The sequence below is a fragment of the Silurus aristotelis genome, assembly GCF_946808225.1.
Source record: "Silurus aristotelis genome assembly, chromosome: 17".
Lineage (NCBI taxonomy): Eukaryota > Metazoa > Chordata > Actinopteri > Siluriformes > Siluridae > Silurus > Silurus aristotelis.
The window spans coordinates 13,063,440-13,207,618 of NC_139590.1; the positions used below are offsets into that span (position 1 = coordinate 13,063,440).

The 144,179-nt window shown below is 38.3% G+C and overlaps 2 protein-coding genes and 1 long non-coding RNA gene across 3 annotated transcripts in view; all 3 read left to right on the forward strand.

The window, feature by feature from the left end:
• Window positions 1-12,725: 12,725 nt before the first annotated feature.
• Window positions 12,726-108,645, forward strand: usp43b (ubiquitin specific peptidase 43b). Its single transcript, XM_083565780.1, has 15 exons — window positions 12,726-13,855; window positions 28,710-28,862; window positions 54,438-54,538; window positions 66,070-66,162; window positions 74,919-75,054; window positions 76,193-76,337; window positions 85,333-85,501; window positions 91,492-91,603; window positions 97,937-98,040; window positions 101,134-101,211; window positions 101,628-101,757; window positions 103,816-104,152; window positions 104,339-104,497; window positions 105,091-105,258; window positions 105,529-108,645. Exons 1-15 carry the CDS (start codon window positions 13,235-13,237, stop codon window positions 106,668-106,670), a joined length of 3,648 nt encoding a protein of 1,215 aa, XP_083421906.1. The 5' UTR covers window positions 12,726-13,234; the 3' UTR covers window positions 106,671-108,645.
• Window positions 108,646-119,133: 10,488 nt separating this feature from the next.
• The window catches only part of grb2b (growth factor receptor-bound protein 2b), a 31,198-nt gene continuing 6,152 nt past the window's right edge, over window positions 119,134-144,179 (forward strand). Inside the window, exons 1-3 of the mRNA XM_083567124.1 lie at window positions 119,134-119,324; window positions 120,418-120,717; window positions 140,605-140,702. Of these exons, the coding sequence (XP_083423250.1) occupies window positions 120,640-120,717; window positions 140,605-140,702 (176 nt within the window). The 5' untranslated portion in view covers window positions 119,134-119,324; window positions 120,418-120,639. The remainder of the gene's footprint in view (window positions 119,325-120,417; window positions 120,718-140,604; window positions 140,703-144,179) is intronic.
• Window positions 140,973-143,978, forward strand: LOC310740431. The gene is made up of 2 exons (XR_014537655.1): window positions 140,973-142,597; window positions 142,703-143,978. It is a non-coding gene; the product is annotated as an uncharacterized lncRNA (long non-coding RNA).

Genomic DNA, 144,179 nt, shown 5'->3' on the forward strand with positions numbered 1-144,179 from the left:
TTCATCCAGAAACATTATAGTATTAGTATGATTTCATTAATGTGATTTGAATTACATAGGAAATTCATCAACACTATCTGACTAAGCTTTCAGAAATTCAACAGTGCTCTGTTTAAATGAAGTGAACTTTTCATCACAGCAATTATAGCTGAATTTGCACAGGTCAGAAAAAATGGAACTGGTAACAATATTAACACTGCTCCTGTCATTACCTTATTAAGGCTTGCATCCTTTTTTGTTAGTATATAACAGAAGCCTGGACAATATCTACAGTATAACATAAAGTAATGTGTGTGGCATGTCATGAGTGTGTGGTAAAATGAATGAAAAGGCAAAGAGGAATACAGTGATTTGAGAATGAAGTGTGTTGCAGTCTGGGTCATATCCCTGTCAGTGTTCTCAAACTATATTCTCCAGACGCAAACACATTAAGGAAACAGCAGTCATGTTTCCAGCAGGTTCACTGCTTCTCCTCCTCTACCAGATCCAATTTGAGCTCGGCACAATCAACAACCTTGTTCATAATACATACAGTTAAATACAGCGCACAGGCCATGTTCAGTCTCACAAAAAGTGTAAATTCAAGAGTAGGATCATGAGGTGTGATTCTGGGAAAGGAAGTTTAAGATGACTTCATCAGTTATAGTATATTTTAAGTAAACAGACTGAAACTGCAGCCCTCATTTTTGGAGATATTAATTATGGATTTTCTAAAAAACTGAGCACCTCAGTTTCCTCTAAATGACCTCACTCTCATTCATTGCCTTTTCCATGTTTCTAATTCTGAGACCAGACTGGATTTCCATAGTGTTTTAATAAACTGGATTGTTTTATTCACCTAAATACCCCTAGAAAGAGCAGAAGTCTAAGAAATAATGAGAATCGCTTTCATTTGCTTACAATTTTGAATAAGTAAGATATTTGTTAATTTTGTCAAGTTTGGTTTTTAATTGTTTTCTGGGTGTTCTGTAATTATATCATATGGACTATGACTGATTACTTTGACGGTAAAGCTACATAAGAAGCAAGCAGGCTTAAGTAGTGGCATATGCTCCAATCCTCTGGAGTACTTATTGGTTGTGAGCTTCTCTTTTCTTTTTTTAATAATGTTACATTTGCATCTCATTGAGTGGTGAAAGCACTTATGTTAGTTGTGATTAGCGGCAGGTCATTTATGCTCATATTATATTCTTTCTTGGATGTTGGATCTAACAAACTGTATTAGTCTAAACAAAAAATTTTATTTTCCGTAGTCCAAAACATTCACATTTGTCAATTGGCAGATTAACAGAAAGGGTTTGAAGTATCTATCAGTGCAACACAACACCTGTGTGTACTGGTGTATTCAATAAGGAAAGGTTCGTTAGCAAAAGAAAAAAACATAAGGATTTTTTTTTTTCATCATAAAGTGCTAATGTAAGTTCATAATGAGGTAGGTCCTTGAGGAAGACCATTTTATCATGTAAGTGCTAATACAGAGAAGTTTCTTGATGCATGTCTTCGATGTATTCCTTATGCGCTAAGTCTTGCAGCTGCATTCTGGATTAGTTGCAGGGGCCGGATGGCATGCTGGGGCAGACATGCTTGAAGTGGCAAGGAACTGAACATGGACCGGAGTGGTCTCTGTAGATAGAAATGGCCAGATTCTTAAAATGTTGTTGAAGACAAAGCAGCATGAGAATTTCAGTTTAGCAATGTGAGACAAGAAGGTCAGTTGTTTGTCCATGGTTGCCACAAGGTTGCCTGCAGTGACAGATAATGAGATCAGAGAGTTGTCCGGGGAGATTACAAGACCCTGACATGGTGTTGCATCTCCAGGGATGTAGAGAGGCTCAGTTTTGATGGGATTAGTTTTCAGCTGTTGACCTGCCATCCATGATGTGATGTCTGCCAGACATGCTGAGATTCATGAAGAAACATGAGTGTCTGTGGGAAAGAGGAGTGTCATCAGCATAGCAGTGGTATGAAAACCCATGCGAGAATATGACCTCACCAAGAGAGCAGGTATAGATGGAGAGCAGAAGTGGACCAGGTTCTGATCCCTGTAAAAAACATTGCTATGCTGCATCACAAATTTCAAGACTCGTGAGGGCAGACAACAGAATCTTCTGGTTGACTATGTCAAACACTGCAAAAAGGGCAAGGGGGATGTACACTGATCAAGTGGCATGAATCTTCTTTGTGATGGCCACAAGGGCAGCTTCTGTGAAATATGTCCAAAATCAGCATGACAAATTAAATATCATTATATTCAGAGAAGTTAATTTAACTCATGTAGATGCTGCCATATATAAATGCTTGCCTTTTGCTTTCTATAATCATCAATATTCACCCTTAGTCAGGTTTTTTTCTCACAAAGCTCCATCTTCAAATATTTGCCGCTATCACTCTCTAACCTCTTCAGTCAACTTATAATGATGCCAATTTGATGGACCATCTGCATAATATTATTCATATGAAAATTGAAGCTTAAAACTAATCCTGGGAAAACCCAGGTGAACAGATTCCTAAAAAATAATTAATGGTTTAACTGATCATTCTTGTTTTTCTGTGGCTTCGCAGATGCAAGAGAGTTTAAAATCACAACCTTGCAATCCAATTCCTTCCTGCTGTACAACCCAATTGCATACAAATTCGCCACCGAGATGACAATTGCCTTGCTGAGGAAGCTGATGGTGAAGGTGATGGAGTGGCCAAGTATGTCTCCAGACTTGAACTCTATTGAGTACCTGTGGGGCATCGTCAAGCGGAGGGTAGAAAAGTGCCATGTGTTTAACATCCAGCAGCCCTATGATGTCATTATGAAGGAGTGGAAGAGGATCCCAGCAACAACCTGAGCAACCTGTGGTGAATTCCGTGCCCAGGAGGATTAAGGCAGTGCTACATAGCAATGGTGCTCACAAAAAATATTGACACTCTCTAGTATTGTCCCTTTGGAAGATATACTGAAATGTTTCCTGAAATGTTTCCTGAAATGTAAGGGGTGTAATCACTTTTGTGAGGTACTGCATTTTATCTACCCAAAATATATTAGGAAATTGGCTTATTCACAACCAAGCTAGCTGTTTGTCCCCATTATAGCATTAGGCGCTATTATACTTATAGTTATTATTATACATTATACAGAAGGTCCCCGAGTTAAGATGGTTCGACTTACGATTTTTAGATCTTACGATGACGATAGCGATGCAACAAAATTGTACAAATATTAAAGGTTTCACACAACAGGCACAGGCAGCAGCGTACGATGTACGATGTTGGACGTGCAGCTGGGATGAGCGTATCTCATATCCCCGTGTATTTTTTTCTGTTTCAAACAGTTTCAAACAGCAATTTTTGTGATAAAAGCGGGTCTTCCAAACGCCCAAGTATGTCTCCTGCTGGTGGTGAAAAAAGAAGAGGAAAGCCACCAGGTTAGAGCAGAAAATTTAAATGATAAATCAGCATTAAGCAGGAAAGTCATTAAGCATTAAGCAGTCATTGTACCCATTTTTTGGACTTATGATGGGTTCGTCGTAACATATGCCATCGTAAGTAGAGGACTACCTGTAGTATTATAGGGCCTCATTATAGTTTAGGCCCTAAAAAATGTCACACTGAGTAAATGGCACATGATGCCTAAATTCATTTTCACACAAAGGGTTAATAACATCATGCTTCATCCTGCTTCATCGTGCTTTGTGACAATAGTTAGGGAGAAAAATAAGCCATATCTGCAATTACCACAACCACCATCATGGTAATCACAATCATCATCATCATCATCATCATCATCATCATCATCATTATTATCATAACCAATTTTTTCCTCTCCTGTGGTTTCAGGATCAGTTACCACAAATTTGTCTGGCTTTCGACAGCCTTGCTTGACTTGGGATTATAGAGATTAAATATTTATTCAATTAATTACCTTTTGGGACTTTTTAAACCAGCAATTTACTTTCTAAACCGCATATTTTCAGAGTTACATATTTATGAGACCCATATTGTAAGAAACAGGTCAGCAGAATTGGCTTAACTTGTGACTTTATCATTAGAAAACAACAACCTTTGTTAAACAGAACTGATATTAAATCCCTGTGACATTTGTGTCTTTAGTTTTTAGTTACACCTTTGCTGAGGTATAGCTCTGGAGTTTGTAGTAGCCCTACCCCTCTTAGCTGGACACATTTAAAAGCACAATTGCAAATTTGGCATTTCCTAAAATGCCCAATTCTTGTTCACGATGGCAAATTTATCTTTTTTTTTTTCAGATAGTTTAGGGCCTGTACTTCTTCTCAAACACTATTACCAACTCTTCCTTAATGCAGGCCTTTAAGAGTTAGCATTTAACTAAAAAGAAACTCTAACATCCAATAAATAAAAAATGCAACATTTCCTTCATGTTTTATAAAAGTTTTTTTTTTATTTGACATGAAGGTAATTATGTGCTCTGTATGGGACAGACATTGTGCACTTTCCCTTATTTTAGAAGTATAAAATTAAAAAAGAAATTAATAAATAAGTAGCTGAATGAACACTAATCAAAATGAAAAACATGGAATCGATTCCCTACATGATTATGCTCCATCTGTGTGTTTTGGCTCAAAATCCAACCAAGTCAGGATTGTGCAGACCACAATAAACGTGGCAAAAAACAACAACCTTTTTAATTCTGGGATATTTTAATAATGTACATGAGAGGACTTTCAGGCCATCTCGATGGAAACATCCAATGGTTCAAGCTTAAAACAACACGCCTGCAATCTGACCACACAGAAACACACATTAAACCAGCTGTCTGTTAAAGCTCATTACATATGATGGCTTACCAACCTAATTCTTGTGTTATTAGTCACTCATCTCTCACTTAGTCACTATTACTCATTTTCTGGGGCTCATGTTTTGTCTATATACTGCAGCTGGTGGAATGAATTACGTTTCTAATGAGAATTAGCGCACAAGCATGAGGGAATACCCCGGCGTCTGGGGATCAGAATAAACTTGGTGAAGGGCTTCCCTTGTGTGCATTTTCTGTGATTATCATCAAGCCTCCAAAATGAAACAAAAAGTAACTAGAAGCTTATTTCTTCAGCCAATGTTGTCATTCTACTTTCTGTAAAGGACTCCTCTCGTTATTTACTTTCATACGATGCCCTGACCTTAAACCCAACAAACACCTTTGAGATGAACGACCCAGACCTCCATGACCAACATCAAGCCCTGTTCTTTCTAATGCACTTGTAGCTGAATGAGCACAAATCCCCACAGGAATGCTTAAAAAAAATTAGGGGAAAGCAACATTTTGAGTAGAGGTTATTATGGTAGTAAAGGTGGAAATAAATCTGGAATAGGATTTTTGAAAAGCACATATAGGGTATGATGTTCAGGTGACTATTAACTTTTGGCCATACAGTTGAAAAGATTAGAAAAGATATGCAAGTTTAAATATCTTAAATTAATTACCTAACCATTAAAAATATTAATTATAAAATAATTTTAATAATTACCTCAAAAGATAAGATGAGTTTTAGCTACAGGCTTCAGTTATGAGAATTTAAACTTCGCATTAGGTGATAACTTGCAAGTTCATGCACATCTGCCTCAAACAATTCAGTTCCTGCAGGTAAATCTGCAATCACATGTGCTTACAATGTACATATTACACTGAGTCTAAAAGAGGGACATTTCTGTCAGAACACTGACCCCCTGAGGAGATGTATAACTACTATATATATATATATATATATATATATATATATATATATATATATATATATATATATATATATATATATATATATATATATATATATATATATATATAAATATAATATATATATAATATATATATAATTTATCTAATGTATACATTTACATTTATTTAATTTATACGTTGTACATAATTTTTATCATGCTGATGAATGGTTTCTTTTAAACTTTCTTGTAGAAATGTATAAAGCTGGTTGTTTTATATATATATTTTTAAAACTCCTATATTTAATTCTAAATGTGTAATGTCTTTGTACAAGCACTTGCCAGGGAAAATTCCTTACATGTGAAAACATGCATAGCTAATAAAGCTATTGCTACTGTACAGACAAGAGAAAATATTTCCTCATGATTTAATGGGGTTAAAGCATTCCAAGCTATTGGTGCTGCATAGTTTAATGGTGAAGTGTCTGATAACGTCTGTGTCCGATCCTGACTGCACAAAGGGGAATCCTATAACTATAGATCTCTCGTAGTTGAAAGTCATTCTTTGTATTGTGGGTCTATTTACAGTTAGGCTTCCTATGGCAGTGAACATTTAGAGGTCAGTGTATGAAAAGCCCCCTGAAAACTGTCATTCAGCAGATTATCAAAAGGCCTGCTGTGTCTTCAGCAACCGTATGACTATTTTACCCCCTGGTATTACACGTTTTATTATGGCCTTCTTTTCCCTGCATATGTTCTCCTGAATGAGTGACATCCTTGGACCTGGGTGGTCTATGTTAGATGTGACCCGAGCATGACCCTGACTTCGTCATACTGGGATGTCCATAATGAACTCTCTACTCCACAGGGCACACCGGGTCACTGCACAGAGCAGTCTATTTAACAGTCCTCACAGAAGGTGATATGCAAGTGGAACAGTACAGCATTAAGTGTGACAGATTCCTAGAGAATGTTTGGCATTGAGGAGTTACATATTTTGTATGCATCTTTTACCCGAGTTGTTGTTAAGGTTTTAAGTAATAGATCTATTGGACCACCCTGACTTTATGAATACTCAAGCAACGTCATGGCTATAATAAATAGAATGAATTGGACCACAGCACCACCCAGAGGCCAGAGCTGAATGTAGTTTTGACTGTCTAATCTAAAATGTGTTCTTAAAATCATTGGACTGCTTTTTTATTATCATAGAAAGTACTTTAAATTGTGTGTTTTATTAACATTTTGATCATGATATTATATGTTGGGCATTTAAAAAGACTGGAAGTTTGATTAAAGGTTTTCAAGAGGTGTCATTTTCTATCACATCAGCATATATATATATATATATATATATATATATATATATATATATATATATATATATATATATATATATATATACAAACTTTATTACATAAATCAATAATAATATTTAATAATGAACCCATCACACCACTCCATTACTGACCTAATTTTAGAGGTTTGTCTTAGTTACTAAATGTTTATTGTTTTTATTTAATTTAATGATTTGTGTAATGACAAATAACACATTGTGGAAATTGGTCTTTATATATTATTATTATTATTATTATTATTATTATTATTATTGTTGTTGTTGTTGTTGTTGTTGTTGTTGTTGTTGTGTGCATTATTCCAAGTTTGACATCTGCACAGTAAAGAGGTGCAGAAAATAAAATACAACAATAATACAATAATGATTTGTTAACCTATTTAAGCTACCCAAAATCTACATTACAATACATATAAGTCTATAAATGAACTTCTCTTTTAGGAGGACAGCTTGCATATGATTTTTTTTTACATATGCTGGAAACACAAACAAAACTGAGGGATATAGCAAAATGCCTTAAGTGACTAATAAGATACTTTTAAGTGGCTGGTTTGTGCTCAAGGCTCCATTTTGTATGACTTTATAATTCAGAATAACATATCAAATATGTTAATACTACATATTATAATATAACATCTCTAAATATCTTAGGGCAGTTTTAGCTCAAGCTAAGTGTTTTAGCAATTCAATGTACTGGTTTAATTGCTTACAGATTTGAAAGGATTGCAGGTTTTTTATTTCTATGAAAGATACATCGAGCTGAGAGTCCTTCACTTTCTCTCATTTATTAACCACTACAGGAATGTTTATTTGGAAGATGTCATTAAAGCCAGGGTTTGAAAAATAAAATAAAATTTTGTGGGGATTTAATAAAAGCTACCAGACCCAAAGGTACACTTATGAAGCTTTTCAGTAGAAATAATAATAATATTAATCATAATCGTTATCATAATCATAATCCTAATCCTAATCATAATAATAATAATAATAATAATAATAATAATAATAATAATAATAATAATAATAATAGGTATTACTTATCTCGCCTCCACCTTCATCCTTATTTTCTCCTTGAAATTATTGAATTAAAATAAAATATGAATTAATGGCAAATTTAATGTGCAAAGTGTAATGTTTTTATATTGCCGCTAGAGGGAACTTTACTCCTAAATATGATGCTGAATGCGAGCGTTGTTTTTTTTTGTTTGTTGGTTTTGTTTTGTTTTTTTTAGTTTCTCTGTATAGCATACAATTAGTCACTAATTACCATATAAAACTGCATAAAACCAATATTGCAACATATAAACTAAACTTTAAGGAACTAAAATGGTTTTAATTCAATTTAATTCCCTTGAATGAAACAAATGCTCTCCTGAAACACTGTGCCACCATTTACTTGTTTTCTTTTAAAGCAGTGAAGTGTTTGGTGGGGAAAAAAAAGCCATAAACTGGGAAATTCACTTATGTAGTATTTTTGTACACAAAGGTAAAAATCATGATAATGATTATTTTTTTTTTTTTTTTTTTTTTTTTTATTAAATATTTGAAGCTATTGGCACTAAACAGAACACTGTTACTTCTTCTTTATGTAAAAATCTGTCCACAAGTTTACTCACATTGCTTAACTATTTTAAGAAATCAAGGGGAACGTTATAGTATCCTGTACAATGTTTGCGTGTGTGTGTGTGTGTGTGTGTGTGTGTGTGTGTGTGTGTGTGTGTGTGTAGGTTTTGCTCAATTTTTGGCCAATAATATGTCGGTAAGATCAATTAATTAAGACTTGTGTTAAGCTCTAAAGAATTTTTAAGCAATCATTTTAAAATGGTTATATTTTAATTTGAATCCATTTAATAAGCCAGATCTATTCAGACAATCAGGGAATAATCTTTTTCCCCCCAAAAAAGTAATAGAGTAGCTGCTATTTTAGGACTGTGTAAAATATTTTGTGAATATGCAGTATGTGACATGTTAGAGAGTATGTGTTAGAGAAAGCATTACACAGGTATGCATTGAAATTCTAGTCTATGGTAATTTCTCATGCTGTAATTTCCTAAAAAAATACTCTAGACCTCTATGTGTTGCTCTAAAATGCTGCTTTGATAGCAGGCTGTCTGGCTGCTCAGTCTCAGCTGCAGTTCTGGGTGCAGACGTCACTGTGGTGCCAAACACTGCAGCAGGGTTGCTATTTTTGTTTCCGTTGCTCACAGGTGTTCTGAAATGCCTGCGTCTTAGTTAGAGCAGATTCAAATTAATAGTAAATCGACTTCATTTCATAAGGTTCAACCCACATGGATTAGCAGTTTGGGCTTTAGATCATCCCGGGTCACATGAATTACCAGTATTTTATACGAATAATTTTTTGAAGCTTGAAAGGTTTATGGTGTAGAACTTTGGCAGTATATAAATATTTTGTCTGCATGCCACGCTGTGTATTTTCGTAAGGGGATTTGCATACGTTTATGGGTTTTTATATTATTTTATGAACACATTACTTATTGTAAAGACCAAAAAAAACATGAAAATATTAAGTGCTGGTCCTTGTGATGGATCTGAAGGCTCCACAATTCCTTCAACTGCTCATCATTTCTGCTCTCCAGCACCACACTCTTCTTTTCGTTCACTGTAGCAATGCGGGGAAATAAAAAAAAATAATTACCTGTGGTTAAAATTAGCATGAGGTGTTTCAGGTTGTAAATCTAACCTCATACTTTTTACCACCAGGCAAAAGCTAAGAGTCAAGAGCTGCCAAATGCGGCGACAATAATGGCTCTTTTGTGCACACATTTTTCAAGCGTTCTGTGCCACCTGGGATGATAGACATTATCCTCTCTCAATTTTGCATAGAGAGGGCTAATTAGCAGAAGCACAAAGGCTGAGACAGTTTTACTGTTGAGGAACACACCGGCTTATTAAATCAGAATCAGCTTTAAGATTTCTTTGACAAATAATGAGCAAAAATGTGCTGACTTTATAGTACAGTCGCTGCAAGTTGCTGAGTGGTTTATAGTTACAAACTGACGATGCTGAGTATAAAAAACATGACATTTTAACAAAGTTTCTTAATGCAAAGGAAAGGATTTGTTTAATCGTATTCAAACAAACGGCATCCTATGAGATGGCTCGATTAATCTTTTTTCTGGCTTGATCATCTCTTCAGACTAAACCCAGATAGTGACAGAGATGAAGATAGCTACTTAGATACTATGAGTAGTCTTAGCTTGAGAAAAAAGTTGAGTAACCAGTGAAGTTAAGGACCGAAGATGATTACACTTGCTGTGGAGATACGGAGCTAAACCGAATGCAGTGTGATGTGAAGGTTGGGGCACATAATTCATGCGTAATGCTAATATGGATTTAGAGAAAATTTCTGTGTTATTAAAGTAGTGTCCTTTCTTCGGGTATTCATATCAGTAAAGTAATGGTATTTTCAGAAATCACCCATTGTGCATGTGTTTCCTAAAGCGTCCATTAAGTCAGAGGTTCTTGGTCATGTGATACATTCAAAAGTAGTTATTGTACTTTAGTGCTTACATGATAAACAAATTCTGTACACATAACAATAAAATACACTATTTAAAAAAAAAAAACAAATGGATTGAGCCCTTTTGTTTCTCCTGTATAGGGAAACAAACAAATAAAGACAGGGTGCAAGATTGAACCCTAATAAGATTGTAAGCATGTACAATATAAATGCAGTTATACAGTATTGCACCTACACAAGACAGCATGATGATGAAGTTACGCATAACATGGTACCTTTTTTTTTTTTTTTTTTTTTTTTTACAAAGATTAGCAAACCTTTCAAATATATTACATAGAAGTACAAGAGTGTTGACAATTTTCACTTGGATCAGTTTGCTTGGATAAGTAATGAAGCACAAGCACGGATATCCGAAAAAGAATGCAAGATTGAAAATAAGGTGTGAGGTATACAGGTTCAATTTCATTTCCTCTTGTAATTGTGTGTTACATGAAAGGGAGATGAAACGAGAGAAGTAAGGGTATGGAAGGAAAATATGTTTTTTTTTTTTTTTTTTACTCTGACCAACAATAAGGGCTTGTGGCAAAATTAAACAGTAGATGCCACTTTAACCTGCACAGTCCATAATTATCCACACTATCTCAGTAAGTAGGTACTGAACCATATATTTTACTGGGATTTCTGATGGTACACTCAGTGGTACACCTTATTAAAACTTCATTTGTATATTTCACCTAAGGTGCATGTAGTAGTATGAAAAGTATAGTCGATTGTTTTGCTGCACAACTGATCACTTTAACACTGGACTGGTTTTCTCTCAGTCAGCATCATGAGGTAGTCACCTGGAATGGTTTTCTGGAGTTCCCAGAGGTGATGAGTGCTTGGTGGCTGCTTTTCCTGCACTCTTCTTTCCAACTCATTCCAAACCATCTCAGATGGATTTAGATTGGGTGATTGTGAAGACCTGGTCACCTGATGCAGCACTCCATCACTTTCCTTCTTGAACAAATAACTTTTACATAACCTAGAGGTGTGTTTGGGACCATTGTCCTATTGGAAAACAAATGATGGTCCCACTAAGTGAAAAACAGATGGGATGGCATGTCTTTGGGAAATTCTGTGTAGCCATGCTGGTAAGTGTTCCCTCAATTTTCACTACATCACCAAAAGTATCACCTCATTGGACCAACATCTGTTTTTCAATGATCTGATGTCCATTTCTTGTGTTTCTTGATCCATTCAAGCCCCTTCTGCTTGCTGTTCTTCTAAAGTACTGGTTAATTCTCTGCAATTCAACCATGAAGTCCTGACTCTGTCTCCTCTGAACACTGGATGTTGAAATATGTCTGCCACTTGAACAGCGAGAAGCATTTATGTAAATCTGTGGTTTCTGAATCTGGTAATAGTAATAAATTTATCCAGTGCAGCAGAGGTAGCGCTTGGTCTTCCTTTCCTGGGATATTTCTCAGGAAATCCTGTTTCATAAGATAAGATAAGATAAGATAAGATAAGATAAGATAAGATAAGATAAGATAAGATAAGATAAGATGAGATATTCTACATGAAAGTATGAAACTATTATACATGATATAGTCAACTGATATTGCCCATGATAACGTAAAGATATTGCACTTAAAATTGTTAAATAATTGTATTATATTGCACATGATATTGCCGAACAAAAACACTCACCACAGCATTTGATGGTTTTGGAGACTTCACTTGGGGATACATTTAAAATGTATGAGATTTTTTCTTAGTGACTGACCTTTTCTTAAAATAATGATGGACCCACACACTCTTTTCACTGTGCAAGACAACTGATGGTCAAGAAAGGTCACAAATGAAGACTTGACAAGGCACATCTGTGAGCTGAAAAAGTTTTTACCTCGTGAATCTGACAAGAGAAAGCCTTGAGTTTAAAAGTGTTTTGTTTACTACATAATTCTGTACGTTCTTTCATAGTTTGATGTCTTCAATGTTTATGTACGATGAAGGAGCACTGAAGGAGAAGGTGTGTCCAAACTTTGTTTTCAAACTCTGATTGGTCCTATATATATTTTTTTTTTCAGAATATATATATATATATATATATATATATATATATATATATATATATATATATATATATTTATATATAATTAAAGGCACTTCCTTAATCTCCCAATAAAAGATACACACATATTGCAAAGGCATGTACCACCACAGAGAGCAGGAAAGGTTGCATGTTATTCTTTTTTATTTTTTGAGAAATTATGCTGTCACGTGGGACAACCCTGAACTGTCCATGTTTTTAATAGCATGCAATTTTGATACTATGTGGTCTTTCCAGTTCTACATCGTCCCGCACCATTGAGTAGTTTGCACTTTTGAACAAATGGTAAGACGATCTCGAGAGCGGGAGGAGCGCTCAAGCTCCAGTTCACCAATGAGGCGCGCGCGTCGCAAACTACCCGCCACTTTGAGCGCGCTCGAGCGGAATCACGGCACCGACCGCGCGCTAAGCGAGAGAGAGAGCGAGCGTGTGTGCGCGCGCGCGCTAGTGTGTGTACAAACATGCGCTCCTTTCGACCGTGCTCCCCGGAGTGAGCCGAGTGGCGCGTGCAAGGAACGCGACGGAGACAAATCGAGACAAATGCGCGTCTCGTCTCGTTCGCTTGTAGCCTGATTGTCCTCCTCCTCATCTTCCTCCTGACGGCGTCTCGAGAGAAACAACACCAGCCATGGAAAAGCGCGAGCAGCAAGTAAAGAAGGGGACATCGCGGAAATTCAAGGCCACCAAACACAAGGAAAAAAAGCGAGCCGTCGGAAAACCGTTTCGCAAGAAGTCGTTTAAATCAGTCGGGACTTTCGTGGCGAGGATTTTTAAAAGTTTAGGCGCCTGGACTCACGGCAGACACGCCGCCGAGCCGCTGGACGCTGAGGACGATGACGGTGGATTCCGGGTCACCGCGCCGTGCACCACTTCGGCCAGTGTGAGGAAAGAGGAGGAGCGGGAGCGCTCGGGGAGAACTTCCACTCTCCAGACGCGCAGTTCACTCAGAGAGCGGCTTTCGTTGTCTTACGGCGAAAAGACTCCCGGCGTCCTGGGGCTGAAGAACCACGGGAACACCTGCTTCATGAACGCCGTGGTGCAATGCCTGAGCAACACCGACCTGCTCGCTGAGTATCTCGGCTTGGCGCAGTATAAGATGGACATTGGTGAGAACATGATGAATCACGCGAAGAAAGTGAGGAGTGAAGACGCGCAGCTCGCTCCGGGGGAGGTGACAGAGCAGCTGGCGGCGCTCGTGAGGGCGCTCTGGACGCTGGAGTACACTCCACAACTCTCAGTGGAGTTTAAGGTCACACAACACCTCATCCATTCATTCTCACCACACATACACACACACACACAAGTTTGTGGACACCCGAGCGTTTCACATTGAGTCTCAGTTTGCTCTTATAATTCCTTCCACTGTTGGTCCACTAGATTTTGGATTGTGCTTGTGGACATTTGTGTTCATCAGCCTCGAGGCTCTTAGTAAAGTCAGGTACTGATGTATGGTGAGGAGGCATGGGCTTCAGTCAGTGCTCCAAATTTATCCCAAAGGTCTTCAGTACGGCTGAGATCAGAGCTTTGTAGCAGCCCACTCAAGATCTTCTGCTCCAAACCAAATCTTCATGGAACTTTTGCGTTTCTAAAGTCGAGTTAACGCAACATTTTATTATGCTGCATCTAAAGACATCCTATATAATTGTGTGCCTCCAGCTTTGTGGTAACAGTTTGAAGATGGACCACATATGACAGGACAGGTCAGGTGTCCCAATACTTTTGTTTATATAGTGTGTCTATATCGTATATATATATATATATATATATATATATATATATATATATATATATATATATATATATATATATATATATATATATATATTTGTCACTGGTAGAGGCCACATGCTATAGTAACTGTTGAAACTAAGCAAACGGGAATTTGTTTGTATTAAAAAAATAAAAAATGTAATTATTGTCTGTACTGGAAATAGCATTCTGAATAACTGGTCTGCTGCATACTGCTGAAGAACCTAGTGAAGAACATACTGCTATACACTGGTTATTACATGCATACTACCCCATTTTGCAGTCCACAGTATGCCTCTCTTTTCACGTCATCACCAACTCCTCTTACGTGTTCTGTTACTTCAGAATTGCGTTATACGGCGCATTTTATGTGAGGGATATTCTGAGTAAGTGTGACCAGGAAATTTGACCACTTTTTGATGTTTAACACCGTAAAAAAAGAAAAGAAAAAAAGATGATGCAATGGAGTGACAGAGAAAGTCAGTTTCGAGCCAGTCAAGAAATGCTTCAGCTTTGATGTTGTAACAGGACAGTAATTGGGCAATTAGCATAAATTAGCCATTTTCTCCTTTTTTTTTTTTTTAAATAGTGCGTTCGGCTGTACAAGTCATTTCGAGCCAAAGAACCTGGAGTGAGCCATTAATGGTGAAAACATCCCTCCAATAAATAAATGAATTGAATTATACAGTCAGTTATTGATTCATACAGAAAAGTGTACAAATTGCAGGGCAGCACTGAGCAAAAAAGAAAAATGTCCATGCATCATCGCTGGTTCAATCTGCATGTCTGTGTGGGTTTCCTCTGTGTGTTTTATTTCCTCTCAGCTCCCAAAAGCAGGAATGTGTTGGCGGATTGATTCTACTAAATTGCCCCCGGTGTCAACGTGTGTGTCAACTTGTACACATAGTGTTCCGCTATAGGCTGGTGTCCCATTCTTTTTATCACCAACATTGTCTTCCTATTTTCTTGATAGTACACCACTGTATTGTGTGACCTACACTATATATTTTCTGGGTATGTTTTGCATCCTGGAAATATCTATGCTGTTCACAGTGCCAGAAAGATCGAGGTAGTGCTTTGCAAATTGTGTTAAGGCAGGCATTTAGATGCCATGTCCTGCCTCTTATAGTAAACAGTAAGAGTAAACTAAAAGTGTCAGGGATGTAGGACCTCACAAAGTTCAAATGGGACTAGGGCTTTATAGGTCACAAGCCAGAGTTTGATTGGGCTGAAACTGGTAGCCAGTGTAGCTTATGAGGAAGAGAAGTAATGTAGAAGTAATGTTGTTGTGTGGTTTTACCTGGTGAAGTAATGAACAGCAGTAAACAAGCATTGACCAAACTTTCAGGCTTTATCAATCTTAATGCCATGGTCTTGACATCTAGTGATTAAGAGATTAGGGCCAGTAATTTTACTCAGACTGTACTGTGATACGATGCTTAGTGAGTACTGTACTCCGATTTTTCTTCCATCTACCAAACATAAGCTGGTTTCTATGCCACTTGGCAAAAATGCCTCACCACTGAGAGATACCTGCCACACCTTTTGAATATTTAGTGTAGTGTTAAATAAGCATTTTGTCGAATAAGGAAAAGGTGCGCGTCAGAACAGGGATGAGCTTTAAATCATTTCGCAAATCGCAGACAACGCATTCGAGAAATCCTTTCCGATTATGAACTTTTTCTACTTTATGTTTATTGCCTCAAAAATAACATCCACACATTGCCTACTGCTTTTTAAGAACAAAAAAAACCACCCAAAACACTGCAGGGCTGAAGTAATCGAATTGCCTGTCTGCTAAAATGGGAAAAAGCATGTAGAATGGGGATTAGACACCATATCAGAGTACCAGGTTATATTTCACAACACACACCACCTTTGTAAGCATCTTTTATAGACGTATTATTGTGACCTGCCCAGAAAACATTTTCATTTATATTAAGACCATGCTGCTTTGCCATCAAGGTCATCAAGGGTGTCTACATGCACTGAGCTGGCATTACTCATACCTGTGTAGCGTCTCACCACAAACTCTGAACAAATTCCTGTGTATTTTCTTTTGTTGTTGTTGTCGTTGTTGACAAAAAAATAGGTCGTATTTAATAGTGACCGACCAGCAGAGTTTGTTGCTGATGTGATTAATATGCGCATAGAGACTGTCATAAGACAGGAAATTGGTAATGCAGCTTTCTTTAAACAATCAAACCTGTTCAACTTCGATTAAACACACCTGTACAGCGTCTGGGTTGCAGTCGGTGGTCCAGCTCAGCACACACATGTTCAGGGATCTATGAAGGCCACATGAGTTTTTCCGCTCCAGCTTTGCCGAACCGTGGCTTCCTGGAGTGCACAGGAGTATTGTCAATGTAGAACAGGTTTGGGTCTGTCAGTTCCAGTGAAGAGAAATCGTAATGCTGAACAATACAAATACAAAAACAAAGATTGAACAATTGTATGCAACTTTGTAGTTACAGTCTGGGTGTGACGGTCAGGTCCACATAGCGTACATCAATTTCTTTGGGGTTATACGAAGTCGGGTTACGTGAGATATCTGACATTAAATCCGAACACTAATATAACATATTATAGCTGTTAGTAATGTTCATTTGACAAGCAATTAACTTTCATTTATTCATTTCTAGCTTCAATGTGACTGTTCTGTCCTCTGCATGTTGCCTTCAAATTTGGGAGAGTGAAGTGGATGGGAAGAGAGCCATCCTTCTGCCTTTTGAATAGGACAGATTTTATTTTGGGAGCACGCAAATGCTGCCTTTTTTGGAGAACGTGTCCTAAATTTATGAAGTCAAGTTTCCATGATAACGAAATGTTTCTTTTACATAGTAAATCATTAATAGGAAACTGTTGATATGTTTGTAGGAAGTAAATCTTGTTCAAATAAAATGATCATCTGTTAGCTTAGTTCAGGTCTTGTTTCCTTCTCAGACTGTCTGAAGTTGTATTTTTCAAATGTAAATTTAATATCAAGTTGTCTTTACTGAGTTTAAGGTTTTTTGTTTGTCTGTTTCTTTTTACACTTCATGCTGTGTATTACCGGTCAGAGCCACGAATCTGCTGTGGTACATCGTCACATGGAGAGCATTGTGTTAAATGTACTGGCCTGCTGGGCTGCAGTTAATGCACATCATTCAAATAGAGGGAGAATAATTATAAGGTATAAAGGGCTTGGTGTTATTTCTTTTAAATAATGTACACAGCAGGTTATTGTACATCTTTTATTCATCTGATATTACTGCCACATAGTCTCACACACAGGGTGAAATTCATCCTGTGGGAAAAACAACTAGGGTCACTGTGGTATGTATGTAGAAAGAACTTTGGTGTGTGTGTATGTGTGTGTTTGTGTGTGTGTGTGTGTGTGTGTGTGTGTGTGTGTGTGTGTGTGTGTGTGTGTGTGTGTGTGTGTTTGTAGTCTCGATCCAAGTAATGTTGGCTTTACACTAATTATGGGATGACGACTCACAGTGAACTCTGAATCACAAATTATCTGTTCCTTGTGACTCAAACACAACAGCAAGATACTTTACTTCTACAAAACACTATTTATATACTCTAAAAACCATCACTAATATTATTATTGGTGACGAGATCATTGTAGAAAACACGTGTCATGGTGCAGAACTAAAATCAGGTTTGATTTCCTTCCTCCTGTCCACCAGGGGCAGTGAAAATTTATACACTTGCATGCCCTGTTCTGAGCATGATCACAGTTTTAAACAAAGTCTCATTGTGATACATGATGCATAGTAGTTGCAATAAATACTGTTGTCATAGTGCCATCTATCCCTTTCTCTTTCTCGCCTTGTACACAAATCTCTACACCATATGGAGTTTTCCTCTCAACAGCTTGCGACTACATTCGGAGCTACAGGTTTCCTGTGCTACAAAGCTTTGCAGTAGCATGTGGCTCCGTGTTGCTAGCCTGGTTAAGTGATTTTTTTTTTTTTCCTTCACTAAACCATGTGTTGTTCCTGCTCTTGTGTGGTAAATGAACTGGATTTCTGCTAATACACAGCTACGAGGCTGGAGTCTGTTTCCACTCCAAACAACAGACCCCTCATTCTTTTCACTTTGGGTCAGATTTCCCCCATTTTGTGGTTTCTCTTTATACTCAGACATCAGCATTGTGCTCACTTCCTTGGCATTGACCATCTGAAGGATGCGGAGTCAGAACCCCAAACCGACACTGCATAGCAGGTTTAGATCCTTATTCACATTCAAATCACATCCACTGTCTTTTGACAATTGTACAAAAATCAGTCAAGAAATCAGTTTTTCAATTCAGCACAAGCGTGGGTAGCTGAAGTCATAGATTCAGAGAGCGCGATCGCTTTAATTTTAGGCTCACATCCTTCAACAGGGAGTTCCTTATAGCCCAATGACTAATCATCCTCCTCTCTCCTCCTCAATTCTGTCTATAGCTGCATAGTGGAGATGCGCTCAGCAACATCTGAAATGGGACTAGGTCAGAGCTTGATCATATGCAGGTGTATCCGCCTTTTCAAATGTCAGAAGCCCAAGTAGGATTGGATGGTGGACGACAATAGCGCCAAACTCACCAAATTGAATGCTGCAGTGTAAGCAGTTGGGCAGACGGTTCATGCATTACAGCTGATTTGATAAATCATACAGAGGTCAGGCAGAGTTACATTTCTGCCATCGACTGCTCTTTTGCATAACTGTTAATCTGAGAAAGACATGACTTTTGTCTGGTCTGGTTTATGAAGTAACACCTACTTGTGTAGGTCTGCTGAGCTTAATAAATGCCTTAGACAAGAACCAGAAGTGAGCTGTCTTTATTGCCCTGTAATTTAAACCACCCACTGTATAATAGACTACCAGCATACTGTAACTATCATTCATTCAACACATGCCATTATAACAGAGGAGAAGAGGCAGCAGTGGCTGAACAGAAGAAAGTGTGAAGTTAATCCGGTTGTGTGCTTTAGTTGATATCCGTTTCTCCAAAGCACAGTTTCTATTTAATCGTTCCCATTATGCAATATGTGACATAACGAGAGCATTGTAAACTAGGCCTGGGGATAGGGGTGTGTGGGTGGTGGGGGATTTAAGTTGGGGGTTGAAGAGTGTAAACTGCTGATTCAAAAGATTACTGAAATGCTGTGTAAGCAACTAAATAATAACATTATATTGTGTTGTTTTTTTTTTTTTTTTTAGAACTCTACTTGACTTATTTGTTTTTTATTCCTTTAGGGGACAGGCAGCTTGTCTACGTTGTGTTCTTTCTTGCTGTGATGTTATCTTAAGTTATAAAATGAACTGTATTTATCAAAGCTGTGGTTTGGGATGTAGCACAGTGGATGCTTGTCTGTTATTATAATCTAATACTGCATTCACTGCTTCTTAAGCTGCCGTTCGAATTGCATTTTAGGATTTTGTTGTAGCACTCTTGAACAGCACGAGTGGCTTGACACTAATAGATGACTAGTTGCTCTCTGTGTTTCGAATTTAACCAATGAGTAACAATTTAATGGCATATATTTGATACTCTTCTTGACAATTATGGTCTCTTTTGTGTATTTTTATTATTATCGGTGTACGCGAAAATGAATGACGAAAGCTCGACTCGATCCTTGAATGGACCGGCCTAATGCTTTCGTTTCAAGACTCCCGCAGGCAGTTTTTCGGTTTTGAATCTTCGAAATGCACCAAATATTTTAGTCATGCTGACACGGTGAAAACAAACTCGTTTACCTGCGGTGTCAAAATGACAAATAGCCCGTTCACTTTGCAGGATAATCCACAAATTGTTCGCGCTTACAATGACAAAGTTGACAGGGCGATCCTGGCATCTTTGATAGAGATGAGAAAATCCGAATAACTGGCAGTACAAACACCTCCATCAGCTGCAAAATATATTTGCTCGGTGGAAGAAAACACCATTTACAGAGATAAAAGATGGAGGACGTCTTGTGAAAGAGGTGCGAAAAAAACCAGCAAAAATAAGAGAAGCAAATTTATACATCTATGAGCATGCCACAAATCAGGCACATCTGGTATGATTATTAAAAACAGCTTTTTAGATTTTTCTATGGAAAATTGGAAACCCTTTCATTTGAAGAGCACTTCTGATGTGGCAGACAATCTACAGGGCTTTACAGGAGGACGGCCTGTTCATCGTCTTATTAGATATAAGATTAACCAGAAATTTCATTTCATTTAGAAAACGCCAGTGGTGATTCACAGCGCAAAAAATCGCTTCTCATTATATTCTGTGGGGGTGTGGGGTCAATGAGGTCACATGGTGTGTAGTATATGTAGCTTTCATGGGTTTGTTTATTGCCTTAGATTCTGCGTCAAATGAAAAAAGTCGAACCAAAATATAACTGTAAAGAAGGGATATCAGGTGTACACTGGCCCTAGTACTGATATTTAGTATAAATATTAGAGCAGAATGAAGAATGAATGGGAATGAAGTGAAGACAGAGGCCTGGGGTTGACTGTCGAAAGTGATTTTAAATGTGAAAATATAGTTCACATCACTTCCTTACTCTATATAGTAGTGTCTCTGTTTCAACTCTGTGGGACTGGAATTGTTACGGCTAAATTCCTAGCATACTTGTAGACAGATAAGAGCGTTCGGTGGTTACTCGTGAGCAGAAACTCAAACAAAGTCGTCGTTTGATGGACAGGTGACCTGTGAAAACCTGAGGGCGAGGCTGCCCATTTCCTAGGGCTTACATCTAGTTTGTGTGATTTCCTGTTTGTCTGAATCGTTCTACCTCCACTTTGATCACCTTTTGTCTTTTGTTTGCGGTTAAAAAAATATATTTACACTGTATGGACAAAAGGTTTGTGGACACCTGACAATAAGATTTTTACTGAACATCCCCATTTGCTGTTATAATAACCTCCACTCTTCTGGGAAGATGTTCTACTGGATTTTGGAATGTGCTTGTGTAGATTTGTGCTCATTCAGCCTTAAGACCATTACGTCATGTGCTGTTGTAGGATGAGAATGCCTTTGGGGAAGTCAGTGTTACAATTCTTCCTAAAGGTGTTCAGTAGAGTTAGGCGGATAATTGAGCACAAATCTCTGCAACCACACTCCAAAATCTAGTGGATCATTGTGGAGGAGTGGAGATTGTTATATAGTGGAGTTAATATAGTATAGTATAGTGTTATATAGTATAGTGAATAGCGGAGATTGTTATAACAGCAAAAAATGTGGGGACTAAATGTGAAATTGAGGAGGAAGGGGGGGGGGGTGAATAGGTTTAGAAACTTTAGGTCATGAAATTGTAATTCTGTTTATAAGTTTCTGTTCTTACAACCTCATTTTAGATGAAAGCGTGCTGCCCTGCTCATGCCCTTTGAAGCCCATAAGAGCAATGTTTATACTTCAGTCAGGTCTGATGTGATACAGCTCACTTAAAATCCATGGAATAATGGGTCAAGTGGATCATGTGCAAAAAAAGGAAAATTGCAAGGTTATCAGTTTAATCCGGTGTAGCTTTTGGACAGCATGACTTTTTCCCCGAAAAAAATCTAAACACATGGTTATTATAATAATACAGAACAATGCCGAATTACTGCTCGATTGGATTAACACATTAAATCACCCTTCGTGAAAACCTCCCATCGACGTATGCAAGAAAGATTTCTAAAAATTTAACTACTTAATGCTGCCATTTATCAGATTAAGTCTATTAGATGAAGCACTGGCTGACTCACTTCACCCTTGGGAGAGTACAATTTCATCCTGTCAGCTGTGTAATATGATCCCCTCGAGAGCAAGGAGCAGCTTTTATGATAATAGCCCCTTCATAAGTTAGACTTGTCGCATTCCCAGTCCCAGTCCCATTGTTCTCTTTCTTAACAAGACTATTTTAAGCAGTGACCTATGGGGGATTTATTAAAACATTCATAAAATAATCTCTTTCACCCTCTCGACTTCCAGGTAAAGAGATCTTATTTTAGCCCGGCGAAGTATTTCATTAGGAGCCTGGTTTTCCGTTCGGCGCTGCGATTTATTTTCGCCGCTCGTGTGAACACGGTGTTTTTGGGATTCGGCTTGCGTGAAAATCCTGAAGAACAAATCTCAAAGGTGTTAAATTGTCTTTGCCGTGGCATTTGCGAGGCTGCTGATTTACCCTGTGCTCGGAGTCAGCTCAGCAGGCTGTGCGAACGCTTCTGTGAGAAACAGAGCAGCGTGAGGGGGAGGAGAACGTTTACCGGACTTCAGATGAAGAAAGAGTTCTTCCCCGACAGAGCTGCAAATGTCAGACCTTCAGCATGTAGCCCACTCCCAGAATGTTTGAGGCAATATTTCAAGCAGCAACACTATGAAAATAGACATAATCCTCTTTTTTTTTTTTACTTGACACATGCTAAACTATTTAAACATCCTTTATTGTTGTTTAGTTTTTTCCCTTTTTAATAAACTTTTTTATTGCTCTTGAAAATCTGGCCCATATCTTTTGCAAGTTCTACTCAGAAATCTTGACTACACATGAGTCATCACAACAAATTGTTTATCTGCTTTCCCAGCTCTCAGCCTGTTTCCCTATTCGATATTAATAATCACGTTTTTAAGTGTCCATTCGCTTTCATTAGGTTGTTCGACAAAGCGAAATGTCTTCTTTTTAATTACACTTTTGTAATGTTGTGCAACCTGAGAATAAATGTAAACATGTTGATTAATGAGGAACCTCAAGCTCTATCAGCTGCTCATGTGTGTGTGCTCTCGGTGCTCTCCTGAAAGAAATGAGCTGTACAGACTAGTGAGGTCATTAGGAATATACCTTCTTCATAGTTTATCATCATTGACAGTTGAGGGAAAGAGGTATTAATGGAATCAGTTAGCTGATACATGTGTTTAGTCTTTTTAAATATTATTACCAGTTTATTAATATATGAATTAACTGTTAGCAACGACAGGAATTATTGCAAACACAAGTTGGGATTGCAAAAACACGACTATTGTGTTAGTAGTTATAGCTAGGCTCAGAATAAAACCAAGTCAAAATATTTATCTACTATATTATCTTTTACAGTATTCAGATTTAGTTTATAATATTATATACAGAGGTTCCCCAGTTTACAATGGATCAACTTACGCTTTTCCAATCTTAAGATGATGATAGTGATATGGCAAAATTCCAAAATTATTTTTATTTTTACGCGGCAGGCAAATGTAGCAGTGTATATGCTCCACCCCCCACACGTGACCTGCCGCTCGACCACATGCCCGCTGGCACATAAATATATGTGCCTTATATACAGTACAGTACTGTAAATGTATATAGTATAATACTGTAAATTGCTCTGTTTCGCTAAATTAAGTATTGGAATTTGTGAAATGATTAACAATTTACTGTATACTACCCCATACTTATCACCATTTTTTAACTCCTGGGCAAGCTAGGTCATGTCTCGACTATTTTTCAAGTTACGATGGACTCATCAAAACGCATCTCATCGTAACTCAGGGACTGTAACTTATTTGTGCATGTGCTGCGTGTTGAACAGCAGCAGAGATGCTTACTGAATTCATGTATAGTGATGGAACCCTGACAAGATTTCGCTTATTAATTTAAGCCCCAATTCATGTTTGCGAGTTAAGACATTCATGGCTTTATCTGCTTGACAGGCGTTGACAATGGAAGCTGAAACGAGGCAAAGAAAGACGTTTTCGCTTCTTCGCTCCAAAGTCACACAGCGGGCTCAATGTTTCCTGACAGATATTTTTACATCGCCGAAATTGATCAACAATTTAGTTGAACATATCAGCAATAGTTGTATCGCCAATACTATCGCCATTCGTCTCAAACCTAATGTTGAGCAGAGCACTGAAAATTTTATTTTTAGTTTTCAAATTGTATACTAGCATACTAGTATACTTGTGTTTTAATCAGTGAAATTGTACATAGTGTGCACGCTGTAGTGTGCCGTACATGAATTATTTCAGGAAACCCACACATTATTATGATATAGTACATGGTTTATACATGGTACATCTATTCACTGGAATAACTCTGGTCATCAGTACATTATAAATCATATGAATCAATTTGTAGAGACACCATAAAACGTATTACACGATGTGCGATTTTACTTGTACGAAGTATGCAAATCTCTAAAGATCCTGTTAGCAGGTACAGTTTGCTGTACATTACCAACATATAGTGTTGAATTCGAAAAGATGCTGATATGAGGATTTCAGCTTTTATTTTTAACTTGAACATAAAAAAAAACATTGGACCTTTTGTAGCAGACTCTTTTCATTTTTAGTTAAGCAAATGTATTTGTAAGAACAAATAAGTCTTGAGGTAAATAAAAGTAAAGTAGAATTTACATTTCTGAAGAAAATGTAAGTGGTGTATGCCCATGCAAAATTCCCCACAGCTCTTTGTTGTCAGTTCGAAGTGCACATGTGACGTCATATTGTCCAGCAATCAACTCTCCCCACTGTGTTGAGCGTCTTGGTTTTAGCTGGTTTCTCCCTTCAGTCTCGTGTTCAGCAGGTTGAAATTCCCCCTTAACTGGGTTACGGTTTGGTGATTGACTTGGCCAGTCTACAAACTTTTTTTCCCTGATGAAATCCTTTGTTGAGTTGGCAGGGTCCATTTGGATGCATTTCTCTGTACATAGGCAGAATATTTCTGTACTTCTGAATTTATTCTGCTGCTACTATTAACCAGTTACATCAATAAAGGTTGGTGATGATGTTCCAGAAAAAGCCATAGAAGTCATGACACTAGCCCTACAATGTTTCACAGATGAGCTTGTATGTTTTCGATCATGACCTTCGACCTTTCCTTCACTTTGGTAGAGGTTAGTCTTGGTTCCACCACTTTTGTGGCTTATTTCTGTCCTTTTTTGTAAATCCCAGTCTGGCTTCTGACTCTTACCGCTGATGAAAGCTTTGAATGTTGGAGTATGGCCTTTATATATCTGCTCTCGACATTTCTGCGCTCCGTGATGTCACTGACTGTTGTTTTTGGGTTTTTCTCTACAGCTCATCAGCTGTTTTTGTTTTCCTTGGCCGACCTGTTCTTGTCTTGCTTCTCAGTGCGCCTGTGGTTTCTTTCTTTATTAGGACATCCCAAATTGTCTTTTTTGGCTGTTCCTCATTGGTGTTTGTAAAATGCGTCTGATTGAGTTTCCCTCTTTTCTCAGCTTGAAAATGGCTTCCTTTTCTCCTATAGACAGCTGTCTAATCTTCATGCTGGATATTCCGTTTTAACAACAAACGCAATGTTCACAGGTGAAACTGACGGCTCAAACAACGGCGCTATTTACTGTTTAAACAATCCTTCTAACAGGGCACACCTGGCGAACAAGAAACACCTGTCAGTCACCCGCTGAGTGGTCTGATAGAAAATGTGCCATGTTTAATGTATAATGTATCTGCATATACATACCAGGAAACAAAAGCTGGAATGATAAACTCTCTTTTCATATCCTATCAGTTTATTCTTCATACATCTCAAACCGAAATGATAAAACAAACATACAAATGAATAGACTTTGTTGTTTCAATAGTTTTGCAAGAGACTGTAAGTAAACTTTAGAGAGTCTGGGCTCAAATGGCCAAGATATTTAGATACATTTACTATCAAGAACCAACCAAGATAGTTGTTCTTTGTACTGGAAAGTCAGGCATCAACATAGCAGAGGATTTCACTTACTAGGCCCCAGTTTTGCATTAGAAAGCATTTTGAAGCTATATTTAATATGACTAAGCATTAGAATGACCTCCTCGATACTAATAAAACATCCTCTTGACTATATATATATATATATATATATATATATATATATATATATATATATATATATATATATATATATATATATATATATATATATATATATATAAATAAAAAGCGATTTTAGTGGTTGGGACAGTGTATGTGAGGGATACACAAACGCCTGCTTGCAGCAGATGACTCTTATAATCTGCTCTGTTTCCCTGAGGCGACTCAGCAGGTCCTGTCGTATCTTAATTATTAGCAGCATTCACCTTGAACAAAGTTTACAGAACAGCTGCTTCGAAGATTTAAGACAGAATGGCACATCTTGTGGTGTACATCCCTTTTTTTTTTTGTATCACAAAGACCGCCTTTATCTCTTTTTGATAATGTCAGCGGAAGCGTTGACAGACGCTTCTCTGCGTGTCTAATATTTAGGGATTATTAAATTATCTTAGTTTGTAGTTCTTGTTAATCTGACATTTGCTTCCAGCTGTAGTTGCTGTGGTTCACAAGCATCATTTCTTCTCATGTCACTCAGTATTAAAATGAAGGGGTACACAGTTTTACATTTTTATCTGCGCCTAGCTTGCTATAGCATGATAGATTCCAAGAAGAAATGTTGAAATGCTGAAAAATGAACATCTTTCATTCGAATATTTGAACGTAGTTTTCGGAATCGCTTATTTAACGCGGTACAAACCCGAAACGTTCATGACATGCTAACATTCTCATATATTACTTATTTGAGTCTTCCTATAAATATGCAAATACAGGGTAGATATGCAAAGCTAACGTATGGCATGTTTGATTGGTTATGCTAAATTGTCTCTAGGTATAAACCAGTGTGTGAATGTGTGTGCATGATTTCCTGCAATGGACTGGAGCTTAGCCTTGACCAGGATTTAAACGAACGAACGAATGAATGAATGAATGAATGAATGAATGAATGAATGAATGAATGAGTAGATTTGCTCACAATATCGTGATTATTACCACTCGGCCTGCTATTCATTGTAAGGTGACGCTAGACAGGCAGCATTTTCTCCAGAAAAAACTGTTTTCAATTTGATTGACTTTGAATGCATTGTGTGCATTTTTATTTATTTTTTTTGTATCATTTCCTTGAATTTTATCAAGGAAATCATTTCCCCGAAAGTGCAGCATTAATAACAGCAATAGAAAATGTGGAATGCAAACAAGTAATGTTGGGCCAGCTGTAATTACAACACATTAAGCAAGTGGACAGAGTCACTACTGTAGAAACATTTCGCTTTGCAACTGCATACCACACTTACATTTTTTAAAGATTCCTCAAAAATAACCATAGAGTATACAAAGGATCAGTTTCATAGCATTGAAAGTTACATCAGTAATTTAAGAATGTGTCTAAACACCAAACACTGACACACAGCTCACATAGCTTCTTGTGTCTTTTGTACACTTTTCTGGCTATAAGATCTATAAGATCTTGAAGGCTTCTGTCTGATTGCCTTTTTATATCTCCATAGCTGGGTTACATTCTTTTCCAAGTGTTTTATCATATTGAGGGAGGTGATAGCTCAATGGAGAAGGCTTTGGGCTAGTAGTTGGAAGGTCAGAGGTTTAAGGCCCAGTATTGCTAAGCTGCCACCCTAGTGGCCCCTAAACAAGCCCCTTAACCCTTAATTGCTCGAGGGGTGCTGAAGCTTTCGACATTACTGGGATATGGAAAGAAAGAATTTCACTGGACTGTAAAGTACATGTGACAAGTAAAAGCACCTTTCTTTCTTTCTTTCTTTCTTTCTTTCTTTCTTTCTTTCTTTCTTTCTTTCTTTCTTTCTTTCTTTCTTTCTTTCGTTCTTTTTTTCGTTCTTTCGTTCTTTCTTTCTTTCTTTCTTTCTTTCTTTCTTTCTTTCTTTCTTTCTTTCTTTCTTTCTTTCTTTCTTTCTTTCTTTCTTTCCATCTATTAATTCAGATTCTTTCCCCATTAATGTAATTGATCCATGTTTCACATAAAGTATCAGACTCTTTAGCAAAAACGATAACAATATGAGAATAGACATTGCCTTAATCATAGTTCCTGTTTTTTTCTAGGAATAAGAATTTCTGTCAAAATATATTTGAAATAAATCTCACTGTTATGAAGTGATTTGTATTGACTTAAAACATGCTTGCATTTATTGGATACATAATTGTGAAGAATAATCAGAGATGCTGTTATATGTCTGTGATTGCTCACTTCCTATGCTAACAAAGTCATGCTCAGCAGCGAGTAAACATCACTCAGCAATGCAGCAGAATGCAATTTACATCCACCAGCTGGTCTTTTTTGCATCCCAGTTCATAACAAGCTGTCATTTTCTGTATCAGATCATTGGCTGCTATTTTCGTGCACCGCGGCTGTTTGACGAACTAAATGGACAGCACACGAACAGGATACACAGAAAAAATAGAAAAACATGATTTATTCATGAAGCTGGAGTTTGCTGACAGCCGAATTCAATTAGAAAATTGTTTGTTACTTTGCAGTATGAATTTGATTAGATGATAAACACATTCTTATATCTGCTGATTAGGGGAAGTGAAAGACCTTTCAGATGTCGCCTGAATCAGACGCATGTTGTCTTTTAATTCCAGATGATCGTGTCCAAGTACGGCTCTCAGTTCCGTGGGAATTCCCAACACGATGCGCTGGAGTTCCTGTTGTGGCTGCTTGACCGCATCCACGAAGACGTCAACTCATCATTATCATCCTCATGTGGAAACAACAGGACCAAAACCAGTGGAAAGGTCAGTGTGTGTTTGTAATGATGTTTAATTAGACTCATTTAGTCTGTACCTAACACTGTTAACAAGCAAGGCTGAAAAAAAATTTACCTCAGGATGGAAACCACAAATATGACTTTACCTGAGTGTAATAATTGACTCTGTACACAAGATTTATTCTAAGCTTCTCTGGGGTGACTTTTCCTCTCAGGTTTATTCTCATACAAAAGCAGCTCTTTCCAGACCACGGATTGATTACGCAAGGATACGACGTGACATGTTCTAGGAAATGATGTGTTAAATAAAACCTGAATGTTTTCAAGTAGCAACACATCTAGGAGTGAAGCAAACTGAAATATCAGTCTAGCCAGCAAGCACTGCGCATGTGGCTGGGCTAATATTAGCTTTATCTCCAGTTTAATTTCTAACTTACCTGTGTGAAAACATCTATTTAATTCCATTCAATTGTGTCTGTGTAGGAATTATAAAAGTAGACATTGTCACAAAGCAGCCTTACAGCAATAAATAGATTCTGAATATGTTTCTCTAATGAGCCAGCTAGAGGTGACGGTGAAAAAAATAAATAAATGGGAAACCCATCCTTATTTGGGTATCATCAGATTATAAATAATTTTCTTCTATAACTGTAATATATGGTACCGAAGTGCAGAGATGCCAAAAGTGCACACATCCTTCACCCAAGTAGAAGACCAGTTACTCATGTTTTAAAATACTCTGGTAAATTTTGAAGTGCTGACTACACTTTTTCACTCAAGGTAAAGAGGTTTGGGCTCCAACATGCACTTAAGTAAAAAGTATCCATTTCTACCTGTCTACCTGTTTTAGTGTAACATATTAATATTAATATTAGCATCATATTAATATTAACAATCAATATTAACAAATTCATATCAATATTAACAACATTCATGTTAGTTAATATTAATATTCACATTAACACATCATATGAATATTAAGTTTTCAATGCAAAGGAATTCAAAAATGTGTTATCTGTTGAATTACGGCTGAACATCCACCATATAGAACAAAAGCAGAGCAATGATGATGATGATCAGGTGATCAGGAGTGTCTCTGTTCTCAGTCACGTTTACATCGCTGACTCCCTCTGTCTCATCCACGTCAGCCCCATACTTCTTGTTGCCTTCTGAGTTACTTGTTGTTAGCTTTGTAGGCTAGCGTAACATCTGTGGTGCCAAGAAATGATACACCAGCCGTGCAATGACAAGAAATAGGTTGATGGGCTGAAAACACAACGCAATGTCACCAGTTAGATTCAAACTAAAGTAACGAGCCGATTCGAAAATGTTAAAAGTAGAAAGTACAGATATTTGTGTAAAAAATGTAATGAGTGAAAGAAAAAAGCTGGAAGTTTTAAGTAAAGTTAAGTCTGAAAACCAAATAGTGAAGTAAAGTACCGATACCAGGGAAATCTACTTAAGTACAGTAACGAAGTATTTGTACTTCGTTACTTCCGAACTCTGCAAAAGTGCAGTTGTGTAACTGGGAAATGTATTTGTTTCATTGTAGCAAACCTTCATATACAGTAAATTCACAAAAATCTCTGTGTTTAAACTATCCATGCATTAATGCCATGGTTAGTTATTACAAGTTTATAAAAAAAAAAATAAAGGAACTTGCCAATTAGGCAGACTTTAGACAGGATTTAAATAGTGATTTTACTGTAAAGTTTTTTGATACAGTGTAGACTGACCATTGCAGAAATGACAGAAATTCTTGACAGTGCAGTTTTAAAAAGCCGGCATGGAATTGCATGCATTTGATTTGGCCTTAGACTATTTTGGGATTTATTCTGTTTTAAAAGTAAGGTTTTTTTTAAATACTTAATCTAAACAGCCTACATATACATTAAAGCAAAGTGAAATTCTCTTCTTCGCAAATCCCAGTTTGTCAGAAGTTATGGGCCCTACTCAAAAGTCCAACAGTGGCAGCATGAACTCCTAACCATCTGATCAGTAACCCAACGCCTTAACTTTTGAGCCACCACAGTCAAGGTATTCACATATCCTAACCTGTCAGGAAGCTGGGTCAAGTGCAAATAGGGTTTAGTATCATGCCAGCTTGAACCCCCAATCTTCTGATCAGCAAACCAGAACCGTAACCAATTAATCACCACTGATTTTAAGTACGTGGCTGATTTTGTCTTTGTTTATTTGTTGACTTGTTGCTATTTAAAAGCTCTCTAGTCATAAGAGAGCTGATGAATCTGAAGTCTGAGACCTGGATGAACATTTCTCGTTCCCTGTTTGTCCTATGCCTCTGGGCTATGCCTTTGGTTATAGCTCAGTTTTTCCCTGCTTTGAATAGTAATTAGACAGTGCTGTCAACTATTGACACTTTTTTTTTTTTTGAGAGAGAGAAATGACTACTTTAGTATTAAAATAATGTTTTATTTACAAGTATCTTTTAATTCATCAGAGTCTAGGTGTTAACAAAATGTCAATAAGATAAAAGGGTGTTGATTCTTATTCTACCACAGCAGCTTAGGCAGGAGAGAAGTGTGCAAGTATGCAAATCACAGCTCTACATGTCTTTGTTTCTATATTAACAGCCTAGTTGTGAAAGTTCTTAAAAACTTTTAAAAAATTGAATTTGGTTATGATATTTTGTGCTTTTTACAAATTTGTGAACATTTTCGTTTGCCTTCAAATTTATTTATTTTTTGCCGATTGGTTGATTGTTTGCGACTGCTATAGCATACCTGGTAAACGTGTCTCATGCACTTGGTTATAGTGTACAGCATTATTCTTTAATTAATATGAGTCAAGTATTGGAAGATTGCTAGTGCTATAAGAGGTAGAAAACGCTATGTTATTGTGTCAGGCCATGCCACTTTCCTACAAAGCATTATGTTGTACCATACTTTATTGATTATGCAATATATAAATACTGTTACCTTGAAATTAAAACAAAACAAATTCCAATAATATAATTATCAACCCCTAAAATAAGTGTAATATGTGCTTTGCTTTAAATTAAGAGCTTTTTAACCGTTAAGCTTGTCGAACTCTGCATTTTCATAAGGAAATGTAAAAAGAATTCTAGTTCAATTTTATCTCCTTAACATCTCCTCCAAATGTTTATATGCCACAAAAATACATGTCATATTTTAAGTTTCAGAAATTGGGTATTTATATAACAATATACAGCAACTGTTATTTAAGCCTACAGTATATATACTTTCATTTGATCCAGATTGCAGCATGTAATGAAAATGTACCTAACACTACATTTACAAAGTAAATACGTACAATTTTTATACCTAAAAAAAAGTTGTTGGCTTGAAGGATAAAGCCTGTATAGGTGATACTGAGTGAATGGGTCTTGTGATCCTTTCATCCATTTCCATATATTCAGCAGGAGGAAATATCATGTCTCTAGAGACACAGAAGACTGCAAAGGGCTTCACAGGAGCACACATGACCACCTGATTGTACAAATAGCGTGAGAAATTCAAGACAAGAGCAGAGCAAACACACTACAATGCAATACAATACATTGTCAGAGCATTATGGGTAAGTACAAAGTAAACACTAGAGAGAATAGCAGAATCAGAAATAGGGTAAGCACGATGGCATAATCGACTGGTCGACTGTGTACACAGAATATTAATAAAAAACTATCTATACGTGTATATATGTTGCATGTACACCATTTCCTAAACACATCAGTAAGTTGTGAACTTGTGTTCACCGTTCTGGTCATCTTGGATCGCACATCGGGAAAAATGCTGTGCTCTTCTGAAAGGCAGGATGGGATTGGGTTTCGTTGCCCTTTACTGGAGAAGCAGAGGTCAGAGAACATGACTGTCATCATGATTACAATACTATGAGAACCACTGCTCTCAGAGGCTTCCATCAATGTTGATTCACTTAGATAACCGAATATCAGCTATTGATATTAAGTTCACATTTAGCATTAGTTGCTTTAGCTTATGGTATTTCAACAGACTGGCTGGAACGAGGCCATTATACTAAGATGTTTACAGGTTTTTTCTTTGTCTAATGCGATTTAATGTTATGATGTTAATGCAAACGTATATCTAAAGAACAGATTCCAAATCCAAAATGTTGTGGTCAAGCAGATAAGTATGTTCTGTAATGTGGTTTGAATCTTTGATAATGTTTTTAAAATTGGTATGCTCAGTATCTTGTTAGTATTCTAGCATATTTATGTAGTGCACTTTAATAACCCTCTGGTATTTACTAGCTAGATTTAAAATTAAAGGAAAAAGTTTGAGGACACCTGCCAATGTTGAACATCCCATTTCAGATGTGTTGCCCTCTTCGCTGTTATAATAATCTCCACTCTTGTGGGGAAGTTGTTCAGTGGATTTTGTGCCTGTGAAGAATTTCCCATTTAGCCACAAGAGCATTAAGCTCAAGCGAGGAGACCTGACACTTAGACAGTGTTCCATATTAGAGCTGTTGCTGTCGATTATTTTAGTAATCGAGTATTCTACCGATTATTACAACGATTAATCGAATAAACGGATAAGAAGTATTTTTCTTTATTAAAGCGCAATACTAAATATACAAGTGAAAATAAGATGGGTTGTTAAATTGAACGAGTAATTTGTTTCCTTTTTTAGAAAAAATGAGCATATCATTGCTAAAATTGTATACAAGAATATCAGTGAAAACTAAACCCATATGAACAAAACAAAACTTTTTTGTTTTGTTTTTTTCCGACTTTTTTCTCGGAATTCCGAGTTTATTTCTTGTAATGCTGCCTTTTATTCCCTTGCAAATGTGACTTTATTGCTCGTAAACATCCGACATTTCTGGTGCATCCACCAGTAAGCATGTTGTCGTCTTGAAGTTTGAAGCTGTTGGTGTATGAAAGAGGCTAATCTGCTTCATCTGTCTTGTTCCGTCTTCTCCAGAGCTGATTGTTAGAGAGTTCTCTCCAGAATTTGGAGACTTTTAATACCTTGTTATTCTATTGATTCTATTGATTTCATTTTCAATGTGTAAGGCTTTCTGGCACTAGAAGAGATCGATTGGCTAAAAAAAATGTCGGAATTGCGAGAAAATAAGTCGGAATTAGGCAAACTTACTTTATGTGGTGGAAATTGGCTTCCATATGAATCTTCTCCTCGCCTCTCTTTGTTTCCTCCCCGTTCCTTTATTTTTTCATTAGGCAGCGTCTTTTGTGTTACCTGTCCAGAGCGCTCCAGAGTTTAGCAGGTGGGGCGAGAGTATAATGGTCCGTGGAGAAACACAATTCTCCGTGTGCAGTTAACTGGACTAAAGAATTTTTTTGTATTCGAATTACTCGAGGAATTGTTTCAGCCCTATTTCAAATCATCCTGAACGTGTTGTAAGAGCTCTGTGGAGGTAGCTCTAAGCAATTGGAAACAAGGTTGGAAAAAGGCTCGAATACAGCGGTGATGGTCAGGTGTCCACATACTTTTTTGCCTAAATTGTAGGTGTGTGTGAACTGTGGAATGTTTGAGAATCCAGATCCAACATAAAAACACTACATTTTAATTGTAGCACAAAGCATATGTATAGTTGTCTTACAGTTGATAATAACACTCTTGTCCTCGATATACTATATGATACTAAATTCCCCTAGATGAGGAAATAAACAATATTTATGGTAGATTTACACTCACCGGCCACTTTATTGTCCAACTGCTCGTTAACGCAAATTTCTAATCAGCCAATCACATGGCAGCAACTCAATGCGTTTAGGCATGTAGTCAAGACGATCTGCTGCAGTTCAAACCGAGCATCAGAATGGGGAAGAAAGGTGATTTAATTGACTCTGAATGTGGCATGGTTGTTGGTGCCAGACTGGTCTGAGTACTGGTCTGAGTATTTCAGAAACTGCTGATCTACCTGGATTTTTATGAACAACCATCTCTAGGGTTTACAGAGAATGGTCCGAAAAAGAGAAAATATCCAGTAAACGGCAGTTCTGTGGCCGCAAATGTCTTGTTGATGCCAGAGGTCAGAGGAGAATGGCCAGACTGGTTTGAGCTGATAGAAAGGCAACAGTAACTCAAAAAACCACTCATTACAACCGAGGTATGCAGAAGAGTATCTCTGAACGCACAACACGTTGAACCTTGAGGCGGATGGGCTACAGCAGCAAAAGGCCACACCGGGTGCCACTCCTGACAGCTAAGAACAGGAAACTGAGGCTACAATTCGCACAGGCTCACCAAAATTGGACAATAGAAGATTGGGAAAACGTTGCCTGGTCTGATAAGTCTCGATTTCTGCTGCGACATTCGGATGGTAGGGTCAGAATTTGGCGTCAACAACATGAAAGCATGGATCCATCCTGCCTTGTATCAAAGGTTCAGGCTGATGGTGGTGGTGTAATGGTGTGGGGGATATTTTCTTGGCAGACTTTGGGCCCATTAGTACCAATTAAGCATTGTGTCAACCCCACAGCCTACCTGAGTATTGTTGCTGACCATGTCCATACCTTTATGACCACAGTGTACCCATCTTCTGATGGCTAATTCCAGCAGGATAACACGCCATGTCATAAAGCGTGTATCATCTCAGACTGACAATAAGTTCACTGTACTCAAATGGCCTCCACAGTCACCAGATTTCAATCCAATAGAGCACCTTTGGAATGTGGTGGAACGGGAGATTCGCATCATGGATGTGCAGCCGACAAATCTGCAGCAACTGCGTGATGCTATCATGTCAATATGGACCAAAATCTCTGAGGAATGTTTTACAGTACCTTGTTGAATTTCTGCCATGAAGGATTAAGGCACTTCTGAAGGCAAAAGCGGGTCCAACCCGGTACTAGTAAGGTGTACCTAATAAAGTAGACGGTGAGTGTATATATTTCAAAAGCTTACAGAGTGCAGTTGTAAAGAAAGCACCCGTTGCCAATGAAATGGTTTGGAGGGACATCTGCCCTCCATTAGGTTTTGTTAACATGCAGTAGCATCTGATTTAGTTCATTTAGCATTAAATGAATCTTAACACCAAGTTACCATATAAGGAGTTATTTCCTCCTTTAGGACACAGAATAAATGATGAGGTAATGTCTTATCATTGTTAACATTAAGTCTATATTCCCCTAAGATCAGTTTATATTGACAGTAGTATTTTCATATATTATATGCATACAGTACATACAGTATGCGTATACTTATGAACATAACCAGGAGGAAATGTTTGTGCTGTAGAACCAGTTTGTGGACTTCTCAGTGATGCAATGGAAACTTTGTTCACCTCTCTTTGGAATCCTACCAATGCCATAGCAAGGATGCCCTTCCTTTCTCCGGTCAAACAGCTGTGTCAGTGTCACACGTCTCAGAGGATCCAGATTACAGTTCAGAAAGTCTTTGTTTGACAAAGCCAGTGACAATAAGAGCAGCCCTAGATTTTAGATAGTATTTTTTTTTTTTTTTTTTTTTATCAGACACTGAAATTAAAGTGAGGATTCAGTGCACATTCAGGTCAATATGTAGTGCAGTCATTCAGAATGAAGTAAAGTCATTAATAAATATATAGCAACTCTATTAATTACATTTTAACAGTGTATTTTAGAGTAAACTCAAAACTGTAATAGGTTTAATTACTAGTATAGTTCCAGTTATTTTGAAGCCAGTATAGAAATAGTTCATATAAACTACAGGTTTACAGATATAACCATTGCTGGATAATTGTAACACATGCCTAGATAAAGGAGGACAAAAGTGTCAATGTGTAAATCAAAAATGATTATTAATGTCCAAAGCATGTGTGAAATCTCAGGAAGCCTCAACATTGAATTATCCATTTACAGAGTAGAGAAGAACTTGGTGAAAAACCAGGAAGTACATTGAGAAAATAAAGAGCACGGGAAACTAATGAGACTTGGGCTTATTGGGACACGAAAAGATTTTTGTGATGAGACAAACAGCAGGGAATAAAAAGACAAACTAGAACCTAAACATGAAATGACTGGACTCGTTAGGTAACAAAGGATATTACAGGGTGGATACAGGACTGGAACAGAAGCAAAAGCATATGGAAATGTAAACTAATGTAATCACAAAACAAAATGACATGAAAGAAGCCATGGTTGTTCTTGGAATTCATGAATGTGATCAGCTTATATAGGTATGATGTTTTTTCTTTCGTTGATCTGTTTTATTTTTGACATAGGCTTGTGTCCTGATTTTATTATGGTTTATCAGTTCTGGCATAACGCTAGGCTAAAAGCTGATTAATCATCAACTCTGTATGACACTGTGAATGATTGACCTCTTCTTATTTTATTTGTGCTGGTTTCTACTTTGGTTTCTGCATACATTCCAGTCCATGAATCGCTTTGTCACAAAAAATACATCTATTCCTTTTGTAAATGTCACTTGTTAAAGTGACAATGGCTCACTTTTGTTGCCAGTTATTTAGACAATTATGGCTGCATGTTGAGTTATTTTTAGAGGACAGAAAATCTGTACTGCTATACAAGCCGCACATTGACTTCTCTAAAATAAATCCAAATTTCATTTCTATATTATTGTACCTTGAGAATATTTACTGAAATGGTTGCTTAAATGTGAGGGGGGTACTCACTTTTGTGAGATACTGTACAAGGGCAAAGGGAAGACGATTCGTTGTAACAAGCATTTGGAAATGCATAACGGCTCGTGTACAGAGTAAACATCACAGGACAGAGTGCATCCACCAGAACTTCAGTGGGGTTTTTTTTTATCAGTGCAAGAACATGTGGGCTGATAGGGCACCACTTGGTACTGGAAGAATCCAACTTTCACAGCACTGTACCTTTTAATGAGGATTTGCTCACACAGGGAGGAGGACTACAAGCTCAGCTTTTGTCCTTCATGACTTCCTTTCTTTCTCTCTCTTCATTCACTGTTGTTTATGCTTTCTTGCCAGTGTAAAGATGTTTCCTTTGAACACCAGATTGAAGCACATGGGGTGTGATTGAAAAAAAAAAGAAAAAATGATGGGTGGTCTTGAGGCCCTTGTTTAATGTTTCACATTGTTGGAATTACTGCATCTACTGTATGTCGAGCAGAATCCTAGAGGCACACGTGTGCTCACAGCATTTCTTTTAACTATATCGTGAACATTTTTGGCAAAATGTAATATGAAGTGTTAGTCAACAAGTGTGTCTGAGCTAAAAATGAAAGAACCTAAAAAAACAACAGAAATAGGTAGCGCATTTAATTTTTGCGGGTATGATGCCCAAAAGGCCAAAGAAACCCCAGTTGGACTGTCAAGCACCGGAAATATAAAGCCGCATGGCTGAACTTAAAATTAGCCCAGCGTGTACTAAAACTGTGATCCTGTTATGGGCCAATAATGCTGCTGTTTTTCCTTTGATATACTGCTCTGTTGTTGCTCTGGTTTTTGATATCAGCCACTGGTTAGTATGAGGCCCCTAAAAGAAATTGTATTCACGAGTCGTTGCACGTCTCGACAAACAGAAGGGTGAGGAACACAGGCTTCACCCCTGCTCTGGTTTTTCTGATTGTTTTAAACATGCACTGGGCCATTTAACAGGCAATAGACTTCAGAAAAAAGGGGACTTCCTCCATCTGTGTTTTATAAGAGGACTCTATCGAGATCACATATTATATCGTTTGCACACGTTTTTAATGGAGGTCAACAAGTTCGCCCCTTGTTAACATGCAAGTTCACCCCTTTTTTTTTGGCATTCGCTTTGGTTTGTTTACAAGGCATTACTTTGGAAACAGAGCTGGTGTGAAGCCATCTCTAGAAGGAATGAAAGCAGGCTTTTGTGAGGAGGCCAGAGAAAGAGGAGCTTGTTTCACACATTTGAGCTTTGAAAAAGAGAGAAAGAGAGGTGAGAAAGTACACTGGCATGCAGAGAAGCTTCGAGAGATAGAGAAAGCAATTCCATGTACAAAATTGAGAGAGGCAGGCTCCAAAAATAGTTTACGCAGTATAGACATACTGTCCTTTTCTCCCTAGTTTTCTCAAAGGCTGCTCCAATGATATTGCAATATCTTGAAAGGAATGACTGGTGGCCTTTATTTTTGCGTAATGCAACGTAAAAATTGGAATCGCTTGTAATCTGATGGTGGATAAACTGACATGTGTTTTTATGTCTTAGATATGAAGTGTGGAGTCAGCACTAAAAGACAGAAAGAAATGAAAGCGTGAAAGAACTGAGCTCAGCTGTGCATGAGAGAAAATAGGCAAGAACTCTGTAAAAAAAAAAAAAAACACCTGAACCAATCGTTACTGATTACTTGAGGAAACTGGAGCATAGTGCACTTGTCTGTGGCAAGAGTTCAACCCAGTCATAATAAAGGAAAACCCTATCCGACTACTTGCAGCAGTAATTCAAAATTTGAATCAGTTCAGGATATATAAGGGTTTGCTTTTTTATCATCTATTTATTTATTTGAAAATCTGTGCATTGTGTAGCACAGTGACATATTGTGCCTCCTAGATTTCCTCTTCCTCTTCATTGATTTATTGAGTCCCTTCGGGTGCAATCGACTTCCTGTGAACCACCCAAAGTACAAAGTCTCACTTATAACGAATCCGATCCACCCTCAAATGCACCTTACAGAGTTGTGAAGACGAAAAAAACTCACACGCATGATATTTCGTGTCAACATTTGGGTCTCCGGGTTAATACGCGCTCTCTGTGCTCTCCTATAGCATACTATAGCTAGCACCGGCACCGTCTGTGCCGAGAGCTGTGTTCCTGAAAAAGGACTTTTCAAGTTTAACACCAATCTGCAGGGAAAGCACAGACTGCAGTAATAGACATAATTACATTTTGAGTGTCTGGAACAGACAGACGCACACACACCTTTAGACACCTCCTGAGAGCACTACCACATTACTTTTCTAGCCAAGCAAAAGAAAAAGCTATGATATCCAGTATATGGTTACAGAATGACTTTATGATTATGTAGTGCTTTTCCCAAAAGACAGTGAAGTCGAACCGATAGTGTATTGTAAGTATCCGGGCTGAATTTCCTTTCATTTATTACCGGGTGCAACTCAGAACATGTGGGTGGAGTTAGAAATAGAGCAGACCATTGAGTTATCCAACACAATCGTCACCGAATCGCTCGTCTTGATGATGCCTCTGGCTGAAATTGTAGTGCTGTAGTGCATACTGTAGTGCTAAAGTATAAAATACCATACAGAATTGAATTCTTATGATTAAAAACTCAATTAAATTCATTTTTATTTGTATAGCACAATGAACAATGAACATTTTCTCAAAGCAGCTTTGCACAGATAATGCGGTGATAAAGAATGAATAAGAATGTTCTTTATAAGTGTAAGTTTGTCCCTGATGATTGAGCCACTGGCGACTGTGGCAAGGAAAAACTCCCCGAGATGGCATAAGGAAGAAACCTTGAGAGGATCCAGATTCAAGAGGTAACCCATTCTCATCTGGGTTGCACCAAATGTCCATTTATTGCAGATATACGATGTTGCGGGGTACAGTGATGATGATCAGAAGCAAACTGTAGTCTTTAGTCAGTGTAGCAGACTGTTGACATTAACTACAGTCCAAATCCATCCTCAAAGCTCCCGTTCTTACTCCGGAATTTCATGGAGCCACCCAAGGCGTTGGTGAGAAGCCGTCCCCAGCTGCACAGAGTGGCCTCCAATCGAAGAGAACACTATTCATTTATAGATATTTTTAATGTTGTAGAACATTTCAATATATCGTAGCAGTTTGCTTCTGGTACTATTTAAAACAGGTTTTTTAAATACGCATCGCTGAAAACTGCAGTGTAAAAGTATGTTATATTGTTTTCTATAGTCGATTAAGGTTTAATAGGCACACTTATTATATATCACTATATTAGCAGATACAAACGAGTGAAAGAAAAGAATGTGATTTACTAAAAATGAGCACTGAATGAGATTCCCTGTTGTAGGGATCTCGGAATGAACGGTAGCTCTACGCGTAATCTGCTGCTAATAAAATGGGCCTAAAATGCTATAATTTCCATTCATTTTGTTGCAGGTGTTTGTTGCAGTGATATGAGTGCATATTATTCTTTTCACATATTCATATCCAGCACTGAACACCAATGGGGAGAGCTGAAAGGAAATAAATGCCATTCTGTGTCTGGTTCTGAAAGGCTGCCAAGAACTCTTCTCCATGGAGGACTAAGCGTTTTTTCCGTTTTTTTTATTTTTATTTCTCTTCCTTGTCTTCTGTGCTCTCTCTCTCTTTCTGTCTGTCTGTCTCTCGCCCCCTTTTTGCATTAGGCCTGCGAGCATCTCCATAGAAACCAGCACTGGGACCTCAGTTCCTCTCAGTATGGAAAAAGGTGGGAGAGAGAGAAAGACAATGAGACAGATAGAGAAGGGATGTGGGGACAGAGAGGTCAGAGGTTGAGGTAAATTGTGCATCATCTATTGCCCCCAAATTGGATTGCTGGATTATACAAGGGGGAAAAACGAATAAACTGATCAAGATCTTATTAGTATAATGACTGGTTAGGCAGCATGATTTTATGAATCAAATCAAATATGCTATTAATAGGATCATCTCAGCCCTGTATTTTTGGTTCTGATCGGAAAATGAGTCACTAACAAATGAGTCAGCTACTGCGTTCAACCTATGACGACTCTCCTCATGTCTAAAGTCTGGGTTGTGGGGGTGATTTAAGCGTTCCGTTTAAAAATACCAGTGTAGGACAGAGAAAGTATCAAAGGCACCCTTTGACTTTGTCAGTCACTGACTGATCTCGTAGGAGAACATCAATCACAGGCACATTCTGATGGGGCTGTAGCTCTCCTTCCCTTTAGCTATTTGGACATCAGTGTTGGTTTCATTGGGTAGCCAGCAAAAGAACCATTTAACATTAGATTAGTCTTTAAAGCAAAGTAAGATCAAGTTATATATCCTGTCTTTTCACAAAGCAACAAAGTGTCCCGAAAAGAAGTTTCTCCAGAAATTGTGTGAGAAGGTTTTGCAGCTGGATATTAACGAGCGTCTGAATGTTTGTGTCCATGGTGTGTTCTAGTGTGTTCTAAAATGAACCAGTTAATAAAGATGATTATGAATGATTTATTCAACAGGAAGGAATCCACTGATATACATAATTGTACTGTTTAGATTTCTGTATTTGTTCTTGAAAATTAAACATTTCTTTTTTTCCCTTCATAGTTCCAACAAGCTCTTCATAATCTTCTGGTAAATCTTCTCTCATAAATTCTGGTTAATGCTTTCTCTTAGTCTTTTATGTAGTCTCATTGCAGACGCTCTGTCCAGGGCCCATGAAGCATCTGTTATAAACTGTTCAGTTTACTGTTTTTCCTTATGTCTTTGAAAGATGGAGAAGTTACTTCAAAGGAATGTCATACTAAACCGTGTTTTCATACGAGTTTTTTAGACACATGCTGGCGTTTTTTTTGTTTGTTTTTTTTGTCTTTGTAAGCAACCAGCATTTCAAAACCGATGTGAATGACAACAGGAAGCTATTGAAGGTAGCGCAGTGTTTTGTTGAAGTGAAAGAGGTTGGGCAGGTTGGAAACCTGCCAGGAGCAGATTTTAGTATCGCAAGACGATGCAGTCTATAAACACTTGGATAAGGTCGTTTGTATATGAACGCATTTTCCATGGACCTTGTAATGGGTGTGATGTTTATTGATAAGTGAGAGATTTATAGGAACGGGACGCAAAGCGATTGCTGCTGAAGGAAAGTGGGCGGAGAAACCGGTGCGATAAAGATGAACAAAGTGAGGCAGACACACGGCTGAAGTGAGAGTTGGTGACACCAATTGTTTGGCGAATCCCTTTTTATATACATAGATGTTGATACCAAAGCATTTCAACCTCTGATTCTAGCTGGTTCTAAACAAGCCCAAACACACTTTAAACAGTGCAGGAGATATTTGAAGTGAAAGGACCTGCTCAGTCATCTAGCCATATCCCAATAGAGCTTCTTTCAGGGGGGAGACATGTCCAGTCTGCTCCACGAGCCTCCAGAATGCCGAATGGTACATTTTTGTTATACTAAGATACTACAAATCAACAAATCTAGGCATGAACTTTTTGACAGTAGGGTGAATGTATATATGGTGCACTTAAATCTATTTTTGACATTGTTGAAGTATCACTGTCTGTCTGTTAAACCCCAGTCAGTTAAATAGAGAAGTTGTCCTGGGAACAGCTGGTATAATATACCCTTGGGTAGAGGTGCGCTTCCTCTTCCTACTTCTCTTTCTCTGTCTCTCGCTCTCTATCTCTCTCTGTCCTCTAAAATGGCTATTTTTAGAGAGGACTTCAGCAGGTAGTCTTTGCTATCACTAGAATAAGAGGTCCATTATTCATTTACACTGTGTGTGTTTCTATGTCTTTGTCAATGCTAGAGCTGTGCACGTTTTTCCTGCGCCCTCTTTTTCCGTTTCAGTTGCACTTTTCAGGGGTGTGTGTGCGTGTGTGTGCGTGTGTGTCCATTTTTCTGTTTTCACAAACCTAAATTATTCATCATTTTGCCTGTGTGGAGCTATAAAATTCTTTCAAGGCCCATCAGCACGATTGGCTGCATGCTCGTGTCTGTATGTACAGTGTGGCGTGATAAAACGGTGTGCTGCTAAATGATAGTAATGATAGAAATGATAATGATTCTTGATTTATGAGCCATCACATCCATTTTTAATGCTGACTCTCTCTCAGGAGAAAATGCACCTTCAGCTGAGTCCTCGTTTTTATTTATGAACGTTGGTAAAGTGAATGTAATTTGTTGGCGCCCGTATGAGTCCTGCTGCCACATTAGTCCAATCCACTTGCTTTAGCCTGTGTGAGGACAGGCCTTCACATCAGTGCATTCAAATCAACAGCCTACTCGTTCCGCACTCTGCTTCATTTGACATGCCGGGTCACATTAGACGATGACAGCGGCGCCTCTTTTTCGGCCCAGGTTACAGCCCGGGGTTTAAAAGTTCCTTTCAGTTGGTTTGGCGCTAAATCATTTCTGTTCCTGCTTTACCGCTATTGTCCTTTCAAAGTGTCAATAATGTAATTGGTTGTTGCAGATATACCTCTGATACAAAAAAAAATCCTCAGTTTAAAACAAAAGTAAATGTCAGGGTCTGAAGTCGTGGACAAATCATACATTTACTAGCACCATATATAAAAGTGCTTCTGTTTTATCTATTCCTGTACTTTGAGTGCCTGGAACTCAGTCTAAAGCAAACTAAAACGATATCAAATAGTAGCTGTAATAATGTAATGTAATCATATTGATTGTGCATTAATACAGACTTCGTCAGTGTTTCAGCTGGTGCATGTAACAGATATTAAAGTCTGCCTCATGTCTTCATCTCTCTGAGCTGACTGCTGCTAGAGTTTGCATATACGATTGTTATTCATATGGATTGATTGTGTTCAGAATGTTTCCAAATACCTTGATTCTGAAACTATTATCTGTCTGATGCGCGTATTGCCACAGTTGTGGGATTTAGCGTGACTAACACATGCTATACACCGATCAGGCATAACATTAGGACATTATAACATTATGACCGGTGAAGTGAATAACACTGATTCTCTCTTTATCATGGCACCTGGTAGTTGGTGGGATATATTGGGCAGCAAGTAAACATCTTGTCATCAAAGTTGATGTGGTAGAAGCAGGAAAAATGGGCAAGCGTAAGGATTTAAGCGAGTTTGACAATGGCTTAATTGTGATGGCTGTACGACTGGGTCAGAGCATCTCCAAAACTGCAACTCTTGTGGGGTGTTGCCCGGTCTGCAGTGGTCAGTATATTTCAAAAGTGGTCCAAGGAAGGAACAGCGGTGATAAATGGCCAACAGACGAGCTCCTGTAGGTCGAATTGCCAAAAGAGTTAATGCTCGAAGGGTTGGGACTGTTTTGGCAGAAAAAGGGGGACCAACACAATATTAGGCAGGTGGTCATAATGTTATGCCTGATCAATGGTTATAAAGTTTTGCCTGGTTGGTGAAGTAACAGAGTTAATGTCAATCAAACCACCAGTAGCACGTTACATGAATTCCATATGCAGCAAATGAGAACTTTTGTTTTGAACAGTCAGTTGAGTTTAAAGAAAAACATTTCCTCTTTCTGTAAGACTCCATTCATGGGAGCAGAGCAGGTATTATTATGAGGTATTATCAGTGCTTAGTCAGTGATCCTCCAAGTAATAGAACTTGTAACAGTTGTGTAGATTTATAAGAAAATGTATTCGACTGTGGAATGTAAAGTGATTGTGGGTTTTTTTTTAAGTCATGGAGTGTCCAGACAATGGATACCAGTCCTTCCAGATGGATGCGGTGTAGCCTTAAAGGCTGTTTTTCAAATGAAAACATGGTGTTGGTTCCCCTATGCATGCAAAGGTATATTTATATTTATTTTAAAACAAGATGTTCTTTAATTGCCAGTAATAGCTTTAACTACTATTTAGGGCCATCTCTACCCCTCCAACCCCACTGTCCATCACACATTGAATGCAATGTATTCACTTTTTTAACTTCTTTTTAAAATACATTATATAGATAAGTACTCTGTACAGTATGTCATTCAATTGAGTACACTTGAATCGATGGACAATAATATAGAAATGAAACTTGCATATATTTTAGAGAAGTCAATGTGCAGCTTGTATAGCAGTACAGATTTACTGTCCTCTGAAAATAACTCAACATACAGCCATTATTGTCTAAATAACTGGCAACAAAAGTGAGTACCCTAAGTGATAACAGCTGTATGTTGTTTAATGTTTTTGTGTGCTCGACAGGGCAATACAAATTTGTGTATCTTGTATTAGAGCAGTTCAAATGTTGTGCTTTTGAATACAATTCTCTCATACTGACCACTGGATGTTCAACATGGCACCTCATGGCAAAGGACTCTCTAAAGATTTGAGAATTGGATGTTGCTATTCACAAAGAGGGCCTGGGCTATAAGAAGATTGGTAACACCCTGAAACTGAGTTACAGTACAGTGGCCAGGGTCATACAGGGGTTTTGCAAGACAAGTTCCACTCAGAACAGGCCTCACAAGGGTCCATCAAAGAAGTCGAGTCCTCGTGCTGTGTGTCAGGTAAAGAAGCTGACTTCAAAAAACAGACGCATGAATGCTGCCAGCATTGCTTTAGAGGTTGCACAAGCAGAAGGTCATACATCGCACACTGCAACAAGTCGGTTTGCAGGCCGTCATCCTAGAAGGAAGCCTCCTCTGAAGACTTACAAGAAAGCACCCAAACAGTTTGTTGAAACAACCTGTCCTAGAGCATGAATTACTGGAATCATGTTCTGTGGTCCGATGAGACTAAGATAAACTTCTTTTGCTCAAATCATGTCCAGCATGTGTGGTGACACGCTTTTGAGGAGTACCGAGAAAACTGTGTCTTGCCTACAATCTAGCATGGTGGTGGTAGCATTCTGGTCTGGGGTTGCATGAGTGCTGCTGGTACTGGGGAGCTGCGGTTCATTTAGGGAAACATGAATTCCAACATGAACTGTGACATTCTGAAGAAGAACATGATGCCCTCCCTTCAGAAACAGGGCCGAAAGGCAGTGAACACAGCCAAGATGACAACTGCCTTGCTGAGGAAGCTAAAGGTGAAGGTGATGAAGTGGTTAAGTACATCTCCTGACCTGAACCCTATTGAACACCTGTGGGGATCTTCAAGCAGAAGGAGGAGAAGATCCATGTGTCTAACATCCAGCAGTTCTATGATGTTATTATGGAGGAGTGGAAAAGGATCCCAGCAACAACCTGTGCAGCTCCAATTAATTCCATGCCCAGGAGGATTAAGGCAGTGCTGGATAGCAATGCTCACACAAAATATTGACATTTTTACACAGTTTTGACATGTTCACTTAGGGTGTACTCACTTTTGTTGCCAGTTATTTAGACAATATTGGCTGTATGTTGAGTTAATTTCAGATCACAGTAAATCTATACTGCTATACAAGCTGCACATTGACTTCTCTAAAATATATCCAAGTTACATTTCTATAGTATTGTTCCTTAGAGAACATATAATAAAATGGTTGCTGAGATGTGAAGATGTACTCACTTTTGTGAGATACTGTATGTACAAAAATACTAAGACACTTTACTTTTCCAGCGATATGTGATTCATCCCCAGGCTGGAAACTGGAAACATTACATTTTCCTTGCACTTGACCTAAGAGACCTAAACCTGTTTCAGCCCCTGTGCACAAAGCCAGCTCCATGAAGATATAATGGAGTAGAAGATCCAAATTTCTTAACACCCTTTTGACGGTATGAGTACAAATATCCACAACCACACTCCAAAATATAGTGGAACATCTTCACAGAAGAGTGAAGGTTTTTATAAATGTGGAATGGGAGGTTCAAAAAGCACATGATAATCTTATGTTTAGGTGTCCACAAACCTTGCTAAAAATGCTTTAAATGAGCAAAACACTTGTCTATTGACCAATGCTTTAGTTGAACAAGGTATAGGTTTAATACATTTCTATTTCTATTTAGTTTGTTATAATTTTATAATAATTTTATAGTCACAGTATTTTTCACTTGATGCCAGAAATGAGCCTATTTTGAATCTCGTTTGGATGCTCTGGCAGGATTAAATAAACGTATGCACAGAGATAAATCTTGCATTTTGGCGTGACTGATGTTTCTCAGGATGGTTCCTCATGAACCACAGAACCCTACTGTGTTACCACTGTCCCCTTTTCTCATTCCCTCTACTGTATCCTATGCTCCATGAATACAAATGTGGGCCATAGCTATTGCCAGGGGATATTGTGCATGCCCTGCAATGAACTGCGAAAGGTACGAGTGTGTAGGATTTTAGTGCTCTTCAGCCAATCCTTTCACAATGCAATTGAAAGCATTTAAACCCCAGAAATTTGTTACTCAAGTGTTTTTGGGAGTATGATGGAATTGGAAAGAGTTTTTTTTCCCCCATGACTTTCCTAGTAACAGTTCTTCGCTCGCAAGCCAAACTGTCCGATTATGGCCAGTTAATAGTTCTTTACCTTAACATTTCAGACCCATTAGCTTCTGCACAGCAGGATGTTCTATTTTTAGGAAAATAGCCGATTCTGACGTTAACATTATTCATCTACTCGAACCTGTTGCGTAATCGTAGGCAGGAGCCATTGGGAAATAAGGGGTGGATGACGGTATGAAATAAAAACAGGGTAAAGCTATCATGGGTTGTTGCTATGCAAAACTGGAGCAACTGGTGCTAAAATGCACTAAATTAGCACACCTCTTGTGCACACCTCCTGATGCTAAATGCTTGTGGCAGGTTTTGAAATCATCGCTTTTGATCGAACTAAATAAAAAGTAGAAAAGTGTTTGAACTGTAGATTTAAGCTATGAAATCTGTGATAGTAATACGAGAGCAGTTTGCACACTCTCGGGTATTTAAGGTCCAATAACGTGCACTGCATGGCAGGTTTTTAGGTAAAAGATGCAATGGGTATAAAAAAAAAAACGAGTTTACACAATTAATGGTTTAAAATTCTGATATTTTGTCCAATTTTTTACAAAAAAGGTCATTTTGAGTGACTCTTTGAGGTACAGCTTCACATTCGTTCCTCTATATCTGTAGCCAGTTTCTTAGAAAGTGCAGTTTTTAATTCTTCATAACTGCTCAATAATAAATACACACAAAAGCACTTCGGTTCACCTACTGATGAAACATGGGCTGTTGTATTAATACCTGAACAGGAGGCTTTTTAGAGGAAACGATGTCAGAGCTCCGGCCAAGTCCTCCACTGAGAAGTGACACCTCGGCCAGCCTGCAGGTTTGGCAGCGTATCAAATGATTCCTGAGTGGATCCGCTATCTCACACACCACCCAACTGTCGGGTTTTTTTTTTTCCCTCAGGGTCTTTTGATGTTTTTCTCCTTCCTGCTCACCCTCAAGGAGCTCATTAGCTATAGATGATGTATATTAGTGATAAGTGAACCGGACAGCAATAATATTGAAACTGTTTCACACACCCTGCAAGCATCTCAATCAGTTCCTCTTAATGGCGGGAAATTCCCTGGCAATTAAACACTACGAATGACAAATATGTTGTTAGGAAATGTGCCAGTGAAGTCTTAATCTTTTTTTATTTGTATGAAATCGTGGTCAGTGCCAAACAGGAAATCATTGGTGTAAAGTATTTGAGCTACTTTCTAGCTTTACTGAGTATGAAAGATATAAACAACTTATCTTTCTCTATACTACATTTATGATTCAATATATCTAATTTTTTCTCCACTATATGACATATTTGACAATAACCGTTAACAATTACCTTTTACACCTCTTTTAAAGATGTCATTAAGGTTCCCCTGCCCACATCTGCTGCCTGTTAGCGACTTTTGAGCACCGCTGGCCTCATTTTTTGTCCTGAAAAGAACTAGAATAACTTCTGAAAACTTTGAGAACCAACTTTGTTGAAGTTGAATAAAAATATTGCCCCTCTCTGAGACTGAGAGGTGCATCAACTCACAGTCAGCTCTGAATATTTGGTTTTACTTTATCTGAAATGATTTACCTTTCATTTTATTTGTCCATTTTATACTAATGGTTCTTCTACATTGTGATCTGACATTGTCATTTTATTACAGTATCCTATTTTTCTTTATTACAGTATCAATATTTTTGTTAATTAATGATCCCTTTTTAAAAAATTGCTTCAGTACTTCGTAGTAAATAGCAAGTATAATTTTCTTATATATCGACATCTCTGCAGGAAATTCAGGTCAAAAGGCAGGAAGTCTTTATTTTGTTTAATGGTTGTATTTAGAAACCTGTGTGAAATTGAAAGAGTTGCAAAATATTGCAGCAAGTTCTCGCAAACTTTTGAGCACAACAGCTACAAATAGACGTTATACTTTTCCTGTGACTCAAAACTTCAGCATTTAGGTTTTTTTTTTTCTGCATTATCGACTGTCATGCTTGTAAATCTATATTCAGTAAATATTTTAGCAGGTTCTTTTTCTTGACTTCAGATTTTTTTTCCTGCTGAGTCAGAGCGCAGTGATGGAATAGATGGATGGAGAAAAAAGTTGTTTTTGGCTCAGAGGAGCAGCGTATCAGGAGCAGCGGGTCAGGATAATGAAAAAGTTTCATTTAAATGAATGCTATAGATATAAGTTTTGCTCATGGCTCCATTAAAAAATTAAGTGACCCCCACATAGAAACCCTAGTTTGAGATGATATGACATCTACTGCTGCACCTGTTAAACTAATGAATGTAAGTTAGGGTTTAGCTACTATTATGTATTAAATAAGCAATTCTTGGGAACTGTGTATCATTTAATTGTACAGAATTTTTAGAAGACCAGTAATCCCCTGTTTTACCGCGGTTCGAATTTCCCGCCCCCAGATTATCGCGGAATTGCATTTGCTACATCACTAATTTGTTTGGTCGATAGACCATAAAACTAACAGGGAATTGTTTTTATGGAGTTTTATGTTTAAATAATAAAATGTATTAATAAAATTTGAATAATTATAAAATGAAGTAAAATGTTAATATAGTACAGTACTGTATACATAACTCAACTTTTGTGTTGTAAAAAACCTCTTACTATTTGTGTAATCTTCTATATGTGCATATTAATGATTTAGAAATGTAATTTCTTAGACAATACTGGGCACAAAAATCCTAACCTGAGCATGCAACATGCACTTGTCTACAGTATATGTATTTGGATTGTGGATATTTGATGAATACTATTAGCAGAATATTATAACATTTTATATATATATATATATATATATATATATATATATATATATATATATATATATATATGCTATTAAATTACTGTTAATTTTATTGTCGGGTTGGAGAGAGCGAGACACACACACAGTATGTGATTCATTGAATGTCCCAACTCGAACATGAAGTGCTTAGTGATTTATGAAGCATTCCGCTGCCTGTTGCATGAGAATCCTGCAGCCTTAATTGTTAACCTTGGCCACAGAATATTTGTAGTGATTTAAACCCAGGTAGATAAGGTTATGTGAGTTAAAATTTTCTTTTGAATTATTTGCCACATTTACTTGTAGACAACATTCAAAATGTCTATTCCCAGATTTATTTACATCATTGTGTATAGGAGAACAGAAGGACATTAGAGGAAAATACTTCTACTTCATAACCCCTTTTTTTTTTTATCACAGAGAGGTCAGTGTATTTGTTATTCATTGTGCCCCCACAAGTTGGACTGATTATGCAAGTGATCCACAAAAGTAGAAAGTTAATTAATATGAAAATAATCACTTATACAGATCTATAGCATGATAACAGTGCGATATGATTTACTGTTTAATCACCAGATGTGATTGCCTGCATCTTTTCCAAACCAAAAGCACACCGCAGTACTATTTTCTGCATTTTAACCCAATACACAGTAAGGAGAAACTCTCCTGAGGGAGATGAACTGGATAATCAACTGCACCCTAAACCTTTTGACCTGGCATTAGGACCTGACCTCACCACAGCTACACTCCAAAATCTGGTGGAAAGTCTTCCCAGAAGACAGGAGGGAATTACAACAGCACAAGAATGGGATCAAAAAGTTCACAGTGGTGTTATGGTCAGGGGTCCGCAAACATTGATGACAGTTTTCTTGAAGACTTACCAAACAAAAATCAACTCCTGATTACATTTTTTTATTATACTCCTATTATTCCACTTAATTTGCTAGAACAGGTCTATGAATATTCTAATAATCTGTTCAGAATGGCATCGTCTGTAATATTGATAATACAAGATGGCTCCTTTTTAGTATTAGGACGTAACCCCGCATGAATTTTATTCTTGTTTAATGCAGTCGTTTGCCCTCGTTATGAATAATTCATTCATAAACTTAATGCACAGCACCAAAAAAAAAAAAAAAAAAAAGCTCATCTCTGCTCCTTTAATTCCACCAGAGACGCTACTGAACCTTTCAACCTCGGGAGCTATTAAGAACGGAGCAAGAGTATTTTGTCCTATATTGTATGCTCAAGTGCCACTTCACATGCATTTCAAGACCCTAATTATTGGCTGAGAAGAAGCGGATTAAAAGAGGGGGTGAAAAGAGGTAAAGATAGGGAGCGAGTGGTTATAAAATATAGGAATTAGATAGGAATAGAGGAGATGAAAATGCATTTCCCAAGTGTTAAGACTCTTTGAGAACTCAATAGATCAGGTTTAATTCTTGTGCTGCCACAAAAATTTTGCTTTTTTCTATATTTTAGGTTATGCACCTTAAATGTGTACTGTATGGACAAATGTTGGTGGATCATAAGCTTCTCATGTGCTTCTTGAATATCCCATTCTACATTTAATCGCCATTTGCTGTTATTATTACCTGCACTCTTCTGGGAAGAAGTTCCAATAGATTTCGCAGTGTGCTTGTTGAGATTTTTGCGCATTCAGACACATCTGTGTTAATAATGTCAGGTAAGGATATGGGGTAAGGAGGCCTGTGCTGATGTCAAGGTTCCAATTGATCCCAAAGGTGTTTAATAGTATTGAGATCAGAGCTCTAGTGCAGGCCACTCAAGATGTAAACTCCAACCCTTGTAACCCAAATTAAATGGAGATTGCTTTGTGTGCAAAGAAACATTAGGTGTGTTTACATGGAGCATTGGAATCGGTTTAAAAGTCCAATCCGAATGAAAATGTGATCGGTTTGAGAGGGGTGGGATAAACCTTTCTATAAACCGAGCAAAAGAAAAAATTCTTCCATGTAAACGAGTTAAACCGATTTCTTTGCTCCTCATCTTTAAAACAATCCAAATGAGGGAAGATATGGATGTGGGTGCCGTGGATAAGACCCATTCATTGAAGGACAAAATGCGCTTCTTTAAACCTCAAAGCGATTTCGGAAGCCTCCTCTTCATCTGGCATCCGTATCAGATCTCGTATCGGCCCATTCATCATTCCATTGCAGAAGATATACACAGACTTAGAATATATAAAACAACATACTCTTGAATGACTGGCGACTCATGCAGAAGTTTCAATTGTTCAATGAATTGGAACACTGCCAGCACCTCAGGTCTCCTCACCTACATCAGTACCTGACTTTACTAAAGCCCTTGTGGCTGATGAACACAAATGTCCACAAGCACTGTCCAAAATCTAGTAGAACATCTTCCCAGAAGAGTGGAGGGAATTATAAGAGCAAACTGAGACTGAATGCATATTGCGTTGCTCAAAAAGCACATACCGTACTTATGTCACGTGTCCGTAAACTTTTGGCAAAAGAGTGGATCTCTATGTCCTCTGTTTTTCTCATGTCTGGTGTGGGCACCCGTTACATTTTCTCAGCTGCTCAGTGTGTCGCTGTTTTGCCATTGAAAGCAAAAACAAACGAAGAGTCAGTTTTATCACAAACTACCAACGATAACCAAATAACCCCACTTCCTTTTCTCCACTCAAAATCTTTCCTTCACTTACATCCCTCTTGTGAGTAGCTCAGCGCTCAGCTGTGCCAGTCTCCTTCGCCGTATGCTGATGACCTTGTGACGTCTGTGTGATTTCTCTTCGTGAGTTTTACCTGCCCTTTTAATCTACCACCAAAGCCTGTCACGCATGCATTTGCTACGTATGAGTTTAGAAGAGCCTCGTTTTCTCACTTGGAAATGAAAAAGCCACTTTGGTTAACAAACTCAATGTTTATTGGTGCATATTTATCATCTTTTTTTTGTATTTGTAGTTTGTTTGAACTGCGTTTCATGGTTTGAATGTATGCTTAAGGTTTTAAATAAAATAACAATAACAAGGTGTAGAAATTTAAACAGGGTTTTCCGGTGGCACAATCCATTTCACAAAATGAAAAAGAAAAAGAAAATCGGATTCTGTCACAGAGCACTGGGTATCATGAAAGTTTCACAGGTTGGAACACCACCATTTCTATTATTCAGCAATGTTCTGATGTAGTATTTTGGAACTTTTGGACTAAATTTGGACCGTGTTGCCCAATCTGATTCTAAAATGTGATTTAACACTAATTCAAGCAATAGAATACGATTTTAGTTTGATGTAATTTAACTACAAAGCGTCACACAATTTCAGATAGAGGTGTACAATAGAGATTTGGTGAAGTCAGATCAGTGTCCTTTAAAAGGGTGTAAACACATTGTAATTTTTTATATGACAAGCATTAATACAATCTTTTCGATCGTTAAACCGCAAGGAACCTGATTTCGATAAGTGCAAAGCTGGAAAAACAACGATATGATGACCAGCTTTAATCTCCTTCCATTTCCATCCCATGGTTTTAATAGCATTCTGGTCTAAGTGTAAAATAAGGTCTTTTCTTCGTTCCTATGACGATTAGGATATTTTGGTGGAGCAGCTCAGCATCACAGTGTGCGAAAGAGGAACTTGAGGTGTTTAGCTTGAGATTACACCAGATGAAACCCCACTTGTCCAGCAGAGGCTGTAATTTCTTACAAAAGACTGCACTCTCTTGATCTTTTTCACTGAAAACCCTACTATAAAATAACAATAATTGTGCTTAAACAATGCAGCATTACTTTTTTTTATCTCCTGATAGAAGCAATAAAATGTTCTCAGCCTTTATTTGTTTATAAATGGACAAAATCCTATATTTTGAACAACTTTTTGTTATTTTTGTTACAGGATATTGGAGGAGGAGAGGATTTAGCTATGTCTGACCTTCCAGATCAGCAGCCTGGTGTACGTCACAGCTTTGTACAGGAGCACTTCCAGGCGCAGTACAAGTGAGTGCCTGTAACCATAATTATTACTGAACTACAGCTACACTACCATGTACAGGTCTGAATACCTTGTGCCATTATTCATTTAGGGTTATTTCGTTCAGTTGGTGATTTCTTATGATAATAAGACATTAAATATAGTTTCTAATGCATCAAGTGTTATCATTACTCCTAATTGTAATACTGATAAGCTCACTGAGTGCTAGTGGTACAGAAGGTAGTGTTAGTAACACATAGCCCTTAGATTCCAGGGTTTCATTGTGAAATATGATGTATAGTGGATTTATTTGAAATTACTACGGAACACCAGCAAGGAGTGTGAGAGCACTAGGCCTTATGCCTTTTGGACAAAGTCTGAGAAACGCCGACCAGAATGTTTTTGAGCATTCCGTAAAGGTTCATAAGCGCAAGATTTAGGATTTGAGTCCACTCCGGACATGCAAAGTGAGCGATTTGTCTTTTTATCCGGTTAAAATTGGAGGTGGTGTGTTAACCCTGCATTCCAGCATGCTTCACTCTCACTTTAAGGCAAGAACATCCAGGAGGAACTCTTCATATTCCCTCCCACACAGTCTTCAGCCTTTCGCTCACACACATACACACACACACACACACACACACACACACACACACACACAAGAATCAATGATGGTTTTAATCTTCAGGGAAAAGAACTGCCCCGTAGGCAGGATTTTCAAGTCTTCTTTATTTCGAGTTCTGAGGCTGGAATTTGTGTTATATTGGTAATGTTTTTTCTCATCGTAATGATTTCCAGGATTTACCTGTTTACACACAAATTAAAGGGCTCATTATATTCATGTGGCCTGTTACAATTATGTTCAGTTGTGTAGGAGATTATTGTGAGAGACCTGACAATAATCTGCCTTGGATATATACAGAGCCCTACAGACAGCTCATAAACTCAATGGATCACAATAGAGAGAAACCTGTTCCCTGTGTTTGAGTTAGCATGCTAGCATTAGCTGTCTAGCTTGCTTCTACTGGTTTTGTTTTTCGTTCTCTCAGACACCATTGTTTAGGCCGATTCGCAATTTGATCATTTATGTACAGCTTTGAAGTCCCAACCTTCCAATCAAAAAGCTACTGTCTCAACCACTGATCTATGACTTCCCTGCAGAACAAACAGAGTGAGCCTATGACATGAGGGAGTGGGGCAGCGATTCACAGAATCGGTGACTGTTTTCCAGCCACAATAGAGCACAAAGCGAGTTGATGTCAGTGAGCCAACAGTCTGAGGTTAGCAAGTTAACCAAAATACAAATTTTAGTTGCATTATATAAGTCTTTAATGGTAATAACTATTCTGTAATATTCGGGGAAATAGTGATTGCGGCTGATATATACTTTTAGGTTTAGGACATGAAAGTTAATCACATGCTACCAAATCTTAATGACTGGGTCAGGGTGATATGTTATGTCTAAGAGCTCTAAGAAAAGATGTGTGACACATGAACCGTCATTATTTAGTTTTGATTAGAATATACACTGCTGTCCAAATAATTTGCCAGTGCTTGATAATGCCAAAAAGCAAGCTTGTGCTCTGCTTCAGTTTGAAAGAAACACACACCGACTTGAGACACATCACAGCATGACAGATGTGGTGAGTAAGTAAATGGGTGATTTAATGATTTAGAGTTTAATAAAATAATTAGAGTTTAATGAGACATGTAGAAATATTTTTTCCTGGAGTATCATCGCTCTTGTGATCAATACGAGTCGGTCTTGTGCACTGCTACACTGTTTTAGACATGATTCTGTCGATATTTTGAGTAGGCAGAATATTGTGTAAGTGTTACGCATAACCCTCATGCTGCTGCAATACAGACCAGACATGCTCACTAGGACTAGACCTGGATCTATCTATCTATCTATCTATCTATCTATCTATCTATCTATCTATCTATCTATCTATCTGTCTGTCTGTCTGTCTGTCTGTCTGTCTGTCTGTCTGTCTGTCTGTCTGTCTGTCTGTCTATTTCTCTGTCTATCTGTCTGTCTGTCTATCCTGTCTATCTAAACTTTGCGATGAATTGTGTAGCTAATTATCAACTCAAACAACAACTTCACATAATAAACATTCAGACATCAGGGTTTTTTTTAACACTCTTCCTTATGCTTGAACATGGGAAATAAGTGGCTTCATTTTTACCCTGTGATGTTCATCCAACCTAAATCACTAAATAACATTCTACGTCAGCACACCACCTGAGCGTATCCAATCCAGACTGCGGAAAAAGACTGAGAATGTGTGTGTGTCTCTCTCTCTCTCTCTCTCTCTCTCTCTCTCTCTCTCTCTCTCTCTCTCTCTCTCTCTTCTCTCTCTCTCTCTCTCTCTCTCTCTCACACATACACACACAAACACACACACACACACACACACACACACACACACACACACACATTCACACACACTGACACACAGACACACAGACACATGTACATCAGTTTACACAAACAGTCACAACTCGATTTATATGGGGATTATTATGTGCTTTATCCTTTGGAAATCTTACTTGATCTGGAAAGGCCCAAATACTTTATGCCCTATAGTAAATACTCACAATCATAGTCAGCTAGGATATTCAGAATTCGGGCTGCAACTAATGCTTATTCTGATAATCGGTTAATCGGTTATTTTCCCTTCAAAAAAAAAAAACAGCATTTGAGTTTGCAGGGTGAAACAATTTGTGTAAATCAACATCTGTATTGTTTTTAATGATAAGTACAGATGGCAAGTTGACACCCATGCTCATCTATATAAAATATAATTCAACATTATTTCTACAATTTGTTTTCAAAAGAATACACAGACATTTTGTCCAGTAAAGAAGATATAAGCATCTAGAATATATAATGAATCAAATTTTGTATAATAATTAAATGATATATGCATAAATGTAATAGAAAAACAGTACATCACGTTATGTTTACTGTGTTAGCAGACAAATGCTATAAAAAGAGATTGCAGCAAAGTAGCAGGCTTAATAAAAAAATAAAAAAATAAAAAAAGGTAAAATATTCACTGGTGTACAAATTCATGAGCATATACTGAAAACCACAACAGTGACAAAAAATTTAATTGTTTAATGCTGATGTTATTTGCTGCTTTCAGATTTAGTCTTTGTTCGTGCCGTTTTAATTGAATCCATCACTATGTCCATCACTTATTTGCGCAACCTGATGCTTGCGAGTCACAACAGTAACACTTCATTAAACTGTATTATTTTCACATGACGAGGATAAACATTTTTTGCTCAATGTGCTGATGTTTCACCTTCATCCGTGACTCCAGTGTCTTTTCCTTTCACGTGCTCGTGCATCACTGTGGTACTATCATGCCACACAAGCTCCTCTTTGTGTGAATTGCAGGTAGTAGTCTTTTTTGTTGCGTTTGATATAAAATGCTCCCTTTGCCTTAAATTTACACACACTTTTTCCTGCTGCTGCATGACCCTTTACTCTCCACCATTTTGCGAGTGGCTGTGTTATCTTGTTACTATCAATTTTATTGATTAGTTATTGAAGCCCTATTTAGAATATACTAACTAGGACTGCTTCTGTGCTCAATAATACTCACAAGATGTAAATCATAAACACCATCTACCCAAAAATGATTTAGTCTGCAAACATGAATGTATCGTCATCTGCTCTGGTTTCTATAATGTTGACTCTTAAGTAAAAATAAAGGTTATAATACATGCAAAATTTTAAAAGACGTTTCGCAATCAGTGCTAATGAGTAGCTGTACATGCTCTGATTTCTGTAAGCTTAGCCTTACACCTATAGGATTCATACATAAAAAAACAAAAAAAAAAAGTGGACATACACTATATTGCCTTAAGTAGTTCTTACCCAAACTGTTCCCACAAAGTTGGAGGCACACATTTGTATTGAATGTCTTTGAATTCAATAGAATTAAATTTGACCTTTAACCACACTGGTTCTAGCATGACAATGTCATTGTACACAAACCAAGCTCCTTCAAGATATGGTTTACATGGGTTGAGTATAATATCTTTGGTGACCTGCTTTAGAACTCTGACCTCAACCCTATTGAACACTTTGAACATCAATTGGAAATCTGACTGCACTAACAACTTTGTGGCTGAATGAGCACGAATCTCAACAAGTACATTCCGAAATCTGGTGGAACGTCTTTCCAGAAGAGTGACGGTTATAAAAACAGCAAATAGGGATTAAATATAGATTTAGATATTCAGAAAGCACAAGTAAATCTTATGATCAGGTGTGCATATAGTGTATAATTTAGCATATGGGGAATTGACCTTGGTTCTGTATTTTAATTTAGAAGATCTACATGCTATGAATTTAATAATTATAATTCTAGAGCTAAAGTGTTTATGCATACAAAAATCTGTCATTAAATCATTACAGTGTTTTATTTACAGACCTAAATTCGCATTGCCAAAATCTTTATTTTGGAAACTGTACATGCTTTGGTTCCTATAACCCTAGTCATAAATAATACTCTCGATTAGGATGTAGTTCAAGTGGTATTTTATAACACCTGCTACTATGAATCTGAAGTGGTATGTAAACTGTGTGATGATATCTGCTGCTAATGTCAGTGTTGTTTTGCAGTAGATGCCTTTGCTTGTACTAACCATACATGCTGTTTAAGCATGTATATTAAAAACCGTCCATTAAACTATTCCCAGTGCACATGAAAAAGCTTGTGAACCAGAAAAAAAGGAAGCAATGTTTTTATGTCTCGTAACTCATTAACCGTTATTATCTAAGCGAAGTGAATTCCGTGGGATTTCCCTCACCGCCCTTTTCTGACTTGTGCAGTTAGGACATTTTTTCTCGGCTGCTTTGGAGCTTTTCTCAAATCCAAATTGAAATTCTCAAAACTCCTTGTTCAACCTCAAAGTCATTTAGTCACTTGTGCAAATCAAAAGCATTTTTCATCGCTTTGATAAAATTGCGACTGCTTTTGTACATTCATTTAATTGATTGTGTACAAGTGTTTACTGTTTCCTAAATTATCAGTTGTTTATGTCATTTTGATCAAAATATGTTATACTGGTTTCACCTGAATAGTTTTAACCCCCAGAACATCTCGGCATCAGTTCATTGTATAAGTCATTGAATGCAAAATGGTTAAACCAGTTGTCAGAATCTGTGAAGCTTAAATATCTATTGAACTATTTTTGGTAAATGTGTCTTGAATTGATGAATCAATTGTCACTAAGGAAGGCGAGTGAACGGCATCAGATCAACCAATGATTAACTGGTTTTCTAAAACAGGTCAAAGGTGAATCTTGTGACCCTTCATTTGTCAACAACGCAAAACACAGATTTTCGATTTCTGAAAATGGATGAACAACTAAGAAATGAACGGACACTAATACAGTACAGTAAAAGTGGGAATCCTGTCCGGTCTCTTGCACTCAATATAAATCAAATACGCAATCAAATATATACATTTGTGCTGCTGAAATTCATAGATGCCAAACAGATGAAATTCATCTATGTGCATTTTCGATTATTGTAATCCAAACCGTAGTTTCTATCAGGAAATACTGAAATTGTGCTCCATATTACTGACAACATGACTAAACATTTTGACGATCTTGTTTGTGAACAATGACAAAAGGTCTTGTTATTCTCATGGTAATCAGATGTTCATCGACACAAATACTTACTTTTAAGAGATGGCTTTTGCAAGAAATCCAATGTATTGTGCTGTTTGAACACATTGTTTTGAGAATATTAAGGATAATTCGAGAAATGCTCCAAAGCAACTGAGAATAACTGTAATGCGTGATGTTTATATCCTATTTAGGATTCTAAAAAGACGACTGAGAAAGACAGGACAATATTTCTGGATAACACGTGGGAGCCAAATGCAGCTGAGCATAAGCCTTTTTTATGAGATTTTTTTTTTTTTTTTTTAAATAACCTTGGTCAAAATTTAAAGCAGGGATGAGAGCGCAGACATAACAGATAAATACATAATCTCACACGCCAACAATTTTAAGAAATATAAGAAACCAGCAGTGGCTCGTGACTGAAGATTTTGGTGAAGTAGGACGACTTTAATAAAAACACAAAGTCAACAACATCTAGTCACGCAATGCAGCAGCTCCTTCTGAACATTTTAGACAGGGTTTGATACAGCAGGTTATTTACCTGTCAGCAGTGTCACAGTGTGCAAGCCCTATACAGAAGAGAAACCAGGGTTGCCAGGTTTCAACCAAATTTCCAGTCCAAATACATTTATAAACACACACACACACACAAACTCTCACACACACACACACACACACACACACACACTCACACACACACACCTCCTTTTTCTGGCCTGTTTATTGCAATATATTTTCGACATTATGCTATGCATAGTACAAGTGCATAATACAAGATGCACAAATTTGGATTGTCCTGTCAAGCAGGAACATGAACATGATGAATAGGACATGTGGATTTGCACGGTTGCACAACATACAGCTGTTATCAATAATGGCTGTATGTTGAATTATTTTTAGAGGACAGTAAACCTGTACTGCTATACAAGCTGCACAATGACAATTTCTATTGTATTGTCCCTTGAGAAGATACTAAAATGGTTGCTGAAATGTGAAGGTTGTACTCACTTTTGTGCGATACTGTACAGCGTAGTTATCTATTAAATGTTTTTAAAGTATAATAAAGTTAATACATTGCTCATTCATTTGCGTTTTCCTTCCTGTAAGAGTTTCAAGGGGAGCGAATACCGGAATGATGACGTGTAGAGACTCGTAACAATGTCGCAGCACATCTTCATTCTTCTGTTCTCTTAATATAGTAAACCAGTTCTGCATCATTACATCCACAGTTTCAGATCATGACATCACAATGGCTTTAGTACACACTTCACTTCATTAAAACAAGTCTTGGGAAGAGAAATATGGCATAAGGAGTGGCCCGGTCCAAGCATGACTACACAATGTTCTTCCAAACCATTGAATTGTTTTAAGATAATACAGGAAAAAAAGACTAGTTCATTGAACATTGTTTCCCTTCTTTAGAGAAGGCAGAGGAAACCTGTTTTCCTGCTGAAGATTCTTTTTAATGATTGAAGAATGAATCGGAACAGCGTCGTATGCCTGTCAAACTCGTTCCCGCGTCTAGACTGGAATTCTTGTACAGAGTTTACATTCAACACAAAATACTTTTTAGGCGTTTAGGAAAACATGTATGTGTAAGTTTGGTGAATGACCGGAGTCAACGTTGGTCTAAGCTCCGAGTATGAATCTTTTAATGGTCTTGACAACAGTCCACTAGGATACAAATTATCATCCATCCATCCACATTACATCCGCAATCGCTTTAGTGCACACGTTACTTCATTAAGGAGGTTAATGAACTTCCTTAAGGAGGTTAAAACTGTGTGTGTGTGTGTGTGTGTGTGTGTGTGTGTGTGTGTGTGTGTGTGTGTGTGTGTGTGTGTGTGTGTGTATGTATATATATATATATATATATATATATATATATATATATATATATATATATATATATATTTGCATGTATTAATGATTCGAATTGAATGTTTAGCATGAAGCAATAATTGTTATATAAGCTTTTATTATGTAACTTCAAGCAAAATCTTTGAAAAGTGTCACATTTTGGTATATTTAGCATCTCCTGACTTTATTTCCCTTTAGCTCTTCCTGAGAACTTAGATATTACTTAGTCTATGACCATCACCTGTCAGAGTGTAGTGATTGATTGTGGAGATATTACACAGTTCAGTAATTGAATGGCTTTAAAATGAAAGTGAAAATAAATTCTGACTAAATCTTACGTCACCAGATAATAGGCGAAAATATTGTTTTTGAAAAGAGGGAAATATAATTGAGCAGGTAAAATTAAGATCAGAAATAGTTTTATTACCAAGTATGTTTACACAAACAAGAAATTTGAATGGAGCTTCCAGTGCAGGAGAAAGTACAGACATACTGCCGACATATATATAGTAGAGAAGTAAAGTTAGAGCAATAAAGGATGGAGATGGAAATGTGTTGACTAGTGAGGAGAGTATGTTGAGAAGATGGAGGGAGTATTTTGAGCAGCTGATGAATGAGAAAAATGATAGAGAGAGAAGGTTGGGTGATGTGGAGATGGTGAATCAGAAAGTGAATAGGATTAGTAAAGAGGAAGTGAGAGCAGCGATTAAGAGGATAAAGAGTGGAAAGTCGGTTGGACCAGACGACATACCGGTAGAAGCATGAAGATGTTTTGAAGAGATAGTACTGGAGGTTTTTTCAAGATTGTTTAACAAGATTTTGGAAAGTGAGAGCATGCCTGAGGAATGGAGAAGGAGTGTGCCGGTACCGATCTTTAAGAATAAGGGAGACCTGCAGTAACTACAGGGGAATAACTTTGACCAGTCACACCATGAAGTTATGGGAAAGAGTAGTGGATACCAGGCTGAGAGAAGAGGTGACCATCTGTGAGCAACAGTATAGTTTTATGCCAAGGAAAAGCACCACAGATGCATTATTCGCTTTGAGAATGTTGATGGAGAAGTATAAAAAAAGGCAGAAGGAATTGCATTGTGTGTTTGTGGATTTAGAGAAAGCATACAACAGGGTGCCGAGAGAGGAGTTGTGGTATTGTATGAGGAAGTCAGGTGTGTCAGAGAAGTATGTGAGGGTGGTGCAGGACATGTATGAGGACAGTGTGATGGCAGTGAAGTGTGCAGTAGGAATGACAGACTGAATCAAGGTGGAGGTTGGACTGCATCAAGGATCGGCTCTGAGCCCTTTCCTTTTTGCAGTGGTGATGGACAGGTTGACATATAAGGTCAAACAGGAATCTCCATGGACTATGATGTTTGCAGATGATATTGTGATTTGTGGTGAGTAGTGAGCAGGTTGAGAAGAGCCTGGAGAGGTGGGGGTACGTGCTGGAGAGAAGGGGAATGAAAGTCAGTAGGAGTAAGACAGAGTTCATGTGTGTGAATGAGAGGAAGGGCAGTGTAGTGGTGTGGTTGCAGGGAGAAGAGGTGAAGAAGGTGGAGGAGTTCAGGCACCTGGGGTGAACAGTGCAGAGTAATGGAGGGTGTTAGAGAAGTGAAGAAAAGAGTGCAGGCAGGGTGGAGTGGGTGGAGAAGAGTGGCAGGAGTGATTTGTGATAGAAAAGTGTCTGCAAGAGTGAAAGGGAAAGTTTATAGGACTGTGGTGAGACCTGCGATGTTGTGTGGTTTAGTGACAGTGGCATTGAGTAAAAGACAGGAGGACAGAGATGAAAATAATGAGGAGAAAGAGACATGAGCTGGAGGTAGCAGACCTCAAGATGTTGAGGTTTTCGTTGGGCGTGACGAGGATGACATGTAGGATGTTTTGGAGACAAGGTGAGAGAGGTGCTATTTAGATGGTTTGGACATGTGCAGAGGAGGGACATGGGGTATATCAGGAGGAGAATGCTGAGGATGGAGCCATTAGGAGGGAGGAAAAGAGGAAGGTCAGGGAGGAGGTTTATGGATGTGGTGAAGGAAGACATGAGAAGACATGACAAGAAAAAGAAGATGGACTATAACAAAATATAAGAAAAACTGACAATAAAATAATGCACTATATAAAGAAGTAGAAATATTGTTTAAATGAATGCACAGATGTGTTTTTTTTTTTTTTACTATGTATAAACATGTCAGTTATGATGGACACTGTATAGTTATGAATATTTAAATTGTTTAGGCTGAGTATAGCCTGCAGGAAAAAAAGTTTTTAGGCCTGGTTGTTCTGGTGGACGTTGCACTGTAGTGCCGACCAGAAGGCAATTGTTCAAAGAGAGAGTGGGTTGGGTGTGTGAGGTCCAAATCACATACATATAGCTGAGATATTATTGTTTTTTTTTTTTTTTTCATTGTGATTAATTTAGGCATACTGTTTTTACTGCATGGTTCAATCCATTCCCTTTTTAACCTTTTTTTTTATTTGATATTTAGACAGAATTAAACTGAATTTCATTCAGTTTTATCATTTAATATGCAAAACATGGAAATAGATCGGCGTATAAAAAATGAAGGGTATCTTTTTTTATAAGTGATTGGAAGAATTTCTATATTATTTCTTAACTGAATCTTGAATGCTTAAAGAGGAAATATTGTAAGTACAATTTTTTATAATAAAATAAATATTTCTCTTTGGTAATTTATTTGTGTAAGCAAATCATATACAAGTAAAAACATTTTTTTTTTCCTGTAAATGATGATATATTGTATATCATACAAAAGTCTATCATTCTTGCTGTAGCACTCAGCCCTAATTAGATGGCTTTTTGATATCGATAATAACAGCATACTTAGGGTGATTCGATGCTATATGAAGATAAATACTTTCGCACACATGGTTTCCAGGCCTTTCGTATTTTGTGCACCCAGGCAGCTCTAAATATGAGCGCTCAGCAGCTCATGTGTGCAGCTGGAGTGAGCTGTTTGTATGCAGGGAGCAGCGACAGCAGATTGGTGTCTTTTCAGGAACCAGAGACTCAGTGTTTGAGCTGCAACTCTGTTATTGAAGAAGCGAACACGCAGCTGGCTGGAGCTAAATAGAACGTTCTTAAACATATCTCTCTCTCTCTCTCTCTCTCTCTCTCTCTCTCTCTCTCTCTCTCTCTCTCTCTCTCTCTCTCTCTCTCTCTCTTTCTCTTTTTCTCTTTCTCTAGCTCGATCTCAATGACAGGAGTTGAATATTGGTGCTGTTATTGTTCACATTTTTTCTTTTATAGCTGAGGTTTGTCATCAATAATCATGGGATTATTAGTAGAGTGATATTGTAATGTCTGGATCAGATGTCTGATATTTACAAAGCAAAACGTGAGTAAATTAGGTGTAAGCTACAGACCTGTAAGAATGATGCAATAAACTAGAAATGTGTGCATGTGCGTATCAGTTCCATGTCTGGTAAAAATAAAGGGGGAAAAAAATTATATATATATATAATTTTTTTTTTTTAAATGTATATATATATAATTTATTATTTTTTTTTCACAGTGATGTTTTTACTCTGCTTTATCTAACATCACTTCCTTTACAACTGATCTTGCTCTCTGTAGCACACACCTATACTGGAAGGTTGCTATGGAAACAATAAAAAGCGACAAGGTACTACAAGGTGTGCAGAGGGTTGCTCTTGATTACTTGCCTGCAAACCGCACTGGCCATGAGGTTTACGTTGTAGCAGTTTCCCCAACGATTTTTCATTTTTGTTTACTAACAAGTAATGAACAGTCGTAAAACATATTTCCATCTCTGTTCTAACAGTTGTTCCATCTACACCATCTCTTTTCGCTTTGTGTTGAAGTTTATAATACAAAAAAGCAGCCTGTTGTGTTATTTCCTGACACATTAGTGCGGTCCTACATATAACAAATGATTACATCCAGCATCCTAAAAAGGTTCCAAAGGTTATTACTTTACCAAAACTTGACATTTATGGATTTCTCTTTCAGAAACGGTTTCATTTCTGTTCTTATTCATTTTGTTAATTTTTTCCTCCCTAGGTCATCCCTGACATGCCCTCATTGCCTTAAGCAGAGTCACACCTTTGACCCTTTTCTTTGCATCTCTCTTCCCATTCCTTTGCGTCAGACCAGGTGAGTAAATACTTCACTGTACATGCTTATATTTATTCTTAACACCTGACTTCAAACATACCAAGCACCGTAATAAACTTTAGAATTGGTGAAACAATGTGGGGTATTATATCATGTCGTTTCTCTCTCAATTTGATGCGTCTGCATTTTAAATACAGTAATCCCCCGTTTATCGCGGTGGTTACGTCCAAAAACCGCTCGCAATAAACGTATAAACGGACGCCACCCTAAAAATGCTATTTTATGTATACAGTACTGTACTTTATTAACATTTTGCTTCATTTTATAATTAATAATTAGATTTTTATTAATAAATCTCATTATTTCAACATAAAACTCCCTATAAAAACAAGTTTTTTGGTCCGTCGTGCTATCCTATAGAGACGGAGAAAATCGGCGAAACAAATTAGCGATGTGGCAAATGCAATTCCGCAATAAACCGGGGACGCGAGATTCAGACCGTAGTAAAGCGGGGGATTACTGTCGTTCATTCGATCTGACTGCATACTAATGTATTTATTGCTAGACTTTACAGTTTATTTGCACATTATGGACATTTGTGTGTACTGTAACCTACTATATGTATCTACTACTTCCTAATGCACACACTATGCAGTTTACCCCCTCCCTCAACCTACTGCACCATAAACAGACTCTATTATTTATTTTATTTGCTTTCATTGTACAGTACATTTCATTGTCTCTGTACTTGGACTCTGATAAAGTTGACCCTAATCTTTGACCCTAATCTAACCAATGTGGCATAAAATACCACATATATAAAAAACAATGGAAAGGGTAAGAGGGTTTATAATAAAACAGGCTTCTCCCAAGCATACTGTTTTTCACAAGCCACTATGTTGACATACTTGCAATAGGAAAAAACTCTCCATAATTGTAAGGACTTGTGTGCGGAGCCAGGAACGAAGCATAACTGTGTACTGTCAAATATGCATACAGTAAACTGTAACTAATTGTGCAAAAGTAGACAAAATCATGAAGCAACAAACATACACACATGCATGATTGAACAGGATACTACTCTATATGGCAGAAAAAGTTTGCAGACACCCGACTATAAGATTTTTGAACATCGCATTCCACATTAATCCCCATTTGCTTTTATAATAATCTCCAATTTTTCTGGGAAGTGTTCCACTTGATTTTGAAGTGTGCTTGTGAAGATTTGTGCTCATTCAGCGTTCTTAAAGAGTAAAGTCAGATATTGTTGTGGACAATGTGAGGAGGCCTGGGGTGTAGTTCATCACAAAATTGTTCAGTAAAGTTGAGGTCAGAGCTCTGTAGATGGCCACTTAAGATTTTCCACTCCAGCCCATGGAATTCACATCTTCATAGAGCTGACTTTGAAGAAAAAAGTAATGCATATCTAGTCATATACAATTATGTGCATTTAATATTGTGGTAACTGTTTGGTGATTTAGAGCTTTATGCATGACTACGTAACAGTGAAATGAGAAATAACTTCAGACCTGCTTCACTGCAATTTTCACAGTCACACCTTTAAAAGCATGTTTAGAGAGCTCGATTTTTAAAAAGCCACGTTTCACTTCGCTGCGTTCGAATACACGGCTTTAATAGTTTCAGAATGGAAGTGCAAGATACATATCCGAGACCCCACCTTAACAAATATGATCAAATTTACATGTTGTTTACTATTAAAAGGCTGTGGTGAAATCTTTAAAGTGGACTAATGACCCCTATGTTGTTATGGAACCCAACAGAGTTCCCTGGAATCTTCACCTGTTCTGCAGTACGTAGGAACAGAGGGAAAAATCTATTTATAGGCTGCAGTCCTGGAGACTAATCCCACCAAAGAACAGGGCCGAGCTGTCTGGTTACATTCAGAGACAATCGACTGAACGGGCTCCTCCTAATATGAGAAACAATAGCATATTCAGGCTGCAACCATGAGGCGCACCGCACCCTGCGAGCACTGCACTCACGCCTGCAGGGGAAATCCTGACATTTTCGAGTGGTAGCCTATTCACAAAATTGTGTAAACACTCCCATTGGCATACGCATGCTCCCAGACCTTCCCACGTGCTGTCATCCACTCATTTGCATATAGCGCATAGAAGTAGGTCTGTGGACACTCGTTTACACTTTTATTGTGTTTGAATATTGCGTTACAGCCTGAAACGCAATGGTTATTCAGTTCCAATTACAATAAGGAAAGCATGTGGAGATTTCCCTTCTGGTCAGTACAGTGTTTGCTCAGGATTACAGTGAGCTGATTCTGTATATCAGACCTGTTTTCTTTTGCTGTGTTTTTTTTTTTTTTTTGGATGCAATGCCAAGACAGTGTGAATGACAAGGGCTGCTCCAGCAGGGAGGGGAGTCTGGCAATTAGACAGGCTGATTTAGTGGTAAACTGCCTTAGTATTGTCAAAGGTGGGCATCCTCTCCGTCCCACACTCACACCCCTCCTGTTATGGTGCTAGGGTGTGCTTGGCACAGCTTCTCTCCCTTACTCCCTCTCTCCCTCTCTCTCTCTATCTCTCTCTCTCTCTCTCTCACACACACACACACACACACACACACACACACACACACAAACACACAAAATTTTAATAAGGACTGTTCATCAGACTTCACATCCTCTGCATTCATTTCTTTTCAAAGTCTTTTCGAACATTAATTGAATTTAGCAAATGAACAGTCGTCTGAGATGCATGACACAAATGTGAGAAGCTTTTGAAGCTTTTTTTACCTGCCGTAATTAAGGGCAGCGAAGTAGGATCCAGCTTTTAACACACACACACACGAACACACACACACAAATGCACCTAAACCCAGATTATCCTCAACACTTCACTGTTTATTCCTAGTCTCCTAAAGCAGTTCAATAGGCAGATCTCTGTTAAGTAGATATGCTTCACGGGTGTAGTCTTGGCTCTTTGTGAGCGAACGTCTCTTTAGTCTCAAAATGTGAATAAAGGATCAAAGCATCCAGCTTAAACGGCGCACAAATATAGATTCAGTAATGCGATATGTATGTGAAGGAATTGATTGTATTTATACAAGGGTGCAGTGTGTTACAGAAAACACTTTTACGGCAAATTCTTTTGATCATTTTACAGCCAGAACAAATTGTGTTCTTTTTCTCATCTCAAGAAAGACACAATTCTTAGCGATTCTATGATTTGCAATACGTATAAGGATATACAGGCTTGCAAACAAATCACAAACAAAGCATTGATAATATATATATAAAAAAATAAAATGTTATGTACCCACAAAAATGTACCCACAATAGCATGTTTTTATTTTATTCTTCTCTATTTTCTGCTGTAGTGCACTTCAAAATCAAGTACAAATGTATGTAGAAATCGTTCAGGTCATTATAACATGCCACGAGAGAAATCCGATACAGGAAACCAAATGAAAATACATACAATAGCCAGGCCTGATCTACCGGTTGAAGTTTCGGTTCAGTGAACGGAGCCGAGTTTCTCTCAACCGAATGCCACAGAACTGAATCATTACCCAGAATTAGGTCGATTTTTCCCACAGCCAGAGAGAACATTAGGAGCACTTCCCACATCCCAATCGATTAAACGGCAGCCTTCTCTGTTTATTGTAACACAGCCTTGGTGGGTGTCCATAAACAGATTAGCTTGTTTGAGTGTAATAGGCTTTTGTCAGGTTAATTACATGTCTGAAGGTTTTCATTTACAAGCTTGGATCGTCTTTCTATTTCATTTCATGGAAGTGTTTTTGTTAAAACACAAATTAAAGTGAAAATTACATTACATGGATAAATGTTTGTGGACACCTGGCCATAAGACCATCCCCTTCCACATTTATTCCCTATTCAGACAGATGAGGGGGGTTGTAAAGTCAGGTGTAGGTGAGGTGAGGAGGCCTGGGGTGCAAATCAGCATTCCCATTTATCCCAAAGGTGTTCAATTGGGTCAAGGTCAGCGCTCTAGAGCAGGCCACTCAAGATCTTCTACTCCAACCTATGTAAAGCATATCTTAATGGGTCTGGTTTTGTGCACAGGCACATTGTCATGCTGGAACAAGTTTGGGTCCCTAACTTAATCTGAAGGGAAAATGTAATGCGCCCACATCCAAAGACCTCCTGTACAATTGGGTGCTTCCAAACAGCGTGGTAAGAGTTTGTGGAAAAACCACATATGGCTGGAAAAGGGTAATGTGACCCAATGCTTTTGCTCATATAATGTGTGTGTTATGCTGTACACTTCCTTTCTCTGTACACAATCATTTTTTTCCCATCAGATTCTGCTGTTTGCACAATGTGCAGTCACCTTGCATTAAACATGTCAACAAATAAAGCATCTGAGCTTGTCAGACTTAAATTATAGACGTTATGTATTGTTTGTGCTGACTTTTTTGTCAAGGGCACAAACATGATGTGTTCCCGGGAACACTTTGCTGGAAAAGAGTGATTACTAATCTAGTCAAATTATTGGTAGCCGGTAAAAGCCAAGTCATGTGTGTTTACATCGTTCTTATTACACTTGACTAGTGAACTAGCTCTCTGTATTTCAGTAGAATATGCTAGAAGATTTTTCGTAGTTTAGACGGTTACGTTTCTGGACAGACAAAACTTTAGCTTTTCATAACTTTTTAACTTTATGCTTTTCATAGATAATGAAATTATTCATGATATATAATTTATTCAGGCCATAATCCAGGACCAGGTATTTACATGTTTGGAGAGATCCTTTCTGTTAAATCACTGGTGCACATGCATATTTCATTAACATAAAAAAATAAACTTCATAGACATTTGTTTAGATCCAAACAAGTCATACTATTCATTATATTTTAAAATTCGGTAATAAAGGAGAAGCCTTAAAAAAGATCATTTTTAGCCTCATGATTTTCACTTCCGCCTCCGAAACCTCTTTCATCTGCTTCTTTTCTTCTCTTTGTTGTTCTTAGCTGTGTGCTGAGCCTCACACTTCACTGCTCTGCCTCCTGCTCTGCCTCCTCTCTCCAACCCTGTTTACCTTCCCCATGCTGCCCCCCTTTACATCTGCTGACCCACACATCCTTACCCCTCACTGACACACAGCTCAGATTACACACAGCCCTACAATCACACAACACACAGCTCCACACTCACACAACACACAGCCCTACAATCACACAACACAAAGCTCCACACTCACACAACACACAACCCTACAATCACACAACACACAGCTCCACACTCACACAACACACAGCCCTACAATCACACAACACACAGCTCCACACTCACACAACACACCGCCCTACAATCACACAACACACAGCTCCACACTCACACAACACACAGCCCTACAATCACACAACACACAGCTCCACACTCACACAACACACAGCCCTACAATCACACAACACACAGCTCCACACTCACACAACACACAGCTCCACACTCACACAACACACAGCCCTACAATCACACAACACACAGCTCCACACTCACACAACAAACAGCTCCACACTCACACAACACACAGCTCCACACTTACACATACACACAGCCCTACAATCACACAACACACAGCTCCACACTCACACAACAAACAGCTCCACACTCACACAACACACAGCTCCACACTCACACAACACACAGCCCTACAATCACACAACACACAGCTCCACACTCACACAACAAACAGCTTCACACTCACAAAACACACAGCTCCACACTCACACAACACACAGCCCTACAATCACACAACACACAGCCCTACAATCACACAACACACGGCCCCACAATCACACAACACACAGCTCCACACTCACACAACACACCGCCCTACAATCACACAACACACAGCTCCACACTCACACAACACACAGCCCCACGCTCACACAACACACAGCTCCGGACTCACACAACACACAGCTCCACACTCACACAACACACAGCCCCACACTCACACAACACACAGCTCCACACTCAAAGAACACACAGCCCCACACTCACACAACACACAGCCCCACACTCGCACAACACACAGCTCCACACTCACACAACACACAGCCCTACAATCACACAACACACAGCTCCACACTCACACAACAAACAGCTCCACACTCACACACACACAGCCCTACAATCACACAACACACAGCCCTACAATCACACAACACACAGCCCTACACTCACACAACAAACAGCTCCACACTCACACAACACACAGCCCTACAATCACACAACACACAGCCCTACAATCACACAACACACAGCCCCACACTCACACAACACACAGCCCCACACTCACACAACACACAGCCCCACACTCGCACAACACACAGCTCCAAACTCACACAACACACAGCCCTACAATTACACAACACACAGCTCCACACTCACACAACAAACAGCTCCACACTCACACACACACAGCTCCACACTCACACAACACACAGCCCTACAATCACACAACACACAGCTCCACACTCACACAACAAACAGCTCCACACTCACACAACACACAGCCCTACAATCACACAACACACAGCCCTACAATCACACAACACACAGCTCCACACTCACACAACAAACAGCTCCACACTCACACAACACACAGCCCTACAATCACACAACACACAGCCCTACAATCACACAACACACAGCTCCACACTCACACAACACACAGCCCCACACTCACACAACACACAGCCCCACACTCACACAACACACAGCTCCACACTCACACAACACACAGCTCCGCACTAACATAACACATAGCCCTACACTCACATAGCACACAGCTCCACACTTACACATACACATAAACACACTCACACAACTCCACACAACAAACAGCTCCACATTCACACATCTTCACACAACACCAAGCTACACATTTACACAACTCCACACAACACACGGCTTCACACTCACACAACTCCTCAGAACACACAGCACCACACTCACACAACACACAGCTCCACACAACACACTCAGACAACTCCAAACAACACACAGCTCACAAATCTCAAAACAACAGAGCTCCACACAACACACTCACATAACTCGACAAAACACACAGCTAACACTGACAAATTCTGCACAACAGATTGACATTACTCCACACAGCACACTCACACAATAGCCCACAACACGCAACACTCTAACACATAAAACACACTGACAGCGCACAAAACCGCTCACTGACACAATACACAACTCCACTCTGATAAGACTTCACACCGGCTCCACACACACTTGTGTCAACACGCAGCACTACAATGACACAAAACACAGCTCATTACTAACACAACGTAGAGCTCCACGCGGACACATCACACAACTCACCACTGACACAACACACAGCTCCACACTTACAGAACACACAACTTCTTACTGACATAAAACACATCACTCCTCCTGTGTGACATCCAACTATGTCCAACTATGACCCAAAGTGTATCTTGAGACTAAGGAAGTCGCCTGGGACAACATTAATAGTCTTAAAGAATTCAATCAGGTCACATATGTTTTTTTCCATTTGCTTGTTTTTGTTCCTCGGTTTCTCTTTGAGAGATAAAATTTGCGTTTATTTTCCAGAACAACATGAAGCTTTGATGTCGTCAGTCATATCATTCACACAGTAGATGCGCCCGTAGGTGTGGCATGTATAGAATGTCTGAGAAACATGATCTGTAAACATTAACTAGAAACTATATGAGCTGCAGACTTATCCATTTGAACAAACAGGACTTGAATTGCTGGTAAACAAAAAAATAAAGCTACACAAACTACACAAGCTACAAAAACGCTGAGCTGGTCAAGCTGGTTGGCTATCTAGAGATATCTGATAATAGATGGAAACAGTTCCCAAATCAGCATTACTAATGCAGCATTGTAGACAAGTCGTAAAATAACATATTTGAAAGTCAATAAAAAAGTCTCAAACTTAAGTCTTTCATATACACTCTATTCAATTATTTTGACACCTAAATTTTTTAGTGTTTCTTCCCCAAAATGTACTACAAAGTTCAAAAGTACAAAAGACCCACACAATTTTATAGGATGTCTTTAAATGCAGTAGCATTAAGTTTTCACTTCATTTGAACTAGGAGAGCCAAACCTGTTCCAGCATAACAGTGCCCCTGTGTACAAATCCTGCTCCATGAAGATATGGTTTACATGGATCAAAGTGGAAGATCTCAACCTTTTTAAACAACTTTACTAATACCCTTGTGGCTAAATGAGCACAAATCACCACAAGCACACTTCAAGTGGAACCTCCTCTCAGAAGAGTGGAGGTTATTACATCAGCAAATGGGGACTAGATGTGAATGTTCAAAAAGCACATACGAATCTTATAGTCAGGTATCCCCAAACCTTTAGCCATACAGTGTACATGAAATCTGAAGCACAGGTGCGTAATTTAAGGCTTTTATTTACAAACTCATCAGGGCACTTAAGCAGGTTTTAAGTTTTTGTAACACATTTGCAAATAGCCAGATTTTTCCTAACCAGCTGAGACAGTTCAGAAGAGAGTATCTGAATAATATTTTATTTTTTTTTTTTACAAATAAAACAATTTATGTCAAATTCATGTCAAGTGTATTGATTTTTTTCCCCTAAAATTCTTTGCATGAACTTTTTATGGTTACTATATCATTGTATTATTTTGCCCATTTTGTCCATTTTTGTGTGTGTGTGTGTGTGTGTGTGTGTGTGCGTGTGTGTGTGTGTGTGTGTGTGTGTGTGTGTGTGTGTGTGTGTGTGTGTGTGTGTGTGTGTGTGTGTGATTTAGACCACTGTGTGTGACTCTGGTGTTCAGCACTAAAGGGCAGAGGTACTTAAGAGTGGGACTGGCTGTGCCTTTATTCGGCTCTCTGGCTTGCCTGCGCAGAATGGTGGCAGATGAAGGCAAGATTTCCCCAGACCAAGTAAGTGTGCGCACACACACACACACACACACACACACACACACACACACACACACACAAGAACCACATATGGCTGGAAAAGAGTCATGTGACCCAATACACACACAAATTTTAATTGGCCTTATATGGGTTGGATTAAGTTCAGTGTTTGAAAGGTGGTATTACTCCACAGAACAGCTAGTGCTTTGCTGTTAACTGAAAAGAACAAGCTGTAGTTTCTATAGCAGTTTTTATATCTTTTTTATTTTCTTTTGTGTATGACATCCCAGCAAACTAATAGCTAAAGACTATTAGCCTAATAGCCAAGTATCATTGACCATCAACTATCATAGTTCGATCCAGCTTCCATTTTTCCAACCCAGTATGGCCTCAGGACAGCTTTTCTGCTTGTATCCCCCTTCCCACCCATTGCTCCAGCAATGTAGTATTATCACACAATGTATGGCTCAAAAACAATTATTTTCAGAGTGTAACAATGGCCAAACCATGTGAGCAAGCAATTAGTCATTAATGCATACATCATCCAAGCTGAAAATCCAACACAGTTTTTTGTTCCATGCTGTCCAAATAACGGCCTGTACCTCCATGAGTGTTTCTACTTTAATCTCATTTGCATTAAAAAAGTCCTATCTCACGGGCTGATTAAAAGTAGTGTGTGAAGGTATGAATAGAATACAGACATGTACAGTGTAAACTGAACATCATACAGTACGAACGAGTTCCAGGTTCCTGTCGTCTTTTCGCTCTACAATTCCACTCCGTTCCTTTGTTTATTGTTCATCAACTCTGCCAACTGTGCCAGTGCCTTTGATATCGAAGTGATTAATCATTCAATTTATTTTAGTCCATTAGCACATGGTGTAGCAGCTGGGAACAGTCATTGAAACAATCTAGAGGCTGAAGTTTTATCATTATTGATAGTGGTCTTTAAAGAGCCCGAATTTTAAAGCATTCGATTCAGTAGCTCTAATAATGACCCATGTAATAGGAAGTAAGTGAGCAGGTGATTGGAAAGATTTTATTTAAAAAGGTCATTATTTAAAAGTGGTTTCACACTCAATTACTTTTGGAATTTATTTATTTAGAGTAAAAAGCTCTTGCACTAATATGTCTGCTCTGATTCATTCTCTTCGTCTAGGTGATTTTGACTGAAATGTACTCTACCGGTTTCCAGCGCTCATTCTTTGATGACGGCGACTTGACCAGCATTGCAGAAAACGATGTCATTTATGCCTTCCAAGCCCCGCCTCTTTACATCAGGGGAGGATCCACTAGAATATCTGGTAATCCAAAAATATTATCTAACACCACTTATTCTTCTGTCTGGTGGTCTTTGCTGAATATGTGTCCAGCGCCAGATATTTTGGCATTTTAAACTTATCCACTTATTGTTTATAGTGTAAGTGGTTTATTCAACGTATCAGTAAATCTGGAATACAACATATAGATTCTTAAAACAATTCCCTAAAGAAGGGTACTTTAAAGGTTTTTAATTTGTATTCAATTGCAGAGGCTCCGAAGGCTGTTCTGGCACCCGCTGCTTTGCTTTTGACTTGCCAGTCAGGGGGGGCAGAGTGTTGTCCTTAATCTGGCAGAGAAAAAAAGTTATATCCCTAGCCTGACATGGGGCAGAGCGATATTTTCAGCAGGGCAGGGGGGAAGAACGACGTACTCAGCCAGGCAGGAGGGCAAAGTAACATCCATAGCAGGGCAGGGGGAAAACTGACATCCTCATTATAATAGGTCTCACATAGGTCCTCCCAAATGAAGCAGGAAGGCAGAAACGAATGCAACAAAAGGGCATAAAAACAAAACACAAACAGACTAAATACATGAACAAGACTAATCTAAACCTGGTGACAACCTCAGATTGAGTCATTTCCACACATCCACACAGACAATCCATGAGGTGCAAAGTGAGATTATACATTAGTGGCTTAATTATCAACTTAAAATAATTTTTTGTGTATATATATATATATATACAGCAGGTATTTACCGTATGTTGTACCCTTGTAACCTTTAGAATAATCAGCTGTAACTATGTGTAGTATCTCTACTACTTACTCACATGGCCATATCAAACAAGGCAGCAGGGCATTGATTTTAAGACAGGAGCTAGCATGGATGATCAAAAGAAGTCAAATGAGATCAAAGGTATAGCACAACAGTATAGCGATCTGACAAATGCTGTACGTCAAGAGAAGTATCAAATCATGAAGCACAACATCGTAATATACTTTAATGCATGGCCAATGGTATCTATTTCTCTGCATTCTCTTGAATTCTGTATTTAACAAACTGCATTTCATGAGCATTATTGCTTCTCTAGACTTTCATGGTTATACAAGTGCAGAGCTGACATTTATATAATGATAGAAGCTTCTTCTGAGTGGTCTTAGCACTTTCAAAAGGCTTGCAGGCTCTTGTTTTTTCGAGTGGAACAAAAGACATCAGTATCATTTATGTCATTTAGTACTATAGACATCCTTATTATTTAACTTCAATCACATATATGTATAGTATATTACCACACTGCCTGAGATCGTCTAGCACTGCTCGACTGGGCCCATCTTCTCTGGGGGTAAGCGGTACCGAGGGGGTGGAATGAACTTCTTCCCCTAGATGTCCAAACAGCTTAGTCCCTGGCTATTTTGAAGTGACGGGTGAAGACCTTCCTCTTCCTAAATACACTTAAATTTCTATTAAATTTCCCAGTTTGTTTTGTCTTTGTTTATATTTTATTTTTTAAAAGCGGGCTATCATTTCTCTCAACAGAGTTTCAGTCTGATGGTAGCTTAAGTCTGTAATTAGTGAACCAGTGTTGACTTATTCAATGATAGAGACTCAAATAACTTTTATAGTTTGCTCTGGATAAGGGTGTATGCCCAATGGCATCAATGAAAATGTACATGTAAAAATAGAATAGTTTATATTATGTATACTTACAAAGTTATAGATATGTGAAACTAGCATAGCACTATATTATGACTATATATTCCAAGCTGAGTTTGAAATTGGCAGTTCATTGTGCACCTGATATGGTCTGTCTAAATCACTCGCTGATGTTATGTCACCAAATATACGTTACCATGTCATTAGTTTGTAGCCAGAAAAAATATACCGAACTCATACTCATGACAATTTGACACTTGTTCTGTTTTGGCATAATAATGGTTATGTCAGTTTATATCATAAAGAGCTTAGGCAAGCTTCCTGTGTGTGTGTGTGTGTGTGTGTGTGTGTGTGTGTGTGTGTGTGTGTGTGTGTGTGTGTGTGTGTGTGCGCGTGTGCGTGTGCGTGTACGTGTTTGACCATCCCCATCCACCATATCGTGTGGTGTATTGTATACGAAAGCATATCCTTCATGTTTTAGACCAGCATTACACATACAGGCGACAGCCAGGACTACACTTGCATTTTTCTCTCTACTTTCTGCACCACTCAAATTACAAATAGTTTAGAACAGACCCAGACACACACACACAAACACAGACGTCCTTCTTTTCTGTGTTTGTACTATTCATAAGTGCTGTGCTCGAATGAAAGACAAACATTCCCAAACTCGATACATGTGGTGATGGCGAAGGGGCTTAACACTTGCTGAAAAGCATCGCCCCATAATTACAGCAGGCTCCACTGTATTTACATGCATGTCTGAACCTGTGGCACATGTTTACTAGGAAGAGACAGATACAAGGAAGAGACTGGAAGATGGAGTCGGAGAGCGTGGCGAGTGTTGTTATTTGTGACAGCTTCCACCTTCACAACTCTGGCCGTTTAAAAGCTGTTTGTGTAACATTGTTGTGTTCAGTATGCGACGCATTTGGGGTTTGGGATTGTCCTTTGGCCATTATTTTACGGACTGAGACACAGGGTAGCCCTACAGGGGGAGCCGAGGTGTTTAATTAAAGATCTGACAGTTTTGGCTCATGCTGATACTCAGCACAGAGGAGCTCTCAGGCAGCTGTGAGGGGATTTGGATTGACGCTCAGTGTTAGTTGCTGAAAGCAAGGGCGAGATGAGGAAGGTGATGTGCTGTGAGCTGATCCATTGATCCTTTCCATGTACTTTCTTTACAGCTGCAAGGTAATTAATATTATTAATCACGAGGTGCCGGGAGCACGATTGGATTGGAGGAAAGAGTGTAGCCTATCTATAATTTAGGTTGGGTTTTTTTTTCAACCACACACACTCACACACTACTCTGTGTTTTACTGCACAGCAATATCTCCTGGACTTTACTGTTTTACTACACAGTACTGTTTGTTCACCCTTAAAGACATACTGCGTCATGTTGTCATTTTTAGAGCCCCTGCTGCCTGTGATGCATAATTTAATTATTAGTGAAAACATTGAAGGTTGAAAGTTAAAGTTAATAAGGCAAAAATGCAGCTTGCCGTGTTAAACAGGACAAAAAAAAAAACATCTTGCCCTTCCCTTTCCTGTGATGCCAAAGCATTACAGCTTCACTTCTAATCTTTACGAATCAAAGATACTGAAATCTCTTCGATAAAAGGTCAAATGAAAACCCTATATGGCCCAGTGAATGTGGACACCAGATCGTCAAATCTTGTTTGTGACATATTCTTTCTTCGTCTTTCTCAAACTGCTGCCATCATGATTTCATTCTGGAGCAGACCTGTTCCTGAATGACATGGTTTGTCATGGAAGAACTCGAGCGTCCTGCACAGAGCCCTGACCTCAAACTCACAGAACAATTTGAGGGTAAAAACGGTGACTACATGCCAAGCTTCCTTATCAGACCTCAGTGCCAGGCGCAAAGTCTCTCCCCTCTTAATGCTTTTCTAAAAGAGAGCCACGTTTATCCCAGCCACGCTTTTCAGCGGTGAAACATTCAAGTGCATGTCAGAGGTCCAGTTTGGATGGTGCCAAGAAATAATGTCACCTCCACATAAGAGTTGTTACCTTTATTGGACACCTCTCCAACCTTGGCAGTGTCCTGAGACGAGACACACCCGTGACAGTGTCTGATACCCAAATGGTTTTGAATGAATGCCAAAAAATGTGGACACAACTCTCACTGTGCTCATATATAGACTGTGTTGCACAAAGGAGCCACCCAGGTACCCTGTACTACCGTAGTACCTCCTGCACTGCTCCTGTCTTGGTACATATTAATAGGCTTTCCCATAAAATTAACAGTAGTGTTGTTAATTTTTTACAATTTAATGTTTATTTTACATGTTTAATGTTGCATAGTGTCACTGAAAGCTCCATCCATATACAGTGAGGAAAATAAGTATTTGAACACCCTGCTATTTTGCAAGTTCTCCCACTTAGAAATCATGGAGGGGCCTGAAATTGTCATCGTAGGTGCATGTCCACTGTGAGAGACATAATCTAAAAAAAAATAAATCCAGAAATCACAATGTATGATTTTGTAACTATTTATTTGTACGATACAGCTGCAAATAAGTATTTGAACACCTGAGAAAGTCAATGTTAATATTTGGTACAGGAGCCTTTGTTTGCAATTACAGAGGTCAAACGTTTCCTGTAGTTTTTCACCAGGTTTGCACACACTGCAGGAGGGATTTTGGCCCACTCCTCCACACAGATCTTCTCTAGATCAGTCAGGTTTCTGGCCTGTCGCTAAGAAACACGGAGTTTGAGTTCCTCCAAAGATTCTCTATTGGGTTTAGGTCTGGAGACTGGCTAGGCCATGCCAGAACCTTGATATGCTTCTTACAGAGCCACTCCTTGGTTATCCTGGCTGTGTGCTTCGGGTCATTGTCATGTTGGAAGACCCAGCCTCGACCCATCTTCAATGCTCTAACTGAGGGAAGGAGGTTGTTCCCCAAAATCTCGCAATACATGGCCCCGGTCATCCTCTCCTTAATACAGTGCAGTCGCCCTGTCCCATGTGCAGAAAAACACCCCCAAAACATGATGCTACCACCCCCATGCTTCACAGTAGGGATGGTGTTCTTGGGATGGTACTCATCATTCTTCTTCCTCCAAACACGTTTAGTGGAATTATGACCCAAAAGTTCTATTTTGGTCTCATCTGACCACATGACTTTCTCCCATGACTCCTCTGGATCATCCAAATGGTCATTGGCAAACTTAAGATGTGCCTGGACATGTGCTGGTTTAAGCAGGGGAACCTTCTGTGCCATGCATGATTTCAAACCATGACGTCTTAGTGTATTACCCACAGTAACCTTGGAAACGGTGGTCCTAGCTCTTTTCAGGTCATTGACCAGCTTCTCCCGTGTAGTTCTGGGCTGATTTCTCACCTACCTTAGGATCATTGAGACCCCACGAGGTGAGATCTTGCATGGAGCCCCAGTCCGAGGGAGATTGACAGTCATGTTTAGCTTCTTCCATTTTCTAATGATTGCTCCAACAGTGGACCTTTTTTCACCAAGCTGTTTGGCAATTTCCCCGTAGCCCTTTCCAACCTTGTGGAGGTGTACAATTTTGTCTCTAGTGTCTTTGGACAGCTCTTTGGTCCTGGCCATGTTAGTAGTTGGATTCTTACTGATTGTATGGGGTGGACAGGTGTCTTTATGCAGCTAATGACCTCAAACAGGTGCATCTAATTTAGGATAATAAATGTAGTGGCGGTGGACATTTTAAAGGCAGACTTTTGGGGTCTTTAAGGGGCAGAATTCTAGCTGATAGACAGGTGTTCAAATACTTATTTGCAGCTGTATCATACAAATAAATAGTTTAAAAATCATATATTGTGATTTCTGGAATTTTTTTTTTAGATTATGTCTCTCACAGTGGACATGCACCTACGATGACAATTTCAGACCCCTCCATGATTTCTAAGTGGGAGAACTTGCAAAATAGCAGCGTGTTCAAATACTTATTTTCCTCACTGTATGAGCATGCATGACATGACTATAAAAATTGATATGTGTATCTAGGTATATGCATGGCCCCATAATATGAAGATGAATGAGGCTCAGCCATTTTGATTTCAGATATAACCATATAACCAAAAGAAAGTTCTGGCGGCAGTAAATCAGTATACAGAGAGAGCGTGTTCCTGAGAACGCTTCACCTCCCATTCCATAAAATCGGCCCAAAATGACATGGAAGTTAATCACGCAGAAGGTTGTGCTTGATGTACTCGAGGAAAAAGAGCAAGCCGTCGCTGGATTTTAGAGATTGTGAATAAATATAAAGTGCCACCTATTTCCCCTCAGTCCTCAATATGAGAATGATCCTGTATTCTTCAGTGTTTGGTGGTATGCTCATATTAGTAATGTGATCGACTCTGTTATTCATGCTGTGGGCTTTTAAATAGAGTTTTCCTCTGAGTAGAAATGGAAAAAGATTTTGTTATATTCTTTTGCTATGTGATATTCTAAAGAAATATTTTGAGCTCTTTTGTTGTATATATTTACTAAAACTGCCCACTGTAGCCTTAGATTCTTATTCTTGGATGACAGGAGTAGAGCATTTTCTGTCAAATGGACTCAGAGTTAAAAAATAGGCTTAATCCCTTGATGCTTGTTGTGGTTTTTTTTTTAGTTACCATCGCCTTTCTTTTAACTTCTAATCATCAACAATCCACCATTCTGGGTAAACGACATAAACTGTTCTGCATTAAAAAAGTTCTACTGGAGGAAAATATCAGTAGCAGCATCTGCTCATCCGAATGCATGGAGTTTGAAATATTATGATTCAGTGATTTTCAGGAATGTATTCTTTTATCCATTTTTAGTGCACATTGTATTTAATGCTGCTATTCTAATAAACTCTAATAAACTTGTTTCTAATACTGTCCATTCTCAAAATCAATGAAAATCTCAGCATCTTCAGCTCTACTACTACTACTACCTCTAGCTCCACCTCTTGTCTTTTACTCAATGCCACTGTCTCTAAGCCATACAACTTCGCAGGTCTCACCACAGTCCTATAAACTTTCCCTTTCACTCTTGCAGATACTCTTCTATCATAAATCACTCCTGCCACTCTTCTCCACCCACTTCACCCTCCCTGCACTTTTTTCTTCACTTCTCTAACACACTCTCCATTACTTTACACTATTGACCCCAGGTACTTAAACTTATCCATCTTTATCACTTATTTTCCCTGCAACCGCACCACTCCACTGCCCTCCCTCTCATTCCCACACATGTACTCTGTCTTATTCCTACTAACTTTCATTCCCCTTCTCTCCAGCACGTACCTCCACCTCTCCAGGCTCTTCTCAACCTGCTCCCTACTCTCACCAAAAATCACAATATCATCCGCAAACATCGTAGTCCAGGGAGACTCCTGTCTGACCTCATCCGTCAACCTGTCCATCACCACTGCAAACAGGAAAGGGCTCAGAGCCGATCCTTGATGCAGTCCAACCTCCGCCTTAAACCAGTCTGTCGTTCATACTGCACACTTCACTGCTGTCACACAGTCGACATACATGTCCTGCACCACCCTCACATACTTCTCTGCCACACCTGACTTCCTCATACAATACCACAACTCCTCTCTCTGCACCCTGTCGTACACTTTCTTCAAATCCACAAACACACAATGCAACTCCTTCTGGGCTTCTCTATACTTCTCCATCAACATTCTTAAAGCAAATACTGCGTCTGTGGTGCTCTTCCTCGGCACGAAACCATACTGTTGCTCACAGATGGTCACCTCTTCTCTCAGCCTGGCTTTCACTACTCTTTCCCATAACTTCATGGTGTGACTGATCAACTTAATTCCACTGTAGTTACTGCAAATCTCCCTTATTCTTAAAGATCAGTACCAGCACACTCCTCCTCCATTCCTCAGGCATCCTTTCACCTTAAAAAAAATCTTGTTAAACAATCTGGTTAAAAACTTCACTACCATCTCTCCTAAACATCTCCATGCTTCTAACGGCATGTCATCTGGCCAAATGACTTGCCAATCTTCATCCTCTTAATAGCTGCTTTCACATCCTCCTTACTAATCCTTTCTGCTTCACCATTTCCACACCATCCATCCTTCTCTCTCTCTCCTTTTCCTTATTCATCAGCTGCTCAAAATACTCCCTCCATCTTCTCAACACACTCTCCTCACTAGTCACCACATTTGCAGCACATGGGTAATCGGTACAAATTATTTTTTCCTTCCTTGGTGTCCAACTTCTCATACACATATGCCTTTTCCTTGGCTTTTGCCACGTCCCTCTTCACCTGCTGCTGCATCTCCTTGTACTCCTGCCTACTGTTCTCATCTCTCTGCTGCCAATCCTGTTTTGTCAACCTCTTTCTCCTTATGCTTTCCTGCACTTCCTCATTCAACCTCCACCTCCAAAACCATCCTATAGACCACCATCCGATGTTGTCTAGCTACACTGTCCCCTTACAGTCTCCAATCTCCTTCTGGTTGCATCTCCTACATAGAACATAGTTCGCCTGTCTGCACCTTCCTCCACTCTTATACGTCACCCTACGATCCTCCTTCTTCTTAAAATAAGTGTTCACCACAGCTATTTCCATCCTTTTAGCCAAATATACCACCATCTGCCCTTCCACATTCCTCTCCTCAAAATCATACCTACCCTCCACCTCCTCATTACCCATTGCCCATTAAAGTCTGCCCCAATCACCTAGGTACACCTTCTACCACTTCATCGAACTCACTCCAGAATTGTTCCTTCTACTCGATCTCACAACCCACTTGTGGAGCATAAGCACTAATGACATTTATCATCACCCCTTCAAATTCCAGCTTCACATTTATCACTCTTACTAAACTCTTCCCTCAGAATCACCCCTACACCATTTCTCTTTCTATCCACACCATGATAGAACAGTTTAACAGTTTTAAGGCCACCTCCAATGTTCCTGGCCTTATTCCTTTTCCACTTGGTCTCCTAAATACAAACATCTTGTCTACCTTTCTCCTTACCAACATATCAGCTATTTCTCTCCCTTTACTAGTCAAAAAAACGACATTTAAAGTACCAACCCTAACCTCCACTCTCCTACACTTCTCTTTTCCCTGCTCTCTCTGTAGACGTCTTCCTCCTCTCCTTTTCCTCTTTCGGCCAACCGTAGTCAAATTTCCATCGCTACCCTGATGGCTAACAATCCCTGTGGCGGTTGTTGGTAACCCGGCAAAACCCTGAACATTCTGGTCCTTAGTGTGCACTGGCTAGTGCCATGCTTACCTAGCAGACATTAATCACCCCTTTATAACCCTTTCTTTGAATAATGAGAGCAGGTGACAAGCCTCAAGTGAATCAATACAGAGAAGCAGTTTTGAGATGGCCTGTACTCATTTTTATGCTTCCCCTCTTCTCTGTCTCAGGCTACCATCACAGTCTCCCTTCTTCCCCCTATTCCTTGTCTGGGGCCGAGGCAAAGAGGCTGGCTGCATCCGGTGCACTCTCCTCCGAGTTCCTCAACCATGGGGGTGGAACAGCAAAGATTCTCCTGCTGGTGTGCAATGCCACTGGAGCAGATCAACAAGCTGTGAGGTGAGGCCTGTGAAAACACTTTATACTACATAGGTCTTTGATAACACCTTGAAAAACAAATTAATTATGAATCTTCACTTTTTCACTTCAGCAAGATACAGCCATAATGTTTTGTTTAATATTCACTTTGATGCATTTTTACCTGTATTTTTTTTTGTGATTTACCAAATCTGTCACTTCAGAAAAGAGATTCTTTTCACAAATGAATTTAGGCGAGTATTAAATCTGTATATTAAGAAACTGTAAACGTCTCTTAAAATTATGACACAACTTGACTTGTCTATCTGTATCATGTCTAGCCATTCACAACAAACAAACACACAAGCAAAGCCTTGATTTAAATATTTTTTCTTAATCATTTAGACACTTATTATGATCACAACATGACAACTAACGGCATGCACTCTCATTATCAGGAATCTTAGTAAATTAGAGCTTTTTTTTTTCCTCCAGTAGGGTGAATACAGTATTTAGATTTGATCCTGACTGAAGAAAGTCTGTAGCAATATGATTTGGCATGTTACCTGATGTAACAGCTGTGAAAACTCCTTGCTCTCAGGCAAACGAAAATAAGAAATATGGATTGACAGACTTTTATCTCAGTTTTTTTTTTTTTTGTCAGCTCTTGAAATGTTTCAGATAAGCTTGACATAGTAGTGTGATCCACCAGATAGCCTTTAGTCGGTGGCAGTCAGCTAAAGATCAAGGGTCCCCTGTCAGTTCCTTTCTACTTTTAGAAACAGTGGAATGAAAAAGACAAGGAGAAATCAAGAGTGAGATCAGGGTAAGGGAGAGTGTTCTTCATGTGTACGTTTGTGGAGAAACTGCCACTTCAATTGGTCTTTTCATGCCATTTATCTACTAACACCTTTCGGTCTTTGAGGAAAAATCACGACAAATAGATAAAAAAAAAAAAAGACAGATTTTTACCAAAATCAATTAGAATAAAAAAAGGGCAGAAGTTGGTCATTAGCCAACTAATTGTGCAAGTAATTCAAATTAAAAATATGATTTGTAATCAACAAGTGATAATTCTTTGTGAGTCTGAAGATGTTGGCACTGGCATGACTGCATTAATACTTGTTAGATTGTGCTTCAGGTGTTTTCATATATGCATATATGCTTGCTGTTAACTCTTTAAACAAAAGAGCAGAGGCTTGTTTTCTTGTTTCCAGAGAAGAAACAGTGGAGACATAAAATATTTTAAAATACAGTGCAGCAATATGACAAAAGTGCACATGTTTCAGTGGGTCAGATGTAGGTACATCGGGAGCCAGAGGACAAACTGTGGGTTGATGTAGCTGCATACATGTGGAATTAGCATTGACTTTACTAAGACTGTAGCTCATGACCTCCTACTAAATTATACAATCTGCATGAAACGCAATCTGCAGTTTAAAAAGTGGTGAAATGGTAGAAATGGTCGACCACAGAGCCATCAGAAACACACATTGATGCAGTGTGTATTGCTTTAGCAGCAGTTAGCATAAAACATAGGTGATTTGGGTAATTTCCAAATCAACCCACTTATGTGTGTGTGTGTGTGTGTGTGTGTGTGTGTGTGTGTGTGTGTGTGTGTGTGTGTGTGTGTGTGTGTGTGTGTGTGTGTGTGTGTGTGTGTGTCTGTCTGTCTGTCTGTCTGTCTGTCTGTCTGTGTATTCCAACATTTGGGCACTGCTTCAGAGATGTTCTAAATGAGCATACAGCTATTTAACACTGAAAACAGAGATACTGGCACATGTTTATTCGTAAGCTGTTTGTGTATGTCTGTGTATGTGTATCTCATGTATTTTGTTCTCTATACACTTTTTTTTTTGCTGCCTTGTGTTAATTCCTCCTGCCCCTGCAGAGAGCATAATGCCCTTACTGCCTCACATTAAGCTCTTAACACAGGAGCAGAAAAAACACCGGCGGTAACAAACGACCCGGTAACAAATTAAAACACTGTGGTTCGAAACCTCTGCTTCGGGGTACTGAACATGGCAAAGTCACTGAGGGAGGAATCCTATACAGTCGGAAAAGAGTTTTTGTTTAGATACAGCAAGAGGTGTGGTCTACCTGCTTTACTGGCTGTTGTGAAAATCAGTCAAGTCCTTCAATACACTTTCCTTCAACCGTAAATATGTCAAGGTCCAGAGTCAAATTACTTTAATAAGGAAGTCACAAGCTGATTTGATTGGATATTTTGTATACACACATAACCACACCTCTTAGTAATATATTTATTCCAATTCAAATGTATGTAAAAGTATTACAATGGCCTGTGTTTGTTTGTGCCATGATTATGAAAACACAGCCTATAATTCCTTTCCAAAAAAAAAAATTAATTAAGAATTTAACTCTCCAAAACCAAGACAAGCATTTCCATTATTTTGGGTTTAAAGGTGTAATGAGCATCACTAAACCTGTTTCATTTTTTATAGGTCAGTTTTTCTAAATGAAAACTAACTTTATTTTTCACTTTTCTGACTTATCTTAGATGTTAATATATAATTCATGTTACCTTATTGATAGACACAATGACACAACTTTATTTTCAGCACACACAATGTACACAGCAATGAAATACAGTTTAGCATCTACCATAAGTGCAAATAATATCATTGTTCAAATTAACAGAGTGCAGTTTTATATGTAAATATATATAAATGTACAACATTTTTTGGCCATGTATATGTCCAAAAGCTATTTATATATATATGTGTGTGTGTGTGTGTGTGTGTGTGTGTGTGTGTGTGTGTGTGTTAAACTAGTGATAAACTGCCACACCAAAAAAATGCTACTTTATGTAACATTTTTCTTAATTTTATAATTAATAATAATATTTTTATTAATACATTTCATTATTTCGACATAAAACTATTTTGGTTTATCATGCTATCCACGAGAGACTGAGAAAATCAGCAAAACAAATGCAATTCCACGATAAACCGGGGGCACGACATTCGAATATATATATATATATATATATTTTTTTTTTTACAAGATGTATGTAAGCACAATATTTGTAAAAAACTATACACATTATATACACAATATATAAGTGTACTATACAATATGTACATTGTATGTACAACAATACCCAAGATAATAAACAGTGTATATACAGATATATAATTAAAACATAGGATATGCTTTGATGCTCATGTCACATTTTCTTATGTAGCTACATCTATCATAACACAAGCGCTAGATTTGTTTCACATTAGTTAACTCATTCTTTCAGAAGAGCGAAAACATTCTTTGTTTACCATGACAGAGCAAGAGTGTTCGATGAATCTCGACCAGAGAATGTAAGAAGCACAGGAAGAGGGTGGAGCCTCAAGTCACTGTCAGTTCATATTGAAAGTTCAGAACAATTGTGAAAATTATTCCAGATGCACATGTCTATTGGCATGTCAGAGCAAACATCACCGAATGTTATGCAGCATAAAATCATTTTCGGGTAACTTGTAAATTGATATTGTTATCAATATTGGCAACACTGAATTAGCCACTCCTAGCTTCTCGCTAATTCAAACCTGTCAATGTAAGATGGACAAATATGGAGGAAAACGCAGATAAATGTTCACATTTGTATGTATGATGTATGAATTTGTTCATAACAGAAGATTTTACATGAGAACGGCTGTACAGTAAGTTCACACATTATAGTACATTGCGTGTAGAAATAAATACCTTCTAATAGAGAAAAATGCCACCATCATCATTTCTAAGATATCCTCAGGCTTGATGACATTTAAAAGAACTGACAGTTTTTACGTTTTGTAGAATGATCTTCTCTTCCATCTGTACTTTTCCTTTTTTTTTTTTTTCCCTGACACCTTCTCTTGCTCTCTGAAATCGCACAGCATGAGAACGTGTCAGAGAAGGCTTTCTTTCAAAATGGGTGTGGAGCATGTTGGATAGAGGGGAAAGGAGTCAAAAGAGTTTATGGTTTGTTTGAGTTCATGACAGCAGGAAGCCACTGCGACTGTTATGCCAGCTTGAAATTACCCAGCTTTTTCCCATTCCTTTGAAATCGCCTTGCTGTGCTCAGCCAAGAAGCCTTTTTCTTACATTTCCTGTTTCAGGCAAAGCGATATAGTGAGCCTGATAGAAATTCAGCAAATGCCACCTTGATTCCTTCAGAGATCCTTAACCATCACTTTGAGACTCACTAAACTTGAGGCTTTCTGGATTCTTGGCAGAATTTGTGGAGAATTTACCTGGGAACACTTACTTTTTCCCAAATTTAGAGTACTACTAAAATGAGATAAATTATGAAATGATTTGACAGGGATTTCTTAGGGAAATGTGTGTTTTACCTGGGGCAAAAAAAAAAATCTAACAAATGAAAAGAACATCAAATCTTTTAAGAGCAGAGAAAAAGATCTTGATTAGGCATTATACACTGTATGGACAAAGGTCTGACTATAAGATTTGTTTGTGCTTTTTGAAAATCCACATTCCACATTCAGTCCCCATTTGCTGTAATAATAACCACCACTCTTTTGGAAAGACCTTCCACTACATTTTGGATTGTGCTTGTGGAGATTCCTCCAACTGTGTAAACTGGGATACTGATGTAGGGTGTGGAGGCCTGGGGTGTTGCTAGTGTTCCAATTCTAGGGTGTTTAATAGGGTTGGGGGTCAGAGCTCTAGAGCAGACTACAAGATCTGCTACTCCAACCCATGTAAAGCATATCTCCATGGAACTCACTTTTTGCACAGACACAATGTCAAGCTGGAAACACATATGGCTGGAAAAGTCAGGTGTTCCACTACTTTTGTCATTAAAGTCTATGTTATACTGTATCAGCTCTGTATTTCGCCATAGAGAATCTCCGTAGTACTCATCATATGATAACTGAACGTGACATCAATTGTTTGCATTTATTTAAGCACATAGAATTGCGTTTCTCTGACCTTTAACCAGATGGGATACGTGCCATGAAGACAAACTATGCAAAGTGTTCAAAGAACATTATATTGCACAGAATTATATCATAATTATATATTTTATTTTATATATAGTGGTAGCTCAGTGGTTAAGGTGTTGGGTTACTATTCAAAAGGTCAGGGGTTCAAGCCCCCCTATCGCCAAGCTACCACTCTTGAGCCCGTTATATAATATATGTATATGCTGTATCATGGCGGACCCTGTGGTTTGACCCCAGCTTCCAAGCAAGCTGGGATATGTAAAAAAAGAATTTTGCTGTAATGTATATTTGACAAATAAAGGCTATTCTTCTATTTTATAATGTAACATATTGCTGCTAACAATACACAAGCAGCGAGTTTAGGATCATACTAAAAGAAGGTGTTTTTGACTCTGGGCGATGGTCAAGTTTTAAAATTCACGTCATGTTTATTGACGTGACTCGAGGAATTTTCGCTTGGAGTGAGAATCAAATTAAAAGGGGAGCAAGAATGCCTGTGTTTATTGAACCTCTGAGCCAGACAAAATTTAAATATTAAGGGTAGCATTAGGCAGTAATAAGCATTATTTTCAGATGCTTCAGCGTTTCTGGAAGGGCCTGTTCGGTCATTAAAGATCGTAATGATAGTCCTGGAAGATCTAGATCCATATCAGTTTATAAACACATAGGTCCACATAGGTCAAGGTTTTGTTGTTTTTCCTGTATTTTCATCTCAAGTTTTTTACTACCCACTGATTGTTTTTACCTCAATGCATCACAGATAGCAATCCTTTTACACCCCGACTTAAAGCTGTCCACGGGTGCTTTACATGCATACCAGCTGAACATGCCTGGATATCTGCATAAAAAATGTCTATATCCTCCGATTGACAGAAAAAACAGTACCGTTGTACTTAAATCCATGATTAACTATTTTCTTGTGGTCTTGGTCTATAACACTATCAGAATTATACCTATAAATCTAGATAGTGCCACGTGGCGAGTAGGTACATCATACACTAAGCTGCTACAGTACAAATGGCGTATGCCTGTGCACAGATATTAAACAGCTCCTCTGTTTTTCCATAGGTTTGGTCCTCCATTCCTGATGAGAGAGGACAAGTCAGTGTCATGGGACCAGCTGCAGCAGAGCATCCTCAGTAAGCTGTACTACCTGATGATCAGTGGAGCACAGCCACAGGTAAAGAGTTCATGTTAATTATAACCCATGAAATACACCAAAAGTTCAAAGTTTCCCATTCGGCATTTAGTCCCCATTTTCTGTGATAATAACCTCCACTCTTCAGGGAAGATGTTCCACTAGATTTTGGAGTGCTTCTGGAGATTTGTACTCATTCAGGCACAAAGGTGTTAGTCCAGTAGGGTTGAGGTCAGAGCTCTATATATCAGGCCACTCAAGATCTTCCTTTAATGCTCATGGATCTGACTTTATTCATAGGTGCATTGTCCTGCTGGAACAGGTTTGGGTCTCCTAGTTCAAGTGAAAATAAAAATTACACACGGCTGGAAAAGTCAAGTGTCTCAATGCTTTTGTCCATAAAGTGTACATGGATTATATGCAATTCATTTATATTATACATGTAGAACACTGAGTATTTTCTCTCCTTCAGGAGGAAAAATAAACACAACGATGGCTTATTTGACTTAAGACATTCTCACAATCAAATTCAGTAAAATAATTTTTAAAGTCGCTCATTGTGTCACTCCATGAAATTAATTATGTCATTGTTTTCATTTCCTTTTTCCCTTCTGCTTGTGCCTCACTGATTACCATTCGCCATGCAGCGAGTCACACACTTCTTATCACTCTGACAAGCTGCATGCCAATTAACACATGGAAAAGTCGAAAGGACTTGCAAATCACTTCAGTGTCGTACGCTGTTGCAGCCTGTGCAATTGCTTTATCTTGATCATAAGCATTATCATATATACAGAGCTGTCAGTTTGTTAGGTTCACCCCTTCACACAGGTAATGCTTTCCTACAAGTAACATTCCATGAGACTTGACTGTTAGGGGAGATCTATGTTTCTAGCATCAGCTATTGTTCAAGTGAATGTTGAAATGAATAAAACCTTGACTTTTTAACATGGTTAATGCAGTGGGACTACACTTCCCATGATGCACTGCACTTATTCCACGTGATTAGCCTACCTGTATCAAGTTCACAGTGTATTATGCACTAGCAACCCAAGATTTATTTTTGCTTGTACACGTTTCTGGTTCATTTGTGTTTTTCGATTTGCACTGGCATCCGCCCCTGCCATATTTCAACACACACTCTTAAAGTTTACCAAGAAGGATATGAAAAAAAAATTCATGAATCAATCCTTTGGGTGAAAACAGCTTGTGGCCCAGGAGTGGTCAAAGTAGAGAATCATTCCAACAACGTGCCTAAAGTAAAATTGTCATTACAGAATGGTTCTACAGAAGAGTGCACTTATAACACATTTTTGTGGACGGTCCTACAGCAAATAAAGACCATAGTGAGTGTCTATGTTCCTCAGTGAGGAACAGAAGGAGCATTTCCACTGGATACAGAGGCATCATGACTAGACTACTGAGGACATTGGGCAGGTCAGACAACTTTAGCTTTCATTCTGATTGTATGATCAGAGTTTGCCAAGGAGATCTCTGCGTGTGACGAGTATAGGCTGTTGGTGGTATTGTGATGGAACGGGGAATGTTTTCCTTGTGCACATTCTCTCATACTCATCGAATGACTTTTGAAAAGCAAAACGTATGTAAATACAGGTAGTCCCCAGTTACGATGGTTCAACTTGAGATTTTCGGATCTTACGATGATGATAGCGATACAAAAATGAGCAAAAAATATATAAAATTGTTTGCGCTGCATTATCATTTTTGTTTAATTCAATATAATTCAATTATTTTGTTTAATAAAATAGAAATCATTTCAATTATTAACAAATTACAGAAAACTACTAGCGAGGCAGTGACCATGCCACACTTTCACCTTTGGAAAAGGTCCACAGAACATACAGGCAGATCCACAGAACATACAGGCGGTATCTTTTTTTTTCTGTTCATGCTTTTTGGTTTTGCACTGAGGTGCCTGGGTTTTGGGGGAAGATATTTAGATATGTTAGATTAGATTTGTTTGGATCTTCTTCTGATCTTACATCAGCACTGTCGCATTCTCAGCAGTCGTCTCTTATGTTCGGTGTGGTGGTGGCCGAGAGGTGAAATCCTAATGAAAAGGAGGTCCACTGCACCTTAAAAAAAAAAAAAAAAAATGCCAACTGAGATGATTACTGTCCTCACACTTGAAAGCGTTTTGAGGTTTGATTTTTCAGTATTATTGGTACTTCCCAAATATTCGACAGGATTTGCGGCTCCTTTCTTGAATTCCTTTGTAAGAGCTACAAATGGGCTGTGCCTGTAGTGTATGTATATAAATAATGGATAACTTTCATTTTCATTTACAGTTGCCTCTTTTCTTATGTATTTTTAACTGGTTTATGTGCCTGGGGTCATTGACGGTTTGTCAGGGGTGTTTAAATCATATTTTATCTGCTATGTTTTCAGGCAGGAGGGATGATTTAAATTGTGAAAGAAGCCCATTTGTGTGTGTTTTCTGTTTGCACCTATGCGAGTTGCAGTTTAATATATCAACCTGTTCTAAACATGCCCAGGTAATGCACCATCACATGGCATATTCTGCTTATTTTGTTCCAGGGACAGGATGTGTTTTTATTGCTTCGCTGTTCTCCAGGTCGAGTTTGAGCTTATTTTAGAAAGTTTAAAAAGGGTTGCTTTAGCTCAGGTGTAAAAATTCAAAAAATAAAAAAATAAAAAATTTAAAAAAATTTAATTTTAAATTAAAGTTCTAATTGCAGCACCACTCATTTCTAGTCACTTTGGATTAACACATAAGCAATACAAATAAACATCGATTTTATGCCCAGGTAAAATCATTGTAATGCAATGAAAAAGAAATATTATACTAGAGAGGTATCAGTAATAATCTGGCAACTCAATGGAGATCTTTAGTTCAATTCCACTCGTGTGAGTTGTTTAGTTTTTAATCTTCTCTCAGTGTTCTGGGTAAAATCCAAGTAGAACTGAGAATATTTGTTGAAACATTTTCATGACTATAGGTTTTTTGTTTGTTTGTTTGTTTGTTTGTTTTTTGCAGAACTGTGTGTAATAATGGTTTTGTCATTAATTTAGTTGTTTTATCAGAGGGTGGCTTTGGTGTAAACATTTCCTATTGAACTACATTACTCTACACACACACACACACACACACACACACACACACACACACACACACACACACACACACACACACACACACTAAATAGCATTGAAAGTGGAGATGATAAAACACCTGCTAATTACAGTGTCTTATTTCAAACATGTGACCGTGCAGGGCTTTCTGTTTGAAAAGGTTCCTGACATGCCTTGTTGGGTGTGTGTGTGTGTGTGTGTGTGTGTGTGTGTGTGTGTGTGTGTGTGTGTGTGTGTGTGTGTGAAAGTAAAAGTTTCAAAGAACTGCTACCAAGAACTTTTTTACAAACAAGTCCAGCTTTATTTTGTACAGAAGGGCTTACTAGTAAAACTGGATCAAACGTTTGCACAAGTCCAGAATACGGGGTTAATGAATTTGGCTTGTGATTGATTTATTGTAATGGATGTTCAGTAATTTGGTGTCCCAAAAAGTCCACGTACATGGTCAATTGTGCTTTTATCAGCAGATATTCCCAGGTGATCTGGAACACTTGAAGTCATTTTGAAGTTTTTTAAAGAAGTTTGGCAACAAAGTTCTCTTTGATATTCTTGCCATGTTTTATGTTTTAAAGTTCATTGCAACCTTGCAGCACCTCCTCAACATGAGAACGATTTTAATACGCTATTCTGAGAAAAAAAAAGACTATTTGAAAAATAAAATAAAGGAAGTTTGGAAAATGTAGAAAAAGCTTCGTTTTTCCGTTTTTAAAAACCTTTATAATGAGACGTCACATTAAAGAAGTACTCCCTCTCATAACATTAGGATCCCACACATCCTCCATTCTGCTTTACCTCTTGTAATGCATTTAAACATTTTGATTTTAAGAATTAAGCTTTTCAGAATGATTGAGAATGATTCTCTATATAACATGTGCACTGTAAAGGCCAAATTTGCCTACATCTTGACTAGTTCATTAGTATGGTTTTGTACATTGTCTGCATCCACAGCAAACAGAACGCAATTTAAATTCGGTTTTATGCCGCTGGACAATCACAAAAAGCACTTCACTGCATGCTGTGTGTGTCCAATAAAATCTGATTGAAACATTCACAGAATAGAGAACTCAGCATCGGGGAGAGGTTGAATAAGGTGTGTTAAAATGGTACACACAATAGCACAGGCTTGATTTCTGAGATCAGGGTCCAAGTCTGTAGCAACATAGATTAGATTAGAGTTAGAAAGGGATCAAGCAAAATCCTGTAGGATATTTGGGCAGCTTAAGGATTAGGTTTGGTTTTGGGTATACAATATCCAGTTTCACTTCTGTTTTAAAGCCTATAGGAATGAGGTATAGGGAATTTGCAGGCCACAGAATTCCTTTTTTTATTTTTAGTCAGTCTCTGGTGTAATTCTTATTCAGTAATCTTCTATAGACTAATTACAGTGGGAAACATTAACATTATTTATAGTTACACATAAGCACTCATAATGAAAATAATTATTCAGCGTCAACACAATACCAATTTCAGTTCTGTCATATCTCGTTGGCTTCAAATCATTTCCATTCATTCCATGCATAATTCGGTTAGAGGTCATGGAGAAATTTTTTTGTAGTGATAAATGTTTTATGCTTGACAAACCATTGATGACTGATTTGGACTGTACAGGTGTCGTCCTGAAATGTGGGCGTGTCAGCGTTGCGTTTTTGCCTACACTCTTGTCGTCTATGTTTCCCCGAGACCTGACATTCAGGTTTTATGCAAAGTTATATTCATCCAGGTGTACAAATGATCGACAGCATAGAGCTATTATTGGTGGATGCCACAAATGCCACAGAAAAATTCAATTGCTTTTTCATTATCTTTACGCAGTCAATGAACTCCCTCTGCTGGACGCTCTGAAAAATATCCGCATATCACAGGTTACAATGTAAACTTTTTGGATAAAGATTTACAATGCAGTCCAAATGGTCAGGCTTTGATACATCTGTATATTTGTTTGTTTGCTTTCATTTTTCTTTTCTATCTTTGTTTCTATGCATGAAATAAGTTAAATGAGCCCTTGCCCTCGTAGCCCCTGCAGCCTTTCTGACACCATTCATAAAATAAATACATTTCCACACTGGACCTTTACAAAAACCTTTTTGGGACGAAAACTTTTTCTATTTTTACACACACACTAAGTCTCCCAGCAGTAGTCTTTTTTTTTTTTTTTTTTTTTTTTTTTTTTTTTTTTGAAGCTCTGCCCGAGCAACATGTAGAATTTCATTTAAAAAGCAGGGAAAAAATCCATTTCATTCTTGCAGATTTATCAGGAAAACCAGGACAAACAAATCAGAAGGGCGAACCAGAAATCAGAAACGTGAACCAGGCTGAGGACTGGGTGATTTAACGTGTCTGAAGACTGTGAGTTCATTTCTAGAGCCTGTCCAGTGAACACAGAATATGAGGTTGGAATACACTCTGAATGGGATCCCAATCCATCTCAGGGCAACATGCACGCACACACACACACACACACACACACACACATTCATGCATAGGGAGAAATCAGCATGAAACTGGCAAGGTTTTTTGGGAGGAAACTGGAGAACCTGGAGAAAACCACAAGGATAAAACACAGACCGTAACTATAGCTCAGGGTCAAACTGCATGGTGTATTAGCTGGGAGATATGCACACTACATCCATCACTACATGCATAATTTCATGTACCAAAACAACATTTTACACTGCATGACATTTTCTCTGAAATGATGAAAAAAACATCAATAGAAGAAACAAACATCCTCATCTGTTTGTTGGGCCGATGCCTGTCCTGTCTCTGAATGCTGCAAGGTTTTTTACTCTGCATCATGCTTGCGTTTGGGTTTGTTACCAAACACATCTGGCTGTTAGCGCATTCTTAGTTACATAAACCACCTACCAAAAAGTCAATTTTGCGACAGTATAATACAGTAGAAAATACAATCTATCAATGGATCATTTTACTACAGATCATTTTACAACTGTCCTACAATATGTATGTAACAAAGAAATATTCGGTATTCACTTGTGCCCTCTGGATGGATTCAGGGTCAAGATAAAGTGATAGCTTTTGTCTAAGGGGACAAAATAGCCCAAGCCATGGCAGTGCAATGTTTCCCACATTACCATGTTATAGAGTCCATCTATATGCAATTTGTTTTTCCTTTATATCACTGTCTTTATTTCAGGCTGTTAAACAGGACAACCCCTGTCTAACGGGACAAATGGGGACCCAAACTATGCCATGTTAAAGAGTCTGCCTGTATGTGACATTTTTGTCTTTGTTTCCTCACAGAATAACAGAGTCCTGTTTAAGATCCGTGTTGTTGGGGGATCAGTGTCCTGTAGCTACCTGAATCCGCAGGATGGACGTCCACTTTACCATCCTGCAGTTGACAGGTAAGGGGGTGTCCCCTTACGTTAATTATTTATATGATTGAATTATTAGATGATTTTGACTGGGGAGGTTTAGAGATAATAATAATGATAATTATAATGATTATTTTTGTTATTGTTCTCATTCTTCTTCTTATTATTATTATACAGATACAGTATAGACTTTAGTGAGCAGTAGATACAGCTGTCAGAGGGGCTTAATATATGAACACATCTATTAAAACGTTTTTCATCTCAGAGCAGGGTGAATGTGCATCAGAATTCACGCACGTTATTTTCCACAATTCTGTCAGCTGCATGACACACAGCGAGAAAACTTAGTTTTGCTGTGTCCCCATTAAAGGTCATTAATTTGCAGTCTCTCCACACCCTGGCTTACCAGCGAGATGTCTACAGGTTTATCGAATGGACAAGTTGCGTTTTACCCGAGATTTTACAAAATGGACTACCGCATTCTGACAGTTTGTAATGGCAAAGAATTTATTCTTTCCTCTACATTCAGATCATGAAAAGAAAAAAGCCATGCAAAAAAAAAGAACTGCATAATAAGAAGTTTAGATTGTGCTCTTTAGAAGCGTTCTACTTTTAAGCTAGAGAGCATCAAAAAGTGTCAAAGCCAGTGTCTTTGAAAAGCTGCATTCAAAGAGCTGAACTAGACTTAAGCCAGTTTTTTATTTATTTGCCACAAGGTCGAAGGAAATACTTTCCTTCCACAATAGACCTGTTTACACACTTCCTGTCGTTTCATGTCTTCACGGCGAGAGCAGGTCAACGTTTCGATTACGCTGTTAGTGAGTTACACATGCTGCCAAAGAGTCAGCATTGACCCTTTGACGAAGACCATCTCTATCTATAAAACGATGTCTGTCTCATAAATACTTACAGTATTACAAACTTAAACCTCAGTGGTTGCTCATGGTGGAAACCATGTAAGAAAACTATAAATGACATGACATGATAGGACATGCACCATCAGTCAATAAAGGACAATCAGTATATATAATATAACATACAGTGTTCAAAATGATTGAAGCTTGAATCTACACAGAATGTATGGTAGATGGCATGGATGTTTTCTTAAACACATAGTTAAATGAAAATCGGATCATTTCGAAAAATGCCCAAAGCCATTTAATTCTATATTATAATCCTGACCACCAGACAGCATGCTCTTCAGCATTATGAATTTTTTTTTATTTTTTTTTTTGTCTAAATGCTTTAAGAGGACATTATAATAACATACATTTTCAGACTAATAGCATGTTTCTTCTTTTCAGCGTAATCATTGTTTTGGCACAAAGAGGGTTGAACTTCTAAAATGGCATGATATCAGTTGAGCTTCTAACGGATCTTAGGGTTAGATCATGATCAAATATCTCACGATTTTATAGTTTAAATCATATTCAATTGTATTTTTTATATACAGTGTCTGTGAAAAGTTTAGAAACATCTAGTCTTTTAAGGATTTTAAGAGACGCATTTTCCTTTCGTGTATATGCAACAGGATGGATGGATGGATGGATGGATGGATGGATGGATGGATGGATGGATGGATGGATGGATGGATGGATGGATGGATGGATAGATAGATAGATAGATAGATAGATAGATAGATAGATAGATAGATAGATAGATAGATAGATAGATAGATAGATAGATATGTGTGTGTAAACAAATGAGTTGGGTATTTTACTGTTAAAATGATTTACTTTAAACAAATATTTAAATGTTCAGATGTTAAACTTTATTTCCATTAATAAATCCTTCCTCAGCATTAGTAACAGCTTTACACACTCTTGGGATCCAGACAGTTCATTTCTACAAGCAATCAGCTGAAATACTTTGCAATGCCTCTTATAAAACTTGTCAATGGTGTCCTTCACTAGTTGGATATTTCTTTCTGACTTTGTGATTCAGTTCATCCCAGAGCAGTTCAATAGGATTTAGGTCTGGTGACTGGGACAGGCCATTCTATGATAAATAACACTCCAGATGACTGTTTGTTCTCTACATAACGCTTACAGAGCCTGGGCATATGCTTTGGGTGATTGTATTGTTGTATAGTTCCAGTTAGCCACAGTCCGGAAAGGATTGCGTGGTTCTGAAGTATGGAACGGTAGCCATGTTGGTTCAATATTCCTTAAACTATTTACCCTACATTTACAGTATATGGTAAGTTAGCATGTTCTCCAAACAAAAACAGAAACTTGTGAAGTCGACCTTAACATATCTACATGTATTTCATCCAAACCTACCTACTTCCCTAAGGTGCATATCAATAAAAGGAACATGCATGTCTCTCTCAGAAACAATAAAAGACTAGGTGTTTCCAGATTTTTGACAGGCACTGTATATTGTATATTTTGTTTCGTTTAAATTGCAATGAAGCTTGCTTAATAAAGAAAATAAGGTTGAAGATGTGTGATGATTTCACTCGTAAACTTTTTTTGCAAAAAATGACACCATGCATACTGTGATGAGGAGAACTGATGCTTTGGTTTGATCGAAAGCTCGACTCCTTATGTCTGCTTCTCTTGCCTGCTGTGTTTTGGACTTTTTGGCACAAGAATCAAAGAGTCAGTGCAAGAGCCTCTTCAAAACTGGCTCATGAATGATCTCCAGCAGGGACACACATGGCAGTCATGATGAAAATTTGCTTGCTGCTTTTTAAAGGACGCTGAACACAGCAGTCACTGCTCAGTGTTATCAAGGAGTTTATTGGTATTTTTGAGACAAATAGCTTTTTCTGTTTTTTTGACATTCTACACAAGCATAAACAATTCTTGGTCATGGTATATAGATTGTAATGAAGCTGGATTACCCGGCCCCAAAATTCCCAGGACAGAATCAATAATCTAGTGATTAAACATGACTTTGAATGAGACTGCTGTGTGTTCTAGTCAGCCTTATTTGTAGGTGGTGATGTGTCCGATGATACAATTATAACTACTAATAGTATAATTGTGTTAACCAATAGCATATACAGTATATAATAATCATCATCATGATTATGAGTGGAAAGATATGAAAAATGTACTACAGTGGTAAGTAATTAGTACAATTAGTACTAACTGGTGTTTTCCTCTGTTTGCTCAGAGCTCTGAAGCTGTGCGGCGCAGGCGGTCCTCCACATGTGAAGCTGATTGTGGAGTGGGAACACAGAATAAAAGACTGGTGAGTCAGGCCATTATTGTCTAATCACTTTCTGGTATAAATGGGGAGTGCACAGTCACATTAGGACTGTTTTTAGCACTAAACAATAAATTGGGCTGTTCCACTGTGAAACCTCAAGAAAACTATGCGATACAAAGTGATGCCAGGTTGAATTGCTGATTTTGTTCATTGTGAATTTAAATACATATGGACAGAACATTAGTAACTACAAGTCCTAGTATTATAATGTGGGAGGGTGGTAGTTTACTGTTTAAGGCATTGGACTTTTGCTCAGTTGAATAAATGAGACAAATGCATATCGCTCTGGATAAGGGTTTCTGCCGAATGCCGTAAATGTCAAATATGTTATGGAAATACAGCAGTTGTATAGAAACAGGAGGCTAAAATAAATGATTGTGTTTGTTTGTGTGTTGTAGTCTCTTTGGTAACATCCAGGAGGAGGTGGTAAAGGATTGTGAAAGTGTACGTGCCCAGCAGCAGCAGCATGTTCAGCAACATAGCTGCACACTGGACGAGTGCTTTCAGCTTTATACTAAAGAAGAGCAGGTAACACGCCCAGTCCAAAACAATAACCCCATAACTAATAATGTTGCTAATTGTTGCATTAAAAGACTCATAAAGAATTCAATAGACTCCTGTGAAGAGGCATTTGCGATGCGAAGCAAATACAAGAAGTAAGAACAGCAAAGCATGTGTCTGATATTCAAGGTCAAATTTAGAACATCAACAAATGAAGAATTGAAACTAAACACAGAGAAAGGAAGTGAAAGATGACTTTACAGTGAACTAAAAGATTGTACTAGTTACACAAGAGTGACTATGAAGAATAGAGATACAAAGGCATAATAAAGGCCTGACCTTATACAACTAAAACAAGCTCAGAAGTATGCGACTAAACAATGACTCGGCTAAATCTGCGGTGTGAAAACATTTTTGTTTCATGGACACCATATTTTCGATCAGTTCGTCTGATCTGGGAAAGAGTTTTCACTCTTTTTTTTATTTATTAAGTTTGTGAGTTCAAATGGCAGCTCTTAATACATACCACTATTGGGTGCATGTGCAAGGGTCTTTCCTCACTCTGCTCCAGGGTGCTCTGCTCTATCATGGCTCTTCCTATTATATAAGACAAAAATCATTTAACTGTACTTACAAAGGTGTATCAGTTTCGCTGTAGATGAATATTTGAATAAATTAAATAACCCAATCTCACTTGAAAGAGATTTAGATTTATTTTTATTCACATTTTTTTCAACCGTGATGCCAAAACACTTTTTTTCAGTACAATTTCAAAACCACTGAATAATGTGTTACATTTTGTACAATGATGAGCCTTAGTACACTTCGTACAGTTTGTCTTCATAGCATGTATCCGGTCTGGTCCAAGGTCAGACGTGACCTGTTAAATTCTATGTGCCACAATAAATGCACATTCAGTTGTCATATGATGAGTACTGTGGAGGTTCTCTTTGAAAAGATACTGAGCTGATACTGCAGGTTCTAACTGCAGACTTTTCTAACCATATGTGGTTCTTCCACAAAATGTTACCATAAACTTGTTTCTTTTTTCTTCACTTGAAGTAGGAGACCCAAACCTGTTCCAGCATTATAATGTCCCTGTGCCATGTCATTGCAATAGTGGTGGATCTATGGAGACTATGTTAGTCGCTACTTTTTTCCAAGTTTTGAACCCCGCAGCTTAAACAATAAAGTGGCTAATTTATCAATTTTTCCTGGGTTTTTCCCGGTTTCACAAACTTTAAGCCAAAAAACTGAACCCCATAATATTAGACCAATGAAATTTCTAAACGGAAACGAAAAAACTCACCTCACCTGTGTTCTGAGCTGCACGGCTTCGGGAGAAAATAATTTTTTTTAAACGCACGACGATGCCAAAAGATAAACTCCTGAGAGAAATAGTTGTGAAAGGAAGGAGGAAGACATTGAACAATGACTTTCTTGGTAGGCTACTGTTTAGATACAAGCCGTTGTAACGCGTTGAGTCTGGGTGAAGGGAGAGCTCGCTAACTCCAGTTGCAACAGAAATCATATAAGCACAGACAGGTTTCCAAAACTCGTGCTTTTGTATTTTTTTCTTGGCAACAGCGTTAAGGGTTAGTCAAAGAAACTTAGAAATAAGCATCAGAAGATAATAAGGACATAATCCTCGTCTTGAACACACGCAGTAATACCGGAAAAATGCTGTGCCGGTCTTTTCCCGAAATACCGCTATGCTCCTAAAGGAAGCGCAACATATTTCACCCGTTACACCGTGTGTAACGTGTCTTTCGTTAAAGCCTGTGTAAAGTACATTAGTGTAGACACCTGCAGCTTATAGACAGGTGCGGTTTATTTATGTTAAAAATAAAAATATTTGTAAAATATATATATATAACTGAATGGATTTAATTTGACCGTAATAAACTCAGAACGTGGTAGGCCTATACAAATATGTTCAGGAATAGAAAGCTCTGAATGATAGTTTAATTGGAGTCGTGAAGGTTGTTTTGGTGTATCTTACACCAAAATGAGCGCATCTCATGGCATAATTTATTGCAGTAGCGTTATCGTATCATCATATTGTCCATTATATTGTGCATGCAGCTGGCTCCGGATGATGCGTGGAAGTGCCCTCACTGCAAGCAGCTGCAGCAAGGCATGGTTCAGATGAGCCTGTGGACGCTCCCAGACATCCTCATCCTCCACCTCAAGCGCTTTAGACAGGTGGGGGAACGACGGAACAAGCTCTCCACTCTCGTGCGCTTCCCTCTCACAGCCCTGGACATGGCACCCCACATGGTCAAGAGGAGTAACTGCACTCGCCTTCCATCCACCTGGAAACAGCAGCTTCATCAAAGGACTGACCATCCTGAGGACTTCCTGTATGACCTGTATGCTGTGTGTAACCATCATGGAGGCATGCATGGAGGTCACTACACAGGTCTGTCGACTGACTATGCATATAACCTTTAATTAAATAAGCGTATATTGTGTGTGGTCAACACATTTATTTGAAAGTGTCCGTGTCAAAAAACTTGGAGCTGTGATCGCTGATGTTGATGTCAACAGACAAAGTTGTACGCATGAAAATAGAGTGATTTTAATCCCAGTATTTCTGCTGTTCCAGCATTCTGTAGGAACTCAGTGGATGGCCAGTGGTACAGTTATGATGACAGCAGTGTAGAGCCGGTACCTGAGGGGGACGTGTGTACACGTGGTGCTTATATCCTCTTTTACCAGAGACGCAACAGCATCCCTGCATGGTCAGCCAGCTGCTCGCTTAGAGGTCAGAATATATCTGTATTTATACATCATTATATCATAGGCAAATTCAATTATTTAAGACGGTGGTTGCTGTGTTTGCCATTTCCCAGGCTGATACACTGACCAAACATAAGTTTGAAGATATAAACACACAGATGTTGAAATGAATAATGATACTGTTGGTTTAATTTTTTAATGCTTGTTTTACTTTTAGCTATGACAATACACAATTTTGCTGAAGAAAGGAAATAAAGTTAATGGGAATTAACAAGTTATACCAAGTGTGATCTTTCTACAGATATGAGATATCTTTCAATTAAACTTATGGACCATAAGAAAGAATTAATGTATTAGTTTTTTAATACTTTAGTCTTTAATTATGAAATAACACCAACGCTGCAGACTGTGACAGGGTAGATTTTGTATTATGTTGAAATATCACCAGAAGCTAAATCACTTGTCTTCAAATCTGAAAAATAATGTTTTTTAAATGAAAATGTAAGTTAGCTAATGCCGGCAGCAGTCATTATTAGCAGACTTCCTTGTTCCTGTTGCTTTGGTCAGTAAGGAGGGCTGACAGTCCAGACTACACTTAGCTGATCTCATCTTCCACAGGCTCTACAAGCTCCTCCATGTCTAATCATTGGCTTGTTCGTTTGGCATCTGTGTCAGAAGAAAGCCAAACCTTGAGTCCCACAACCAAGACCTCGAGCGGCTCCTCAGCTCCCGAACCTCAGACGCCAACTTCTCCTGTTTTCTATGAGCAGCCAAAAGTAGAAGTTGGTGAGTGATTTTTCCACAAACACACATGTGATAAATGGAAGCAGTGAACTGGAGTATCCTGGTTACATTATTACTTACTTAACATAATAATATTTAATTGAAGACTGAAGATTGAAGATTTTGAATATGCTTTGTATGGTTTCCTCTGTTATTTTTGCTAGCAACAGATGTTTATCCATTACCAGTTATGACAAATGTTTTCATTCCGAACATTTGTGGTAGTTTTTAGATGTACAAATCATCATTTTGTCCTTCGTTCTCCACCCATAGATGGATTTGAAACGAGACCGTTTGTTCGCGGCACTCAGGGCCGTAGCGTGAGCCTGCGATCACCCACCAAGAACAAGGAGAACCTGGGCAAAGTGCTTCCCCTACGCTGGTCTTTTGGTTCCAAGGACCGTAAGAAAGTCACTTCTGTTCCTCCGACCACGACCCCACATCCTGTAGAACTGGTGGAGTACCTGGAATCTGGGCGGAGGCCACGGTGCACCAAGGAGCCAATAGTCAGCTTGGTGGCAAGTCCTGCTCAAGGTAAAGCCCAGCTTCCTGTGGAAGACTCCCTCAGCTCCCCTAGCAGCAGCAGCGGCTTAAGTGGGGCAGATCGAGGAAGCTGTCGTGAGACTGACTCGCCTCGAATACCCGAAGGCCAGAGCAGACCATCTTCAATCAGAAGTGCTACTAAGGGCAGAGATGAAAGTTTACTCTCCAGGAGGAGTTCAAAGAGGAGGCAGGAGCAACATGGAAAGTCTCAAGATGGTCACTCTAGTCGAGAATCCACTGCTGGCCTTCAGCCTGGGTCTAGCTCAGCTCAAGGTTTATCTTACAGCACCGGTGAAAGCAAAGATTCCACAATAAAGCGAATTTGGAACCAGCCAGCAGTAGCTACCAGGACTTCAGGTAGTCAAAACCAGCAAGATGACGTTGCAGGAAGCAGGAGTGACGAGGTTCAGGGAATCCCAGCATTCCTAATGCCAGGCAATGTTAAGAAGGGCAACCAGTCAAAGGACATACGCGCCAAAGAAGCAGGTCAAGGAAGGACGCTAACAAACAAGAGCTCAAACAAGCTGTCCGTATCCAACGGCACTCCAAATGGACTAGTAATGGAGGAGAAGAAAGGTAACGGCACCCACAGGAGCAGCAGCGCACGTTACTACAATAAAACTCAAATAAATGGAAAGGAGTCCAGCATTGGTAGTGGTGGGAATATTAAGCGAGCACTAAGCTCTTCCAACCTTCAAAGCAAACTGGATATGAATCTGAGGAGGACAGTGTCCCTCCAGAGGAATGGGCTGCTGGTTCCTTCTCAGAAGGGATGCACTGCTGATAAACCATCCTACAATACATTGCAGAGGAACAGATATAGCACCACATCACTTGGCAGGCAAAAACCCGTGCCTGAGTCCTGCTTCTGATTTCAGGACAGATGAAGCGTGCGAGAAAAGTCCAGTTTGAGTGCCTCCCATGAAGACAAGATATTTAGGGTACTTTCACACAGGCTCCAATTGAAGGCATGAGAATGAATATGATATTTTGCTATGGAGAAAGTTTATCATTATTCATTATGTAACAATACATGTTTTTATTCTTTTCACAACAGAAGAGTTAATAATGTTATTATTGCACCCACAATGGCACATCCTCAGACATATTCATATATACAAATACATATGATAAAGTAATGATCTTCACATATTACTATTATGTTTACGTCCTGTCTGACATGATTTTATTCAAGCTTGCAATTATATAGGGAAATAAAACGCAACAGGACGTGCTGTTATAACAAAATAGTCAATAACAAAGTGGAATGATAAATGCTTATAAGAGTTTTATTCATCTTATACAACAGCGATTTGCCAATGAATGCATTTCTTTTTTTATTATTACTTTTATGAGTCATTCCCTGTTAATATTTACTCTGTGGCAGCTATAGATAATCGTTCCCACATTTTATTTGTCAGTTAATAAGATGACTAGAAATTCAGCTTGTTATCGAGAAAAGAACACAGAGCAATCTTATCTGTCCTGAAGGCTTTCCCATGGTACATCTGACTGTTACTGACACTGGAGACTCCATACATGAATGTTTTAGAACATCTACTGTACGTCGCTGCGAATGAGCTGCCACAATGTAAACCGTGGCATATTAGAACAAGCGCAATAGTTCAAAGCTGTGATCGTGCTGTTATAGAGAAATTTCATGTTGTTATAACACCTTTTTAAAAAATCTGATTTGAATGTGAAGAGAATGTGAGCGTTATCCAATCAGGAGGGATCATTCAAATCAGTGTACAGCTTTGTTGTCAAAACTAAGAAATCCGAATAATTTTTTGTATTGACTTCCGTGTGTTTTAAACATCAATAGGTTTTTGCTACCCCATGAAAAAAACAGGACCTTGCGATTTCAGTGATTTTCAGCTTTTCATCCTTAACGCTTTTGCCAAAACTAGAAAACAGGAAACATTAGATTTAACCTTATATTTTTATGTTGAAAGATTGAATTGTGCGATATTCCCACATAATATATTCAGCACAAAGTACAGGTTTAAAATATGAACAGATTTTAGCCAAAAAAATGTCAGAACCCTATATGTATATGGTTTTCAAATATCAGGAGGTTTTTCAATTGATTAAGTCCAAACACTCACAAAACACTGTGTGTAATGCAATCAAAACTTCATCGTCAAGCCAACATTATTTGTCATAGTATATACATATTTGAGTAAAACATAGAGATGCATTGAACCGGATGCCAGGATCAGGTACAGAAATCATTTATTTATACTCGTGAAAACTTTCCAATACCGATATCTGATACCATGTGCTACTAGATTACCAAACCTGCCCATTTAACCAATGATGGTAATTTGGATGTATATGAAATGATTGAGATTATTTTCTATGTTTTTATGCAGTACAAGTAACCTGATAAAACATCTTAGGAAGATATTATTAATAGAGAGAGTAGGAACAGATGCACCGAGTGTGTACTGAGCAGCATGAGAAAGTGCAGTCGTTACGAAGCTACTGTAAATTGTGCTGCGATATGTAAATCGTGCAAAAGATACGACGCAGTGTAGTGAACAGTGACGAGAACGCTAGCGACACACACACGTGCATTTTTCTAGTTCTCCACTTTGCTCAAGATGCAGTTCATAGCACTTTTAATGACTACACCTGATATTTGTTTGCATGCTCAGGACTCATGCTGTTTAAACACTATAAAACATTAAATGTATGTGGACACCTGCCTATCAAACCTATATGTGTTTGTTTTTCCTACCTGTTGCCACAAAATTGGAAGCACACATTTGTTGAGAATTTCTTTGTATGCTGTAGGGTTACAGTTTTCCTTCACTGGAAGTAAAGTTCCAGCATGTCAGTGGGGGGGCTTTGACCCTAACCGCAGTGGATATCTTTGGGATGAACTGGAATGGCTTCCTCACCCAACATCAGTGACAAGATTTTCTTGAATGAGCACAAATACTCACTGCCACATTCCAAACTCTAGAAGCCTTCACAGGATAGTGGAGGTAATTATAACAGCAAGACAAACTTTGTATGTTAAACAAACACATCTAGGTGTGATATCCAGGTGTCCACATACTTCTGGTGTCAGTACAACCCCTAACAAAACAGAAGCATTGAAATATTTCTTTAAAATCGCACCTTTAGCTTCGCTTTCCAGCGTAACTGCGTATATCTTGATCCATTTCTTGGAGCATTTGCAATGTAAAAAGGCATGTCAGGAACTAACAACTCTTTTCACACACATTTCTGGTTCTCTGCTTTACATGGTTCCAGACAAATAAGGATTCGACTCAAAAACCCCCTATGACTATATCTTTTATGCTTCAGGATATTGGCGTGAATTTTTGGACATGCTCTTTGATATTGGTGCAGGAGTCGAGGAGCTCTCTGAATTTTTTGCGTAATGATTCATGATTAAATATCCAAAACCCCCTCTAGTACACTTGTTGCATCAGTAAGGGCTTGGTTTGTTTCTTTTGAAATGAACAAAACGTCAGATAAGTATGTCAGAAATGGCGATAAGTATGCAATTAAAAATACATTTATGCAATGAAATGCGGTGGAACAGGTCAATTCTTAGAGAAGACAGAAACAGCAGTCAGTGTCTTAATGGGAAAACAGCTCCAACTTTGATTGTGACGTTTCTCAAAGTGCCTTTCTGTAATGTTCTCGAAGGAGCATTGGTAAAAAAAATGTTTTCTGTGTAGACACGTGCACAAATCCGTATGCATATACATATACGTTCAGCTGTATCGCACATTGTGGCACAAACAATATACAGACCACACACACACACACACACACACACACACACACACACATATATACACAATCTTTCTTCTTAAAGAAGAAACTCCTAAAGATGCAGTTAGAAACAGACGTAGCTGCAGCTAATGTACAATTCAAGTTGAGCAGTTTATCTTCCTTCGTCTCTGTTGTCAGCATTGCGAAGAACACGAGTTCCCCGAATGCATTACATTTGTGCTTTTGGGCTTTCGGTCACTAAATTACACTGACATACGCTGTAGATCGGTTAAAGTATCAGTAATGACACAATGGCTGGTGTACATTTTTTCACATTGAATTCAGCAGCAATATGTAGATATATAGTGAGAGAAATTGCACTTTTAACGTAGCCAGAAAGCCTTCCTTTCTGGCTACACAATCGTTATATCATGTTTTATTTGCTAATAAGTAGATTATATATGTGTATGGGTGTGTAGCTAAAGATTTCCAAGATATTGATAACAAGCTTTAGTCCTGTCTGCCCTGAGAAGCTTATAACAAGTTATAGTGAGTGGCACTGAACAGGAACCAAAATCTATTTAACTAAACTTTTTTTTTGTATTAATACAATCCTTTTTTTAAATTAACTGTATATTTTTCCATGAAGGCTTCCCTCTCTACAGACTTTCCAAACCATTTAGACTTGTCCACCTCTAAAAGAGTATCAGTGAGCTGCTTTTTCTTCTGTCATCCCAACACCATACCACACGAAATGAAGGCCGTACTGTATATACCCATATACTCAATGCATTCCACTAGCTCGCTATACATTACTGTCTGTTCACTACCCTTTATTCAGCCTAGTCAATTAGATTTCAGTCAAACCAGTGAAGGAAACTTTCTGTAGGTTGTGATTTCAAATCTCAAGTACTGTTCGAGAGCCTCTTCTAAACCAGTGAATGAGACTCTTTAACTGTACCCTGCCTTACTTCCAAGTCACTCTGGATCCAAGCGTCTGCCAAATGAGTAGCTGCGAAACACTGTTTCCCACTTCCTGGTTCAACAACTAAACTAAATCTCTGGTTTAACATCTTGCATTTCCCAATTCAGTTCAGTAATTATGATAAGAATGAAATCTGATAAGAATGAAATCTTGCTTATGGAAGTACTATAATGAAGGAACCACGAAAGGGTTAAAGGTTGTGGATATATATATATATATATATATATATATATATATATATATATATATATATATATATATATATATATATATATATATATATATATATATTGGTTTTTGTTTGTTTGTTTGTTTGTTTGTTTGTTTTTTTTAATGCAAACTTTTGTATTCAAAATCTTTTTAACTAATCTGTAATTAATGTAAATAAAGCTGTAAAATTGTGTACTTAATCTTTGTGTTTAGATACTGATTTTAAGGACAAAAATGAAATGTAATCAACGCACTGGGAAGAAATCTTAAACACGTTTGTACCGTCACTTTATATAGCACATTGTACTTTATTTTTTAATATAGCTAATTAAACACTCTTTTTGTCACTGTCATGTGTAATGTCTTCATCTGTTGCTGTCTTTTTCGTTTCTGAGTTGTAACAAATCCCTGTTGTAAAACAAATGGCCATAATTAACTGTTGCATTTTCATAGATCTGAACTGATATTTTCTGCCTGCACAGGGACTTGCTAGAAAAGCAAATAATCGTTTTGTAGGGTTTTTTTGTACTTGATTGAATACAGACCTCTGGCAGTAAATACACTACCGTACTGATATTAAGTGTAGTAATAAGGAGAGGGGAAACATCAGCACTTTGTATTACTGCATGATTTAAAACATAATAGGTTTCATTTGATTTATTCCTGTTGGTCAGTGTATTAGTGGATCCACTGCTAATCCTGGGAACAAAGGACTACTCCCTGGAAGGGACTCCTGTCCATCATCGGGAGGTTGCAGGTTTGTGCTGAAGTCTTATTCATTAGTAATTATTGATTATTTATTGATAGATTTGAATGCAAACAAGTCCATACTGATAGTCCATTTAGTTTTTCTTTAAAATGCGAGTAAACAACAACAAAATAATAATGAAAAAAATAAAGTCTAACTACTTTAAACAGCACATCTCATTACAGAAACATAGTAATGGTATGTGGTTGCTCATTTCTCAATGGACTATGGATAGGGTTTTCCTAGCTTCTAATTGGAAATACAGTTGTCATTTTACAAACCCGATTCCAAAAAAGTTGGGACACTGTACAAATTGTTAATAAAAACATAATGCAATGATGTGGAAGTTTCAAATTTCAATATTTTATTCAGAATACAACATAGATGATATATCAAATGTTTAAACTGAGAAAATGTATCATTTTAAGAGAAAAAATAAGTTTAAATTTCATGGCATCAACACATCTCATAAAAGTTGCTTAAGTTTAGGAATAGGAATGTTGTCCCATTCTTGTCTAATACAGGCTTCTAGTTGCTCAACTGTCTTAGGTCTTCTTTGTCGCATCTTCCTCTTTATGATGCACAACATGTTTTCTATGGGTGAAAGATCTGGACTGCAGGCTGGCCATTTCAGTACCCGGATCCTTCTTCTGCGCAGCCATGATGTTGTAATTGATGCAGAATGTGGTCTGGCATTGTCATGTTGGAAAACGCAAGGTCTTAGCTGAAAGTGACAACGTCTGGATGGGAGCATATGTTGTTCTAGAACTTGGATATACCTTTCAGCATTGATGGTGCCTTTGCAGATGTGTAAGCTGCCCATGCCACACGCACTCATGCAACCCCATACCATCAGAGATGCAGGCTTCTGAACTGAGCGCTGATAACAGCTTGGGTTGTCCTGGTCCTCTTTAATCCGGATGACATGGCGTCCCAGTTTTCCAAAAAGAACAAATTTTGATTCGTCTGACCACAGAACAGTTTTCCACTTTGCCACAGTCCATTTTAAATGAGCCTTGGCCCAGAGAAAACGCCTGCGCTTCTGGATCATGTTTAGATATGGCTTCTTTTTTGACCTATAGGGATTGTGTTCACCGACAATGTTTTCTGGAAGTATTCCTGAGCCCATGTTGTGATTTCCATTACAGTAGCATTCCTGTATGTGATGCAGTGCCGTCTAAGGGCCCGAAGATCACGGGCATCCAGTATGGTTTTCCGGACTTGACCCTTATGCACAGAGATTGTTCCAGATTCTCTAAATCTTTGGATGATATTATGCACTGTAGATGATGATAACTTCAAACTCAAAACAAATTTTTCCCTGAGAAACTCCTTTCTGATTTTGCTCCACTATTTTTTGCCACAGCATTGGAGGAATTGGTGATCCTCTGTCCATCTTGACTTCTGAGAGAAACTGCCACTCTGAGAGGCTCTTTTTATACCCAATCATGTTGCCAATTGACCTAATAAGTTGCAAATTGGTCCTCCAGCTGTTCCTTATATGTACATTTAACTTTTTCGGCCTCTTATTGCTACCTGTCCCAACTTTTTTGGAATGTGTAGCTCTCATGAAATCCAAAAAGAGGCATGACATTTCAAAATGTCTTAATTTCAACAGTTGATGTTATCTATATTCTATTGTGAATAAAATATAAGTTTATCAGATTTGTAAATTATTGCATTCCTTTTTTATTCACAATTTGTACAGTGTCCCAACTTTTTTGGAATTTTGGAAATGAAGGTCAGACAAACATCATTTGGTCCAGTTCTGGTGAGACTGTGCTTCCTGTGACAGGAATGGAACCTGACGAGCTCTTCATTTTTTGTAGCTCGTCCACTACTACATTTGACATGTTTATTCAGAGATCCTTTTCTGCTCACCACAATGTAAACCATGGTCATTTGAGTTAACATAGCCTTCTTCTAACCTGAAATGAGACGTTTCTGCTGTGCGTGGGTTGTTGGGTTGTGTTTTTGTTTCTTTGTTTTTCACACCATACTGTTTACACTATGGAGACTATACTACACGTCACAGTCGCCCAGTATAAGTCCCAGGAGATCAGCAATTTCTGAATCACTTTGACCAGCCTCGCAGGAACCAACAACCAATTATTCAAGTCAATATGTTTTGATGTTTAAATTAATGCTAACTGAAGTGCTTATCAAGCACTAGCATGAGTTTATGCAATGCATTACTGCTACATGATTGGCTGTATAACTGTATAAAGTCTTGAATGTGCAGGAGTACAGGAGTTTGTATTAAATTCGACAATGAGGGCATAAACTCAGACTTGGTGATCTGGTTGCACCACTGAACTAGAACATGTAATTCATTTCGTTTAGTAATATAGTAATGCTGTTTTTAAACAAATTTTTTTTGCTGACATTACATTTGACATTTAAATTATAAGTAATCCATGCTGAAGTGTGGGTTTATTTTCAGGTTGATTGACTTTAATTTTCCTGAGACTTGTGCCACTGCTCTGGCTGTTAGCTAACATGCTCGAACACAGACACACATGCAAAGAAAAACAAAGACATGCAATCTGCAAAGATGCCAAGTATCTACAAAGCATTTTTTTAAATTGCCCCATACAAATCTTTAACTCCTTGAAATTTCCCTGCACTATAGATTTATTTTACATGATTATTCTTAAAAATAAATACTTGAGTTGCCTTAAGTGTGATTTCTCTTAAAAAAAAAATTATAAAGACTTAATGCCTGGATTATTCTCATAATAATGCAAACTGAAAACAAAGTCTAATGACACGTCTACACAAAGTGCTTATTAGCACTAAAATGGTAATTTATGCTTTAACTCAGGCTGTGTTTTGCTAAATAACACGTGGGCATGTCAACGCAACTGTTTTTCAAAAAATAAGCTCCTGAGATCTTCAAAAACAATAAACCAGTCTCAGTCAGCATCTGTAACATCAGTTTAGAGAGGCTTAATTTGGCAACCCCAAATTCCAAAAAGTTGTGAAACGGTAAAATGTAAATAATAACAAAATGCAATGATTCACAAGTCTAAAAATATATCAAATGTTTAAACTGAGTTAATGCAACATTTTAAGGGAAAAATGGTAATTCAGAAATTCCTGGCTGCAACACATCTTTAAAAGTTGGGCCAGGTCCATTTGTACCAATGTGTTGCATCCCATCTTCTTTTAACAACAGTCCATATTTGTCTGGGAATTGAGATAAACAGCAGCTGGATTGAGAGGAAGATTTTACCTGGTCAACAGTCCTGGGTCTTCTTTATCAGCTTTTTTGTTTTATGATGTGCCAGATGGTCAGTTCAGCACCAGGATGAACTATGAAGCCATGTCGTTGTAATAGATGCAATTTGCTATATAGCATGATTTTGCTGAAATATGCAAGGCACATGCAAATCTGGATGGAAGATTTGCAAATCCTTGCATTCTGGCTTTACTTACATTTGTGGAATCGGGGTTGTATACTAACAAAGCAGATGACAAGAATCAAAATCTAAAGAGAAAATCTTCCCCTTTGGCTTCTCCCATTAGGGGTCGCCACAGCTGATCATCCAACTCCATACTACTCTCCTCTTTCAAACCAACTACCTGCATGTTTTCATTCACCGCATCCATAAACCTCCACTTTGGCCTTCCTCTTCTCCTTCTATCTGGTGGCTTCATCCTCAGCATTCTTCTACCGATATACCCGATGTCCCTCCTCTGCACATGTCCAAACCATCTCAATTAGGCCTCTCTCACTTTGAAAATAAAATGTCCTACATGCGCTGTCCCTCTAATAAACTCATTTATAACTCTGTCCATTCTCGAAAACCTCAGCATCTTCAGCTCTGCCACCTCCAGCTCCACCTTCTGTCTTTTACTCAATGCCACTGTCTCTAAACCATAAAGCATAGCAGGTCTCGCCACAGTCCTATAAACTTTCCCTTTCACTCTTGCAGATACCCTTCTATCACAAATCACTCCTGCCACTCTTCTCCACCCACTCCACCCTGCCTGCACTCTTTTCTTCACTTCTCTAACACACTCTCCATTACTTTGCACTGTTGACCCCAGGTACCTAAACTCCTCCACCTACTCCACCTCTTCTCCCTGCAACCGCACCACTCCACTGCCCTCCCTCTCATTCGCATACATGTACTCTGTCTTACTCCTACTGACTTTCAATCCCCTTCTAACCAGCACGTACCTACACCTCTCCAGGCTCTTCTCAACCTGCTCTCTACTCTCACCAAAAATCACTTTAACATCTGCAAACATCATAGTCCACGGAGACTCCTGTCTGACCTCGTCCATCAACCATCACCGCTGCAAACAGGAAAGGGCTCAGAGCCGATCCATGATGCAATCCAACCTTCACCCTAAACCAGTCTGTCGTTCCTACTGCGCATTTCACTGCTTCACACTGTCCTCATACATGTTATGCAGCACCCTCACATACTTCTCTGACACACCTGACTTCCTCATACAATACCACAACTCCTCTCTCTCTAAATCCAAATGCTTTCTCTAAATCCACACACACACAATGCAACTTCTTTTGACCTTTTCAATACTTTTATATCAACATTCTCAAAACAAATCATGCATTTACATTTACATTTGCGGCATTTAGCAGACAGCCTTGTCCAGAGCGACATACAAAGGTGCTTTGAGTGTCTATCAATGAATAAATCTACACTGGTACGCTAGATTACACACTTAATATAAATATAACTCTTGATTTCTACAAAGCAAACTTGGAAAGTGCTATATTAAGTGTTTCAGGAAGTGGTAGGTCTTCAACCATCACTTAAAGATAGCCAGGGACTCCGCTGTACAAACATGTAGGGAAAGTTCAGTCCACCACCTCGGTGCCAGAACAGGGAAGAGAATAGAACTATACCTCTCATTCTGAGAGGTGGTGGTACCAGTCAAGCAGTGCTGGAGGATCTCAGACAGCGTGGTGCAGCGCGAGGTGTGATGAGGTCTCTGAGGTAAGATTGTGCTGGTCCATTTTTGGCCTTGTAGACAAGTATCAGTGTTTTAAATCTAATACGTGCAGCTACTGGAAGCCAGTGAAGGGAGCGCAGCAGTGGGATGGTGTGGGAGAACTTAGGCAGATTGAACACAAGTTTAGAAAACCCATGTAAGGATATGACTTCACCAATGGATTGGGTATAGAGTAAGAAAAGGAGGGGACCAAGTACCGAGCCTTGTGGGACACCAGTGTTGAGTCTGCACGGTGCAAATGTGGATCCCATCCATGTTACCTGGTATGAGCGGCCTTCCAGGTAGGAAGCAAACCATTCTTATGCTGTCCTGCGGATACCGAGGCTCCTGAGGGTAGACAAGAGAGTCTTGTGGCTGACAGGTCGAGGAAGATAAGTATAGATGACCGCTTGGCTGATCAAGCAACATGCAGTTTCTCAGAAACAGCCAAAAGGGCGTTCCGGAGATTTAGAAAGGAAGGAGAGAAGTGATACCAGTCTGTAGTTGTTGATGTCTGATGGATCCAAAGCAGGTTTCTTTAAGATTGAAATGACCCTTGCTTGCTTGAATGCATCTGTAGCGCTCTTCCTCAGCATGAAACCATACTGTTGCTTACAGATGGTCACCTCTTCCCTCAACCTGGCTTCCACTACTCTTTCCCATAACTTCATGGTGTGACTGATCAACTTTATTCCCCTGTAGTTACTCTAGGTCTGCACATCTCCCTTAACTCTTAAAAATTGGTACCAGCACACTCCTCCATTTTTTTAGGCATCCTATCACCTTCCAAAATCTTGGTACACTGTTCATCCTCTTAATCGCTGCTTTCACTTCCTCTTTACTAATCCTATCTACTTACTGCTTCACCATCTCCACATCATTCAACCTTCTCCCTTTCTCATTTTCCTTATTCATCAGCTGCTCAAAATACTCCCTCCATCTTCTCAACACACTCTCCTCACTAGTCAACACATTTCAATCTCCATCCTTTATTGCTCTAACTTGCAGCACATCCTTCCCAGCTTGGTCTTTCTGCCTGACAAATCTGTACGAATCCTTTTCTCCTTCCTTAGTGTGGAACTTCTCATACAGCTCCTCATATGCCTTTTCCTTGGCTTTCGCCACTTCCCTCTTTACCTGCTGCCGCATCTCCTCTTACGCCTGCCTACTTTTCTCATCTCTTTGTCGATCCCAATCCTGTTTCGTCAACGTCTTTCTCCTTATGCTTTCCTGCACTTCCTCATTCCACCACCATGTCTCTTTGTCTTCCTTTCTTTTTCCAGATGTCACACCAAGTACCTTCCTAGCTGTCTCCCTAATCACTTCTACAGTAATTGCCCAATCAATCAGCGCATCTTCACCACCACCGAACCCCCTGTCTGACCTCTTCCCTGAATCCCACACTAAAGTCTTCCTGGAATAAACACTGCCATTTTCCTTCAGTTTCCATAATCTTATTATTCTTTCAGTCCTCACTCTCCTCCTTTTCTACACTGTCCCCTGCCAACACCTTACAGTCTCCAATCTCCTTTAGGTTGCATCTCCTACATAGAACATAGTCCACCTGTGTGCATCTTCCTCCACTCTTATACGTCACCCTATTCTCCTCCTTCTTCTTAAAATAAGTATTCACAACTGCCATTTCAATTCTTTTAGCAAAATCTACCACCATCTGCCCTTCCACATTCCTCTCCTTAAGGCCATACCTACCCTCCACCTCCTCATCACCTCTGTTTCCTTCATCTACACGCCCATTAAAGTCTGCCCCAATCACTTATCATTCTTTCATAGGTACACATTTACCTTCAACTTCCAGCTTCATGTTTATAACTCTATCAGAAACTCTCTTCAGCTCCACTACACTCTTACTAAACTCTTCCTTCAGAATCACCCCCACACCATTTCTCTTTCCATCCACACCATGACCCACCTCCAATGTTCCTGGCCTTGCTCCCTTTCCACTTGGTCTCCTGAACACACAGCATATCTACCTTTCTCCTCTCCATCATATCAGCTACCTCTCTCCCTTTACCCGTCATAGTACCACCATTTAAAGTACCAACCCTAACCTCTACTCTCCTACACTTCTCCTTTCCCTGTTGTCTCTGTAGACGTTTTTCTCCTCTCCTTCTCCTCCTTCGGCCGACAGTAATTGAAAGCCCAGTTTCCACCGGTACCCTTTTGGCTAACGATACCTGTGGCAGTCGTTGGTAACCCGGGCCCCGGCCGATCTGGTATGAAATTCTGGTTTGTGATCCGCATATTTGATTTGGCATGGAAACGTTGTATTGGAATAGGAAAAAACAATTCAAAAAGTTTAAAAATGAAAACAGACCAATAATAAATTAATACCAAACATATCCTTAATGCAAATGCATAGTAGCTAATAAATATATGTAATGCTGCAGTCCATTAATAATATATAGATCATCAGTACCATCAGATTCATCCCAAATGATTTTCTGATATATTAACAAAGGTGTGTGTGTGTGTGTGTGTGTGTGTGTGTGTGTGTGTGTGTGTGTGTGTGTGTGTGTGTGTTCAAATGAACATAAATACATCGCTTTGTACATCATAATGTATATGAAGAAGCTTTTTCAGAATTTGAAAGATGTCTTTTTCTTTAGTAATAATTATTTCCAGTGTAGTTACAGCAGGTGGCGTGCAGGGGGCGGAATAAACACACCGCCGTTTTTCCAGAGGAAGCGGAAATGTTCCAGCAGCATAAACAAGCGTCTGGAGAAGAAAAAAAAAAAGCCTCATCTCTGTGAAACGGACGGAGCTCCTGTTATCCAGGTTACTTGGGGGGAGACGAACACGCAAAGTTGGATAAAAAAAAAAAAAGGAAAGGAAGGGAAGAGAGAAGGGTCTTTTACCGGTGTGAGTATAAGTTCCGTCTGTCAGGTCTTTATCGGCGCAGCACCCCGACAGTTCTGCCTCCACGCCGCGGCTTCGATTAGCTTTAGCGCCGTGTTAGCAAAACAAGCTCGCGCTGCCATTTCGCAGTCCGCGGTGTTCTGGCATCGGTGCTGTTTGACTAAACAACAACAAAGCTTCCGTTTAGAAAAAAAACGAGATAGAAATGAGTCTTTTTATTGTTATTATTAGTCTGATTTGTCTGATCTCACGGAGTTACAGGGTATTTTTAATAACCGTTACTCGGCTCATGTCCGATCACCAGCGACCACAGAAGCTCCCACACCGCTCCGCTCTCCAAACCCCTTAATAGGGTTCCAGATCAAGCAAACCAGTTTCACTGGATGTCCGAGGGTTTATTGAGACTTACTCTTATAATAATAGTTCGTAAAAGTGAGCATAATCCTTTTCCCGACGGAGCAGTGTTTATTAGTATATTCGGGGACTGGTGTATTGTCTTAGTCGTGAAGGAAAAAAAGGAAAAGGAAGCGGTCAAACTGTCAGCTGTCGTTTGTTAATGAGTCCTTAAAAGGGAAAAAAATGTTCTTTCTCCAAAGAACAAAAAAAAGAGACCATCTGAGAATCATACCTCGATTCCTATTCTGTTTCTGTAATAGATTATATTCTTTCTTTGTGCACTTTTTTATTGTAAATTACTACGTTGCCTGTTCTCCATGTCGTCATTGCGTTTTTTTTTGTTGCGTGGGGGGGGGGGGTGGTGGGAGTGCTGCTCTTCGATTGGCTGCGGCGCTGGACCAATCGGATTATTCCGGTCGGTTTTTTCTGCCCCGTGATTGGAGAGCGTCAGTTTGTGCGGATCTCTGATTGGTGGCTGAGCGCGGCCCGGGCGACGCCATTGGTCGCTGCAGACGTCAAACACACGCTGGTTTCCTTCTTCTCTACGGGGGACGTAGGGTTTTTTTTTTAATACCGCTCGCGTCGTGGGCGCGGTCCATTGAGTGATCTGGGTCGAGTGCAGATGTGTCGAGGGTTTGAGGCGCGGTGTTGAACACTGGATTGGATTTGCTCTATTTAATGTGTGCGGTTTTGTTCGCAGAAGCTTCAGCCGGTCGTTTTATGTGCGAGGGATCGTGACAGAGAGACTGGAGCAGAGGCACCGGGAGCCGCAGAGATTTGTGTCCCTGGACCTGTGCTCGTGTTCATACAGCTGAGACAACGTCTCCACAAGGAATAAACTTGGTGGGAAGAAGAGAAAGGCCCCCCCGATCGAGACGATTTCCACTTTGGTGTAGAAACACGCCGGTGCTGGAGCTGAATCATGGAGGCCATTGCCAAGTATGATTTCAAAGCAACTGCTGATGACGAGCTGAGCTTTAAACGAGGAGAGATTCTAAAGGTAACGACGACATCTTTCACCTTATACACATTGTTACATGTATGACTGTCGAAATGTCAGAGAGTATCTTCAAATGCTTTCATCACCAGTTATTTAGAAGCTGTTGTGAAAGTTGGCATCACAGCAGCGCTGTTGAAATCCTGAACGCAACTGGTCAGAAGGTGTTGATTCATCGTCTGTATATGCACCACGTCCTGCCTTAACTAGAATAATGTTTATAATTAAAGGTTCAACAGGAACAGCTCAGGAACAAATTAATGGTACGAACGTTTTCCGAACGAGTTCGTTCGTACCCTGAATTTGTTTAAGTTGTTACTGTGTTTGTTAATGACTACGCACATCTCCTAATGATGTAAGAGCTATAAATACTATCAAACAATAAAATATACTAAAACAAATCAAAATAAATAAAATACTGTATACAATATTTTGTATTAAGTAATAATAACATAAAAAAAAACAACACACGCACACAAAAAAATCCCTGGTCCAGTGTGCATCATGTAGACTCATTATGGTAGACGACTAGCTAGTGTTTTCTCCGTTTTTTATTTGTTCGACTCTAAACAAATTTCACTTTGAAGACAGGTTTGTTCGTTTTTTCGAATGTTTGTAAAGTGAATGTTCGTAAAGTGGGGAGAGGACAGACAGACAGACAGACAGACAGACAGACAGGCAGACAGGCAGACAGGCAGACAGGCAGACAGATAGATGCTATACAATTCTATATCAGGGATCCCCAAACTATGCAAGAGATGTAGTTAGATTTAAATTCTATTTTACTCATATCATATCTATTTGATAATATACTTTGGCTTTCAAGCTAAAATTTTCCTTAGTTATTAATGTACTATAATTATTTGATACTCACTTTCTGGAGTTTTCTTTGTTTTAGTATGAAATTATCCTGAAATTTGGGGACTTCCTGCTGTGTTCTTCGCCCTGAATCTTCCCCTTGCCCCTCGCTGTCCCACCCCCCATTCCTCCATTTTTCATTCTGCGGCATCTTCTGTGTTTATCTGGACAAAGCGGTGCAGAGATTAGCGGATGGTGCATCAATAATGGTCCGTGGGGAAACGCAGTGCTCCGTTTGTAGTTAAAGCGACTGAACGAAGCATCGAGGCAAAAAAAAGGAAAGGTAGAAAAGGCAGAAAGGAAAATTCATGTGGCCACAGCAAAAAAAGTTTTGGGGCTCCCTGTTCTATAGTAACAACTCATTCACAGACACTTGGACAACCAAAAAAGTGTTTAATGAAAAATAATGTTTAATCTTTTTTTTTTTTTTTTTTAAGGAGGTTTTCTTTAAGAGGTTTATGTAGTCAGTCGGTAGGTTTTGCACCAGAAGAAGAGACTTCAGGATAGATAACTATGCACTTCCCCGATTCTTGGTAAAACGACAAGCTGCTCATTAACCTGAAAACTTGAAAGGCGGATGAGGGAGCAACTGTTTATAGCTGCAACAACACAAGCAATAACAGGAACTAACTTTCTTGCTATGTTGGAGAACTTGAAATGCAGCTATAAATGCCTAAAGTATATGGTTTATTAATACTTTAGAAATAATTTTCATCATGGAGTCAGCGTAGTGTGAGAGGACTGGAACCTTTCGGGACATGCTGTTGAAGGAAGGTCATTTGCGATAGAGGAAAGAGATGCAGCTTAACATGAAGCACATCCTGCAGTGTTTTCCTCACTAATAAGCAGGAGTTTATTAGGGGTTTGATGCAGGGATGTCACTAAACACTTCAAATGCATGGACATGTTAGTTTAATACATGCCCTGAGTAAAGTACCTTGTTATGTTTGTGCAGCAAGAAGCTTTATTTTGAGAACTGGTTCGGAGGAAATGTTTGCTGTGTGTTTTTAAGGATAAGCCTCATCTAATTGAACATTATCCAGGAAGGACTGAAAATGATTGATATTCTTTGCAGTTCCTTACGGTTTCTGCTCTGTCTCATTGAAAGTAAGGCAGTAAACCAAGAATAACATTTACGCACCTTTTTTTAGCCATGGACTTAACGGGTAGGGACTATTTATAAGATTTTGTTAGTCTTAGTAGAAATATCTTTCTTCTTTTGTTATGACAAAAGTATAAATTTTTAGCACGTATGTTGGATTTGCCAGAAAAACAGAATTCTACTGATTATAATTAGATTTTTTTTACTCACCAGTATCACAAAGTGCTGACATTCAGGATGCTTTATAAGAAATATTCGATTATTATATAATCATGCCATCAGATTGTCGTATTCTTTGGTTTTAGCGTGAACATTTGTTATAGTTTCTGTGGAGCTAGTCTTCGTCTTGTTTAGAACTTCAACCCTGCCGACAAGACCTCAACATCTCCGTTTCCAGCCCTGAGCTCTGAGATTTAAAAGCAATCATAATAAACCCTCTCGTCAGGCATCACAGAATATTTGATAAAAGAAGATAGCATAAGCTCTCCTCATATATCATATCCTTTATCCATGTTCTGTTTGAATCCTGGGCTCTTTGTGAAGAGACAGAATGAGGGGTTTAGGATTAACAGCACCAGCAGTAAATACGCTTTTTTTAAATTATTTTATTTTAAATGATTGAAGTCACAGATGTAAAAGCTTATTTAGAACCATATAAATGCTTGAACACATCCAAGAAGCATCACTGATCTTGTGATGACAGCAGGATCTGAAGTAATAACCTCAGCTCTGGCGTCGCTTAAAGGTTTCTTTCTGTGGGACTTTTTTTTTTTTCTTCATCCACTGCAGAAGTTTCATTGAGCCCACACACATGAAAGAAGGACAGATGTGTTAAAAAGTCTTGTAACGGTAATGTGCATTTGTAAAGTCTAACCGGAAACTGAAACTTGAATGAAAGTTTTGCATTTGCATTTTTTTTTTATACCTGGGGGGAAAAATACATTTTGGGGAAAGTTGATTGTGGCCATCTCTGTTATATTTAGACAGATACTTAAGGTTTCAGAATCTATCCAATTTATATTTATTAAGATTATTTTATTTTCAACCTCAGCTATCGTTGTGCTGTTACACACATAAGAATCACTCTCCTTTGAATTTTGTTTCTCCTTTTTTTTTTTTTTTTTTTATAAATAAATGCCCTAAACATGCCTATAGCTATTAATAAAATAAGGAGAACTGATATTATTAGCTGTAAAGTGAACACAGAAGAAGAGAGGGGGAGCTGCATTAAACAGTTACTCACTGGTTCTTTCATTGTTAAAATGAGTTTCACAGTTAAAATGAGAAGTTCACCTCTACCAGTTTGATATTAACCGTTACATGCTCTGTTACATCCCACTCAGATGATTGAAATCTCACTAAGATCTGAAGGATTAGTTTTACTGCTGCCTCTTCTCAGAAATTCTTCATTGTCATTTGTCTTAGTCAGTGGAAATATTTGACAGTGTAAACATGAAATTTTTTTCTATTATTAAATCTAAGCATTCTTACTCTTCTTGATAATGGTATTTGTAACTAGGTAGGTACTACCTTTCATTCATATAGATAGATAGATAGATAGATAGATAGATAGATAGATAGATAGATAGATAGATAGATAGATAGATAGATAGATGTAGATATATGTAGATATATGTAGATATAGATAGATGTGTTTATGTATATGTGTGTTGGGAAAAGGTTTTTCTTGTGTTGGTCAATGGTGAGAAATTCTACAAAAGAGGAAATGTGCCGTATACACTGCTACAGGTATTGTAGTTCTGACCAAAGATTGACATTTGGACCATGTTTTCTCTATCTATCTGTTGTTTGAGAGCTGCAGTGTTTAAGGCTATGAGAACAAAGCAAATGCTGTTTTACACAGCAGCTTCAGCTTTCTGCAACCCATCGCCAGAACGTCAGGCTTCGGGCGTCGTGAATTGAAAACACTGCACGTTAGCGCTAAAATGTTGCCCTTAATTAATGCTAGAATACAAGAAAAAATACTGATTGGACTGAAAGTGCACAGTATAGTGAATACCATCATATTTATGAGCTAAATACAGCACGTGTCATTTTTCAGTCTATTTAAATGTCCATTTAACATATCACAGTTCCCATTTTTAACGCATACAGTGTAATTTTTTTACACAGCACAATGAGTGTTGTGTGCGTGTGGGAATTTTTTTTTTATTTTTCCTTTTTTTTATTTTTGTTGTCACAAGTACACTATAACAAATGCAAGTGTTATAAAAGGAAGTAGTAAGATAACATTTTTGTGTAAAATATCTGTTTTGTACTTCCTGTTTGAAACTTTGAGTGATGTTTAAATTAGTGTTCAAGACTACAAGTGTGTATAACAATCGATTATTGTCGTTGTGTTCTGATTGACTTTTCCAGTCTGTTGCAGGACTTGGATATATATATATGGTTCACCAGGATGTTTTAAGCAGCACGAGTAAGAAGTAATGAATACATGGTAGTGTGCTTTTGTTGTAAACCCATTACTAGGTGTTGTTAATTGGTGTAATCTGGTGTAATCTTATTCATTTATTATAAGCGTTAAATTAGTAGTTAAAAGCACATAAGTGAATTATAGTTTATAGTTGTTATTTAAACCAGACTGTAGCTTGTCATGTTAATCAGAACTAGAAATAGAAAAGCATCACTCGATCACTAATTGCATAGTTTCCTTTCTTAAATTAGTTTACCCCATTTAAGAAGTTCCTGTGATGGAATTGTTACTATAGAAACGATAACCTCCGTTCCTGACATAAATACAGTATAAAGCAATATTGTTTGCTAAGCTCTCTAATACATCGTCTCTTCCATGTCTTCACCATTCGATATAATGATGAGTGTTGCCTATTATTGCACGTGTTTCTCCAGTTGTCTCAAATCCCAACGCAGCATGCTCAGGGTTCATCGAGGGCAGCGCGATACGTTTCACTGTTCCAGCCATGACCTGTTTTACATTTACTTTATCTGAACCCTCAGGGTTTGGGTAGAAGTCTGAACACTTAAGCATGCTACATTTGTTTTGCTCTCCAGCGTTTGAAATGAGAGCCGTTCGGTCAGGATAGTTTAGCCCCCCGAGCATAATGGTCCTGTGGTCACACGAATGACGTACTAAATCATGCTGGTGAGGGAAACGATGTGGTTCTGTGGGCAACTTGGCGGTGTCCTTGTTCCTGGGGGGAGAACATCTCATGCTTATTTCTCATGCACTCATAATTATAGTTTTGACCTGTGTAGTTTGACTTGGAGTATGTGCACGCGTGTTGTGTTTTCCTGCCGAAATTACGCAGGTTAGTCCATTAATTAACTCTTTCTATCGATTTTAATATGGAAGTCGACCGTTTCATATGTTGCCTTAAAACCTATTCATGCAGATTATAAATGCTACAAAAATAGTTACACTATAACTATACTTAATTATTATCTTTAAATTCCAGCTTTTATATGTGAGATCACTGTATTTATCATTTGTATTCACATTTTGTTTCTAGAATACATGAATTTCCTGCACAAAATTCTATTGCATTTGTAGCATCGCTGCTTCTTACAAGGGAAATCCATTACTGAAATCAATCTTTTTGATTTTAATTTTGCAGTGTTACAACAATTATGTGTACTGAAATCAGTAACATATTGTCAGATGTGGTTAAATTCTGTAATGTTCTTTAAAGAAGAAATACTCGAGGAAAATAAATCGTCCAGATACTTACGAGTAAGGGGAAGAAATTCTCTCTTAAAAAAAAAAAAAACAACTACTAAAGGAGCGGTTACTCATTACATTTACATTTATAGTAGGCACCTGAATTATTTTATGTTAAACGATAAATTTTGTTGAAAGCGTGATACAAAAGAGTGTATAGATGAATTCAATTTCAACTATTTCGGTGTATTTGGTCAGTTAGTACCTGTTCTGCCTGCTGTGACTGTCACCTGTGTGTAGCATATTACCATGGGACAGGGGGTCTGATACAAACTTTAGTCACTTAAATGCGTTCTAAAGCTGACTCGCTGATTATCATAAACACGCACACAGTCGACCTGCTATTAGTGCTAATATTACGATTAAATAAATAACATTTAAATTTTTTTGCTTTTATATACCAGTCATTCTCTTCTATCCTGTACACACATGATATTTACTGATATTCTGATATGAAACCTGAATAATTGTGAAGGAAAATTTGTAAAAACAATGTCCTTATTGTTTGGGGTAATTAATAAACTTCCAAAAGTATTGGGTCACCTGCCCTTTCCTGCTATACAATATGTGGTTCTTTTCCAAACTGATATCGCAAAGCTGGAGGCACTCAAATTGTATAGGATCTTTAGATGCACTTTAATAGTTTTGCATGTACTTGGAAACCCAAACCTGTTGCAGTATGCCATTGCCCCTGTGCACAAAGTGAGCTCCTTGAAGATCTGGTTTACATGCTTTGGAGAGGAAGATCTTGAGTGGCCTGCTATAGAGCCCTGATCACATCCCTACACCTGTGGGATGAATGTGAATGCTGACTGCACCACAGGTCTCCTCACCTACATCAGTACCTGCTTTTCATAATACCCTTGTGGCTGATAAACACAAATATCCATAAGTGCACTCCAAAATCTAATGTAACATCATCTCAGAAGAGTGAGGAGAATTAGAACAGCAAATTGGGACTAAATGTGGAATGCAATGCTCTAAAATCACATACCATACTTATGACCAGGTGACCCAATACTTTTGAAAATATAGTGTGTGTATATGTAATGGTACTCTGATAATACAACAATGCAGCCTTACATGTGCTGATATTGTATTTTAGTAATCATGGGCTTGTATGTGGATGAATTTAGATTTTAATATTTTAGCCATTTTTGTGAATGAAGTCTGACTCTTGGATTCATTCTGTATAACAGGCTGCAGAAAATTGGTTCTCTTTTGGTTTCCTTAAAAAGAGAGCAGTGGAAAATGCTTACGGAGTTGTTTTTATTTGCTCCACTTCTCATTTCCCTGAATGTGTCTGTTCTGAATCTAAAGTTTTGCCTACATTTGTAAACACAAGAAAACATATTCTTAGAAAAAGGCGCTGTATACTGGTAGAAATGCGACCCTGGTCGAAGCGTACCTGTTAGCTGTGCGAGTGCTGTGTACCCACTTGTTCACCGTAACTGGATAGAAACTTTTACAAGAAGAGGCCAAAAAATTGAGAGATCGGTGAAGCAAAAACTGTCCAACGTAACACAGACACAGCAACCAAACCAAACAGCCAATCAGATTGCAGCCTGCAAGGTTCTGGAGCTTGTCAGCTCTGGATATCTTTGGCTGTATACGAGTGTTTATAAAACAGTGCTTTTGAATTCTCTGACCTGACCGTGTGGCTGAATTTTCTCGAACAGCACGGCAAAGCTTTGTGCATCAGCATGTCAAACAGCACCCTGCCGTGCATTGTTTTCCAATAACAGCATGACCTGTCATGATTTCTTTCTGATACTAAATATCAATGGATCAGAAAGTGTCGAAATCAGTCCCACTTTGCCATTTTGAACTTGCCATAACATTTGAACTTTAACTATTTACAAAATAAATAAATAAATTTCCCCACATTCCCCTTTATTCAAAATACAAAGTCCAATGGCAACCACATCTATTGCAGTTAATTTAAAAACACTACCTTCAGGCTCTCTAAAGGATTCTTTGTTCATACAGCAGCTTCAACATTGAATGTGAGCAGTGTGGTCAATGATTGTTAAGAGGAAATAAACTTACCTTGTTTCTTATTAAGTCGAAGGGAAGTATCGGTCTCGACCTTTTGCTTTTTTTTTTTCTTAGTGTAATGTGACTGCTGCTTTATTTGCTATTCAAAGGACAGATGAACTCGATTAGCAAGTGACGTCTAGTTTTCGCTGTATATTTCAGGCTGTAGACGTCGAAAATCGGGACGTTACAGGACGTCGATATTTTTAGGCCATTTGTGTTAACACTGCATAAAACGCACCAGTCTGTGCTTCTGTAACAACTACAAATGATCATTCTACATTTAGTGCGTACATTCAGTATGTCAGTGCAATGAATATGCAAAATAATCAATATTATACTAGATGGCCAACAGTATGTACATGACTGAACATTATACCAGTATTTACAGTGTACGACTGAACATTCCAGTATTAATTATAATCCAGTAAGAGCATGCCCATATTTATCTGTAAAGTCTTTCTTTTTTGCCTCTTCTTTTTTTCCCGTTTTTCAATGTGTTGCATCATTTTTATTGTTTTTTAAATAAAACTCTTGTCACAAAGTGGCGGTCAATAACATTAAAATCCAGAGTTCACAAAGACACACAATGCACAGACCTGCAACTGCACAGCACTTGGTTACAAAACTGTCCACACAAAGCAGTGTGTCATCGTGTGATCTTACAGCTGGCTGCTTTTGCTTGTCCAATGCTATATTTGTAAACAGGATGCAGTATGTCCATCCTCCCACATCATCCCTTCAAAAGTTATTCAATGTTCTTAAACAGAATGCATTCCGATTGCTGTCGTGTCTCAGAGCGATGTGTGGATCAAAACTGAGCCAAATAAGGAAGATTATTTGCCACACATTTTATACTTAACATTTTAACTTTTTTTTTTTTTGATGATGTTTGAGTAAATAGAATAATAGAAACTTATATGAATTTATTTATGAAAAATGTGTACCAGGTCTTTGAGTCCTATTGGTAAAGAAGCTTCGCAATAATCGAGCTCTTCCTGTTAGCGATCGTCTCTGGTTTCATTGCGTGGTGATTCACCCTAATTACTTCACCTGTTTCTTATCGATTACATGTCCATACTGTATTTTTTTTTTTTAAGGTTTTTCTTAGCTCTCGATCTTAACGTGTGTGTGTGTGCGTGTGTGTGCGTGCGTGACTTGCGGGAATTTTCTTGCTTCATTAAAGGCTCAGTTTCAGCCCAGAGATCTTGTGGTTTTGAATCATGCTCAGATCGAAAAAGGAGAAGGACCTTTTTTTTTTTTTCTTTTTTTTTTTTCTTTTTTTTTTTTTGGTCTGTTTAAACTGAACTGTCCAAAAAAATGCCCTTGGGTTTGCACTATGTCCTCATGTACTTGGAGCAGTACTTAGCACTATGTCCTCATGTACTTAGAGCAGGGGCCTGTGTTTGCATCAAGTTTTCACTGTATATGCAGGTAACATATTAACGTAGATTTACATCCTGATGTTGTCAAGAGTGTGTCTTTTTTTTTTTTTTTTTTTTTTTTTTTTTTTTAAAGGAAAGAAATTGGATTTGTTTGATTGGATTAAATTGCGTGCTCGGTACAAGGACGCGAAAGCAAATACTCTCATTTTTCATTGCGTAATGACAAAGTGGAAATTTACACAGATGCATTTTTTTGGACTTGCATGGTTAGTCATTAGTGACCTTGTCTAAAATGTAGTTACAATTTGACTGCCACCCACCCTCTCCTATTGGCTGGTAGTTTGCTTTGTGTGTGTGTGCATGTGTGCGCTCCTATTTCACTATTAACCAGCGCAATATTACCTGCATGGTCTGACTCTATCAGACTGGCTTCACTTCAAACCCAGTCTCTCTCTCACTGATTTTTCCTCTGAGCTGACAGTGTTGTAGTGAAGCATCATTACTTTTATGGAATAGCTCACTGCATTCTGCATCATTGTCTTGTTTTTTTTATTTAATTACATTTTTTGACGTTACTGAGATTGTGTGAATGTAGCAGTAACCCGTGTGATGTGCGCGTGCAAGTTTGCAGCCGCCCTTGATACTGCTTTGTTCTCACTTCCTGTTTGGTGCCTCTTCCACCCCCATCACCTTCCTGCCTTCATGGAGCCTTACTCTCTCTTTGACTCTTCTAGAACTTTCCTTTTGGGTTCTCTAAATGTGTGTCCTATGCCTCTTTCCACCTACTTTACCACCCTGTTGTATTTCAGTAAGCTGTCCTGCTCGCACGCACATGTTCCTCGTTTCAGATTTCTCCTTCTGGTTAATTGCAGTTTTCTCCGCCGGAGATCCATTCAGCTTTCTGTAAATCTCCTGACTCATGTTTAAGCAGTTCCTGCTTCGTGCCCTACTCCGTAGGTCTTGATGTTGATTAATTCCTGATGAGAGGAAGGAAAAAGAGAATGTCATCATGGCAGGCCTCAGAGTTAATTTTTCCATATAGTTAAAATAAGAAGTGGTAATTATGCTTTAGGAAGCGTTCTCTGCAGCCTGAATGTCCAAACACATCTCTGCTGCTTATCCCAGTCTGAGCCCCGCTGTGAGAAAAGCTGTATTCCCACAGCAGGATCCGAAGCTTTTCCACGTGCTGTGTGTTTAGGGACTACGCAGCAGGAACGATGATTTCTTAATTAAAGTCTTCCTCCCTTTCCTTTAGCAAACATTCTTAATTCCTCTCCCCCTCCCTTTATCACACATTGACCCAGAAAAAGACGAATGAAAGCTCCAGGCTGCACCGGTGCAGTGCGTTTTGCACAGCAGCAGCACAGACTAACAGTTTTCTGTGGTTATTCAAGTTTTATTGTAAAGGAAACGGCTGTTCATCACCGCCTCTTTGTTTACAAAGGCAGGTATCTGTATAGAAAGTAAGATTATGGTTTGGATTATGATGCTGGGGCGGTGAGGCCTGGGAACACTCTTTAACACTTTTGAAGAATCTGCAAAATCATGTGTGACTTTCTTAGGAAAGCATTAAGAACAGATTTCTCATGCCATTAGCAAAACACTTCACAGCACAAATTTAATCTCAAGACACTTTTCCTGTTTTCACTGTTTTTATGCATTTATTGAAAATGTAAACACTAATCAGATTTTATTTGTTAGCAATTGGCAGTATAGTCATCTATTTTTGTCCTTTGTCATCCTTATGTTGGCTCTGTTCATGTATTCATTTACATAGATTTTTGGATGTAACATGTTGAAAAAAAGGTCCTTCAACTACCCAGATTTACACAGAGTAATTCATTAGTGTGTGTGTGTGTGTGTGTGTGTGTGTGTGTGTGTGTGTGTGTGTGTGTGTGTGTGTGTGTGTGTGTGCACGTTCCCATTCTAATCATATTTTATTGCTTGGTTTGTGTGCACTCTTTTGTGGACTCTCTATCGCTGAGACGGATGAAAGCAGCTCTCCCCCCTGCTGTGCTCACTGGGCCATAAGCTCATCAATATGAACGTATGAGCATACAGCACTGTGCCAGTGACACACACACACACACACACACACACACTCGCTCACATGCTCGCTATTCTTTAGAAGCGATAAGTAATAATGACTTAGTCTGTAGGGCTGATAATTATTTTGGCTTAGAATTGAGATCATAATTCTTCTCATTTCCTCGTCCAGCAGGCTGTGGCAGTTTCATTTCTTCGTGTTATGATGGCTTGTGTGTATTTTTGATTTCTTGTATTGTTATGCAAAATGCTGAGACAGATGCTGCATTTGAAAGCATTTATTTAGACCTGCTTAAATAGTTGGTCATGGCATTGTGTTTGGGTTTCTCCAGCCTCGTTCTCCAGCATTGGTTTTCACCCCCACCTGGTTATTAACTTCTCACTGACAGCTTTTACTCACTCACTCACTCACTCACTCACTCACTCACTCACCACCTCCTTCATTCTTTTGTATACATTTCGGTGTCTGCTTATTTAGTAGGAAATGTAACATTTACATTACATCCATTCTAAGTAAGCAAAGTATGTAGTAAAATCCAAATGTAGGGAAAGTCATTAGAATAGATGAACTTTCTGATCACACTGGGGTTTCAAACTTTCGCAGTCAGTACAGATATTTACATGTTCAGTTGATGCTTCTGCTTGTCCTTTTCCTTCTGCTTTGTTCGCTGCATATTGCACTCCTTCTCTGTCGTCGTCATTTTCTTCGTTTTAAATAGCAAATTGCAGCTTATCATCATCATCATCATCATCATCATCATCATATCATATGCAGCTTGTTTCCATGAACAGCCTCCTGCTGGTCAGGATGTAATTTAACCATCTTTTAGGGCTGTTTATCTTTATTTATATGCTTGGACACTGTTAGATACATTTTTTTTAAAGCCATTTTCTCTAAATGTTTATAGACTTTATCACGCAGGAGGCCTAATATGGTATCTGTCCGTTTAACAATTGGCATCGGCATCAGTTTAGCTATAAATAACATTCGAAATGATCATAACAGGCTGTAAAAAAGATCAAGGAATACAAAACCCTCCAAACCCTTTTTTTTTTTTTAAACTTATTTGCATCCTGTATTTCTTCTAATCCTTTTTGTTGTTCTCAAAAGGAGCAGTTTCGATTTTTTATTTGTTTTGATTTTTTTAACCAGAGAGAAGAAATGAGTGTGTCTTGTTATTGACCCCCCCATTTGATCACATGACGGGCCACTTCCTTTTTATTTTGTCTTTTGGTTTTTTTTTCATGATTAATCAAATGAAAGAATCAGTTGATTTTTATATAAATGTGTGTGTAGTGGAATGGAAAAGTTCCGACTGAGAAACGTGGCCTTCTGTGTACATTTTCCTGCAACTGGTTGAAAAGTTTTGTAATGTTCTTGAATTCTGAGTAATGATGTCAAATAATAATAATAATAATAATAATAATAATAATAATAATAATAATGTCAGTTTGTCTTGATGACCAGTTTGCCAGTAAAGCCTCTGCCTACATAGATTACTGTGGAAAAGGATGATTCCCAGTAAATTACACCTAAACTTGTTTTTGTATTCTGTATTTATGTAATCTGACCGAGGGGGCGACGCTGCTTATGAAGAGCTTCTGTGGAAGATGTCCAAGAATAGTGTTAAAACCAACATCCTGTTTGTGAAATGAGGCTTGGTCACTCAGACCATGAGTTTAAAACATCTTTAAATTGCTGTACTGTAGCCATCGAGGTGTGTTGTTTTTTTGTTTGTTTTTTTCTAATCAAAGATCTGCTTTGGGTTGCTCTTTGTTCCTCAGATGTTTGGAGATTTCAGTGGTTCGAGGTCACTTGATGTGCACAGGAAACCTCAGGCGGTGGTTATGAACATGACTAGGCCAGGCCTTAGGGGTGGGGTTGGGTTGAAGCATATGGTCTTGCATAAGTAAAATGTTCATTAGTCATCATTAGAAATCTGCACTGTTATTTGAATGTTGTTTTAAGCTGCATTCTGAACAGAATTCATTTCAGACTGTATTGATGTAGTGTATATAGAAATATATTTAGTTTTTGTATACATAAAGATTTATTTGGTTGCTTAAAGGTGCTTTTAGTATTTTTTTTTCTTTTTTAGTCCTATATATTATTAAGTGATTTATCTGCTGATTTATCAGCACTAACACAAATATGCACAAGACAAATATACTGTACAGATAAACTACTGTAAAAAATAATTTACAGTAAAATAATTAAACAGTCGCTTGTTCTGCACAGCCACATGCTTTTGACATCATAGTCAGGTTTTCCTGAAAGTGTCCCAAAAAATCCTTTTGTTAATTTAGTTTATCCACCCTCACCCTCTGTAAATAGGCTTTTAACAGGATTTTCAGTGGGTTTTCAAAAGTCAGGGGGGAAAAAGAAGTCTAAAATATAAAAATCAACATTTTAGGCAATAAAAAGTCTAGTGTAGTTCTTGTGTCTTAATAATCTGATGTCCGTGTAATGCTACTTTTATTGCTAATCGAAATGCTCCCATAGCACTTGAGAATCTTTTTGTTCCTTAGATTCTGTGGTGTTATATAATTCGCTGTATTACGGCTACAAATGAGACCAACATGCAGAGCATCCAATCAGCTTTCTGTTGTTGGCACGAATTTCTCTCTCTTAACGTGTGCCACAAACATAAAAATGGATTTTATTTATCAGCTATGTGGAAGTGCAGTTTAGCAATACTTGGGTTAAAAAATATGTATTTAAGGGTATTTTTGATGCTGTGATATCGGTCTTAAATAAAAAATTTTTTAATGGTCTTAAGTCTTGAATTTGACTTTGAAACCTGCAGAAACCCTGATTTAAAGTAATTCTCTTCGCTGCATCACAGAATGTCGTTCTTTGCTAAAGTCGCTGTAACTTGGGCTTGGTTTTGAAATCCAATTCTTGTGGCAGACAGTTGGTCAGGCACCCATTTTCCATGTTTGCTTATAACATATACCCAGTATACCCAGTAAGCGTTCGACCCTGTAAATGTGTCCGATCCTTGTAGTACTTGTGTTCTGTATAGAAAGTTCTCCACGTGCTGATGAATATAACAGCGGAGAGGCTGGTAGTAACACGCGCAGCATTGTTATAGGAGTTAGTGATGCGTGGCTATAATTGTGAGTAGCAATTATAGTAAGCTTTGTGTAGTGTCCTCTACTGTTTATTATAGTGTACAGCTGTACTGAGGCATGTTCTTCTGTTCAATCGTGTGCTGGGCTGTTGATGGTGCTGTGAACGATACAAGTGTCTAATGGACGTACCAATTATGTAGTTTATGATTTTTATGATATTTTGTTAGTTTTTTTTGTTCTAAGCTTCTGCTGCACGTTGTCTCAGCTATCCGATTATTTTTTTAGCAAGATTTTATTAGGGCAAAAATATCATTTAAAACATGGCAGCTGGTAAAAACATTTCAGCAGATTTAGCTAATCCTGGCAAATGATTGATCCTCATGATGCCCTGATGTGGCTTTTTTTTTTTTTTTTTTTTTTTTTGCTCTGGGTAGCAGCAGGAGGCCCAACCAGCTGTGGACGAGATTATCCCTGACTTGAGGCACAGAAATAGAAACTGTCTCTGCAATTGCAGCTTAGCGAGATCAAACGATCTGGAAATGAATAGGAAAGCCGTTTCCTTGGTGTCCATGTGGTTTGTGGTGAATTGTACTGTATAGTATGTAATAGAGTAGTGTAATTGGTATCTTTTTCTTTCCTTTATTAGAGGTGCAGTGATGAAGTCTGGTTCTTATTCGATTCTCAGAATTTTTTAGTTCAAGCAATCCAGTGCAGTGTTTTTTGTCTATAAAATTATTTTAAATTTGCTTTGAAATATTTAAAACAAAATGCTGTACAGGTTCACAGTTGATCTTAAGAAATCGATTAGTATTTTATGAAAGCTATTTAACCATTATATGATTATATGTCCGTATAACATAAAATACGTCTTGCCCACTGCAATCTGATGTTATTGGACTCTTGGTCATTTCACAAGTGCAGATTATTCAGAATCTTGACAGGGTCTTCACTGGAGGATGAATCACATGACCACCTTGCCCTCTGTATGTTTTGGGATCCCTGGTGTTCAAAAAGTATTATTTCATAACGTATAATTAATGATCATCATAAGATGACACATCTATGTCATGTGATGTGATATGACATGAAGCATCATGTCCATTGTATTACTACACCCTGGAACCTCCCTCCTCCATGAGGTCATTGCTGACCCTACACTTTGACCTCTTTTTCTGAACAAGCTGTTAAATGCAAATAAAGGAATTTTACTGTGCACATTTGTGATCATTAAAGCTTGCTTATTCTTTTTAGTGTCTTCTTCTTTTCGTGTCTTCCACCAGGTTTTAAAACCAGACAATGTATACATTCTAGCTTGCAGAGCTTTTGGCAGAAATGATCCAAATTCTGATTCAAATGTCTTATCAATATTTGTGATATCAGTTCCCAAAAGAAATTAAACTCATCATGCCGGTGGTTTCAAACATGTCATCAGTTCTTGGTTTTAGTAGAACATGTTAATGTGAGAAGTTGAAGAGGAAGGATAGCAGATTATAAGAAATCTAATTTTGGCTGATAATAAATTGCAAGGTACTTTTCATAACGAATATTTGAAATGATATGCTTTCATTTTTAACTAATGGTAACAATCCAACACTGGAAATATATTCATTCATATTCATATTCATATATATATATATATATATATATATATATATATATATATATATATATATATATATATATATATATATATATATATAATAATATTTATTACACATACTCTAGGGCTGCAACTAACAATTATTTTTTTTTATTTAATTAATGGCAAACTATAAACAAGCGCACTGATTGCACAACCTGATGCTTGTGAGTCACGATAGAACAAATGTCCCAAAGTAAAGAAATTGCCTTGGATGACTTGAGACGCAAACTTCTTCCTGCTGCCGGTTGAGCCTGGACTCTCCACCATTTCACAAGTGGCAAAGTTATCGATTAGTTGTTGCAGCCCTAATATACAGTGGTACCTTGACCTACGAGTGCAATAATGTACAAGTTTTCTGAGGTACGAGCGGTCACTCTGCCGATTTTTTTTTTAACTCGAAACGCCGCTGCTAGATGGCGAAGCGAAGCCAGAAAGCGAAGATTGTGATGAAAATTAAGATAAGCAAAGAAGAAAACGGTAAAAAAGGAAAAGTTTAGGGATACGTAGTGTACAGTAGTGATAGCAAAAAACGAGTCTTCCATCCTCCTCTGCCTATCCCCTCTACCTTAACTTTGATGTGCGAGCAAATTGAGATACGAGCTCGACCACGGAACGAATTAAACTCGTAGGTCAAGGTACCACTGTATACACTTAAACACTTTAGGGACAAAAGTTTGTTGACATTGGGCCAAGATGTTTTTTGTTTTGTTCCATCCAATCCATCATCTTATCCCTATTTGCTGTTATTATTAAATCCGCTATTCAGGAACATGTTCCACTGGATTTCGCAGTGTGCCTGTTGAAATGTGTGCTCATTGACCTAGAAAGAGATTAGTAAAGTCAGGTACAGCTGTAGGGCCTGGGTTGCAGTCAGCATTGCAGTTCATATCAAAGGTGTTTAATAGGGTTGAGGTTGGAGCTCTATAGGCGGTAAACCATATCTTTTATGAATCTTCTAGTTCAAATGAAAGTAAAATGTAATGTTACGGCAGCCGAAGACATCTCATACAATTGTATCTCAGAATTCAGGGAAGAACTACATATGGCATATGGAAGATTCAGGTGTCCGACTACTTTTGTCTATAAACTGTAGCTGCATTAGAATGGTTGGCTGAGGAAAATGCTCACCACCTACAGGCTTGGTCTTTTTAGGACTGTGGGTTTTTTTTTTTTTTTTTTTTTTTCTTTCTTTCTGTAATTGATTATATGATGTTTTTATCTTCCCACCTCAGAATGCTTGTCCCTTTACATCTCTCCTCAACAAATATTAAATAAGATTAAAAATGAGTAAATCTAATAAAAAATATCCACTGGAAAAACATCTAATAAAGTAGAACATGATACAAAGATGAAAATGCTACAAGTGTACAAATTAATATAAAACAAACCAACTTTAAAGCCTGAGAAATATTTAATGTTAATGTTCCAGAACGTTGCTGCTCTTTTTGTGTATAGAATTTAAAATCGGTAAATAACATTTCTAGTCAGTTATATAAACAGGAAGGGAATGCAGTGCTGATAAAGTTGCTGTGTAGTAAATGCAGTGTGCTGCAGTGGTGATATTTAAGTTTCAGGTTGGCATTACGATGGTCTGAAATATACGGAGTGAAAAAGCTTTAATCAGTTTTGTAGGTCTTCTTACTTTGTGTTTTCCTAGGATCAGTTTGTAAGTACCCTCACTCCGTGTATATCAGGAGTTATTCTCCTCTAACGGAATTTTGAGTTGCCGGTAATAGTCAGAGCTGGACCTGTTTGTAGAAACACAAGCATATGTATTTGATGGAGTTTACAGAACACCGCTGTAACGCGCTGCCAATAAAGGAAATTAGTCTCACTATGACCAAATACAAGTTGTGATGTACATGATCGAATTATATATTTTACTGAGAACAGGTTTTAAAAATTGTATTAAGTTTTTTTAAACTTGCCGCAAGGGAGATTTTGAGCAGGTTTCCTGTGTTCGAGTAGGAGTCTAGTCAAGGTGAAACCAAATTTGTGGTGTCTGTACCTTTTACAGTCTTCACCCACCAGAAGTAGAAGCATTTTCTCTGTATGACGAGTCTCAGAAATCATTAATAGGCTTTTTGTCAGTCAGTGCTGAGAGCGTAAAGACCCTTCACCACTGAACTACCATGACTCTTGTTTCATTACAAGAATCGTTGTGTTTTAGGGCATGTGGTCAAGATTTGTGTGTTGACTTGATTACAACTTTCTCTTTGTTTGTAATTGGGAATAAACAAGACGCTGCTACCAGCAGGCCATGTGCCAACAAATGGAATTGTCCCAGCTCGAAAATAGACATTTCTGCTTTCAGCATATGCAGAAACAATGTACAGTGATGAGGGGTGTGTGTGTGTGTGTGTGTGTGTGTGTGTGTGTGTGTGTGTGTGTATATATGTATGTATGTGTGTATATATATATATATATATATATATATATATATATATATATATGTGTATGTATAATGTGTGTGTGTGTGTGTAGATAGATAGATAGATAGATAGATAGATAGATAGATAGATAGATAGATAGATAGATAGATAGATAGATAGATAGATAGATAGATAGATAGATAGATAGATAGATAGATAGATAGATAGATATGTGTTTGTGTATTTCCTAGCATTGATAGCAAGTGAGGTGGCAAAGCACTTGAAACTTTTATTCAGGTGTGTGTGTTTGTGGAGAATAGAAAAGCAGTTTTCAGAACCTCAAGATGTCATGTCATAGTATGTGCTAAAAGAATGACTCTATAGAGTGTTGGAATTTAAGGGGAAAAACCTCTGTACAGCACTGAGGCCTCTTCTTGTACAAGGTGTTCTATCTCTGGCCTTTAGGGTTCTGATGCATGTTGTAGTCTGTTATGGTTTGTGGAGTGTTGAAGTGTTAACAATTGTTAAATGTTGTCATCATTTGGGTGTATTTGAAGCTGCGTGTGGTTAAGCCAGTAGTCTCACCTTTCCATGTCTTCTTCGTTTCCTCCATTGTAAGCTGCTTGGTGATAATCAGAGTTTCAACTTCACACCCCTTCACATGAGCAGCTCTTGTAGTTCCGGGGGCATTTCATTACAGACCCTATAGTACAAAGTGGTTGCAGAAAAATTTAATTTCTTGTTAAAGTATTTTGGCCCAAATGCTAAAAGAACCACTCAAACATTAAAAGGAAATACAAAATGTTGTCTGTTGTAGCAATAATACACACTGTTGACGGCTATTGTTCTAGTTATAATGGTTATTGACATGTTTATAAATAAATTAAGCGGTTTTACTAGCGTCATTGGCGTGATAAAGAAAAAGGAAATGCCAGTGTAATGGTCGTTTATTTATAAAATGTGGCATAGTTAATTTCAGAGCTGGGTTACTGTGGGCATGATTAGCAGTGTGCTTTGAAAATGTATTAATCAATCTTTTTTTTTTTTTTTTTTTTTTTTTTCTTTCAAAAATATATACTCCAATTGCAATAGAGTATTTGGCGTATACAGTGTTTTATGATTAACAGCGCAAAATAAAGGTTTGGTGTTCTTATTTGGATATGTCACTTTTATTCTGATGAATAAATATTTACAAATTTTCAATATGTAAATCTGCACCCTGGTGGTTTAACCAAAAGCCAAACCACCTGCCTTTTATAGTCTTATTAGTCTCATAATGTCATAAGATTGTCATACAGAAGTGAACATATGATGGGGAGTTTTTACAGACTTATCATTGCAAAGAAAGCTATATTAAGAAATGTTTTAGATTGATGTGCCCAAATTGCGAAACCTCTAGTCTGCCTCGCAGTTTGTGTTCAAAGACACAAACTGGAATAACGCATGCAAATTCGACATTCTGTGTACGTTCTATCAACGGGTCCATGGTAACCCATGCATCCAACAGATACACCGCACCTGTGTGTGTTTACAGCTGAGTGCATGGCTAATTTTTAAATGGTTGATTCTCTCACACGTTGCTCTCTGGTTTCATTCTGTTTCTAGACTTGCAGATGCTACTGAATGCTTTATAAGCATGTAACTAATCAGTATTATGTTTGTTGTAATACCTGCAGGTATTAAATGAAGAATGTGACCAGAACTGGTACAAGGCGGAGCTGAACGGCAAAGATGGCTTCATCCCCAAGAATTATATAGAAATGAAAGCACACCCGTAAGTACAACCCGCACAGCCGTTCCGTCTCCTTTCGCCCCCACCGCTGGAGCTGAAAATCATTTAATGTAGCTTAGCCAGGTCTAAATATCTCCAGTGAGTGCATTTTGGGATTCACGATTCACAGTGAAGATCCGAGCAGCGCCAAACCACAGCCTTTAGAAACGTATGTGTTTTAAACTTTGTTTTATTCTATTAATGGGCGGCATGATGGTTTCGCTCTTATACAAGGTGTGTTTCACACGTCTTCTTTCAAGTATCCTGTTGTTTGTCAGGACTCATTTTTAATCATTAATAAAAGTGACACAACCCGTGTCCCCATTGTCTAAGCAATCTAAAGGCTGTGTCCTGTGTACTTTGTGCACGGCACTGAACGCTCCAGCAGGGACGATTGTTAGCTTAAATGATCACGTTAAGCAGCAGCTTTCAATATATAGAACATCCAGATGGCAGTATTTGCAACAGGTAAACGTCTGTGTTTTTTTGTTTTTTTTTTATAATCACTGTTATTATAACCAGTTGTTTTCATCAAAAGGAAGCTTCGATGTCCATTGTTTCAGATAAATATCATTAAATGTACGATGGTTGTCAAGTTTCATTTGAGTTTGACTTGAGTTTGGTTTGTTCATATGTTCATTATTTTATTTTATTTTATTTTTTTTATACCGATTTACAATATCTCACAAAAGTGAGTACACCCCTCACATTTCTGCAACCATTTTATTATATGTTCTCAAGGGACAATATTATAGAAATGAAACTTGGATATATTTTAGAGTAGTCAATGTGTAGCCATTATTGCCGGTATTGTCAAAATAACTGGCAACATACGTGAGTACACCCTAAGAGATCCGTATACGTCGTGTAACCGTGCATGTTCTATTCATTATGTTCATGGGTCTGTCTGTATCTTTTAATAGAGCAGTTAAAATTTGGTGCTTCTGAGTAAAATTCTCTCATACTGACCTCAACATGGCACCTCATGGCAAAGAACTCTCTTGAGGATTTGAGAATTAGAATTGTTGCTCTTCGCAAAGAGGGCCTGGGCTATAAGAAGTTCGGTAACACCCTGGAACGGAGTTACAGTACAGTTTCCAGGGTCATACAGGGGTTTCCTAAGACGGGCTCCAATCTGAACAGACCTCACAAGGGTCCATCAAAGAAGTTGAGTCCTCATGCTGTTCATCAGGTGCACAAGCTGAATTGCTTTAGAGGTTGCAAAAGTGGAAGGTCTGCTTGTCAGTGCTCAGACCATGAAGAAAGAAGGAAGCCTCCTCTGAAGCTGACTTACAAGAAAGCCTGCAAACAGTTTGCAGAAGACAACTTTTCCAAGAGCATGAATTACTGGAACCATGTCCTGTGGTCTGATGAGACCAAGATAAACTTGTTTTGCTCTAATGGTACACCCTGAGTGAACATGTCAAAACTGTGTCCAAACTGTCGATATTTTGTGCGAGCAAAATTGTTATCTGGCACTGCCTTAATCCTCCTGGGCGTGGAATTCACCAGAACTGCACATGTTGTTGCTGGGATCCTTTTCCACTCCTCCATAATGACATCACTGAGCTGCTGGATGTTAGACACATGGAGCTTCTTCATCTTCCGTTCGAGGATCCCTACAGGTGTTCAGGTTTGGAGACATACTTGACCACTCCATTCAGCTTCAGCTGAGCCTGGAACAAGGTAGTTGTCATCTTGGCTGTGTTTTAGAGGGTCGTTATTATGTGGGAAAGGTTCCTAAATGGAGGCATCATGTTCTGCTTTTTGTGTATGGTCTGAGCACTGACAAGTGGACCTTCCGCTTCTACAACCTCTAAACCTCTCATGCAACCTCCTGCACCTGACCATCCTGCACACGGCATGTGGACTTAACTTCTCTGATCGACCCTTGCAAGGTCTGTTCAGAGTGGAAAACCTCTGTATGACCCTAACCACTGCACTGTAACTCAGTTTCAGTACCGATCTTCTTATAGCAACTATTTTAATTCTCAAATCCTCAGAGTTCTTTACCATGAGGTGCAATGTTGAAGAGCCAGTGGTCAGTATGAGAGAATTGTACACAAAGCAATACATTTTAACTGATCTAATACAAAATATTCAAATTTGTATGGCCCTGTGGAGCAGATGAAAATATGAACATGATGAATAGGACATTTGGCTTTGCATGCTTACACGACGTACAGCTGTTATCACTTAGGGTGCACTCACTTTTGTTGCCAGCTATTTACACATTAACTGCTCTAAAACATATCCAAGTTTTATTTCTACATTATTGTCCTTTGGGAACATTACAGTAAAATGGCTGCTGAAATGTGAGGGGTGTACTCACTTTTGTGAGATACTGTACATTATGACCTCCAATATAATGCAATGAAGTGTTTCTGACAGTAAAACTTTGCTATTCAGTGCAGTAGTTTTTCTCTTTATCATTCATCTACACCATGGCAGTATCTGGTGTGACGAACCTTAACCCTTAATGTATCAGTGGTTTTGGGTAAACTTTGTGCACTTTCAAAAACACATTGGCTGGGGGTTTTTTTTTTCCCCTGGTACAGTTTATCGGAAAAACATTTCCGTGACCAACATATCCTTTTAATATTAATACATCAGCATTTGTCTGAAAGACAAATAAATGTTTTCAAAAGTTTTCAGTGCTATTGTTGTAAAAGTCGCCATGGCTGCTCATCAGGGATAAATACACATTGCTCACTTTAACTCTTAAATTCTGCAAAGCCGCTTTGAGACAACGTCTGTTGTGAAAAGCGCTATAGAAATAGACTTGACTTTAAACCACAACATTAGCTTGTTTGCCAAGTCTTAGTTTGCTAATGAAGAATTGCATATTGTTTTTTTATTTTCTTAGTACCAGAGTTACTTGCTCTTTCAGCACTAACATAAATTCATATACCTTATTTATCTTTGTAAATCTGCTTTGATTAAATGTCAAATGTTAAAAGTGCTATACAAATAAAATGGTATTGAATTATTTCTCGGAATAACACTGACTCGTTTTTCTGGATCTTTCAATCTTTTCAAGTTTAGTTACGATTCAGAAAATAAATATGGAAAATGATTATGGGGGTCATTTGTTTGACTTTTATCAGGCTTCTTGTGGCTCAGAGGCCCATATATTTGACATCCCTGCTCTAATTGCATCTTAAGCGCAAGCTGAGAGTTCACTAGCAGACATTAAGGCTTAAAAGCATTTTGAAAAGCATCTATTCTTGCGTTAATGTGACTGTAATCTTTGCAAGAAGAAGCTTTAAAAAAAATAAATAACACACCGAAGTGTTTTCCACCAGCTCACATTTGAATACAGACTTGTTTGAATATTGGCGTCACAGGCATCCAGTTTTCTCCAGGAAGATGGGCACGGGGGCGGAGGTTTTTTCCTCTGCTAGTCAGCCATTTGTATGTTTTTGCACGACTGTGCCAATCTTAGGCAGAGGAAAGGGAGCGGCTATGGCAGGACAGCTG

Bases quoted from the DNA above. Each gene is read 5' to 3' on its own strand.
- usp43b (XM_083565780.1), top strand. From the start codon at position 13,235: ATGGAAAAGCGCGAGCAGCAAGTAAAGAAGGGGACATCGCGGAAATTC. The intron at 98,041-101,133 runs GTAAGGGGGTGT...CTGTTTGCTCAG, and splicing joins TACCATCCTGCAGTTGACAG to AGCTCTGAAGCTGTGCGGCG. The intron at 104,498-105,090 runs GTCAGAATATAT...CATCTTCCACAG, and splicing joins AGCCAGCTGCTCGCTTAGAG to GCTCTACAAGCTCCTCCATG.